This window comes from Glycine soja, chromosome 16, assembly GCF_004193775.1.
Source record: "Glycine soja cultivar W05 chromosome 16, ASM419377v2, whole genome shotgun sequence".
Classification (NCBI taxonomy): domain Eukaryota; kingdom Viridiplantae; phylum Streptophyta; class Magnoliopsida; order Fabales; family Fabaceae; genus Glycine; species Glycine soja.
Window position 1 is genome coordinate 4,947,528 of NC_041017.1, and position 131,314 is coordinate 5,078,841.

The 131,314-nt window shown below is 32.0% G+C and overlaps 9 protein-coding genes, 1 long non-coding RNA gene, 3 other non-coding genes and 1 pseudogene across 16 annotated transcripts; 9 read left to right on the plus strand and 5 right to left on the minus strand.

Annotated features, from left to right (window-relative positions):
- Positions 1–9,491: 9,491 nt before the first annotated feature.
- Positions 9,492–12,147, minus strand: LOC114391245 (glycerophosphodiester phosphodiesterase GDPD1, chloroplastic-like). The gene is made up of 7 exons (XM_028352299.1): positions 11,990–12,147; positions 11,731–11,912; positions 11,306–11,365; positions 10,924–11,202; positions 10,430–10,525; positions 10,114–10,310; positions 9,492–10,026 (listed from the first exon to the last, which is right to left on the minus strand). Exons 1-7 carry the CDS (start codon positions 12,084–12,086, stop codon positions 9,792–9,794), a joined length of 1,146 nt encoding a protein of 381 aa, XP_028208100.1. The 5' UTR covers positions 12,087–12,147; the 3' UTR covers positions 9,492–9,791.
- A 9,311-nt stretch (positions 12,148–21,458) lies between these two features.
- On the minus strand, positions 21,459–21,974 carry LOC114389243. Its single transcript, XR_003661729.1, has 2 exons — positions 21,828–21,974; positions 21,459–21,647 (listed from the first exon to the last, which is right to left on the minus strand). It is a non-coding gene; the product is annotated as an uncharacterized LOC114389243 (long non-coding RNA).
- Positions 21,975–25,748: 3,774 nt separating this feature from the next.
- LOC114389653 (probable serine/threonine-protein kinase PBL7) lies at positions 25,749–32,334 on the plus strand. Of its 2 annotated transcripts, XM_028350378.1 has the most exons (6): positions 25,749–26,495; positions 29,250–29,416; positions 29,523–29,712; positions 30,606–30,994; positions 31,605–31,982; positions 32,067–32,334. In XM_028350378.1, the coding sequence occupies exons 1-5, from the start codon at positions 26,345–26,347 to the stop codon at positions 31,980–31,982; spliced, it is 1,275 nt and encodes a 424-aa protein (XP_028206179.1). In that variant the 5' UTR covers positions 25,749–26,344; the 3' UTR covers positions 32,067–32,334. The 2 variants fall into 2 exon arrangements, with proteins under 2 accessions (XP_028206179.1, XP_028206178.1); XM_028350377.1 differs by having other exon boundaries at positions 25,750–26,495; positions 31,605–32,334.
- Positions 32,335–34,949: 2,615 nt separating this feature from the next.
- Positions 34,950–35,021, minus strand: TRNAM-CAU. Its single transcript has one exon. It is a non-coding gene; the product is annotated as a tRNA-Met (tRNA).
- A 9,158-nt stretch (positions 35,022–44,179) lies between these two features.
- LOC114390417 (probable protein S-acyltransferase 7) lies at positions 44,180–50,144 on the plus strand. The gene is made up of 5 exons (XM_028351157.1): positions 44,180–44,666; positions 46,212–46,394; positions 47,522–47,818; positions 48,777–49,010; positions 49,091–50,144. The coding sequence occupies exons 1-5, from the start codon at positions 44,580–44,582 to the stop codon at positions 49,592–49,594; spliced, it is 1,305 nt and encodes a 434-aa protein (XP_028206958.1). The 5' UTR covers positions 44,180–44,579; the 3' UTR covers positions 49,595–50,144.
- Positions 50,145–52,936: 2,792 nt separating this feature from the next.
- On the plus strand, positions 52,937–57,426 carry LOC114389011 (annotated as a pseudogene). The gene is made up of 2 exons (XR_003661663.1): positions 52,937–54,782; positions 56,890–57,426. The product of XR_003661663.1 is annotated as a pentatricopeptide repeat-containing protein At1g77405-like (transcript).
- LOC114391339 lies at positions 53,063–53,165 on the plus strand. Its single transcript, XR_003662130.1, has one exon. It is a non-coding gene; the product is annotated as a U6 spliceosomal RNA (small nuclear RNA).
- A 1,616-nt stretch (positions 57,427–59,042) lies between the features above and the next one.
- On the plus strand, positions 59,043–59,145 carry LOC114391327. Its single transcript, XR_003662119.1, has one exon. It is a non-coding gene; the product is annotated as a U6 spliceosomal RNA (small nuclear RNA).
- Positions 59,146–61,764: 2,619 nt separating this feature from the next.
- LOC114390942 lies at positions 61,765–67,325 on the minus strand. The gene is made up of 7 exons (XM_028351879.1): positions 66,717–67,325; positions 65,590–65,752; positions 64,907–65,107; positions 64,589–64,834; positions 62,797–62,944; positions 62,370–62,592; positions 61,765–62,279 (listed from the first exon to the last, which is right to left on the minus strand). Exons 1-7 carry the CDS (start codon positions 67,012–67,014, stop codon positions 61,942–61,944), a joined length of 1,617 nt encoding a protein of 538 aa, XP_028207680.1. The 5' UTR covers positions 67,015–67,325; the 3' UTR covers positions 61,765–61,941.
- Positions 67,326–67,490: 165 nt separating this feature from the next.
- LOC114390941 (exocyst complex component EXO70B1-like) lies at positions 67,491–70,058 on the plus strand. The gene has a single exon (XM_028351878.1). The coding sequence runs from the start codon at positions 67,600–67,602 to the stop codon at positions 69,739–69,741; it is 2,142 nt and encodes a 713-aa protein (XP_028207679.1). The 5' UTR covers positions 67,491–67,599; the 3' UTR covers positions 69,742–70,058.
- Positions 70,059–72,530: 2,472 nt separating this feature from the next.
- LOC114390523 (regulation of nuclear pre-mRNA domain-containing protein 1A-like) lies at positions 72,531–87,819 on the plus strand. 2 transcript variants are annotated; one of them, XM_028351271.1, is made up of 8 exons: positions 72,531–72,813; positions 75,149–75,280; positions 75,793–76,040; positions 79,266–79,385; positions 79,479–79,623; positions 81,070–81,209; positions 81,286–81,321; positions 86,494–87,819. In XM_028351271.1, the coding sequence occupies exons 2-8, from the start codon at positions 75,205–75,207 to the stop codon at positions 87,295–87,297; spliced, it is 1,569 nt and encodes a 522-aa protein (XP_028207072.1). In that variant the 5' UTR covers positions 72,531–72,813; positions 75,149–75,204; the 3' UTR covers positions 87,298–87,819. The 2 variants fall into 2 exon arrangements, with proteins under 2 accessions (XP_028207072.1, XP_028207071.1); XM_028351270.1 differs by having other exon boundaries at positions 72,534–72,813; positions 79,470–79,623.
- Positions 87,820–106,187: 18,368 nt separating this feature from the next.
- LOC114390312 (glutaredoxin-C1-like) lies at positions 106,188–106,955 on the plus strand. Its single transcript, XM_028351014.1, has one exon. It carries the CDS (start codon positions 106,284–106,286, stop codon positions 106,686–106,688), a length of 405 nt encoding a protein of 134 aa, XP_028206815.1. The 5' UTR covers positions 106,188–106,283; the 3' UTR covers positions 106,689–106,955.
- Positions 106,956–112,714: 5,759 nt separating this feature from the next.
- LOC114391135 (membrane-anchored ubiquitin-fold protein 3-like) lies at positions 112,715–117,079 on the plus strand. The gene is made up of 3 exons (XM_028352129.1): positions 112,715–113,045; positions 116,319–116,489; positions 116,669–117,079. Exons 1-3 carry the CDS (start codon positions 112,916–112,918, stop codon positions 116,722–116,724), a joined length of 357 nt encoding a protein of 118 aa, XP_028207930.1. The 5' UTR covers positions 112,715–112,915; the 3' UTR covers positions 116,725–117,079.
- A 5,855-nt stretch (positions 117,080–122,934) lies between these two features.
- On the minus strand, positions 122,935–126,440 carry LOC114390270 (DELLA protein RGL1-like). The gene is made up of 2 exons (XM_028350978.1): positions 125,308–126,440; positions 122,935–124,148 (listed from the first exon to the last, which is right to left on the minus strand). The coding sequence occupies exons 1-2, from the start codon at positions 126,256–126,258 to the stop codon at positions 123,036–123,038; spliced, it is 2,064 nt and encodes a 687-aa protein (XP_028206779.1). The 5' UTR covers positions 126,259–126,440; the 3' UTR covers positions 122,935–123,035.
- Positions 126,441–131,314: the final 4,874 nt, after the last annotated feature.

A 131,314-nucleotide genomic window follows, 5' to 3' on the forward strand; every position in this document is an offset into this window, starting at 1 on the left:
AAATATTTCATAATTAAATAATCACCTTAATTACTATTATATATATATATATATATATATATATATATATATATATATTATGAATTAAAAATAAAATAAAATGATTTAGTGACATTTTGGTGAGAAAAAAATGATATGATGTTGTCATGTGACATATGCCTACATTATAAAATCTTATTTTATAATAAGTTATTAGTCCGACTGGTATTGGATAAATTTTCTTAAGCAAGATCTTAGGTTCAAGTTTTGTGAATGAAAAAATATGATTGAGAGTAGAGAATTTCACTCAAGGTGGTAAGTCAGATTTTTCCGATAGAAATTAGTCATCAATAAAATAAAACGAGTGAATGTTCTATACCAATAACATGATAACAAGAAAAAATATTATATTTAAGAAAATTTTAATTTAATTTTAGGTTTCACAAATTATTCCTATGAGTCATGTTAGAAATAAAGACATGGAAGATATTTAATCTCCTAAAAATCTTATAGATTTGATGATAACAAAATATTAAACTTTGATGGATCAATGAAGTTTATGAAGTGTTCCAGGATAGCACGTGTGCAACCATGACATCGGTATTGTATTTCATACCTAAGACGCAAAAAATGCCTTAGTTGAACATGCATCCAATGTGACGAAATTGGACTCAGTCCATTGGTTTTATAAGTTAAATTTAGCATCGAACGTGCTACAAAATAATTGCGTCCAAAGCTTTTTTGAAAATCTAGCATTCAATGTACTGCGTTTTATTTTGTCTAATAGGCTAAGGAAATTTGCTCTCTGATTTATATCTACTCTAAGTTTTCTTTTGTCCAAACATAAAGGTGAACATATGTGTGCTCTGGTCGATGATTTTCTTCTAAAAGTTTCATTTGGCTTTTGTTCTCTCACCTTTTTCAAATTGACTCATTATTTGAATTTCAAGTGTGTATTATAAGACAGGAAAAGTACCATCAGCAAAACAATATTCTTTGTACAACCCGTTATCATACAAGTAGTAGAGAAAAGGTGAATGTTGCTCATAAAAGGACAATACTTTTTATCTTTCTCTCCACCAGAAATTGACATGTATGAAGCAAGCTATGTTGAAAGTAAACAAAAAAATCACGAAGGCTCGCACTCTCACAATGATCACCTGTCAATGAAGCCTATATGTATCTGTGTACAAAAAAAAATAATGAAGCTTTGAAAAAATTAACGAAGTTATCAAGCTCCCAATCGAATAGTAATAAAGCTATCATATTTGGAGGATACACTCTGATACAAAAAGCTATATTCTTTGCTTAGCAATTTAGTTTACTTATGTTGTAATTGCTAATCCTCAATTTGTAAGTTGATTTTGTGTAAATCTTCAAACTTTTGTTGTTTAAGACAGCAAAAAATGGCTTTGTGACTATAAAATACTTGGGTTTTAGCTATCTCATGGTAAGACTGTGTTAGTGCTAGAAGTGATAGAGGAAAGAATATTTATTGTAATCGATTCTGATTAGCAGAATCTTTTTCAGGTTGAACAAAAATTAAATATAACTTAAATTGAATGAATTAGTATAAAAACAAGTGTTATTGTTTTTGTTGTAACACTTTCATCCCTTATCCTCACATTTCCATCTTGGGATGAAATATTTTCAAACTTATTTTCAACTAATATTTGAAAAATTATTTTTGAAATGGCTTTAAGTTTCCACAAACATATTATTAAATTTCCCTTCTAGTGTGTTTCATTTATTTCAAGTAAATCTTGATTGAATTAAGAAGCCTTACCAATGTTCTTAATCAAGGATAAAGATTCTTCCTTTAGGATTTTCTTCACGATAACTTTATACCTCAAAAATTGAAGATCGTTTTCATTATTTTTTTTTTTTGTGTAGAGGTAGTACTTGTTGTTTCCTATTCTAGTTGTCAAAAGGTCTAGCAAGGAGATTTAGGTTTGGGGAGCAAACAATATTTTGGCTTGATTTATGGATGAAATCTTCTTCATTTTAGGACTTTATATTGCATCTATATCTACTTTCATAGGATAAGCGGTCGATGACTACAGATTTAGGGGAATGAAGTAATAATGGCTTGTGTTAAACCTAGAGTGTTGACAAGAAGAATGCGGTTTTTGATTTGTCTATTTTTATGCGAAACAAACTTAACCGTTGTGACATTGTATTGATTGTTGTAGCTTAGACATAAATGTGATTAGATAAATTTTATTCTTTTTTATCATGCTTAAAGTTAACCAAATGAAAAGCAAGTCCCTAAAACTTTATTTTTGGTATATATTTAAGTCAAAGAATTTGGTAATTGATTACACCACGGGTTAATTGATTACTTAAGATATTTGAGAGTCTAAGTAACTTGTTCTTAAAAGAATTTGTTGCTCCCATTTTAGTAGATTACCAAACAGTTTAATCAATTACAAATAAGTTTGGTTTCTTGCAAAAAGAAGGAACACCATAATGCGATAAACGAGGTATTTTTAACTAATTACATTTTTCTTGAGACAAAACCCAAAAATGTGATCAATATTTTAACTAATTACAACATCAGTTTATTCAGCTAAAGTCGTTAAAATTACAAAAGTTTATAAATAGTCACACTTTATTGAGTCTCTAAGTTTCGAAAATCAATTTTAATTCGAAAGACTCATGAAAAAGGAGCTCAGAAAAGGGTTTTGACTTAAGATGATCTTTGTTTACCAATATTCAAATCTTTCTTTAAAAGATCAAAATACTTGGCATCTCACATGGTCAACTTATGTTGCAATGATCTGATTTTCACGAATTAGGTGAATTTGTTCCTTTAATTATTTTGTTGATTCTTAGATTTGTGGATAACTAAAATATAGGTTCTTTCAACTCCTTATAGCAAGGTTCTATACGGGGTTTTAGTCTCCTTTCTTGAGGGGTTTAAGATAGAATAGGTTCTTTGAATTTCTGTGTGTGAATAGTGTTTGTAGTATGAAATTCATAATGCAAAGATTTAACTCAGGTTGTTAGATCAACTGAAAGTAGTTACTAACAGAGTGAACTAGTATAATTTCTCAATCTCATTTATCTTCTTTTCTCTACTCTTAAAGATTTCACATCTAATTCAAGTAATTGAAAGTTTATCTTCAAGTCTTTGCATTCAATACACATCTTGGGATATACTTTGAAGTTTCTTTTTTAATCTTGTATGATATATTTGTTTTGGAAAAGTGATTTTGAAATTAAGGGAGGGTGAAAGCAAGTTTGAAAACACCAAAATTTTAAAAGAGAATTAGAATCTTTTCACCTCCTCTGGATTCTTATCCTATATCCTACATAGAGGTGGTACAAGAATATGTTTATTTTGGAGAAGCACACGCTTTTATAACTACTTAATTTGCTGGGCAGTGTTTTTTTGAACAAAGAGGAGCAAAATCATTGGACCTAAGCGGTGGGTAGCACTTGAGCTTATACAATGATTTTAGCTTATGCCTTTTTATTTAGCTGAGTATTGCCTAATGTAAATTTCCCTCCTCAGAGATGCATGTTTTAAATAAAATTATAGATTTGTCTGATCCCTCTAAAGGTAAGGGCCTTCTCTTGAAAGGTGTTGTTTGATAGTTTGCCAATAAGAGACTTGCTATTTTTTTAGACATGTTATCCTTTAATTGTTTACAATATATCTTATGTGTTCTTTTCAATAGGCATCAAGAGGTCTCTAACTACTTGTTTTTTCTCTTGCCTAGTATTAATCCAGATTTGGTTTTCTTTGTATATGAGCTAGATTTAACGTTGTTTCACTTATCTCGAGTTTAGCTCCTTTTCTGCATCATGGAGGTTTATTTTGCCGTAAAAAGAATAAGGTTTGGTCTCTGTAGTTATTTAGAAGAAATATTTTATTTCATGGACGATCCTTTGATATATTTGTTTCGATGGAAGCTATGAAGGTTTGGTCTTTATCTTGATTCCAAGAAAATGTAAGAATACATTTTATTTATTTCTCAAATTAGTGTGTGAAATAGTTGGGTGGCATGTATATCTTTATATGATTCTATTTAAAGATATTAAAATAGATTGAATATAATAAATTATCTAACGCTTAAAATGGGTTGGATTAGATTATATGAGTGAACCCAACTTGCATAATCCAATCTAATACAACTCATTAATTTAATGAATTAACAAGTTGGATTAGGTTCATCCATCAAGTATATTTATTTGTTATTTTTTTAATTCTAAAATTGAGATATTTAAATGGTTTATTATCCTACGGTAGTTTATTTGTGTTTGTTTTATGATTGATGTACATAATAATAATTTGTGTTTTTATTTCTTATTTATTTATTTATTTGGTGGCTTAACTTGGAGTTATTTCTAACTTATATTTATTATTTTTATTTGGTTAAAATGTAATTTTCGTTTCCTTATTTTTTAATTGAGATGTTTCATTTCCACTTTTAAAAAATTTATGATTTTAATTCCTTATTTTTTAATTGAGATATTTTGTCATCATTTTTAAAAAAATATGTAATTTTAGTTCTTGTGAATAATTTCAAATGTTGATCTATGTACTATGTAAACGTTGGATGACAACTATTTATTTATTATACACATCACAAATATTTTTTTAGAATTATTTAATTGCTAATAAGTTTAATTTATTAAAAAAATAGTTAAAAAAAAGTATACAGTTGACAAGTCTAAAATTGACCAAAGAGACTAAAATGATAGATTTTTTAAAAGTTAAAAAACAATAAAACTAAAACTAAAATTGTAGATTAAAAAAAAAGACAAAAATTACATTTAAATCTTTTTATTTTCTTATAAATTTTGACAGGCTAACCTAACTAATCTCTAACTTATAAGTTATAAGGTTTGGGTTGGGATTTTCACCTCAATGACAAAACGGGTTTCCAATCCAGTCATTTCTTCTACAACTTGAGTAAGGATTAGATTGATGGATGTTGACACCTTAATTTGTTAGACTTTTTTTTTACATGAATTAAAAACTCAATATATTTTTGTTATTTTAATTTCTCCCGCCTTTTAAAAACAAAAGTGTCAATTCTATGTCATCACTAATGCATATATGACAATCATTCAATACATGCATAAACATACAACATCTAAAAATTTGCCAAAAATCGTATGACACTTTTAGAAAGCTACATAATTAAAACATGAAAAAAATATGTTTTTTTGTTTATGACAAATACCTAAATTTTGTTTTTAGTTTCTGTAAAATTTTATATCCATTTAATGTCCTCATAAATTAAAATGTATAATTTTTTGGTTCAGAGTTGAGTTTGGATGAATCAAAACCTATTTGATAACATGAATTTTTTTAATTTAAATTTTAAAATTTAATTTCTAAGTATATAATATATTAAAAAGTTAACTTTTAAATTTAATAGACAAAAAAATGTTCATTTTAAAAATGTGTAATAAATGATAAGATGGTGGAAAGAGATAAACACAAAATGTTATATAAGTTATTGTATGTGTGTTACATTTTTTAAAAAATTATTATTATTTTGATAGCATACCATGTCAATATTACTTGAGCGGGAATTTTCTTCTTCCAAATGTTGATTACATAGCATTCACCGAACAGATTTAACACATATAGGAATTGGGGGAAACTGGAAAACAGACATTGAAGGGACTCTATGCTTTGCTTAGGGATGAAGGAACTCTATATTACATAGCAATTGGTTAAAGGGAAAACGTTGGCATAATCAATTAAATATGCCAGAATATATAGCAAAATAGTAAACAAGTAGGAACCTGATTCTGTTTTATTTTCATAGAAGTAACATCCTTATATTTTTGGCTGTGCCTGAAGTAGATTCTAGTTATACCTTCTAGGAATCTAATACGGATTCTATTTTATCATCACACTTCCTTTCTGTCTGCCATAAGAAGATTCTGAATTTCTGATTATTGCTGCAAATATAACATAGCTGAGGTTACTGGCAACTGAAGGAATTATTTTCTTCAATAGGGCTTTCATACTGAGCCCATTACATTAAGACCCATTTTGGTTTTCTTCATAGTCACTTTTGTTGACTTCACCTTCACCTTGAGGTTTTTTTTTTTTTTTTTTTTCCATGTTACCTTGGGCTATGTGTTAAAAATATAAAGGATTGTACGGAGCAAAAGTGACCATTTCAGTTTTATAAAAGTTTACTTCCTAAAATTATCATTTTTTATCTTTGTCTTTACAAAAAAATTATTATTGTATTTAATAAAAATGATGTAACTTTAGTTTCTTGTGGTGAATTAAAAGAATATATTTTTCTAATTCTTAGGGACTGAAAATTTATAGTGAGCGAGAGCTAAAATATCATATTTGTAGGGTGTAAGTCATTAATTAATGTTTAGTTTTAAGAGGATAAACAATACATAAATACAATTACTGCTTATGCCACCGCTGCGACCAAATTATTATTGTTTTCGTTACAAAAATTATTATTATCATTCACATCAGCATCACTATACAAAGATATTATAAGAAATCTTGTATATTATTTTGTCAAATACTTAGGCGTATAAAGAAACATTGAAGATTGAGGATTATTTTGATCTTAATGAGCTTCAGGGACCCAACACTTCTATTTTTTTTCATAAAGGAAAAAGTTTTTTTTAAAAGATACAAAGGCTCCTGCACAAAATGAAACAAGTTCACCTTTATATTTTATTTTCATAAATTCTCTTTTTTTTCTTTCATGTGTCCTAAATAAACAATATAGTAAACTACAGTTTCTATTTTATTTTGCTTTTTTGCATGAAACTTCTATTTCAAGAAATCTACACTTGAAACTCAACTAAAAGCGCTACACTTTAGTCACTAATATATTTCTTTGTAAAATTGATAAAAGTTGCAAAATTTAACTCACTATGCAAAATTCCTTCAAAAGTTTTTTTAACTCACTATGGTTGGACTAGCATAGAGAGATTTGAATGCATGAAGCCATAGGTTCCAACATCACGACAAGAATTGTATTAAAAAAATAAACTAATAAATTTTCTTGGATTATGTAAAATTACAATATTAATTTATAAAATTATTATTCTCTTTTATTCATTGATTTTTTTTATCATAGTAAAACAATCTAAGACAACAACTATAATAAACAAGAGGGAGTAATAGTAATAGTAATAATTTAAATTTTGAAGTTCATTAATTTATTTGATTTATTCTTAACTATCACTAGAAACCTTTTTATTTTCAAAGGGAGTATAAAAAGTTTTAAATTTTAATTCAATCCTCCTTCTTGTGATATATTTGTCACTTCATGAACATGTCTACTTCTTAATAAGTTTAACATTGAAATACTTGAGAATGTTAATCATCACATAGAGCCTATCATCCTTACAATTTATATTATTAATGGTTTGACACAATTAAAATGAAGGATATGTATTTAATGTATCTCTCATGAGGATATTTGTGGTTTTTATCTAAAATTTAGAATGATAATAATAGATTTATTATTTAATTTAAATCTTTTATAGGATTATCCCATCATGAATAAATGAGAAGTTGATTTTGTCTTCACCACTCCTTTTGACTTATTCATTAATTTAGTTTGAATATTTCCTGCATTATTAATGTTGAAAATTATTGTAATTTATTTCCTTGACTTACTGCATTATGTACTTTATTGTTTTCTATATTTTTTAATATATTTAATTTTTTGGTCAATTAATTATGTAACAATATATTATGACTTGATATATATTTTGACCAATTATTTCACATTTATAATATGTGTATATATTTTATTGTTATAAGAAAACAAGTCAACTAGTATACAACAAACTCTTGGATGAGTTTAATACACAAATTTTTTTTAGAAGTTGAAGCTGGTTTACATGCATTATTTTGTGTCTATAAATTGATGATTATTTTTCTTGAAACATCACAACAAGAATTTATCATTTATACAAATGCATACAGTTCTTTTATAATAAAAAATTGTGAAGTTAAATGTGGTTTCAAATGCATACAGTTCTTTTATAATAAAAAATTGTTTGACAAATGTTGTCTCCCTTGTGTTCAAAAATGTCATCAGATGTCCATTGATATTGTTTATGATTGTATTACTAGTTGTGGCTTAACCAAGTCCATTGATGACAACATTGGTATTTATCCTCTTGCAAAACTTTTTTATGTTTTATTTTATAATTAAGTTAATTATATTTTTACATGTTTTTTTATTATTGACTTTACATGTCAGGTGTTCGTGATCTTACGGCCTATGCAATGGATTCTTGCGTGCAAGAGTGCAAGAACAAGTAAGAGTTTATTGCAAAAATGCTTAGAAAAAATATTGTTTGAAGAAATAATATTTATTCATGCTTGTAATAAATAATGTTTAATGAATATGTAATATCTCATCTTTATTTTCCATAAATTCTTTGTCCAATTATTTTTCTTCATTTGTCTCATGTTCCATTCATATGTGAGCAAATAATTATGCTTCTAAATTAAAATTAATAATGACACTAGTAAGTTATAATATCCAAATGACAAATGTACGCAAAATATTGATGACCAACATATTAAAAGGTTGAGAAATTTTTGTATAAGATTGACGACACACTTCACAAAATAAATCTAACTGTATTTATTTTTATAAAAGAAAACATTCACCTTTGTATTAAATTATGTTTAAATTTATTTTTTTTTGTGAACTAAACAAATTTTCTTACCACCATAGGAGTTTTTTATAAAGTCAAGCTTTCAAAAAGTCAGGACATGCTTAAAACAAAGGCTATTTATCGGGTTATGTGCACTGGAAATGCTATAATGTTACGTATAAAAGAGGGAAAATACTAAACACCCCTCAAAAATCCAAAAGGGAAAATAGTTTGGATAGAAGTGAATTTTGTTCAAGCAACTAATTTTCACGAGTGAAGCTAATTGAGTCGAGTATGATTTGGAGAAGGTAGATGGATTTTTTTTTAATAATAGAATTAATGAAATACAGCCAAAATTGGACTGTCAACTTTGTAATAATAATTTCTTTATCTGTATATTTTTTCTTTAAAAAAATAAAAAATAAAATTATAAATTTTAATTTAATAAATAAGTAATTTTAAAATTAATAAAAAAATTATATAATATAATATTTATATAATATCAGAAATTAAATTATAAAATAATGTAAATTGAAAAAAGTAAAAAAGAGAATATGTATTTACTGGAAAAAATCAAAAAGTTATAACTAAAATGATTTTTAATGAATTTTGAAAAAAAAAAGTAAGAGAATATGTATTTACTAAAAAAAATCAAAAAGTTATAACTAAAATGATTTTTAATGAATTAACTAAACAGTATAAATTTACACTAACAATATCAAACTTTCTTTTTCCATATATATATATATATATATATATATATATATATATATATATATATATATATATATATACTGGAAAAAGAGAATTCAACATAAGAGTATAAAATAAATCATAGCAAAATTCCTTGTTCCAAGCTAGAAGCTAACGGCAAGAACACAAACAGGAAGAGGCCAAGTTTCCGTATTTTCTCATTGCAGTGGTAGACAAATGCCAGTGTAACAATTTTGAAACAATGAAAAGCATTATCTGACAAGTATATTTGGATGGCGACCACCAAACCAGTAAGTTGACACATGAATCATTCTTTCCTTTATATCTACAAAGTGAAAAGAAGAAATATATGTACAAAGGTTAAGCTTTTTATGGACCCCCTCCAAGGGGGTCCACTGATTTTGTGAAGGGCCACACAGTACATATTGTGAAATTAATTAAAAAGCCTCAAGAAATGTCTTCTCTTCTGCTATTCAAATTTGTATCAACTGTGGAATGAGCTTCAAAAGGAAAGACAACTCCTGCTGTGAAAATTGAGGCTTTGAGTTTCCCTGCACCTTCCCACAACCCTCAACCAAACCCTCTCCTTCACCACCCTTTGTTGGCTTTATCATATCCGCAACTGCCTCAGTTATTTCTTGAACCAAATCCACAATTACCCCATCGATTCCCATTAGATGTTGCATGTAAACTGCCTCTGGAACATTGCTGTAATAGTGCCAAAAATAATCATTAGCATGATATTACACTACACAATTTTTCAATGGACTAATAACAAAAGGTACACACACATACTTTAATTTTCCATAAGAAAGTAGAGAAAGCTTGGACTCTTTGATCTTGGTTACTGCACCAGGATTTCTGAATATTCCCTTGATCTCTGAGACAATTCCTTCCAATCCATTCTCCAAACAGAGCTTCATGGCCTCCTCCAATGAGTTCCTCCTCACATCTTCATAGATTTCACATCCACCATTTGTCAAAAAGAACACCTGGTTCCAAACAAAACACCACATTAGATTTTCAATTTAAAGAAATAGAATAATAAACTAAGGAGCAACTTCACCCCTTCCAAATTTCTCACAACTAAAAAAAGGTTCAGAGAACTAACAGGGTAGTTGGTTTGCAATTTCCGAATGAGCATTGCTGCTTCTGGCTGGAATGTTGAGAAGATAATAGGTCTGTCCTTGGCATAATCAAACACAACCTGTTCCGCAATCAAAGTTCATCAAGTTAAGACAAACACTAAGCATCACAATCCCTAATATGCTATATATCAAAAGCAACAAGTGAAAAAAGAAAACAAATTTTAACCTTGAAATCAAAATTAACATTATAATTCAAATTAAGCTAAAATGAATTTTAGTTTATATAGATTATCAAAATAATGATTTTTAAGATACAAGAATTAAAATCAATTTAGACCCTGGCCTATATACTTTATTTCGAGTTGACCAAGTACAAAATACAAGATCAAAATCACTTTTTTAAAGATACAATAATTAATATCAATTTCCCTTAAAAAAGAAGAATTAATATCAATTTAGACCCTTTAGTGACCAAAACTACATTTAGCATTAAAATTAAATAAATCTCTTTGTGTACCTTTAAGATGGTCTGAAGGACATGGACGAGATAATCTTGCTCATAGACAAAGTGGTCATCGAATTTCAACTCAATGTTAAAACCCAAAGTGGGTTCCACCTTGACAAAAGCCTCTTGAAGAGTGCATAGAGGGTCATCTTGTTCAACGTCCCATTGCATTATCTTCCCTTCTTTTTTTCTAAGCAAAACCTTTCCCTCCTTTTCAGCCTCTCTTTGAGGCCCATAGGAAAGAAACTCAGACAGATTCAGCTCCGTTAATCTCTTCCCAAACACAGAACCCTATATCACACACCAATACAAATTAAATTTAAAAAAAAAACACTCGAAACTTACCAATGGTAAAAAATAAAAATAAGAAAAAACAATAACAAAAAGAACTCACATTCTCCTCTGTGAAGATGAAATCGTCGTGGAAAATGACTGGGCAGTCATCTCTCGTCACCTACAAAAAACCACACGTGCATTTTTGCTTTAACTTTTTTTTTTCGGTCTCTTTTTTCTTCAATTTTTTGCACAGAGAAAGAAAAAAGCCACGCACCCAAAAAAAAAAAAAACGAAGCAAGTAGACAATCAGTACCGATTCCAACAGAAGAAAGCACACCCCCAAGAAATGTAACTTATTTACAGAAACGCCACAGGGTCAAAAACGGAAACGACAAAATAAGGCGTGCGTACGAACGCGGCGACACAGAACAAGAACAAGAACAAGCGTCGGCAGATTATTCAAATTTATCTTTTCTTTTCTTTTCTTTCCGACGATGCAATGTTTAACGAAGAAAAAAGAATGGTTTATGGTTGGGTGGTTACCTGAACGTCGAATTCGATGAAATCGAGCGGGAAAGTGGCGGCTTTGTTGAAGGACAAGATGGTATTTTCCTTGATGGCTCTCATTCTTCGATCGGAAGACTGCAGAACGTTCATGCCATTACCTCTGTGTCCGATCACGACGAACTTTGGCATCTTGAAGTCACTCCGACTCATTTCCACCCCTGCAAAAATGTTACAACAACAATCAACAAAAAAACAAAGAAACTAAGGACTAAGATGAATGAAAAAGAAAACATACCGTTGGGGAAGCGGGAGGAGCAGAGGGACAGAGAGGCATTCTCGGTCACCAGGTCCAGGGAAGGGACGTCGGTGACATGGACGGCCTTGAGAGCCATTTCTGTGAGAGATTGAGAGATAGAGAGAAAAAGAGAGAGAGATGGTGGTGAGATTTAAGGGGGGTTACGCTATTTATTGCTTGCACACGAAACAAATCACACAAAGGATCTTCGCACGAATATTCTCGCCCGTGTTGGATATTCCATTTCCTTTTCTCCTTCCTAGCATTTCTATTCATCTGTCTCCCTCCTCGCACCCTTTTTTTCTTCTTTCTTAAAGATGACTTTTTTTATTCAATATTTTAGATTTTTTTTAATTAAATTGTTGGTATTTATTATTCAGAAATTTGATTGATGATTAATCTCAATCCAAAATTTGGCCTGAATCACTGTTAATAAGGTTTTTCTTCTTCTTATATTCACGTTTTTCTATAACTAAAACTCGAGATTTTACTTTAAAAAAAACATTCTAACACCACTCTAACCTGACCAAATGACTTTATTGATAAAGGTTCTATGCTTAAATGCATTTAAATTATTTTTTAATATTTTTATGAAAAAATAATCTAAAACATTCTTATTTATTAAAATATTTTATATAATTCTTTTAACACAATTTATTTTTCTACTCAACTGTCTTCGTATATTTATACATTTTGGCTATATAGGTTATTTTATTTTTTTTTCCAAGTTTATTAATGATTACAAATTAAAGTAATTTATTTTTAAAAAATATATTTATTTTTTACATCATAATTCATTTGTAATCATTAATATTGAAAAATAATTTTTTTAATAATTGTTTTTATTAGTGTAATAAAAACATAAATAACATATTATGAAGAGGAAACATAATTGCCAAGAAGCATTCACTGATGCACTAGGAAGAATCCTAAGCACTTTGAAATATATGTTATCATTTTTGAAAAAAAAATATATATATTTAGTGAATGAATGTAAATCATACCTAAAGAAGTTTTTAATGAATTAAATTTATTATATTTACCTAATGAGACTTATTTATTTTTGAATTAGTTACTTTTTTGGTATAGTCATATTTTTGGGTACAAAAATTAGTTACTTTAATATATATATATATATATATATATATATATATATATATATATATATATATATATAAGTAGTGTTCAATACAAGCTTAATCAGGAAAAATATTATTTTAAAAATATGAAAATATTATATAAAGTAATTATTTTTTAAAATAAATTACTCTGAAAACCTGTACTTTTTGAAAACTTTCAATTGTTATTATCGGATTGGTCAACATTTTTTTAAGTGGTTGAGGTTTTACCTAATCGTATCCCTTTACTACATATATATCCTCTATTTTATTTATTTTTTTGTAATTTGCATTTATTCTTAAAGTGAACAATTCTTGTAATACAACAAGGTTGCAATCACATCCACATACACAAATAAATTAAGAAGTGCAACTAATGCGTAAATATTACAAATCTATATGGTATAAAAATACATAAATAAAGTAAAAAAATAACAGCTGTTTAATTTTTCTTTGGCAGTTGAAAAGAGGAAAATTTAGTCTTTTTTTAGAAAAGAAAAAGGAATATTTAATTTAGGCCACGTTGGTTGTTGCGTATTCGTGGTAAGTGGTAGTGGTTGAATACATGAATTGGCAAAGCGCGCGTAACGCGTAATAATAGATAGATGCTGTGTCATACGTGACAGTGTAGGGGGGCACGTGACAGGGCGGGTGAGAACTCGCTTCGTGACAGCGGGTATTCATAAGTTTTTCGTTTTGGACAACGTCTTTATCCACGAAATCTATCGTGGGATTTTCCGAGCCTCCCGGAGACGGATCCTTTTCTTGCATCATATCTTTGTTTTTAATTATAAGATTTTAAAAAAAATCTATTTGTTTTTTATATAAGATTATTTTTTTTAATTTTTAAATGTATCAATCATTTTTTCTTTATATATTTTTATTTAATTATTCTATCTATCTTCAAATATAAGTAGATAAAAAATGATAATTTTGAGATTATAATATAAATAATTATTAAATTTAATGTAATGATTATTTTTCTTTAAAGATATAAACTAATTAGAAGTTACCAGGACAAAAACATATTTTTTTTATGATATGATTTGAAAATTGAATATTTTAAAATAGATGATGCATCTCATGACTCAGCGACGTGTATGCAGAAACATAATTGATTCCAAATGACGTGGTGACACAACAGCATCATCCAGAGCGGTGGCTGGGAGTGGCACTAATTGGATAAGGCAAAATACACGATTTCAGAATTTTAGTTACACAAAACAAAGAATTGTTCTAACAGAAGAATAGCTGTCTCTAAAACGGATTTTTCTAGATTAAGTGCTTCTTTCCTCGTGGGAAAGGAAGCAGTATCATTCATGAGTAAATTTTTAAGAAATAGTCAGATCGATCCATTGGACTCAGCTGAATGAAGATGAAAGGATACACAATCACTGAAGCTCAAGTAGGGTAATACAAAAAATCTGCAAGTATAAAGTTCATAATTCATTGGACTCAGCCAATTGAACTTTAAATTGGTAGTTGTTGAGAGCCAAGAAACTTTGTTCTCCTTCTCTCCTGCTAATTTTTGTTTTAGTTTCTTTTACTGGATTTTTCTTTTCTTTTGTTTTAGGTTATGCGTAGTCGTTTCGTGTATCATGACAGAAAAATGACTTTTCCATAGTGTTGCAATCAAAGTGGGTACTTTGACAGCAACTCTTTATTTTGTCACAAATTTCGACTTTAGTATTTGATCGAATTCGTAATTGTTTAAATTTTAGTGTGGTGGATGCCAAAACAAAACCCACATCCACGTATAATAATTCAATAATTAATAATAAGTGGTTTGTGAGTCATTATTCTCTATCTATATTTGTATAATGAACATGACATTACACTTCATACTTACTGAAAAAAAAATCGGAAATAAGTCGAGTTAAATTAAATTCAATTTATTTCAGCTTAACTCAATAAATATTAGTTTTGCTTGTAATTCGATTTGAATTTGATGTGTATCTTTGTTTTTTAATTTTAATTCAATTTTATTAAATTTCGTGAATAACTTATTCAGCTTACTAGCTTGATTGATTTAAAATTATAATTATGCAAAAATAAAATTAATATGAAATTATTTAAAAATTAATTATATCAATTTAATAATATAAAATATATTACTTATTATATATGTATTTATGTTTATATATGCGTGTACGTCTGTGTTAAATTTATAATTATTGTATAAGCTTTTATTTAATATTCATTTCAAACAAAAAATAATATTAAATTAATTAAAAATAATTATATGTATTTAATCATATAAATATTTATAGATAGATAAACATAGATATAAATAGAAGATAGACATAGATCAATTTGGTTTATAAATCAATCTAGTCAAATTATATATAATTTAAGTTTAAATTATTTATTTAACAAGTTTAACTTTTAATTCAAATTCAATTTATTTAAATCATCAACTAAGTTCGACAAATTAGTTGTTGAATCGAGTCTTAAACTATATTTAAATTAGTTTAGTTGATTGTGAATCCAATTAGTCCAATTACATACCGATAAAGTTTGTTACATATAGAAAACACATAATTTAAACATGTACGAAAAAAATGATTGAAAAACTTGAAGAACTATTAAGAAGGTATAAGCTGAAAAAATGTTTAAGATTAACAAAAACAAAGAAATATAACAAATATGTATGGGTTATTCAAACAGTAAAAAAATATATGAATTAAGAGTGTGTTTGATTGTAATTGTTTCTCGTGGCAGCTGATGAACAGTCCGGTGAGAGTACAGGAATTTGGTGCGGAAGATCTATGATAAAATTGTAGACTATAAAATGCATCTAATGACTGAAAATATTTGAGGAAGGATTTTTTTTTTTTTTTTTGAAGTGTGAGAAAGCAAATTGCTACCTATGAAAATAGTTTTCTTCTTCTTGATGTGACCTAATAGTTTACGCAAAAATAAATAAATGTCGTGACAATATTTTTATCTATTCATACCTTTCTAGAACTTTTAGGTCAGATCAAGTGTTAACTAAAATGAAATATGAAGTTTGATACTTTGAGCATCATGAATCGTTCTCGTCATATCCTTATTTTAAACTCTCTTTTTTTCTTTTAATAATTATTGGAATTAATTACAAAATCACAATTCACAGTCAATGTATTGAAATTTCATGCGATTTCACTGTTAATCAATTTGACACCTAAAGATATAATTGTGTCATTTGTTCTTCTACTTTACAATGCTCATTACACACATGCATATATATACATATACATATATATATATATATATATATATATATATATATATATATAATGTTATGTTTGATTGTGAGAAGAAAAATATAGTGAATGAAAATTAAAGAGAGATAACTTGAAGAAATAAAAATAAAGCAATAATAAAGTTGGATGTTGAGTTGTTTAATTCAAGAAATATAGGTAAAAAAATATAGTGAAATTATTTGGTTTCATAGAAATGAGATAATAGAATTTAACAAACATTTGAAAATTAGTTTTGCACCCTTACAAGTAAAGCAATGTCAGTCATCGAAATTTAATCTCACAAGGACGTTTCTGTCATTTACGAAAAGAGAGGGGCAGAGAGGAGTGATTCTAATTAAAGAGAGGGAGAGTGTTTGTTGCCTCGGAAGAAGTTTATTGTCCCAGGGGAAGAGATTGTGAGACAGTGTGAGAGAAAAAACAATATTTGAAAAAAGAAGATCATTTAAGTTTTAACTAAATTAAAATAGTGAATGAGAGTGCACTTAAAAAAAAGGGTTGTGGATATAGTATTTGCCTCATTTGAACTACACTGATAGAAAGCCCAAACGAATGATGAACAAAGCCCCACTTGGCTCAGAGACCACACCTAGCCCAAATCATTCTGTACTCAATCAACTGAACACATTATTTTTCGTTTTGTTCACTCTCTAATTTTAATTAATTATCCGCTTACACAGATATTAATTAGGTATATGACAGTTATTCTAACGGCTAGAAAAGTTAATTTGCTCAATTGTTCTTCACCCGGCTAATTAGGCCTCCTATGCTCAAATTAAAATATAATTAGGTAATAAATTTTAACGTATGATTGTAGCTTCTGTTTAAAAATGGTGATAAAAGGTTATTAGCTTTAGAAAGTTCCAAAACTTGCATAATGATATAAAAAGAAACTATTTTCTAAAAAAATTCTGAAAAGAAAAAAGCTCTTTGCAAGCAAGGCCTTTGAGGTGGAACATCAAAACTGAAATCGATCTCCTTTTTTTGTTGCAACAGGATGACAAGCTAGATAAAATAAAAATTGTCGAGAACAAAGAATTAGGAATATTTTCGTCACTAATAATTTTCTCTTCAAATTTACATATATCCCTGAATTCCATTTTCTCAAGTGCATTATCTCTTTCGAATGCAATCTTCTTCTTTCGTTCACATTAATTTTAACCCGATAATTCACTATACACCAATTACCTTTTTTTTTCACTTCCTTGTAGTATTCAAGATATCTCTAATCGAAAATAATAAAAAAAACAGTTTTTTTTTACAGAAAAAACTAATATCTTAAGATATTAAAATTTAACAGTAAAAAAAAAGTAACAAAATTCATTTAAGAGACCACCTCTTCCCAACATGTATTTAAAGATTAAACCTCTAATCACATTACATCACATATTTAATATTATTTATCCACTATACCATGTCAATTATACCATATCAATACAATTACCTATTTTTAAACAACTACTAAAATGTTCCCATTTCATTTTCATTTTATGTTTTTGAAATCAAGATATTTGTCTTGCCATTTCATATATTAGTTATAATATGTGGTTTGACATGAATAAAATTATTTAGAACAAGTTTCACTTTGTCGTCATAAAGGAAAACAAAGAGCTACAACTTTCTCAGAATCATCCGTTCCCTCAACGTGTATCTAGCTAGGATCAGTACAACACATGAATTCAATTGAATCTGTCAAGCCATATCAAAGTGAAATATTGGATAGTTTCCCAAACCAAAAAAATGCATGAAGGATCATTCTAAACCACTTCACAAATACTAGAGCAAAGAAAACAAAAAGCAAGCGACAAGAAATTTGTACTTAATTTTAGAGTATAACCTACTGAAGTCAATGGGGAGTACTCTTAGGAAACTACAATTACTAAGTTCATCACACCAACCTATATGGAAAATGAAGAACATAGGTACACCTACATTCCTACAGTAATGGCTTTGCTTAAAGCATACCCATTACACTAAATACTGAACATATCCATTTAGATAAGAGTTATGACTATTATATATGGAAAATTTAATCTCTCACAGGTCCTTGAAAATATGAGATGATTAGGAGATCAAATCACTTCTATCGTAGAGCATAATGAGCACTTGCTACAGCTATCTAACACTGCATGTTTGTTGTTGTCATTTTAAGTGAGATGCACACTCACTATAATGGTCAACTACACATGGAGCAGGAATGATAAAAAGCTATAAGACTACTACCAAAGCTATAAATAGACTAAGGAAAATAAGATAAAACTAAAGTCATCCAAGCGTCAACATCATATTATTCTAACAGAATTAAAGTCCATTCTGTCAAGGAACTAGCTTTGAATTCAAAATGTCCTATCTTGGGAAATTATTTTGTTAATGCATTTTTAAACATACATGAGAATAAATTAAGTGATGACGTAGTTCTTAAATTCTGTGAAGACCGATCTTCTTTGTTCCTATACTTGTTTTTTGTCCAAAGTTTTGATCCTTCCAATCTAATTTTAATTTTAGATCTACGCATGATTTTAATCTGGGTGTTTTATTTATTATTTATGGATTTTGATATTGGAAGATTATTAAGAGTTTTTTTTTTCCTGCGGAAGCAATTTCTGGTGACTAAAAACAGTCATAAATTATTTAATACCTACTAAACATTTTGTCCAAGCATTTTTTTTATCATTTTTAGTCGCTAGAAAATAAATCATAATAAAATAATAATAAAACAATATTGCATCATCACTTAAATATAAACATAGACAAAAATGACAAAAGCATTAGATGAAACAAAAGTTTAGAAACAAAGACAAATTTTTATAAAATTTAAGGATAAAAATCATAAATGTTAAAAAATTTGAAGACTAAAAGCATAGTTTAACCCAAAAAAATAAAGAAAGACAGAGATGATCATGGTATAGTTGTCTTTTTGGTAGAATCTCTCTGACTCCGTGTGAAACAAGGGTTAATTTTTGAAAGATTTTTTTCTTAAAAAGTGAATAAATATTTTACATTTAAATGAGTTGACAAATGACAACTTTTAAAAGGTTAGGAGGATATTTGGACTTAAAATTTCAGAACAAATAGCATTTCTCATGTTATATAGCCAAGCCCAAGCCATGTGTTCACTCTGACAGAATTGATCATATCCTTTCTAACAATATGACAACTCAGAATCTCACTGTAAGTTCTAAAAGCTATTATTCCTATGTTATCTTGAGGCACATTTCTGTTTAACAATCCTTTTGGGCTTCCTTAATTGTGCTCACATGAAAACAACCTTGTCCTCAAGGTTGTATCAGTAACCATAAAGAGTGTTCAAAGTGGAGTATGCCTGTTGGAGTGTTAGACATTAGTTAGGCCGAAATGCAAGGGATGGTGATCATGAAGGGTCTTTTTCAACTTATAGAAAGAAAATTAAAGGACACAGCAAACAAGGATCTTGGAGAACTTTTGGTCGCAAGAAAAGCAAATAATCTTCTCGAATAAATCAACAATTTTAGCATCTGAGATGTGCTTGATGAAGCGGGTCTTAGAAGGAGGGTTGTGGCAAACGAAGAAGCTTGTGAGGAGGGTAACACCATTGTTATGAACCCTTTTCGAGCAAGGGAAGCTCCCACATAAAAAAAAAAAAAAATCAGAGAAGAGAGATATTAGACTTCATCAAACATCCCTCTTAAAAGGAAAATTACAATGTTATATAACGAAGCCTAGGCCATGTGTTGATTCTATCCTTTCTAACAATATGCCAACTCAGAATCTCACATTAAGTTCTTGAAGCTATTTTATCCTTAGCTCAATTTCTGTTTAGCAATCCTTTTGGGCTTCCTCAATTGTGCTCACATCAAACACCTTTTACATTTGAGAATGAGAACTCTACTTCCTATTGCTTTCTGGTTGATTTGGAAGACACCAAATGACCACGTGTTCCAACAATAACCTAAGTAGTCCCTTTATTTTTATTTATAAGAAATAGTCAATAATTTTTTCCCTTATTATAATATTTTATTTCATTTTTCTTATGCATTAATTGTTTTTTTTTATTAAAATACTCTTATTTATGTTAATCAATAACTAAATGTTACTTTGAATTGTTAGTTTCTCTCTCCTATAAAGATTAGAAAAGATGAATAAGTTCTCATTAATGTTTAAGGAAAATTCAATAAAATTATTACAGACAAGTTCAATGTTAATATATTTTTTTAACTAAAAAAAGTAACTTTATTCTTAAAAAACGTAATTTAGTCAATTACATCTTATAAACGAAATATATAACACCTAATGTGGGACAATTTACTTTGTATGAAATATACCATTGATAATTGGGTACAATAGAGTTTGAGTGCTCTCCTTGGAATACTTAGTTCAGTGATATTACATTATTTTATAAGTTAAGGTTGACTCAATAAGAAGACTACTAAATTCAAGCTTTAGGTTTATCATTAAAAAAATATTTAGTATTAATTTTTTGAAGCAAAAAGATTATACATGTGAATAAAAAAATATGATGAATAAAATATATATAAATATATTAACAACAATACTAAACATAACTTTTTCATTTAAAGTAAAAAAGTTTCTATCAAATTTTACTTTAGGTATGATTTATCTGTTGATCATTTCTAATACAAGTTGATCAATTCTTTGATGTAATTGTCCCTTTAGTCAAGCTTTTTATTGCACAATGGCCAAAAACCTCGATGGTCGATTATTAAATCACTGAACCTTTTGTTTTCTTTTTTTTTTATCTTATTAGTATGAAATATTCATTAATTTAATTAATGACTAATCTTTTTGGAAGAATTGATTAATTATATATCTTGGACTTCTAAATCACATTTTTTCTAATCATAAAACTCGAACTAAGCTTTTACTTAATAGATTTGAGTTAATTTCATTCAAACAAATGTCATTTTGATTGTGGAACCTTTGTTAGATAGATACAAAACAAAATCATGGAAGTAAAAAAATTAAAATTTGAATTAAAAATTAAAAAAAGAAAAGAAAATTAGAATTTTTATTGATAAAAAATTCTCTTTTTAATTCAAAAGCAATTACTTTGTTAATGATCATGTGATGGTTTATAGCACAAACTCCTACAATCTCCAATCATAATAAATATTTAGATCAAACACCCATTTTATTATAATTTTATAAATTTACACTACGTACAAGAACAGCGAGTATATTTCCCATCATTCTTACAGATGCCAGACCCAAACCCTTCTCTCCTACAACATTGCATACAAAAATCATTATGGCCTATTATGCATTTCAGTGGACCACAGTCTTGTGCAACTGTTGCGGGTCCTGCAATGTGAAAAAAGTTTCCTTGCGTCTGTTATTTGAAATTTCAACATAAAATTGATATGAAACTATACACTATTGCTTTTGCCTTCTATTTTTAATGTATAGACCAAAAAATAACACAACAATTTGTTTTCTCATGAGAATTGATTATATTATAAATGAAATATTTCTAGCAATTACCTGAAGTGAGAACAAATGCAACAAATATAATTCCCAAAAGAAGAGCTTGATCGAAACGAGAAGCCATGTAAGAAGGATTTTATTTTCTAATTTTGGTCTTTGTTTCTCGTGAGACGAATTTGTATATCCTACTTGTTATATTTATAGACTATTGTGAATCATTATGTACGTATTACGAAAACTGTTTGTATAGGATTATTATATTATAAAATGATGCGTTTTTACATCATTGGAAACATATTATATTAAAAAAATGGTCAAAATAACGGGCAAGACTATTTTTGTCTAGTCAATGCATTCATGTTAATGAATATTAATGATAGTTATTTAACTAATGGAAAACCGATAATATCAAATTTGAGTTTAAATATGCATTTGCACTAAAATACTCAAAAGAAGAATTTATCACTCATAATAATCCTATAAGACTTGAACAGTACCTCTTCTTTAAAAGATAATTGTGGTTTGTACCAAATTTAGTATAATAATTTTGTAAAAATAGTTTATATTTTATGAAATGTTGTGTTTATACTTTATTTAGAAAAATATTACATTAAAAATGTCAAAATTAATAGTTTGACCAATCAATTCATTTAATAAATATGTATTAATGATAGTTATTTGTTTTTAAGAAAACTCATTAAAGTAAGAAAGAGACTCATTAAAAATGTAGTTTTGGCTTTACGTATATTCAATATACTTAAATATGTGAATCCTATATATATATATAATGAGACTTTAATGATAATTAATGACAGACATTTAATGAGAATTTAAGAAATTAAAGTATGAAAGAGAATCACTAAAAAAATATACATCATATATTTTATATGTTTTTTCTTTTGCTCTCAAATATAAGAAAAAAACATATTTTTTTAATCTTAAATATTAGAAAATATAAACTAATTTTATCTTATTTAATGTTACTATCTTTAAAATATTAATTATTTAATTGAGGTGCTAGATCAATGACTCTTTCTTATCATTGATATAAGTTCATATGAAGGACGAGTTAGGAAACAATATATTTGTAATTAAGATTGATGTAATAAGTTGTGGTTAACTCTTTGTTTTTAGTTAGTGTGTCATATTTTTTTCCGTTATATTTGAGACTAGAGGAAATATATACTAGTTGAAGAATCTATGCGATTAGCAAGTAAAATGTGTAATAAGTAGAATTGTATTTTATTTTAAAAGTTATATATTTATTAAAATAGCTAGTTGAGAAACTATCTAATTGAATCATAAATGTTTGATAAAATTATTTATTGAAATACTTGAAAATTCAAAATTACATAAATAGACATATTATGCAATGTTTTATACAAATTTTAATTTAATTTTCTTGATAAAAATAAATTGTGTAGTATTTATAATTTTTGTATTAAATTTATTTTAAACACTTGTAACTTTTCATTAAAAAAAATAGATAAACTTATTATATATCAGTATCATAAGATAAAAAGGTAAATATGAGAAAACCTATCATATCTAAAAAAAGAATAAAAATAATAAAAATTAACTTTAAATTAAAAATATTAAAAAGAAAGTGTAATAAATGTTCAAGGACAAAAAAAGAATACATACAAAAAAAAACTAAAAACTATAAGTTAAAATTTAAAAAAAAATCAAAAAACATTTCAAATTACTAAAAAACCTCGTTTATGAAAAAGTCAAATAAATCTTTCGGCTAATAAAAAAATTAAAAACTAATCTAAATATTTTGTCAAACACAATCATATAATTAACAAAATCAAACTTAATAAGTCATTCACAAAATTGGATTATGACCAAACCAAAATGTGTATCAATTGTAATTACCGCAATAAAAAAATTATGTATTTTTATCAATGAAAAAATAAAAACTTCTAACAATATTTAATAATTACATCTAAAAGATAAATCATATAAATAATAATTACATATAATTACCTTAATTACACACACATACAACAATCACATTAATTATTTTAGTTGCATCAATAAAATTAAACAAAAATTAATAATTACATTGAGAAATGAATTTTAAAAGTTATATATAATAATTAAATATACGTGGGTTTGATTCTAGTTGACAATGTGAAAACTTTGTTAGTAAGCAATGTGTAAGTGTCTTTATAAATGTTATTTGAGCCTTGAAATCAACTTTGGTATCGGGTGAATTCTCAAAACCCAACTCATCTAAAATTTCTTTCATAAAAAATTATAGGTAATAATGATAGGTAATTGCCTTAATTATATATATATATTATTGAATTGATAATTAATTTAATTGTTATCTTTTTAGAGAAATTTTAATTATACACTTCTTTATTTAAAGTATTTTTACTTGCTTTTATTTAAAAATATAAAAATCATATATGAGTTAGAAATAAACTCTAATTTATATATATATATATATATATATATATATATATTAAAAATTATAAATTATATATAGAGATCATGAATATTAGTATATATTACTCCCACTTGTTTTTTATACGAGAAGCAAATAATTAATTTATCAAAATCAATAAAAATAATTAAGTTAATTAGTTTTAATTAATAATGTAATAAATTTTATTTTTATTTCAAATATACCCCTTAAGTTAATTGGTTTAAGTAGCAATTATATTTAATGAGATACCACTACGAATAAGTGTAGCTTTATTTCCTTTGATCTTAAATATAAGAAGAAAAAGACTAACTCACATTAATTAAAAAAATTATTTAATCACATTCAATTACATTAGTCTCAATTAAAAATTTCTTTCAAAGTTTTTAAATGGAATGATGTTCTCACTTTTCAATGAGATATTAAAACATTTATTCTAATTTTGTTAAGTAATAAATAATATTATCTTAAAAAACTTAATAATACATTTGTTAAAATTAAGAAAGAATATTAGTAAAATTATTTATTTATAAATGTTAATTCTCTTTTACTTTTTTGGTATGTGTGAAAAAATAAATAGGGTCATTAAATACGACAATCACTTAAATAATTTAATTCAATGAATATTTTGAAATAAAATTTACTTCCTCCGACCCCATTTACAAGTCACTGACTTATTAATAATGATTTTTAAATTTTATCCTTTGTATTATTCTCAACATTTCATTATCATTAGGAAAGTTTATTTTTCATGTAAATCCACTCTTCTTACTCAATGTGCAATTAATAAAGCCTATTAGTCCATATCTATTGATGAAGATAGTAAAGTATGAGGTGAATATTAATAATAACGTGGAAGAGAGAGAATGTGAGATGATAATTTAGGTTAAATATTTAACTAGTTATTAGTGAAATTAATTGGATGTATAATCATGTTAGTATATAATTGGAAACTTATTTTATTTCCAGACATATTTAATGATTTATTTTTTTTTATTGATTTTGATAATTCGGTTGAAACTAACCAATCTATAAGATGAGAGTGAATAAATTTATAATATTATTAACTAAATATAAGAAGAAAAAGACTAACTCACATTAATTAAAAAAATTATTTAATCACATTCAATTACATCATGTGAATATTAATCATGGCTAATATTATCTTAACTTAATAATACATTTGTTAAAATCATGTGAATATTAATCATGGCTAATATTATCTTAACTTAATAATACATTTGTTAAAATTAAGAGAGAACATTAGTAAAAGTATTTACTTATAAATGTTAATTCTCTTTTACTTTTTTGGTATGTGTGAAAAAATAAATAGGGTCATTAAATACAACCATCACTTAAATCATTTAATTCAATGAATATTTTGAAATAAAATATAAATTAATAATATTATTCGTTAAAGTTAAGAAATTTAATTATTTCTATGAGATGTAATAAAAGAAGAGAAATTAGGCGTCAGCAATCTGAAATTCAGCTTGAGAGACAACTGTGGCACATAACAAGACAGATTGGGAGAGGAAAAAGTACACGACCCGAGAAAGAAAGAAAGCAAGCAAAAGGGCATGCACGTCATCGTCGAAAGAAAGAAAACTCTTCTCTTTTTCCCAGAGAAAGAAACAAACAAACAAACACATTTTTCCCTTCCAAGGAAAGAAAATGAAACGTAACATCATTGGAATCAAAAAATCAGGGTCCGAGAGAAATTCCCATTTATACATTACCATACAAGACTCACATGCCTGCAAATTCTTTTCCTTTTTCGCCAAGAAACCACAGCAGCAACACAGCATAGCATACATACATGCTTTAATTTTCGCAAGCTGCCATTGAATTGAACCAACGTGTGTGTAATGTGAGAGTGAGCCAGATTCTGTTGAGAATTGAGATCCGTATACGCACGCATTATTCACCGTTATTCTTTTCAAACGACCATATTCTTCTCTTCTGTTCTGGGAATTCAATTTCAAAGAAGGAAAGAAAAAGAAAAACCCTTCATTTGCATTTTTTTTTTGTTTCTTTCTATTCTCTCTCTCTCTGAGGCTACCGTCTCTGGTGGTGGCACTTATAAGAAAGCGAGAAACGGTGGCGTTTTGGTTCGGAATTAGAATTACTGTGATAGGTGATGGGTAGCTGCCCTTGTTTCGGGTTGAGGAGCTGGAAGACCAGAGTGAAGAGCGGCGTCAAGGCTCATCAGGACGAACAGAACAAGAATCGCAAATCTCTGGACAACAACAGCAATAATAATATTAATAATGTCTCTGAAACTTCTTCAGGTTACCTTCTCGCACTTTTTTTTTTTTAGTTTTTCAAAATTCAGTCACTGAAAAATTAAAAATTGCATACCAATTTTTCTTTTTCCCAATGGATTTAGGTTTTATGTCAAGATATGGGACAATTTGGTTTTCAGATGGCCTTTCTATTGATTCTTGTTTATAGTTCTTGCAAGGTGCTTAGCTTAGAGAGAAAGAAAAAGGTTTTGGTTGGTGTTACCTTGGGATTATTTCTTGTTAGAAAATTGAAATTCAGATTAAAAGTACACACCGCACCTACCTCAGTAGCTTACCCCCAAAATCAATTAAAAAAAAAACTAAGGGGACTCTTCAAATTTCATACCCCACTTAAACGACTCCTTTGAGTTAGTGTGATCTTTTTCACTCTAGTCTTACATGTTAAATTTCTGAAAGAAATTTTATGATCTTCACTCCAAACTGATTGTCACTGGCCTGTGAGTCTCTCTGCTTCATATGATATGATATACACTCTTTGGGAAGATGATGAGTCTTGACATACTGATTACTGACTTTTCAACTTGCCCTGCACTCTAATTGGAAAATTATACCCAATACTCATTCTGAGTGGTCCCATTCTTGTGTGGTTAAACCAATAAAGAAGTCATGACTATGCTAAGTTGCTAACTATCCGGTGTTGAAAAAATATCACTCTGGCTTTTGTTGCCTGGAACCTCCTGCACATTTTGAAAGCTTATGCTTCATGTCCTCACCTGAAATCAATAGCCTGTAGGATACGGAATCTGCTAGGATCTCCCTCATTTTTAACGGCAACTTAGAAGATCGATGCATGGTCAAAGGAATGGTCCTCCTTGTGAATTTCATTGACTTTTCAATGACCCTATTGTCATAGGAACTTGTTATGGATGCAGTTTCCGCGGTGATTCTGAGCTCATATTCGTTTCTCCTCATTATCAGAATTTCCATTCTTCTTTTCCAAGAGGGAAGATAGATGTGACTGTATGTATAATATGCTTTTATCGACTCTAGAGGAAAATATTTGTCATCTGTATTGCTTGAAGGTTCCCTGTTTCCCATTGAGCTCACTGGTTTGTTTCAACTCTCAAAGTACTGTATTGATTTTATCATTGCTGTACTCTAATAGTCTAATTGCATTCTTTGAGATGGTCATTTTTCAACGATAATCATATGTGTTGCACTTCTTATAAGCTGAAGGACAGCTCTATTTTGCATAATTTCAACCCGAGACTACATTCTAGATGTTAAATTTTTTTAAAAAGAAATTTCCTATTTAAAGACAAGATTTTACATCTTTTATATGTGTCTTTAGTACTAATTATTTTAGAGTTTTTCACTTTTATAAGATGTTAATAATTTGCTTCCAAAACTCGTCACCTAGATATGTGGACAAATTATATATAACTAGTCCAAATTACATCGAGTAGTATAGGATGCTCGATGGAGTACTTAAAGTGGCATGGTTCTCCTCCCTTGACAACTAAATTTTAAGGGAGGGTTCCCAAAGTGTTTGGGTGCTTATCTATTGGTATTAAAAACTTGTTGCCAATGTCTTGGAAATTATTACCTACTGAGGGGCTAACTAGAAAGACTAGGTGAAGTGTCAGGACTTTTGCTCTCAAGGGCAGTGCTATGAATGAAAGGGACTTGGGGTATATGGATTGTCTAAGTCCTACATTAAGTAGTATGGGATGCTCGATGGAGTACTTAAGAGTTAAGTAGCTTGGTTCTTCCCCCTTGACAACTAGCTTTCAAGGGAGGATTCCCCGAGTGTGCGCTTGGGTGCTTGTCAACATTTTTTCATAGATTTAGAATATGAATCGTCTTCCATCATTTGCCTGTAGTTACCTTTGCAACGAAGTAATACCAAGGACTTTGGTTGCAGCAGTGGTGAAAATTATTTTATGCTCACATCAGTTTGAACATTACCTTTTCCTTTTGGTTGCTTAATTTACCTGTTCATTTAACCAACCACATTTAGTGGGAAAAGGTTTTTGTTGCTGTTATTGTTGATATTGAGATTACCTGCTCATCTTCCACGATCATAATAGACAGAGGTCTTTTCGAAATTGTCATATCTACTTATACTTTAAATCAAATGCTTTGAGTTTCCTATGAGTAAAAATGTTACCCATAGTTTGTCCACTCTTGACAGTTTTAATCCAGTAACAAAATACTAGACAGGATAAATGACTTTAATCAAAGGGATGGAGACCATAATTTAGAATTAATCTTAAGTGAAGCTACACATAATCACCAATCCCTTCTAGCTAAACTTTTGCTTTGGACTGATGAAAGCCATTTATTATGTTAATCTCTTGAATACTAAGAAAAGATGGTTAAACTCTGTAATTCTTAGATACTAGTAAACAGTAAGGTTATATCATCAACTTAGAACGCACAATATAGTATAAATATAGACGTGATTCCCAGACCATATATGCAGAGGGATAGAAAGCTCTATTGAGCTGATGTTTTCTCTAATACTGGATATCTTTTTCTTTTTTTCATTTTTGGCTTGTTTTAGAAGGATTTCTTTCCTAATTTTTGTTCTCCCTTTCTTTTTTATGAATTGTTCTTTTATCTAAAAAATGTTGTTATAATTTTAAAAGTGGAATGTCATTCAATTGTTATTGCTTTTTGCTGAACCTTTTAGAACCAAGTCTTATTATGGCTTGTGTCATGGAGGGGATCACAATTGAAGATCTCCAAACTTTACTTGTATACATCCTCAAGTTATCATGAATTTATTTGATACAGGACTTGGACCAGAAGAAAACCTAACAGAGAGTGGCAGTTCTTATAAGCCTCAGATATTTACCTTCCGGGAGCTTGCAACAGCAACAAAAAATTTTAGGGATGAAACCTTTATTGGGCAAGGTGGATTTGGCATTGTTTATAAAGGCACGATCGGGAAAATAAATCAGGTATAGCTGGATGGATGGATTTTATTGTGTGTGCTGTTTCTTGTTTACAATGCCCATCAGTATGCTACATTGCTTGCAATATAATTCATTTAAGGGACTTTATCAGGTTGTAGCTGTTAAAAGACTTGATACTACTGGTGTCCAAGGGGAGAAAGAATTTCTGGTGGAAGTTCTCATGCTTTCCCTTCTACGCCATTCCAACCTTGTTAATATGATTGGTTACTGTGCTGAAGGGGATCAACGTCTTCTTGTGTATGAGTACATGGCTTTGGGATCTTTAGAATCTCATCTTCATGGTATAATACTATAATGTAACCTTAACTTTCTTCAATGTTAAATTGCAATCAGTTACTTACTAGTTACTCCCCATGAATTGAAGAAATTCTGTAAAAAAGGCTAAGTTTACCACTACCAAATGTCACTTCTACATTAAGATTTAGTTTTTTTTTTTTTTTTGGGGGGGGGGGGGGGGGGGGTGAAAAGGGGTGCTACTAATTAGTTCAATAAAGCCATGTTTAGTATCACATGTTAATGCTTTATAACTTAATGTAACTACTACTGTGACTTCTCTATGCTTGGCGTGCTTCTCTTTATTCACCAAAAGTACATTTAGACCATATCCCTATCATAAGCCAACCTCTTTGGTCCAAAGTAGCTGTGACCTTAGTTGTTAGTTTTGTACAATTTTGAAATTCAAAATGCATGATTCAATATGATTTTTCAATCCAGAAATTTGTATCATGTGATGAATTACAAATGACTTTAAATCATGTGATACATGAATGAATTGGTGCAATTCCTTATCATTGATACACAAATCATATGAATTTAGCATTTCTTTTATTTTATTTTTTTGCTTTTCTTTGATCTATTCTCACCAAACTAAAAAGAAAGCTTAAATTGTTAAATATAAAAGGAACTGGAGTAGCACTTCTGAATGCACCCTATTGATTATTTCACTGTTCTGTGCACTCTATTTGGTTGTTCCTTTGCTCTGCTATTGACCTATCATTATTCTGAAAGCTTCACACACTCAGTTATAGCTTACATTTTTGTTTTGTAACTTACAGTCAAGACTGTCAATTTATAGTTTAAGATTATTATATTAGGCACAATACATCATTTGCATGATATGTTTCAAGAAGTTACGTTCATTGTACCGTTAATATTTGTTTATGATTATTTGCAGATGTTTCACCTGATGAAGAACCACTTGATTGGAATACCAGAATGATGATAGCATGTGGGGCAGCAAAAGGACTAAATTATCTGCACCATGAAGCAAAGCCTTCTGTTATATACAGGGATCTGAAATCATCCAACATACTATTGGATGAAGGTTTCCATCCAAAACTTTCTGATTTTGGGCTTGCAAAATTTGGTCCAACCGGAGAACAATCATATGTTGCCACTAGGGTCATGGGAACACAAGGTTACTGTGCCCCTGAATATGCCACTAGTGGAAAATTAACGATTAGATCTGACATTTACAGTTTTGGGGTTGTGTTATTGGAACTAATTACTGGACGCAGAGCATATGATGATAACAGTGGCCCTGTAAAGCATCTTGTAGAATGGGTAAATTCCTATTAATTATATTTTGTTCCTTTTTATACGCTTATTACTCTTTTTTTCGCTCAGTTGAGTAACATACATATTATCCTAAATATATCAGATTTGCTGCAACTTGTGCATTTCCTCCCCGGTCTAAGTGGAATGCTATGTTTACTCTTCTTGGTTTTTTCTAATTTTCGTTTTATGTACTTGAAAGAAGAGGCTGGATTATCAATTAGTAATTGCTATCTATGAATGTGCTGGCCTGCTAATGTTGAAGAAAGAAATGATAATATCCTTTTAATTAGCGAATTTTTCAATTCCAGTTTGCTACATAGTATCTGGGTTCCGGGGAATATTATTGTATAGCTTTTTCTGTTTGTGTTGTCTAACCCTTGTTTCAGAATATTACATGATCTTTCTACTAAATATCCAATTGGGCTAAATGTTATCCAGTCTTAATTTTGAGAAGACAATCTAAGCCTATCGTTATTCAAAAAATCATAATTTGAGAATCCATAATGGTTTCAGTTGGTTATGCATATTTATAAGTACCTTGTTGCAGCTTGACAAATACAGTCAAGTCAAGGTTGTTTTTCCAGCAATTTTAACTCTGGTTTCCTAATGTCTGTAGGCACGCCCAATGTTTAGAGACAAAAGGAGTTTTCCAAGATTGGTAGATCCACGGCTTAAAGGTAACTACCCAGGATCATATCTATCGAATACCATTGAATTGGCAGCCATGTGTCTTCGTGAAGAGCCACATCAACGGCCTAGTGCAGGTCATATAGTGGAAGCTCTAGAATTCTTGTCATCCAAGCAATATACCCCAAAAGTATCCAACACAGTCAACTCAGCAGGGATGGAGAGTGTAGAATCTCCAAAAGAAACATCTGTGATTTTGCCTCAAGAATCAGAAAGAGAGCGAGCTGTTGCAGAGGCCAAGCTGTGGGGGGAGACATGGAGGCAGAGACGACAAAGTGAGCAAAGTAGTCCTGAAGGAAGCAAATAGGTAGTGAAATTGACTTTCTGTTCGTTCTCTTGTTTACTACATGCATCATGATACCAAAGAAGATTCAACATACTTCAAGTGCAGGGGGAAACAGAAAGAAAACCTTCAAAGCAGATTAGAAGTGGCTAGTATCTAAAAAGGTATAGGGAAAGTTAAAAAAAAAAAAAACTTCAAAAGATAATGTGTTCAAGATTTACATGTAGCTAATAAAATTAGTTGGCCAGATAATTTTAAAAAGTGCTGTTTAGGCACTTGTGAACTTGAGGCTCAACATGACATGCTTTGACATGAGATTTCAGATTTTATGATTGCTCTAGCTTTTCTGCATTGAAAAATATGATACATTACTAGTACTTCTATGTTCTAACATACTACTTAATATTGCTGGAGCTTAGAAGCAAACACAGTTTTTTTAACAGAAAATAAATTGCAAATTGATTGAATTGCTGAATTTTTCTTCGGTCTAAAATGTATGAGACATTTAAGCCGTACTTTCTCCCCAGCAAGGTCTACATATCTGTTCGGGTTTAAATTCCAAGAAGCTGCAGATTCTAGTGGAATATTGGACATGTTTACTGTTCAATTCTAGAGCAGACATCTCAGACACGTACATTACTGCTGTCAACTGTTTGGTAGTCTTTACAAAACCTTTAGATTTATTTAACAGTTGACATTTGAGCATTTTAAACATGGTTACATGGCTCATTCAATCTTATCACATGCAAAGGGTTGAGCATTTATAACAGGTATTACTTAAAATTTTGGTGATCTTTTTCATCCTTACCACTTCTTGACAACTGGATGAAAATTAGCCAATTCGTAGATAAATAAAATGCTATATTTAAATGAGTAAAATTATTAATGGAAGTAATATTATCATCCCATTAACGAGTGTTTAATGACTCTAATTGAACCAACAAAGGTTGATCTAGTTGATAATAAACAAGGATGTGAGTTCGATTGTCAATGTTAATATGAAAACTTTGTTAGTCGATAATATGTAAATACTTTTATAAATATTCATTGAGTCTTGAAGTCTATCCTGATCTTATTGAGTTCTTAGAATCCAATTTATCTAAATTTCTTTTAACAAATTTTTTTTATTCTAGTTGAGATACATTTACTACTTCTCAACAGATATTTTTAATTATTTTAAAATAAGTATAAAATAAAATTTATTTTATAATTTTGTTTTATTATTGGATTTTGTTCTCATTAATGTTTGGGTTGCAGAACGAACTCTACAATACAAGTTAAGATCGGGGCAGGTATACATACCATAAAGCAACGTGTCGGTATATTATGAATGCAATGCTAACTGCTAAGCATACTTATCATAGGTTCCAAATAGTTAAGTATGTGTAGTTTTCTGTAAAAAGAAAGATGTGTAGTTTCAAATGGTAAGTATGTGTTTATTTTGTGTTTCTTACTTTGTAATATACACTGAATGCCAACTTCATTCTCAGTCCCACGGGTCATTAATGTTTAGTGTGACACAACACAATAAGTCAATAACTATTCAAATACCATATAAATATATAATTATTTTAGATGAAAGAGATGTAAAAGTAAATTGAGATAAAATAAAATAAAATAAAATATTTGAATTAAAATAGAATGTAAAATTTAATAATCACATTAATTTTTAAAACTTTTATCTCAAATGCTCTCAAATGTAATTAAACCAAACATTGTCCTAGTAAAAAAAAATCAAACCTTTAGTCATCAATAGTTTTCTAAGGATAAAAAGAGATGTAAAGGTAATTTCACCTTTTTTTCCTCATTTTCTTATCAAATTCCACAACCCGGTAATTAAGATTTCTTTGCCTTCATTTGTCATTTATTGACTCAGACTCGGGTCTGTTCGTTGATTAGCACAAGGTTTGTTATATTTACTGTATTACTGCATTGCTCACTCGTTTTTGTTTTCTTTGTTTCTTCGATTTACTTCAATCTTCATCTGTTACGCATGATTCCATGTTCCTTAGTCCATTGACAGTACGATTAAAAATGGAACAAGTATATAATAGTTAAATAGGTAGGTTGTCCTTAAAATGATTGATTCGGTAATGTTACGCCAAGGTTCTTGAATCAATTCCATTCTGTATTCATTACTAAAGATATTGAAAAATTTAATTGAGTATGTTAGGGGGTGGTCAAATTGCATTCTGATTAGTGTTTCAGAATGTTTAAATGCAAGGCAATAAATCTCTAAAGATAGGCTTTGTTGAAACCCCTTATAAATTAAGCAATACCAGCAGCCATATATTTTAAGTGCAAGGCCTAGATTCACGACCTTAGCTATGAGCTTGCAATTAATGTTATTATTTGCTGTATCCTTGCTACACTCATCCCATTTGTGTCTTCCAAATTGGACCTCCTCACTCTAGCTCAGCTTTTTATTTTTTATTTTATCTCTAAATGTTACTTACTTTGTTTCTTTTATATAAGAACTAATTAATTAATTCATCAAGATTTAAAAAAAATGGTTAATTTAATTGATAGTAATAAATTTGTAACTTTTTAAAAAATTATTCTTGTTATTAATATTTTTTTTCTTTTCTAATAATTTGTCAAAACTATCGAGTTGTTTTTTTTATACAAGAAGTTTATAATTGATTTAAAACCCATGTTACATTTTTTTTTATTAACAGATTATTTTTCATAAAATAACTTCATCCAAGCTGTTGCTTCCTGCACCCAAAAGTTTGCTTCATTTCCCTTTTCGGATTTGTTTTTTTACCTTTTGAATTGGTCAATCTGAAAGGAAAAAAGGGTGCAGAAAGAAATTTTTGGGTATAGGAAGCAGCAACCTTAAACAGAAAATATGGATATGTTTGTCTTGTTTGGGCTGGGCTTGAACTTAACCCATTACGTCAACCAGAGAATGTAGCGTTAAATTAAATTAGGAACAAAAACAAAAATTAAACTGAGAAGCAAAAACTACCATTCGGAAGCAACTCTATGTATCAGAGCCTGGTTTCGATCCAGGGACCTGTGGGTTATGGGCCCACCACGCTTCCGCTGCGCCACTCTGATTTGTTGTTTAATTGATGTATTTCTAATATTATTAAGGAAAGATGATGAAGGCATAACAGAATCATGTCATTCAGTTCAATCTTTGTGCTTTTCAATCCAATTAAGGTATATATTGTTTATCAAATGAAAAAATAATTCAAATTATGCATAGTAGTTCTTCCCTAAATGCTGTATTGGGGGCCTAATACGTTCTCAGTAAGAGTTTAGAAATCAATTATCCTTCAGCTATATATGTTCTATTCTATCACTCTAATATTGGATATTCACCCTATTTGTAAATTCATATTTCAATGAAGTAAAATATTGTGTGTGAGGTGGGAAAAGATAGAAAGATAAACGTATTGCTTCTAAAAGGATGCATATTGTCTGTTCTCTAATATGCTTGTTTTTTGCCAATACAATGCTCCAAGTCTCTAACTGCTCTGCTGTATTGTTGAAATAACTTCTCATATTAATCTTCTAACTAATGCCCTTTCTTTCAGGCGTTTCAATGGTGGAGGGGAAAAGCATACCTATTCAATAATGTGAGCACAATTCAATTTTTATTGGATAATCCATTATCCATCAGTGACTAGGAAAATAAAAATTCATGATAGTGTTGTATCATGTATGATAAGATAAAATGCTGTACCATGTCAGGAGGTTTGTACAGCCAATGAATGCAATGCGCAATATTGTTAGTAGTAACAATTAGAATTGTCTTAAATTCTGTTTCTGAGAAAGTGGAAATTTCCTCCATAATCTACTATGATAATTTTGAAAAATCACTGAATATTTTAACTGGTGGGTCAGTTTAGTTTGTGGAGACAATCCAACTGAATATTTTAACTTGAAAATTTTTCCTCATTATGTAAAAGTACTGCTCCCCCGTTACAAAACATAAGTCGTTTAAGGTTTTGGCACAGATATCAAGAAATATATATATATATATATTTTGTAACTTCCTAATATACCTTTTATCTATCTTATTAATTATTCTCATTTCTGCTCATAACTACTTCCACTAAGTACTCATAATAAATGTTCATGATAATTGCTAGCTTATTAATTATCAGTGTAGTTGCACAGCTAGCAACTATTCCAAATACTCATAATAAACATGATGAGTCCTTTGGACTTCATATACTCATGGTCCTTTGGAGTATAACATTACCATACAAGCACAAGCGTGGGACTGAAAAATTCTCACGTTAACAAATTTATTTATTAATCAACTTTAGTAAAAAATTTGTTTCCCCCCAAAATTTTAAGTTGAAAATTATCTGAAAATAATTCATGCTTTGCCCCCAAATTCTCAATCTGCTTAATGGTTCCTCTCTCTCTCTCTCTCTCTCTCTCTCTCTCTCTCTCTCTCTCTCTCTCTCTCTATATATATATATATATATATATATATATATATATATATATATATATATATATTATATTTTAAACTTAAAAAATCATTTGTTCAGCAACATGGCCTCTAATCAGATAACATCACTATTTGATATAGATTTGAATGTTCAACTCACTCATCCAAAAATTGATAATGAAGATTCTTAACCCAAAAATGTCATAGAATCTCATCCTCTATGGCCAAATTTAAATAGGAATGTGCCATAAAGTTTTGCTATTGATCTTAACACTATTCCAAATACTCCACCTGTAGATCAATTTTCATTTTATTTAAACATTCAACCATATGTTGATTCTGAAATAGAGTTCAATGAAGAAAACACCTTTCCGCATTGGTACGTAATCTTTTATTTTATTTTTATTCTTACTATTATTATTTTGATGGGGGTTTTAACTCATTGCGCTTTGTATATTGGTACTTTTTATTGTTTTATTGGTAGATCAGGAACCATATGAAGAAAATGAAGCAGGGAATAATGTGCATGAACATATCAAATTGGAATTTGGTATCATTTCTTATAACTAAGATATATTTTTTTAAATATTATTTTCAATGATTTATCTATATTATTATTTGATATAATGTTTTTTGTCTTACTTACAAATGGAAATAATATTGATGACATGCCAAATTTGGAACTATTAGAAGTATCAAAGAGAAAGATGAACTTCATTACTGAAAGAAGGACCATATATGAAGCTTTATTACAAAGGATTAACTCCATTATGTGTGCTTTAGAGATCCTTTAAAGAATTTTCAACTATGAAGTCAAATCACATATTTTTAACATTGTAATCTTGTATGATTGAAATTATGAAAGTAAGAGGTTCCAATAACTACAGGATTTCACATTTGAAGAAAGTGATGTTAGAAAGTGAAAATCAATTGCCTACACACTTGAAATGTGATCCTACACTAGTGTAAGATATTTTTTGTTGTTTAGATTAACTTTCATTTTTATCATAGATATTTAATTATATAAATTTAAATTTTTTAGTGTTCAGTCAACTTCATTTCAACCTTGCAATGCTGTGATTTCGTTCCAATGAATATTATAATTATAATTGTGCTGCAATTTCCGTTCCAATGAATATTATAATTAGTATTAAAGCGTATCATGTGGATACTAAATTAGTAAAAAAAAAAAAAAAAACAACACATTTGATTTCACGTATTCCCATTTATCAAGCTACCAAAATCTATTGCGTTAAAAAAAATCACTACAAAGAAATACCAAACAATTAATCATCTAAAAAGAAAAATTCTTACCAAGAGACTCTATACCACAAGCCATTCTTAAGTTATCTTTGCATATTTAATAAAACTTTGGAAGATAAATCTTCATCACAACCCTTACTTCAATTTCGCTTTAAGGCCTTTTTCATGTGAACTTTCATCATCATCATCAGGAAATTTGTTCAAATCAAATCACAGGAAGATTTAAATCTATATCAAGTACTGATTTTTGTTTTAATGTGACATCAACAGAGTCTTCATCTATATTTATTGAGTTTTGAACTACCTCTAAATCCATGGAATTTTGAACTGTCTTTGAAAATATAGAGTTTTCATCATCTTTTGTATCTATAGAATCTTTAACAATTTCAACATTAATGGAGTCTTGAACTATTTTTGAAAATGTAGAGTCTTCGTCATCTTGTATATCATCACCTTGAACTATCTCAAAATCCATGAAGTCTTTTACTATTTCTAAAAATATAGTGTCTTTGACATTTTTCATTGCTTTTTTTTTTTTTTTAAAAAAAAAACTTCTCAACTTTTTATAAAAAATATGTCAATGTTTTGTGAGTAATCCACATTGAGACAAATTCACCTACAACTATTATGTACCCTGTGATAAATATTGGAAATGCTAGTGTTAGTTGGAATCTTATAATTAATATATACTCTAAAACAGTAAATAAACGAAACTCAACAATAGCACTCTTAATAATGGTTAATGATATTTTTAGAAAAATGTATTTAATGCTTCATTAGTTTTCTAAAACAACTTATATTTTGAACTAAATTTTTATCTCTAAAACAACTTATATTTTGAAAGAGAGGAAGTACAACCTACAGGTGGTAACTAGAGGATTTAATTACTTTCTTAATGGTTTGGTAACAAGTTTCTAAATCTACTATTGTTAGATATTTTTTCTTATTCTTAATTAAATGAGCCAGGACATTCTTAAAGAATAAGCCAAAAGACGATATTATTGTTGTACCAAAGGAATGATAAATTTATGCTAAAAAGTCAATTTAATAGTTAATCACATTTACAACTCACATAACCATTAACATTGATTATTTTTTTTAAGCACATTAACATCGAAAAGTTAAAAGTTAAAGATAGGCTAAATAGTAAAAAAATTGGAGGAAAAACGTGAAGTTATCAACTGTTCCCAATGACCCAATTACTTCGTCTTGTGAGCTAAGAAAAGAAATGTATATCAAAAGGAAACACAAGATTCGATTGGAGGTTATGATAACAGCCAATAAAGCAAAGGACCCACGTTCTATTTTTTTATATGTTAAAAAACATGCGTATGTGTATTAGACCTTATTTTTATAGCAAAAAATGAAGGCCATTTTTTGACGTTACAATTCCAATGCAAGAAAACATGTTAATCTGCACAAATTCATCATTGATGACCATGAGTCTATGACAGTGGACGTTAGGGTGTCATCATAGCTGTTTAATCGTTTGCTATGAACAAGGAACTTGAGAATTAAATTGCCTCTTGCCTTTGGTTTGTGTTTCATACAGCTCAGCCAAAGGAGATATAAGGTTGGGAAGAGAAGAAGAAATGGGGTTGCTTGTTTAAATTTCTTTCATTAATATATTTTATAAAACTAACAAAACTAATATGTCAGATAAAAAAAATACGACCAAAAATTTTAATGATCACTTTTGAGCTTTGACTATTTCACTTGGTAGTTTTATATATAATGTGTCATTTTATTTTTAAAAAGGTTTAAATTATAATTTTATGAAATTTTTCTAAAATAATTTTCCTAAAAATTATGTTTTTATGTCCAAAAATTAAGTTAAACCAACTTAACGTTTGAGTGAAAGGATAGAATATTTTTTTAAAAAAGGAAAAAAAATATTAAAAATGTATCTTTTTATTAAATCAAAGAGAAAATAAAGAAAAAAAGGAAAATGAATTTTAAAATTTTATTTTCTTCTGTTTTTAAATGTAAATTTCAGTTTATTTTCTTTCCTCCTATTCTTTCCTATTAAATAAGCAAAAAGTTATGATCTGTTTTAACGATAAAAAAAATTATAATTAGAAGATAAATATTTTTTTTTTGGTTATTAACGTATTAAAATTAAATTCTTAAAAACCATTTCTATTAAAACCAATTTTTTTTTATCTAATTTTAAAATAAAGTGGCCATGCATCTTAAAATCTCTTCTCATGTTAACTACCAAAAAAATCTCTTCTCATACCTATATGCGTTGCCTTGAAGGAACTAATCTTTCAATATTCATTGTCGGCTAAATGCTTAAACAACAGAAACATAAATGAAATTTCATTGTCATTGGCAGAGAAATAGGAATCATTGAGGTAGAAGTTAGCTAAACGATGGTGATCTAACTTAACTAAAAAAGTAGAGGGTTGAGAGAACCATCACTTTGGTCTCCATCTCATAATCTTTCTTAGATACGCATGAGAGAGATAGACACTGAAAGTCCTCATTCACTGCATCACATCCTTCAACTTTATCTTTAGAATTGGATAAAATTTGGTTCTAACTTCTAGCTACCAACTAAGGAGTTCAAGTATTTTTTCTTATTGTATGTAATTTTCTTTGGCCCAATAAAATTTTGTACCCAAATTTAGAAAGAAATCAAACATAATTTCTTTTATTAAATAAATTATTTCTTATACATGAAAACAGTCACATTTTATATCATTGCGTCAATCTTGGATTTGACAAGTTTAAGTATAAAATACATAAACAAAAATATATTTGTTTTTAACATTAAAAAGTTAATTATATAATTTGTGTTTATGTAAATAAAAATAACTAATTCTTTGCTTGTTTAAAGGAGGTTGTTCTTGACCAACAAATTTTGTTTTTCTAAATTAGAAATATGTTGTATGAGAAACAGTTTTATTTGAGTTTGTAACAACCACATATAATATGATAAGACTATTTTTTTTAACTATAACTTTTTTTTATGCATATGATTATCTAAAGCTAGAAGACTAAACATGTACTAATTAAACCAATCACTTGTTGACTATTTATAAATATATTTGTTTTAAAAAACGTATTAAGCTATTCTTAGTTATCACGATTTTAATTGATATAAAAAATATGCTAGGTTAATCGTGAAAAAAAATTATAATTTAATTTCTATTACAAGTTAAGTGAAAAAAATAAATACAAAACATGAGTGTCGTTGATTTAGATGGCAAAGCTCTCTCCCTCTTTCTTTCTTATGTGAGTTTCTCTATCTTCTTTTAAAAATCCCCTCCAACGCAACCCTTTCCTCCACACTCTCCTCCTTTGCATCAACCCATCATCGTGGAAAAAAAGAGAGGAAAAAATTAAGTCTTTTGAATTCATTAATAGCACAATGATCTTTCTCTATTAAACTATTATTAAAATGTTTAGCATATTAAATAATTATAAATAATTTCACCAAAAAAAAATTGTAAATACCATAAAAACTTACAACAGTCTAGTTTTCTTTGTACGCCATACACAAAGACAAAAACTTCTCCACCGAAACCTGCTCCTTCTTTTATTATTAAATCTGACCTAATTGGTTGGGACTAAAACTAATGGGTAGCTCAACTTGGATATCATAATGTTATTTTCGAATTTGATTGTAGGTCAGTTGTTGATAATCACAATAATTTATATCCTAATTGGTCTCTTTAGTTTATATGTCATATTAACTAAATGAAGAACTCTTTCACAATTTTTTATATAGATAAACAACAGCTATGACATTTCATTCAATATTAAAGACCGAATATATACAAGAGGGAATACAGTCAAAGGTATGACTACAGGCATAAAATATAAATATCCTAATTATAACAATATTAGTAACATGATTGACTCTTAGGACGACAATTCTTAATTCTATATCATTTAGTGAGATTTTTTTAACTGTTTGTTTGAGAGGAACAAATAGAATAAGTACATTATTTTATTACTGTTTGTTATGAGGAAAAAGTAGAATAAATACAATGATATTTTTGGGTGTCATGTATAAAATTATCTCTTCCGCAATAAATTAAAATAATTTAGAATTAGTCATTTTTTTAGCTGAATTATTAATCAATTTAAATTTACAAATACCCCTCAAAGCCGGAGCCATATAAAATGAGAGATGGGTCACTATCTTTTTTATTATTTATTATTAGAAAAGTAGGGAGGAGTTCCATGCCACACCACATTCGCCCTATCACATTAACATCCAACGAAAATCAGGCACGTCATTTTCAATGATGTTGTAAAGCAAATGGCATACATGCAATGCATAAAATATTTATATTATTATTAGTTAAAGTTTATTAAGAAAATATTTATCATGAGTAAAAATTTATTAAATAAAAAGCAAACTTTATATAATTTTTTGGTTTGTCATAATTTTTAACTAATAGTAAAATGATCTTGAGAGTATAATTTTTTTTTCATACTCATAATTCCGACCTCAAAAATCATTAATTAAAATTAGAATATTTTGTTATGAATTGATTCACGTATATTTGGTAGAAAGTATGAATTTTTTACTACTTAGCTTTTTAAAATAATAAACACTGAAATTATATTAAAATCAAAAACTATTTTTGACCAGTTTTTCATAAAAATCAGCCGTTTTAATATAACTTTTATAACATTAAATAAACATAAAGGAACTTTTTAATTTTTAATAAACATTTAAATATTATTTATTAGATTATTTTACATAAAAATTAAATATACCTTTTTATCCTTATAATATTATTTTTAAATAGTTCTTGTAAAATTTATCTACTACGTTGTTATTTTATTTTAATCCTTATAATATATCCATATTTTTATTTTAATTCCTATAATATTCTATTTATTTAGTCCATTTAGAGAAAAAAATTGATTTAAGACTAACAAAATATATATATATATATATATATGAGTAGGTGTTTGATAGGAGATAATTTTTTTGTCTAAGAATCATGATTATTGATAATTATAAATCCTAGAAATAATGATTCATGTGAATGAAAAAATATATTTGGTTGACTGTAAATATCTTTTAAAGTATTTTAGGTTTAAATATGTTTTTCATACATTTAATATATATTTTTTAGTTTATTATCTTTTTGTTTACTACTTGACATTTCTAAACTTTTACTTTTGCTAAGTGATTACATGATAAATTAATAGAATATCACATCATCAATTAAATGATGATGTAATAGGTTAAAAAAATATCACATTACTATTTATTGGGCTTAGACTAATGACATGTATCAAAAGTAAAAATTTGAAAATGTTAGGTAATAAAATAAAAAATAAATAGGTAGTAAATTGAAAAAGGAATATGTTACATGTATGAAAAACATATTTAAGTCAAAGAGATACTTATTTTTTTACCGTTTATTTTAATTATTTATCATATTAAATAATTTCATAAGAGTAACATGATAATTTTGTGCTCTAAAAAATATAACTCATAAAAGTAAGATTCTTACATCTCCTATGGAATTTTTTTTTGTGAGAAACCTAGCTAAAATTATTCTCAAGAAACTTTCTTTCTCAAAAAATTTATTTTAAAAAATAGATACTAAACATGAGAAATGAAGATTCTCAATTTATGATTCATGGGAAGCTAAAAAATTCTTCCCTAATAAATGCTCCCTAAGTATTTGGGTGAACCAAGACATATATCCATTGGTCAAAAGTTAAAAATTAATCTCATGAAATACTAAGATTCATTTTACGGATTGACCTCTCCCAACAAAGAATGAGGGATTGAACCCATAATCACATATTTAAGAGATAATATTATTTATCAACTATATCCATTTTGTTGGTAATGCTCCCACGGTCTATTTGCTTTTTGAGCCTCCAATCTTCTTCACATTCATTCTCTCACAAAATAGTGAAGTATGTCGCAACCTCATCACAAGTTTTCTATCCAAACTTATAAATTTTTCCTTCACATAATTTTCTTTCTCACTTAGGACCTCTTCAGGTTGTGTGATTCTTCTGATATAAAAAAGATCTATCTATAAAACTAACATATTAATGTTATAGAAAAAAATAAACCCTTTATTTTGTAAATAGTATATTTAATTCGAAGTAATATGTAAGGATAAAATAATTTATTTTTAAATTTAAACTATCCTAGAAATTTAATAAAAAAATTAAATTATTTCCCAACATTATTTACATGAGAAAAAATGGAAAAATAAATATTATCAAAATAATAAGAACCAAATAAAAAAATAAAACTTTTAAAAAATCATTTAAAAATAATATTATAAAATCAAAATAAAAATGTACTGTATTTACAGTGATGAAGTATATTTAAGACTTTAAAATAATTTTATAAAAGCCGAAACAAAAAGTGGTGTATTATCTGTACAACAAAAGTGGTTTATTAGGGTGATCAAAAGTAAACTATTTAAGTAAACAAAAAAGTATATTTAATAGTAAAAAAATAAAAATCTTTTTAAATAGATATGAATCCTGTCGTATGTATTAACCTTTCTGGTCCTTACATTTACACATACATAAATACAGTGACACAGTAATTGTCCAAAAGGGAAGAAAGAATCCCTTGGTTATTGCTAACCAAAAACCAGCTCACACACACACAACACAACAATCACCAGAGCAGAGAGAGAAAAAGAAGAAAAACAAAACAAAAAAGGAAAACCCTTGCTTGCATTGCATTGCACTGCAGCACCTCCTCCCTACCAACCCCCTCTTGCCTTGTCTCCGACCCGCCCTGACTCGTTGAGCTCGCCGGAAACTTTGGCCAAAAGGGTCTCCGAATTCGCCCATGGCCCTTGATTTCCGACCTTAGAGACCCTTCAAGTTTTCGCCTTTTTCTTATTCGCTTTTCCCCTTTTTTTGGGTCCTCAATTTCTGAAACCTGCAACTGAGAAAAAGATTGCTCTGATAACTCGTGCCTCGACGAAGACATGTACGTGGTGCCTCCACCGCAGCGCTCCGATCCGGGGTCAGGATCCGGTGATTTGCGGGTCTACCAAGCTTGGAAGGGTAGCAATGTGAGTTTAAAGTTCCCACTTTTGTTTTTTGGCTATTTGTTTCTACAGAACTTAGATGTAGTACCTTAAGTACTTTTGGTGCTGTTTTTTAAAAATCAAAATTAGAGTTTCATAATTGATGTTTTTTATAGCTCAATATAGTAGATTAGATTAGGATGGTGAAAACCCTGAATTTTGATTGAACAACAGCTTAAAAAAACACCCTAGTAACTATATCAAGTTTTGTCTGTTTTCACTTTATTTATTTTTCCATTAAAGAAAAGGAAATTGATTGTGGAATTTGTTTATTGGGTGTGTCACAGTTCTGCTGTCAGAAAATTTTCCCTTTTTTTGCAAATTGCAAGTACTATTTATGCGTCTCAATTTTTGGTAGCTTTTCTATTATTGGTGGTTGTTGTAGTCTTTTCTTTGTGTGTTTGTGTTGTGTGGATTTGATTTTTACTAGTATTGGGTTTTTTGTGTTCGGAGTGTTACTATTTGGGAAGGGGTTTTAGGTTATATAGGGTTATGTGCTGACTTTGAGAAAAATTGTTGATAAGAAAATGGATGGATTGTGTGGACGCATTACTGTTAGGTTCTGAAGCAGTTTTAGTGAAATGACCAGTGATGGTAACCCAGAAACCACAACATCAATTGGTCTTCTTCATTTGATTGATGTGCTAGGTTTAAGCTGATTTGTTTTCAGTACTATGTTAGTAGAATTGGGTATTGATTGGACTTTTGTGTTACTTTTTTTTCTGCTTTATTTGCTTTGGACAAAATTGGAAGGGATCAAAGTTTTTTACATTTTTAAAAAACTGTTGAGAATCTTTGCTGTTAATTTTTTTTTACATAAAATATTAAATCAAAACATGGGGTACAGAAAATCCAGGCTACAAGCTGCTAGGTCTTTAACTGCACTATCTGCTGTGCTTTTTGAACTGCAGATGATCCGTATCCAGTACATATATTGATAGAAGGCTAAAATTATGATGGGGAAAATCACAAGCACTGCAATTTTAGGATGTTTTAGGAAAGAACGTTTCTGGGGATGTGTTAAGTTCTCAGATAAAAAATGAATTTAAGTTACTGATTTTGACATGCTATTTTAAGTGTGTGGCATAGTATTTGATGTAATATCTTAATATTGGATGATGTTATTATATACATAAGCAGTAAGCAAAATTAAAATGGACCAAAACATTATACTCTTTGAACTATTGTGCTCTTTCCTCTCTAATCTTAGGCAAGCTTAAAGAATAGGTGTAAGTTCTAAAGAAATTATCCGTGCAGCAATGTTCTTGTGTTATCTCCAAATTGATTGTTACTAGCCTTTTAGCCTCTGGTATTGTATGATGTACCTTCTTTTCTCCCATGCTTCCTTATGACCTGTGAGGTGTTGAGTCTTGATGTACTTACTGTTTAACTTTCATTTTGTAATTTATTTGTTATGCTTTATAAAGAATAGACAAATGTTAATTGCATTGTTATTTGAAATATGTTACAGTTTCTATCCATTTATGACTATGAGGGTGCTTATTCATTGCTTTGATAATTTTCTTGCAGAAATTTTTTCTTCAAGGGAGGTTCATATTTGGACCAGATGTGAGATCACTGGCACTGACAATTATTCTTATCGTTGCTCCTGTCGCAGTTTTCTGTGTCTTTGTTGCCAGAAAACTGATGGATGCATTTTCTGACCACTGGGGGATATCCATAATGGCTGTTGCTGTTGTGTTCACAGTTTATGTGTGTCTTTTTCTCTCAAATATGAGTTTTTTTTTTCTCTGTATGTTCAACTGTGTTGGTAATATTCTATGATTAGAATGATAAGAAGCATTCCTCTATATTCAACCTCACACTTGATTGAAGTGAACTGTTTTGGTTGACTTGTCAATCAAATACAATATGGAATGATGCTCTCTTTAACATCTTCATAGTTCATATCTTCATTGGAACAATTACCCAAACAGAACTAGCCATAGCCATTGCCATTGCAGAACTGATACTTCCTAACTAGTGCAGCTAATACAATCCTGATCCTAATGAGCAAGTTGGGTCCATGGTTAAGCCAAATATCATGGACTGTGGTCCTTCTTTCAGATGAAAGATGATAATTTATTAGGTGAGGGAAGGACATCCTCCCCCTTAAACAATGTAGTGAAAAAGTAATAATAAACTTGTTAAAGATTTCTGAAAAAACAATAAACAATGTTGTGAAAAAGTCCCACATTGACTATAGAGATAATGCCAAAATAGAGTTATATATGTGGGGGGCAATGTTAGGAAATCCAAACCCATATAGCTTTTGAGGTTTAGTTAGGCCCAAACCCATATTTTAAGATGCTATTAGGGCCTATCCTAGATCCATTAATGGGTCACCTACTCTATTATCCATTCACCAGGCCCAGTTGTGTTGGGCATGAGGGGGTGCATTATGAAAGTCTCAAGTCTTGCATCGACAAAAGATAGTGCCAAAATAGCGTGTACAAGTGGGGGACAACCCTCACCCTATGAGATATAATTGCCAAAATAGAAACATATCAAACTCAAATATTCTGGTGGTTATCGAGAAACATAGAATTTGAATGACTAAAAATAGTTTGGAATGTGCTTTTTGTTAGTTGAAAATTGTATTTGTATGGGCAAAGAATTTATTTTGAAAGGTGAGTTTTGATATGCTACCCGGATACTCCCTAGATGTTAGTTCTTTATATTTGTGTTTGGTTATTGGTATACTAGTTGCCAAAATGATATGCTTTGTTTCCTATTGTTTGGTGATTTTGTCATGAGATAGAGGCATATCACCAATTTACCATGCTATGCACCCAAAATATATTCTTTCCAACCCTATGCTGATGCTAAAATCTTTTCAGGTCTTAGTTCTTCTTTTGTTAACGTCTGGCCGAGATCCAGGCATAATTCCACGCAATGCACATCCTCCAGAGCCAGAAGGCTTGGATAGTAATCTAGATGTTGGTGCTGGTCAGACTCCTCAATTGCGGTTGCCTCGCTTTAAGGAGGTTGAGGTGAATGGCATCCCTATTAAGGTCAAGTACTGTGATACTTGCATGCTCTACAGGCCTCCTCGATGCTCGCACTGCTCAATCTGTAATAACTGTGTGGAACGGTTTGACCATCACTGTCCTTGGGTTGGGCAGTGTATTGGGCTGGTATGTTGGATCTTTTGTCTCTTGAGTGTTATTTTATTCTTTTTTTCTTTTTGTGTGAAGAATGTTTTGGGGGAAGAGTAGCTTAACCCCATTGTTAAGTGTGACAGAGATGGTTTTTGAGTCAGCTTTGAACTTGTTGAAAGTAGTTGGTAATGCATAATACAATCTAGCTATAAAGTGTTACCTTAATGGGTCTATATGATAATAGAAACTGGATCAAATTATACATGAAAATGATTGTTCTATTGATAGTAAAAAGTACTACACTCGATGTATTCAAGAGACCTGGTTCTTCCATAGAGTTCCCAAATCCAAAGACAATGCCTCTCATTATCAACCCTTCTTGTTTATAGGCAACTCCTCCCTAACATTTTTTTGGGTGAAAACTCCTCCCTAACTATTACTCTCTCAAACTCCATTCTCCTAACTAATTCTAACTCTCTTACCTATAAACCTATCAATATACTGTCCAGTAAGTTGAATTTATTTAATGTAAGATTTCTCTTCAAATGACATCCTCCTCCATAATTTTGTGCTTCATAAACTGAGAATATGAATGCTGTATAGGGAATTTAGGTTCATTTTCATCTTTGGTTCAGAACCTGTTGGGAATGGTAGCAAGTGATGTGTAATTTATTAATATTAGAATTGGAAAATGCCTACCTCTTTGTGTTGCCTAACATGAACCAAAAAGAATATCCTCTTTGTAACAGAAATCTACTTCTATTAATGGAGAAAAATTCAGATAAGTTTTAAGGGGGGATTTTGTTTCTTTGATTCCTTAATATAGGGGGATTTGGTTTTCTTTCTAGTTTGCAACTTAGATTTGTGCTCATTCTTGATGATTTCTTCATTTTCATTATTTTTTTTGTTCTGTTTACTTTTCAGTTATCATTTGCTATGCATTATTATTGAATATACATTATGTATCCTAATTGCTTGCACGATTTTTATGCAGCGTAATTATCGGTTCTTCTTCATGTTTGTCTTCTCAACTACGCTACTGTGTATATATGTTTTTGCATTTTGCTGGGTCTATATTGTAAGAATTATGGCATCAGAGGAGACAACAATTTGGAAGGCAATGATAAAAACTCCAGCCTCCATAGTGTTGATAATTTACACCTTCATATCAATGTGGTTTGTAGGTGGTCTCACTGCCTTCCATTTGTATTTGATAAGTACCAATCAGGTAAGCCCTGTTCGTTTTAATCCACATGCTCTAGCTTTTCAGATGTATACAGCTTCATATTTGCTCCATTATTCTTGCAGACTACATATGAAAACTTCAGATACCGATATGATCGGCGAGCCAATCCATATAATAAAGGAGTGTTGAATAATTTCAAAGAGATATTCTGCATCAGCATTTCCCCTTCAAAGAACAATTTCAGGGCAATGGTGCCAAGAGAACCAGCATTACCTACTCGATCGGTGGGTGGAGGCTTTATGAACCAAAATATAGGAAAAGCTGGGGAGGACATAGAGATGGGCAGGAAAACAGTGTGGGACATGGGTGCTGGAATGGATGATAACGGAGCTCCAATAAACGATGATCGTGTGACTATAAAGGATGGCGAATTGTCTCCTGAAATTAGGACAACAGTAGATGACTCGGACCGTGCTGGAATGCATCCTAGGCGATCTAGCTGGGGAAGAAAAAGTGGGAGCTGGGAAATGTCCCCTGAAGTTCTGGCTTTGGCGGCCAGGGTGGGGGAACCAAACCGTGTCGGTGGAGGCAGCAGTAGTTTGATGCACGAGAACAGTCATGTGTAAGCCATTATGCTTCAAGTAGTGTGACCAAAGGACTTGAAATTTGATTTCACGGTTATAATGAAAAAAATATATTACACTGTTCATGTGGTGATTCTACAGCAAAATTATGTGCAATATGGGGTTGTAGGCATTTGCAAGGTGTTTGCAAGTGTTTTTTTAGGCATTCTGCTTCTAAGAAGAAATTGTTTGGTGTTCTGAGAGTGAGCTTTGCTTTGCTTTGCTTGATATGTTGTATTATGCAATTAATTAGCCTCTGCACTAGTGGAAGTTGCTGCAGCTTTCTCTGTGGCTGAATGCCAGTGACTTGGAGTATTGGGAATTTGTCCAGGAGGAAATCAATGGTGGATCAAGCTGAATTGTTCTTGCTAACTTACCTCTTATGCTTGAATTAAATGTAGTTGGTGTGTTAGGGTGAGAAACTTGTTGAGATGAATTTGCCATGACAAAATTCTTTACTCTCTATACTACTATAGTGTTTTGTGCATTCTACTTTAAAGTAGGAACATTGTGTATCATGTATAATTCCATAATGTTTGTGTTACTAAAACAACCCACCGCCTTAGACATGACAATAAAACTCGTATATGTGGATACCTGTCCAAATTCGTTTCAATTTTAACGGGTAATACTCGAGTTGATCGGGTATAGATTCGGGTTCGGATTTTCTCCGATAACCAAAAGCGGGGACAGGGACGAGTATGTGATTACTAACATCCGTCCCAATTCCGAACCCGAACCTGTCTCGCCACTTAAAAATAATATAAATAAAAAATCTATATATCCTAAAACCTAAAAGTTGTTTGTTATGCGACGTCGTGTTTCCTCAGTTCCTCACTCGTCTCTCTAACACTCTTACTCAGTCATTGAGACTCTCAATCCTCTTTCCTTTTCTTTTCATTTCTTCCTCCACACAGGTAGAACACAAGCCACCATGACACCAACAAACCATCGCACTACAACCTAATGCGTACCCGTCCTCGCTCAAACCACCGTGCTCAAAATGAAAAGAATCAGCAAAGTCAATTAAGAGATCTAAGAATCCAAGGACCTCAGACCATCACGCTCAAATCACCTCTCAGTCTCATTGTGGGTTAAAGTGGAATTAAGGACCTCAGAACCGAAGCAGAGGGGTTATTGTTGTTGGGGTAATAGGCGAAGTTCATGACCATTACCATAGTGTGCCTGTTTCATTATGAAATTGTCGCATCATTTCTACTTACTCGTAAGTCATTTTGACTGCAGAACCATAGAGGTTTTTTTTCCTCTTTGCGCTTATGGAGTTTTCTTGTTTTAAGCTCTTGAGATCGAGGCCAAGATTGTGTTTTGTGTGTGTTATAGAGCGCATTCGTGATTTATTGATTTGGATTTCAATCTTTCATTGGTAATGCGTTTCTTGCTGTGGAATTCTGGATTGTTATTGATCGATTGGATGCTTTGTATTTTGTGTTTTGGTGCCTATGTTGGTAACATTTGGGAGCATTTTTTTAATGTATTTTTTTTTCCCTTTAATCCTTTTACACTTAAAGTGTGTTGTTTGACGCTTAACTTGCATACTTTCTAGCATTTTCCAGCTTAGGTTTTTACTAAGGTGTGTATAATATGTTACCTCGTGAGTTTAGCTAAATGATAGATTTGGAGTGACTGAAAAAAACAATTTTAGGTGTTGTTTCGGTAACCATTTCAAGTTTGAAGAAATAAACTCAAACAATGTCCTTAAAAGTATTTCTGGGAAAGTTTAATTAAACCTTTTGGAAAAAATGTTAGTTCTGTGAAACACTGGAAATGTTGAAACGGTCATTTTGGATCTTCTTAAAAATAAGAATATAGTTCTCCTTTTGTATTCTCTTCCTCTTATTTTTTCAGAATGAATGCATATGTCAAAAATGTCCAAACTACTCACAAAGTATAAGTTGCAGTTGGAATAGATTCATTCTTTTGAATTGTGGTTAAGTTTTGCAAAACTTTTCCTTGTAAATCATTTGTGCCCCAAATAACCCGCAGAGGCATGGAATGATGGAAGGATTGGCATGTAACATATGGTTTGTTACCTGTGATTATCTTTCTTCCACTAGAAAACCCAGCATACAGGACCTGTCACAATGATGATTTTTGTAATTTCAGATCAGAAGCATTATAAACCTCAGTATCCTTTTGATCTTTTTATCCTTGCTTATTTAAATTTCAAAGGAAATTGTGTAGCCTAGTTTATCATTCATCATTGTATTGATTCCTAGTTTGAGTTGCTAGCATTACTGTAATAAATTTATTGATATATAAGTAGTTAAAAGTAAATATTTAACAATTAATTTATTTTTTCTAAAATCAAATTTTTAATATCTTTTTTACAAAAAAATTATTTTTTTATTTGAATCGGATACCAGACAGGATTGGAGATATCTGATACCCAACGATACAGGGATGAGATAATAAATTTTAACACATTGGACATCAAGAACGAGTATGATGATATGTTGAAGAGTAAGGGTTGGAGAATTGGGATCAAGGATTGAGGAGATAATATCCGTCCTCGTCCAGCCTCATTGCCATATCTACACTGCCTAAAAATAAAATTTTTACTATTCTTTTTAACCAATGATCTATCATAATTAAAGGATGTTTCACCATTAAGTTTAAATTTGAATTAGTTTTTGGAAAGGGATTGTGTAGAATACTGAATACGTAGATTACAGATTTTTCTAAATTGATCATGGTAAAACCATTTTGTGAGGATTAAGTTTGTTTTAGAAACAACTGTTGAACATTTTTAATTTCTCTTGTAGATGGTTGTATCTTAATCAAAATGCTAAATGTATGCAAGTATCAACCATGGCTATGAAAATAGACTTGAAACGATGTGGGAGAAGAATTTGAAGATTATGAAGAAATGTAGATATCATTATAAAACCTATTTTATTATACAAATACACTTGTTTTATCTTTTCTTTTCTACAAAACATTATAAAAAGTAAAATATAACTACTTTGTTTTTTAATAAAAAAAATTCAATGGGAGATACTATGGATTCAATTACCTTACTGATTTTATTTCATATGTGCCAGAAGTATTTCAGTTTATTTTGAAAAATCAGAAAAAAAATGTCTGGAATAAAATATAATAAGCGATACTAATAAATAATTGAACAAGATAAATGGTAAAATGTCAAATCAAAACTAGGCTACAGAGTGCAGAGCAGAGTCATGATGAATGACAGCTAGTTCTACTTACTACACCGATTCTTGTGTACATAAAAATATTTTAAAATAATTGAATCTTTCTTTAGCCAGCTTTGACAACAATGTACACCGTTCGTACTTCTTACTGGTAGGCAATGCTTCTTGTTTGCTTTCGGTGGAAGGTGTATATACTCAACATTACTTCTTTTTCAGCGTGTTTTCTTACGGGAGTCCCACACCGCCCAAAACTAATACAGTATTCTTGTTTATAAAGAAGTGCACCACTTCAATTGTTGTCCCTTCGGGGACATCCGATAAAATTGGAACGATACAGAGAAGATTAGCATGGCCCCTGCGCAAGGATGACACGCACAAATCGAGAAATGGTCCAAATTTTTTTTGAAATTTCTCTGGTTAGGTTTCTTTCCTTCTTAACACTTTGATTTCCCTTCTTCTTCCTATGGTTATGGCCTGTGTTTTAGTTTACATCTTTTGCACGAAGAACCATTCCGCAAATATCAACCCCCACACTCCACCGTGCAAATTCTGAATGATTGCAACAAACTCACTGCGTCATTTCCCCAAACACCTTGCAAACCAAGCCCTGGTGTTGGTAATCAAAGACCTCCCATTCGATGCCCCCCCCCCCCACCGTCACCCCTCCATGGTCAAACGACGCCGTCACAGAGGTTCTCCGTTCCATCTCCCACTACACACTCCAATTCCCTCGCTCCATCGGCCGCCAGCACACCTTCCGCCACCGCACCCCTCTCCGTCAGCGCAACCTCAACCTCGAACACCGCAAGCTCCGCAATAACACCCTCCTCCTGGGCCCCACGGCCCACCTCGACCCCTACAAAGCCCACCACCTGGGCCCACTCAAAGCCCTCGAGTTCTTCCACTGGCTCGAATCCCGCTTCAACTTCCCCCACTCCGAGCCCACGTGCCGCGAACTCGCCTGCCTCCTCGCCCGCGCCACCGCCCTCAAACCCCTCTGGCACTTCCTCAAACACTCCCCTCACGTGACCACCGCCACCGTCACGTGCCTCATCAAACTCCTCAGTGAACAAGGCCTCGCCGACGAAGCACTTCTCACCTTCCACCGAATGAAGCAGTTCCGCTGCAGACCCGACACTCACTCCTACAATACCCTAATCCACGCGCTCTGCCGCGTCGGGAACTTCGCAAAAGCCCGCTCCATTCTCCAGCAGATGGAGCTCCCCGGTTTCCGGTGCCCACCGGATACCTTCACTTACTCCATCCTCATAAGCTCCTACTGCCGGCATGGAATCCTCACTGGCTGCTGGAAGGCCACAAGGAGGCGAATATACGAGGCCGGGCGATTATTCCGGTTGATGCTCTTCAGAAAATTGGTTCCTGATGTCGTCACTTACAATGCCCTAATTGATGGGTGCTGTAAGACTTTGCGCATGGAGAGGGCGCTGGAGCTGTTCGATGACATGAAAAGGAGTGGCGTTGTTCCGAACCGTGTTACTTATGGGTGCTTTGTTAGTTACTATTGTGCTGTGAATGAGATTGATAAGGGTGTTGAGATGCTGAGGGAGATGCAGAGGCTGGGGGACGGGGTTGCTAGTTCAAGTCTGTATACACCCATCATTCATGCGCTTTGCGAAGCTGGGAGGGTCGTTGAGGCTTGTGGGTTTCTTGTTGAGTTGGTTGAGGGAGGGTCCATGCCGAGAGAGTACACTTATGGGTTGGTTTGTGATGCGCGGCCGGGGAGGGTGGTTTGTTCGAGGATGGTGATGGTTATGGTGATGGGATGCACAAGAGAATTAAGGATGGGATATGGAATAGGTATAGGCAAATAATGAAGGTGAAACCCGTTATGCGTCGCAAGGGCTATCCCGAAATGGAGGAACCAGTTTGAGTTTGAATGCTTGAATCTAGTGTTGAGTTGGATTTGAATTTCTGCTAGTGAAGTCAATCAAGAGTGTGGTTTTCTTCAAATGATTATTATTGAGCTAGTGGGGGGATCTTTGATTCTTCAGATGCAGGTATTCCACATTACATGGTACTGCTGTTTTGCTTCCAAACAAACTTGTTGCCTAGATACGTGGACTGGCTTTGTTTTTGATTTTGTAGTTACTCCAAGGAACTAACATGCTAATGATTTCAACATCTTACATAGAATTAGAATACTAATCATCTTTCCTTCGCATAATACCATGTTTAAGACTGTTAAGACATTGGTTGCAGTAGTATAGCTGTGTAAATCATTTTTATGCTTGCAGCAGTTTCAGCACTACCTTTTTTCAGTTGCTGAATTTATTATTTACCTGATGTTTTAACTGACTGCTCCTAATGGGAAGGGAAAAGGGGTTTGTTTGTTGTTAATGTTGAATATTGAGTTTACTTGCTCATCTTCCACTATTACTAGTGGATAGGGTCTTTAAAAATTGTCCTATTTTTGTATAACACAACTTGTTCACGCCTTACAGTTTTCAACATTATCTCATCTAGTAGTTATACATATGGTACAGACAGAGTAAAAATGACAATGTAATAAAAGGGATGGGAACCATAACTGAGAATTAATCTTAAGCAAAGCAAAGCACACACATAATGGAACTATGGAAGCTATATATTAAGTTGATCTCTTGGCTACTCAGAAAAGATTGTTGACTCCAGAATGCCTGGGATAATAGGAAACAGAAGGTTGTATCATCAAAGTAGATTCTTAGATCCTATGTAGAGGGATAGGAAACTGTTTTTTTTGCTAATGCTGAATATCTTTCTACATTTTTGGCATGTTTTAGAAGGATGTTTCCTCTTCTTTGCTCTCTCATTTTTCTTTCATCTAAAAAAAATGAGTTTTCAAAGTGAAATGTCATTCAATTGTTATTGCTTTCTTTTATTATGGTCCATTCCCTTAGATTTTGTTAGAAGACCTTGAACAGCAAAGTTTGGCTGAAGAACACCAGATTTCTGACTTCTTCATGCGTCCTGTGTCCTATAACCTATTTTGCTTAGCAAAGTTTGGGCATGTTAGAGAGAAACCAACAATATCCATGTGTAAAGTACTCAACCTTCTGAAAATTCCTGCATAATAATTCTATTTTTAGCAAACTAGTTAATTTGTTCACAGGAATAACTGCTCTCCATCCTAATAGAAATAACTGCCCTAGACTGCCAGAAGTAGTAGTGACAGAAACTTGTCTTACCCATCCTAAGAAATATAAATTTCAGAATCACAGGATTATTCGAACATAAGAAACCATCATGCTAGCAGGTGGTAGTAACTTGCAAACACTACTTTTTTTTTGTAAGCATAATAGTTGTACTGATGGTATAAACTCGGTTGTTCCCTTTCCTTTGCTGATAAACCTAGTCAAATGGCACTACTCTAGAAGCCAAATATGGTTGATCTGAAACCATAACAATTTTGCCGAACCTTTTAGAACCATGACTTATCGAATATGTTATGGAGATGATCACAAATTTGAAGTGCTGTAAACTTATGTGCTCAATGACATGACATGGTTTGATAAACCTAGTCAAATGGCACTACACCCTTAATATACCACTCTTGGAAAATCAATGATGAGATCTGACATTTACGTTTTTGGCGTAGTGTTATTGGAGCTAATTACTTACTGGACGTAGAGCATGTGATGATACCCATGGCCCTGAAAAGCATCTTGATGAGTTAGTAATTATTCATAGTTAATGAGTGAGTCTTTTCTTTTTTTTGGTTCAGCCCAGGATTAATAAATCATTTTTTTCTCAATTGAATAATATACATATTCTGAACATACCAGATCACATTTGTTTCAACTCGTGCATTTTCTCACCAGTCTTCCAATGAAATGTATGTTTACTCTTGTATTTTGCATTTCTAATTTATCTTATTCACTTGAAAGAGGATGAAGCTGGATTAAGAATAATTTTCTTATTTGATTAGCTGAATCTATGAATATGCAGGCGTGTTAGTATTGTAGAAAGGAATGATAATAGACTTATAAATTATAATATCCAGGGAATATTATTGCATTGTTTGTTCTGTATGTTCTAGCCCTACATAAGTAGTTGCAGTTTGATAAGTATGGTCAAGATTGTTTTTTCAGTTGCAAGGTTAACAGCTTGGTTTCCTAATGTCTGTAGGCAAGTCCAATGTTCAGACAAGGAATTTTCGTAATTGGCAGATCCACAGTTGCAAGGTCACTGCCCAGGATCTGGTCTAACGATGGCCATTGAATTTGCATCCATGTATTTCGAGAAAAGCCACGTCACCAGCCTGATGTTAACACATTAGCTCTAGATTACTTGTCATCTGAGCAGCATGCCCCCAAAGTATCCATGAGGAACCAAATAGGTTGAGAAATTGAACTTTTAATTCTCCTGTAACTACATGCCCCAGAGTATCAAAGATAATGTGTTGTAATCACATCCTTCAAGAATACAAGGGAGAAAGGATATCCCTTAAAGCTGATGAGAAGTGGCTGGTATCGAAAAGGTATAGGAACAGTGAGGACACTTCAGAAGATAATGTGTTAAAGATTTAAATGTACTAAATAGAATTGGGTTGGCCAGCTTTTTCTAAAGTACAGTTTAAGCACTTATAACTAAACCAATGGGGGTAGGATCAGCCCAAGGATAAACAAGAGCTAAAGCAAATTTCAAAAGAATTCTTTCTCTGAATGTGTTGAACTTTTTTACTTTACTAACTTATGTAGTATTTTTATCAATATAAGGGACCTTTCCTACTTTATAAATACTAATAGTTTATAAATACTAATAGTAAATATTTACAAAGACAAAAAAAATGAAGTCAATGTCAATAAATACATGAGAGAATACTAATTTTACAAGATCATTAATACTTTCTTCTAAAATGACTATCGTGAGGTTATTTCATGCAGATCAAGAAAAAATAAGAAATAAATGAAAAAGAATAATAATTTTATAAGATTAATCTTATATTATCATTAATTAATTTTTAGATTTTGTAGTTTATCATTAATATATAAGGGATATAAGTGGAAAGAGTGATTAATGTTACATTAAAAAGTTGAAATGATAATTTTTTAAATTATTTTTTTACATGACAATTATAATAGGTTGGAGGGAGTAATTTATTTTTAGTTTTTTTTATCTATCATTAATATTATAAGATATGATTAAAAAAGTAAATAGTGTTACATTCAAAATCTAAAATGATAATTTTATTTTGAGACTTATTTTTTTACACGATGATTATTTTGATACTTTATTTAATTTCATTTGGATCAATGACATGTTGGTAAGATTTTAGTATTTTAAAAAAATTATCTTTATCAAAATAATTAAATATAAGAGAAAAAGTGCACTAACAATATAAAAGTATTTTATGTTGTCTTTTACTTATAAATTACCATTTATGATAAATTAGTTGATTTTTACAAAATTGTCCTAAAAGTCATACAAACGATAATTTGTGATTGAATGACAATTTTACATTGACTGGACATCACTATTAAACTCTAAATTTAAAATGTTTTTAAACTCAAAGATATATATAAGTATACACTACATAATAATGGAGGTGTAAGATTAACTTGTGATATAAAGAAAAAGAAAGAAGAAAAAAATCATAAATTTAATTCTTTCTGCCAATAAAAAAATTAATAATTAATGTTTGCCCATAAAAGAAACTATACAGTACTATTAGAGTGTTTGTAAAATAACATGAAATAGAAGTAAATAAAAATAAAAATTATGAATTAAAATAAGATGTAAAAATATGAATTTTATCTCATTTTATTGTTTATTTCATTTCTTTTTAACTCACCTTTGGTGCAAATACAACAGTTTGAAAATAAACTGCTAAGTTGTGAATCTCACCACTAAAATCTATTAAAATATAATTTTAAAAGATAAATTTGTTATTCAATAATAGGCTTTTAAATATAGGAAAATGCATAATTTAACTAATTAAAGAAAATAAAAATGCAAGTGCGGTGACAAGACAAGCTAGAATAAAGTTGCAAAGAAATGACAGGGCTACAAAAGGCTCACCTACTTCTGGATTTACCAAACTTCTGTTTGTCCCCATACTCCAAAAACAAAACCATTTTTTTTTATCTTCGTTTTTGTTTGCTTTGACTGTGAGTTGAGGCCCAACTTTCTGCTTCTGTCCGACTCTATTTGATGAATTTTGTTTGCCTCCTGTGATGTGAAGGATGTATCATTGAAAGGGAACGTGTCTCAATGATCCCACATCGGCCAAATATGCTCATTACATTGCGTTTATATAGTCCCAGGAAAACATATGGATTGTCCCTTCGGGGACATCTGATAAAATTGGAACGATACAGAGAAGATTAGCATGGCCCCTGCGCAAGGATGACACGCACAAATCGAGAAATGGTCCAAATTTTTTTGGATTTCGCTTTTTCGCTCTTTAACTTAAGGTGTCTTCCCTTTTCCAAATTTGGCATGTAGGGTTTAAGGAGGTTGAGGTTAGTTTCTACTAATTATGAAAGATATGAGATGACATGGTTTCAGCTGAGAAAACTACCTTTTTGATATATTTATCAAATTCAATATAGCCTTTTATGGTTTGAACTTTGAAGTGTATTTTACCTTCAAGTTTATTGTAGTTTGTAATGCATAATAATCAGAGGTTCTAGCACAATCTAGCTTTAGAGTGTTAGCTTAATGGGCGTATACTATCTCATAGTAAATTATGTCATGAATTTGTTATGGTTTCAATTTTGTTATTAATTATTAGTAGCATTGTTTGGTAGCAATATTTGCTGGTGTAGCCTACCAAGTGGTGAAGTTTTGACTTGATGCACAGCTTTTAGGTTTTTGATATTATATGAGTAGATTTTTGTTCCATTGCATTGATTTGTTGGCATCCTATGCCAAACCTGTGCAATAATGTTATAATAAACAATCAGAAGTTTGTGATAGCTTAATATATTAAGAAATCTTTGGTCATGTGTTTTTTCCTAAATTGTCTGGGATCTTGCATTGGTGCCAAAACTAAAATTTATCTTCATATATATATATATATATATATATATATATATATATATTAGTAGTGTGCTGTTGGGGATCATCAGGCAAGTGAATTTTCCCTCAATCCCATTTTTCTATCTCCATGTTGTGTTTGTTGGATTTTTGATGATGAATAGAGTTTTTTCTTGCTTATATGCCCCCCATACTTTTTTTATCTCTTGTTTGATGGGGGACGATGTTATTCACAATTAGAGTTATTCTGAAAGTGTCCTCTAATGTTTACAGTTCATTTCTCCCTTTATCTCTGCTATTGTTGCCTCTGAAATTTACACTTTGGATACACATTTCCAACTCAAGTCTCAGTGTCTCACTACTCTTTTCATGTCAGATTTGAAAAAAACACAGAACCTACTCCTTGTAGCTTCTGCTTAACGAATATCCATTATTGAAAAACACGTTTCCAAATTCACACTTAATTGATGGAAATGATACTTTAGTTAATATACTTATTAATTTTAGATGATATGTGGTTTATGACACTTTTTGAGGGTGAAAGATTATTAAGTAGAGGCGTGTGGTTTATCTGTCAACTAAATTTATAAAAATGTTGCAGAGTATTTTAATAAAATAAAACTATTATTGAGGTGGCAAGCTAGTAAAGTGATACAAGGCTACACAGGGGTACCTAATTCTATTTACATTACAGTTCACAGATTAATTTGTCTGTAAGATAAAACAAAAATTTCATCATCTTTGTTTTTGGTATACTTTGACTGTTAGAGACAATTTTGTCTTCTCTCCGAAGGACCAATGAATCTTGTTTGCCTCCAGTGAAGGCTGAATTGTATTATGCTTTGGTTGTTTAACTGTCACTACAGTACCGCATCGACTGCATCTGTAAAACTTCCATGGTTTATCTACAACCAGACAGGCAACCACATCAATTGTCCCATTGGAGACATCTAAGACAGTTGGAACTATATAGAGAAGATTAACAAATTGAGAAATGATCCAAATTTTTACTTCATTCCTCTCACCTACCTTGCAATGTTGCAAAGATGATAAGTCATAAATCTGCATCATTGAAATGTCGTAGCATTTATATTTGTATAAAGCTTTTAATCCTACACAAGTCAGTGTAGTGTAATGAAATATTGTCACCTTGATAGTCAATTTGTAGAAAAGGATGCTACATTTGTCTTTTAACTACCAACAACGGTTGGATTATCCGACTGACTGATTGATGGTCTTGTCTGTTTGAGGTTCAGTGCTTATGCATGTAAGGATTCATTAACAACTCTATCCTATTAGTATACTATCAATGTTTTGTATTTCCCAGGTCATCTCCATATTGATTTGTTTATGAAGTTTTGTAATTGTCTGCTATGTTAACTGCAGTGGTGGTTATAATTTTCCAATGTTGTGGCCTTCATCACCACCCGTGAATTTTATTTCTTTCAAGCATCTTAATCAGCAAAGTTTGCTGTTTTGGTCAATCATGTTTGATTTTTTTTTTTATTATCGACAAGTGTTAATTATTTGTTTGTTAGGTTTTTATCAGCTGGAGGGATCGAATCCCTGACATTTTCCTCCTTTCCTTCCTTCTTAACCACCCAATCATGTTTAATAGATAGCTCAAAAGCTGGCTTCATTCATTTTGCTATTAATCAAGATGTGGAGACTATTTTCATTCTGTTGTTGATTCATTGGACCCGGTACTGTACTACCCTGCAAAATGCTAGAACAATCTGAATTTTGGGAAAGCACAAATGATTAAGGAATCCATGCGCATGGCTAGGGTTTTGTCGTAAAACCAGAGGGTCTTGTAGTATTGTCATCTGATCTTGCTATCTTCTAAACATCATAACAACATTTGTGAATTTCATCTGCAATTCTCGACATCCAACAGGTTCAGCAGTGTCAACCAACTTGACGGAATGTGAAAAGATTTGTACTAAGCTGATAACCATACACTACCACTGAGCCTAATTGAGAGTTTCATTTCTTTCTTCATTTTATATCTTAAACCATATATAACTTCAACACTCAAAATTTCATTTTTAAAGCTATATATAACTTGTTTGGTTACATTTAAATTGACAGATGTACTAAAAAGAAAACTCAAATAGTGAAAAGAATGACTTAACAAATTCTATACTAATAAATTATGTTTATACCATAAAGAATACAATGAAATGTGTCTTCCAAACGCTACAAATTGAATGTGACGGTTCTCTCAACATTTTTCCTTGTACTACAGTAATTTTGAAGGGAATCATAATCAACTGTGCCAAGACCAGACAGTTTGATGCCATAGGCAGCAAGACGGCTGATATCCTTTGGAATAGGTGACTGCCATAAGCCATCCCACCAGCCAGGAGGGAGAAGTGGTGTGAAAGCGCATTGGTTGGTCTGGTTATGACAACTCAATGGTCCGGCATATCTGTTCCACACATGGCCCCAACCAACTTGATTCTTTAAACCTTCAGTCAACATAGTACTCTGGAAACTGCTCAAAAATGAAAAACTTGAACTAGACGAGTTGTCTCCTGAAGAAAATAGTTTTTGGATGCTTCAGTGGTATGTTTGAAGAAACAAGTAACAACAAATAATACAAGGGGTGGGGGAAATGCATGTACCCAGATTGCGTGTTGCAGCCAGTGCAGCGATTAGTTGAGCATAGGTAGTTCCAACGCGCCGATGAGCTCCAGAGACAACAGCATATTTAGCTCGAGATGCAAGAAAAAAATCCACAAAAGCAACCCATCTGGGTGCTGGACCCCAATCCTTCACTCTAAAATCTAACTTGGGCAAACCTTCAAAGATATTTCCTTTGAACTTTTCATAATCAAAATAAAGAACCTGGTCAAAAAGGCACCCAAATATCATGTTCAGACAGTAAGCAATAAAAAAACTAGATAATGAAGAAAACAAGTATTTACTACAGCAGATAGCCTGTTCTAATTTCAGTGCAGTAATTTCCATTGTTACTAATAAAAACAATTTTTAGCATTAAGAGTGGCATATTGTTGTACTCAAGATTCAAACCGTGAACTGAAAACTTACCTGTGCAAATTCGCTTATGTTGGGCATGATACTTTTAACAAGAGAAGGTGTATCTGACACCACAACCACCTTTGGTCTAGAAGTTAGGTGCTGACTCTCTATGACTTTTTTGATGCAATGCAATGCAGCCTGTACAGCTCTTATGGACCTTGAAATGACAGAAATAGCATCAATCAGTTAAAGACACCCTGCGAGAAGGTTGAACCACATGCAATTCCAAAAAATAAATAAAAAAACAGAAAAAGTTGGGATGTCAAATACGCATGATACAATATGTGCTTTTCTGAAGGGTGAAAGATACCTAATGCCATTTTATTATAAGGCTAAGTTTTTTTTTGTTTTATGCTTTTTAGTTTATATATTATTTGCATATGTACATACTGTTATGCCATTCAAGAGGCTAAATTATTTGGCATCTTCAAACAGAAATATCATGTTAGATAAATGTTTAAAGGCCCTAACACCCAAAGCCTATGCTTCAACAGTGAACAAAATGATTAAGTTAATAGTGGATGTTCTTTCATCAGACTTTTTCTTCTTATTTATCTGGTAGCTGAATTGGTACACAGAACTCCATGGAGTCAGAGATAAAGATATTAGCAAAAAGTAATAGAAACCCAGATTGCATAAAGTATGCTATCTGACTTGGCAATATTTTGTTTGGCTTGTTGGATGAGTTCTGTCCGGGATAAGTGGACTTGTTTGAACAGTAATTTTAAAACTACTTTAAGATTTGCATGGTGCCAATGATTTGGGGACAGGAGGAGAGGAGTCGAAGGCAATTATATCTCATATCTAATGCATATTTAAAATTTAGATATTTTTTCTCGTGTTGTGGTTGAAAGATACCAGGGCCCAAATGAGCACATCAACTAAATATATCAAGTGTGTGCTGTATCACACATTAAGAGTTTTGTAAGAGGAAACCTATCATCACGTTGAAAAGAGGTCCATACATGTGTGTATGAGAAGTTGACAAAAATGTGTCAAACAAATGGTTAGGGGTCCATCTATGTAAGCATCTGTGAAGGCTGGAGATGTTTCAATAGGGACAAGGAGTTCCTCTTTCATCAATATAGGGCATGTGTTTAGAACAATTCCAAAGAAAGACAAAACAGAGATTGCCTTGATGTAGAAATTTAATTGTCTATCGTATACACACATGTAATATAACTATATATAAGTCCCAGAGTGAGGGCCATAAACAAAATATAAATGAGTTTGATGTAAGAAAGGGGAAAAAAGAAAGAAAAAGAGGTTGAGCATTATGTATACATATATAGAGGAATTAGATGAAATTACTGATGGAAAAACCCACTCTATTAAATAGAAGACAAGAGTATATTAATCAGCAAGTAAAAATGAAATAAAATAGAAGACAACTGAACAGAATCAAAATACGGTCACTATTCTCATGTAGATATATGGGGAAGAAACAGAAATTGATGATACCAACCCCAAACCACAAGCTTGTTGCTATTCCTAATTATAATTTGTTTCATGTCGGAATAGATAAAGCCGAGAAGGAATATCAAATGCTAGCTAGCTTAGCTTCTAATATACTTATCATTGTGTTTATGCTGTTTTTTTTTTTTTTTATCATTGTCCAATGCAAATATCAGATTTCAATTCTCATTATTAAAGCTACCACCTAGTTCACTTGATATTTATTGAAAAGGTAAATAACTTAATAAGAAACATTGACCATATAACAGTAGGCTTCACCAGCCTCATTCCTCAATCAAGCATGATAGTTCCCATTCAATGATATTAGAGTGTAATTATATATTACCTATTCATAAGCATCCGCATATGCAATGAGATGTCAGGATTCTCCTCACCACCAATAACCCAATTGACAGCTGCTTCAACATCTTTTGAAGGAGATATGAGAACTCTCAAGAGCTCTCCAAATACATTCGGCTGAGATCCCAGAACTTGTGGATCACCAAATAAATCAAAAGCAGCAATCCTCATCTGAGAGTGTATATTTTTCAAGAAAAATTGAGCTGCCACAGCATCTGTAGTTCCTTGAAACCTAAAATATAAGGTTCATAGTCATTATATGATACTTGAAAGACTGATAAGTAGAAAAACCATGTGACTTTACCATATGATAGGTTGCTTCCATTCCTTCCAATTGCTACAGAGGACATTTGTTTGAGCAGGCTTTTCAAAATCATCAGTCCTCATAACCAGTTGCCTCCCATATTTGCTTTCACAAAGATTTTGTCTCCACAGATGTTTTATTTCATTCATGGTAAAGGTAAAGTTGGAATAAGAAATGTAATCCCCAAAAGGATATTTGCCTCTGAAATATATAACCAAGGTGATAATCAGATATTGGAAAGATAAATATAGACGCTAAATTGCAAGATCAAAGCAGTTCCACAGATCCATCAATGGCAGACTGCTAGGTTTTCAGTTTTCACATCTCAGTGGCTGTAAACATATGTAATGTGTCAAACGTAGATGAATATAAGTTGCCATTCAAATATTGCAAAAATGTTTCTGGAACAATATGTCAAGGTATGCTTAAAAATTAACACAGTTATTAAGACCCATAGGAAGTAGATGTTCTAAAGGTAGCTAAGGTATCTCCTTAAGATTAAGGGTGAATGATTCAGATATTAGTTTTCTATAGAATTTATCATGCAGAACTAATCCCTGAATTTGAGCCACCATTTTTAAAGAGATACCGCCAAACTAACCCTAAAAGAAATTTCAGGCATCAATTAAAAAAGGTTAGCTCTTAAAAATGAAAAAGAAAGGCTTGGGAAAGAACCAATATGCCTGGTTTGGCCAATGATCAAGGACCGGTTTAGCATTATACTCAGTGCTGCAGCAGTTAAGACCTTGTACATTTCATTCCCAAAACCAGCCTCAGCAGTCTTTCCAAGAACAAATCCATGACTACAGAACTGCTCTGGGGGCAAATCCCTGATTCTTGAAGCACCTGTTACAAAAAATTTCAATGTATTCTGATTCAAGAACTGTTTTTGCAGAAGCACATGGTTCCTATTTATTCACACATTTATGTCATAAATCTAACAGAGAGGTGCAGAACTCTGGCTTTAGATTATTTTCAGAAAAACAAAAAGTAAACTAGAATAATGAAAAAATAGCCTAGATCATTACCAGCCATGATCCATAAACTAGCAGGTGCATCCTTTTAGAACAGAGCAATTGTCTTTAGCGTGAACTAGATATGTAATGATTGAAAGGCAGTAATATGAGCCCTAAACGCTAAGCATCTAAAAAAGATAGTTTTTTTGTTGAAAAAGAAAGTATATATTACACAAAATTTAGCATCTATTAGATACTTAGATAATTTAAGCAATTAAAATCAGTCCTTAAAAAACCCGACAATAATGGCTTATAAGAAAAGCTGATAGCAATTATCCAAACCGAAGTGACATACTACAGTAATCAAAAACACAAAAACTACTCACTATCAAAACTCTGTAATTTGTCGTCAAAAAACAAGAGACTATCTCTTAAACATGTTAAAAGCATTCTTTTGGTTTATAAATTTGGCATCTTTAATCAAAAACAACAAAACAACAAACAACAGAAATATGGACACAACACTACCAAGTAGTACCAACAAGCTCGCATGATATTTATTCATTTAAAATAATTCATGCCTTAAAAAAGAAACTTAAAAAACAATAGCTATTCCTTAAAACGGAGAAACTCAAAAACAGTCCCTGTAAGATTCTCATGCTATTAAAGAACATAATTAATAGAAATGGTAAATTAAACTCAGAACAAGTATCAGGAGTTATAAGGTTCGATTGGGGGAAAAAGGAAAAGGGAGGGAGGAAAATGGAGCGGGTTGGATTTCTCCGCTAACAAAAAAATTAACAATTAACAATTAATATTTGCTAATAAAAAAAAAACTCAGAACAAGTAACTACCGTTCAGATCGAAGTGGTCCTCGATAATTCTCCTCACTCTCAGCGTCTCCTTCCCGACAACACCAGCTTCGAAATCCTTCCCCATCTCCTCCACCGCCGCGCACGGCTTCTCTCCGCCGCCGTTCAAACTCGAGCTGTTCGAATCTCCGAGCTCGATTTTTTTCGGAAAATCAACCGTGATCGGAGGATCCAACGGCCTCAGCGCCAACATAAACAATCCCAAACCTGTCACCGTCGCACACAAAACCAAAAACGGTTGCAACAGCATTCGCCTCTTTCTACCTCCGCCATATCTCATTCTCTTTAACTTTATCTCTATCTCTCTCTCACTTCAATTTCTGTTTTTATTTTTATTTTTTTGAAGTTATCAACTTCAATTATTGAGCTAAGCTAAGCTTCCTGTTATGCCGGATCTGAAGAGTTATGTCTCAAATCTGAATCGCTCTTTGTTTAGCATCACGCGTAGCACCGAGATTTCCCGGGTTTGAATCCGACCCGAAAGCTTGTCATATTGTTACGACCCGAACCCGTTCGTTCGTGTGCGTGGCGCGCATTACGCACCGCCTCCGACAAACATGGCAATAATAAAAAGCGCAAAGGTTCTCTCTCTCTCTCTCTCTCGCTTTCAATGAACCGTAGTTAGTGATACGCACAATCGAGAAAAGAATAAGAAACGTCAACGGTCAACCACTCAACCCTCACAATAAAAGGACAGAAAAAAATTAGTTAATTAATATTTATTTTATTCAAAGAGAAAATCAAACGGATGATTCTCCTCAGCGTGCGTATTTGTCATTTGTAAACGCCTTTATTTTTTCTTTCTTTCGCCGAGGAGGGAAACATAACCGTCAACGTAACTTCTTCTCCTTCTTCTTCCATCATCATGGAGAATCATGATAACCTTGCAGAGAAAGAGAATTCGGCTACTAACATAACCGAAGAGACGCTACCTTCTTCTCCTTCGATCACCGATCATGAAGAAGCTGATCCCAAACCTGATGATGATCATGGTGCTGAAGCCACCGCCCAAGCTGAACCATCGTCTCCAAAGAAAGATGAGGAGGAGGCAGAGGCAGAGAAGAAAGAAGAAACCGCGTCTCCTCCGCCAAGCCTTGAGAAAGTTTCAGAAGAGATTGACCTGTTTCTCGTGACTCTGCCGAAGAAAAACGACGATGAAAATGCTGCGGAGAAGAATTTTGAGATTCCTGGCTTTTTTGAGAGATACACGGATCTGGTGGAGAAGAAGATAGCCAAATATGATGCGGAAGGGAAGGCGAAATGGGGAGAGGTGGCGGAGGAAGATTCGTGGTTGCTTGAAACCGCGAATCGGGTTTCGAAGCTGATGATGTTGCTGAATCATCATCATCATCATCTTGTTGAACCGGAGGAGGAGGAGAAAGAGAACGACGGTGGAAATGGAAAAGGAAAAGGAAAAGACTCGCTGGTGAATCGCGTTGCATCGATTCACCAGCGTGTGATGTCGTATTTGGAGGAGGACTTCAGATTTCTGATGGAAGAATGTAGAATCCCAATCGAATTAGATCCAGGAGGCAATAATAATAACAATGACACCAAAGGGAAACAACAACAACAACAACAGGTTTCATCATCGGAACAAGAAGAGGTGAAGAAAGACCAAGAAGGCGAAATCGACGAAAGTTTCCCGGGTTACTCTGAGGAGACAATTGCCAGCTTGAGCAAGATCGCCGGCGAGATGTTACCCGGCGGCTACGAATCGGAGTGCTGCCAGGTGTACATCATCTCGCGGAGGAACGCGTTCGAGGAGGTTCGCAAGAAGCTAGGGCTGGAGAGGATCAGCATCGACGACATGGTTCTGAAGGTGCAGTGGGAAACTCTCGCCGCGAACATGATCCCTGCCTGGATCAACACTCTCAAGCAGTGCGCGGCGGTGTACTTCCCCGGCGAGCGAAGGCTCGCCGAGGCCGTGTTTGCCAGCAGCCCCTCCGTCTCGGCGGGGCTCTTCGGTAGCCTCTCCCGCGGAGTTGTGATCCAGCTCCTCAACTTTGCGGAGGGCGCCGCCATGACCAAGCGCGCCGCCGAGAAGCTCTTCAAGCTCCTCGACATGTACGAGAGCCTCCGGGAGGTCATCCCAAAAGTCAACGGACTATTCCCGGATGAGTCCGTGGAGGAACTGAAGACGGAGATGAATGTCGCCAAGTCGCGACTAGGCGAGGCCGCCATCTTCATCTTCAGTGACCTAGAAAACCAGATCAAACTGGAGACCGCGAAAAGCGCGGTCCCCGGCGGAGCAGTGCACCCCCTCACACGCTACATAATGAACTACCTGAGCGTAGCGGGAGACTACAAAGAAACCCTAGAACAAGTCTTCAAAGACCATTCCAAGATCGAACGTGCAGACTCCACCAGCAGGCCGCACAGCGAAAACGACGGCGTTCCGGAGAAGCAAGCATCGTCACCGTTCGCAGGGCAGGTTCTCCGAGTCATGGACTTGCTAGACTCAAGCCTAGAAGGTAAAGGGCGTTTATACAAAGACGTTGCACTGAGCAATTTCTTCATGATGAACAACGGAAGGTACATTCTGCAGAAGATAAAAGGATCAAGCGAGATGAGCCAGGTGATGGGTGACACGTGGATAAGGAAGAAATCTTCTGAACTTAGAACATACCACAAGAACTACCAGAGAGAAACGTGGAACAGGGTGCTACAGTTTCTGAACCCGGAAGGGTTGAACGTGAACGGGAAGGTGCACAAGCCGGTGCTGAAGGAGAGGTTCAAGAGCTTCAATGCGTTGTTCGATGAGATTCACAGGACGCAGAGCTCGTGGGTGGTGAAGGACGAGCAACTTCAGTCGGAGCTTAGGGTTTCGATCTCGGGAGTGGTGGTTCCGGCCTACAGGGCCTTCATTGGGAGGTTTGCGCAGATCTTTGACCCAGGAAGACAGACTGAGAAGTACATAAAGTACCAACCTGAAGATATTGAGACCTACATTGATGAGTTGTTTGAAGGGAAACCTCACCAGTCCATTGCTAGAAGGAGAACATAATTAACCTTCAATCAATGATCAATCAACTCAATCCCCCATGCATCACCACCCAGTACATATCGTTTTTACCTTCTTCTTTTTTATATTACTTATATTTTTTCTACTTTGAAGCAAAAATAAAATTCGAAAACAGCTGCAAAAAAGAAGAAAGAGGCATTGTGCAATGTAATGCACGTAGGCCTGCATAATGAATTGCATTGCTTTCGTACGTGATCGTGTGTTGTTATCTTATTAGAAGATGAGTGGAGGTTGATCTTGTGAATTTGTTTTTGCTTTTGTTTGTATGGAGGAGATATTAAATCAAGTTATTTGTTCAATTGAGAATGGACATCATTCGTTATTTTCTGTTGCATCGATTTCTATATATGCTTTATTTTTATTATTCTCTTTAGAGTTTATCTGATACTCCAAAAAATGTTGGAAGTTTTGATACAGTTGATTTTTTTAATCAATAAAATGACATGTCGTCTATCATCTCGTTAATTAAAAGAACTTTTGTTTTTTTTTTTCAAATTAGTCAATGATTAATTAAAATATTTTAAAAAATAAAATTGTAACTATTTTAAATTAAAAATAGGTTTGAAAGTCTAAACCCTAGAAAATAATATCTTTTACGCGTTCTTTCCAAAGACAAGAAACGTTTAACACAGCCACTCGCAAGCAATTTTAATTTTTTTGGAGATTTATTGTAATGCTATATCTAATTTGTTATGATCTATAAATGCAAAACTCTAATATGCATGTTTGTTGTTTGCCCTGTATTTTTTTCATTTAAACAAGAATTTAATCTCAATATATTAATTTTTTACTGTTATCTAATCATATATTTGAATTATTTTAAAAAATAAATAAATTTATCATATATGATACATAAATTATAACTGGATTACGGTGTAAAAAAATTTATATTATCTGTGTATGATATTTTTCTCTTTAAACAATGGGATTTACCTATTTGAACAAAAAAATGACAAGGATAAAACAAATAGGCACACGGCACACATAAATGCTTTTATGTGGGAGGTATAGCACTATATTTCATTGCATACATATGTAGGAGGTATAACACTATATTTGGTAACGTGGGACAACTAGAGTTGTTCATGTGTTTTAAGTATCCAACTCAACTAAAGTTCGGTAAAATTGATATTTGTTGAATTCTTTTCGGGCTTTTATTCAATTATGAGAGACTATAAAATATTTATTTTTATATACTCAAAATTTTTAATTGTGTTGGTGAGTTATCAGTGATTGCTAATTAGTCATTTACTAATCTTTAACCCTTATTTTTTATGGTGTTTATTAAGAACAATTTCTCTCAAATCACTCAAGCCCTAAATCCCCAATTCTCTAATATGTCATTGCCTTTTTCTCTTTCCCTTTCAGATCACCTTCGTTTACACTTCCAACTATGGAAGCAGTGTTCGAGTGTTGTGCTCTGATCTTGTCCATTTGTGAGATAGTTCTAGAATCTCAATCCCAATTGTTGTTACCCTTTCTTCCCCCGTTTACTTGGACTAGATATCATATTTGGAAGCATTGTTTTCTCATGTTAAAGATACAACATTCATAATATCCTTTTGAATATTAGGCCACTAGTTTGAGATTTTCACGAGTCTTTTTTATAACCTTATTAATCTCTTCATTATGATTAACAAGAAAATTATCTTGATTTTGTGAATAAAATGATTCATCATGACCACAAAATGTCAACCATTGTCTCAATAAAAATTAAATACAATCAATTAGTGTTGTCAAATAAATCTTATATTCTCTTTTCATTAGTGTGATGGAGAAAGAGAGAGAGAGGATGTGTGGGAGAGATGAGATAGAGTGAGCAAGAGATAAAACAAGTGGAAGAGAGATAAGCAAGACAAAGATGAGATGGGACGCGGTCATCGTAGTAGTGGCTGTTGCAATGGCCTCCTAGGGCACAAGGTGAGAACTAAGAAGGGAAGAGTGAGAAGTAGTAGGAGGAGGAAAAAGAATGCAATAAAAGGCCGGTGTGAATTTGGAGGAGATCGAAGTGGAAGAGACAAACAAAGAAGTTGATGGAGGTTATTGAGGTAGGAAAGACAGTTTTTTTTTTTTTTATTTGTGGGAATTAAAGACAATATTAGAAGATTTAAAATAAATTATGCATGTTGTTCAATAAATTAAGCTAAATTCCTTCAAGGGAAAGACAAAGAGGTTGAAAGAAAAAGATAAAAAGAGTTTGAAGATTAAGAAATCAACTTTGGACAATGGAAGAGAGAATGAGTTATTTTTTTAGTGAATTTTGGGAGTTTAAAACCTTTGTAAAATATGTTTTAAAATATTGTTCATTAATATAAATTTTAGGAGTTTAATGTTGTCATATATCTTATTTCTAAAGAAGATACATTTGGTAGGCACGTAAATTTTTTTTTTTTACAACGCTGATTTTAAGGATCAAAATGAATATTTTCAAGTTAGATGACTAAAAAATGTCACTTTTTATATTTGACAACTAAAAAATATTTTTAAATTTTGAGACTGAAAAAATTATTTTAAAATTTGAGAAATTAAAAATATGACTTATTTTGAAAGAGAAAAATCACTATATAAGTTCAGGGTGGGTCCAATCTGATCGGACAAGTCAATGGAAGTGTTAACACACTGACTTAAAAAGTAAAGACACACTTGTTTTGAAAAAAAAAAAAAAAAAGTAAACACGCACATACACGAATACACGAGGTGTTAATAAAAACGATGCCGTTGGAGGCCTTAATTTCCAAGGCAGGAGGGTATCTGGTAAAGGGTTAATTCGGGGAATACAAAAAATACCCTTCCCCAAATGAACCCACACACGGAGCTTGTTGCTTTGTTTCCTTTCATTGTGTTTGTGTCTCCTCTCTTGTTGCCGTATAAAAGACTCGCCCTCTGCACAATCCCAAACCCGAAGCCGAACTAAAACCTCACTGCAACTCAAAACAGGAACCAACAGTTTCCTTTGCAATATTTTCTTCTTTCTCTCACCGCCGCGCGAATCCTCCTTCTTCGTTGCTTCATTCTCTGCTTCTCTTCACTCGCATTCTTCCTTCCTACCGCTATGTATGTGCCGCTTCTTGGAATCTCAATTCATTTTTCAGTTTCAGTTATTGTTTTTATTTTTATTTTTTGTTTTAAATGTTTGCACTTTTTTTTTACGTGGTTTCCTTTGTTCTCTTTGTCTTTTCTGATATGCGGCAATTGATCGGGGTTTCTGTCTGTTAGGATTATTATGTGGTATTTACATACAGATATGTGTAAATTTTGTGTCTTTTTTAATTAATCATTGGACAGAGGAGGACCGCTTTGCGTTTGTGAACATTTTTTTTCGGGAGATAATTGCTGAGGAATTCTTGGATAATGGAAGCGTGAATGGTTTGGTTGGAATTTGGAATGTAGAAACCCGTGGAGCTTACGAAAATCCTCAAGAAAACTGTTTTTTTTTTTTTTTCTTCATATTCCTGTGGGATTTTGGATATTGTTTGTTTCATATTCAATTTGAGTCCTTGCCTTGTGGCCTTAACAATAACACTCCTACTTGTGTGTGTGGACCTAAACCCTAAACACTCTCAGGTGTGTGTTGATGCGGGCCATATTCATGTTGTGTGTGTGGCCGTGAACCCTAAACACTCTTGTATCTCTCTCTGTTCGCTCTCTCTCTCTCTATATATATGTGTATATGTATGTATTGATGTCGCCATGTTCATTTGAGCGTGTGTTTTGATGTGGCCATAGCATTGACAACACTTGCATATGTGTATTTTTTTTTTTACATAATTGTTATCATGAGTGAACTTTCAGCAGCTTGTCGTGAAACTAAATGGTTTAAAGTGGAAGATTATCATGCACTAAAGTGGAAAATTAGGGTTACATGTGGAGCTGGTCAATCTTATGCATCTCAGTACTGGATGCGCTTACTTGCATTTCTTTAACTTGTATGCTTTACATCTACTTTTTCCTTTATGTGCTCTGATGTCATTGATATTGCCTAGTGTATGCATGTCTTCTATGTGTGCATTCAGGCTTGCGATTTGATCTCATTAAGATTGGCAAGCATTTCTGTGTCTGCCACGTTTGTGTTTGTGTTTGCTGGCGTTCTATCCTCTGTTTGCATGTCTTCCATGTGTGCATCCATGTGTCATTAAGATTGGCAAGCATGTGTGGGTCTGTAGCATTCATGTCCACGTATGCTGTTTTCATGCTCTGGTCATAGCATTGGTTACCTAGATTTTTCATTTGTTTGTGTGGTCTTGTAGCTTTGGTTACCAAGACTTTTCTCTTATATTTCTTTATAGGCTTATTTGGTTAGACTTCTATGTTAATTTTACTTTGATAGCCAACTGTTTCTTTTGATTTTTGTGGTTCATTGCAAACCAAAAAATTTCCTAATTTCCATTCAGTTTTGACAAGGTTTTAAATTGCAGTCTGCTAATGCAGTTAATGGTTTTGGGGATCTCTGCTACTGCATCACAACTGCAATTGTGGCTGCACCAATCACAATTTAGGCAATTGAAATGCAACCACAACTGTGATGACAGCTACAATTTAAAACCTTGAGTTCTATACTTGCAATATTAATTTATTAATGCCCTAAGTTTTTATGCCTATCCATCTTTTAAAACATTACATCGATTGGCCAAATCTATCAGTTTATTTATTTGCAATTTTGCATAATCCTAAAATTCAGTTTGGTTTGCCTAAGCCCATATCACTTCTCGTTTGTGTTCTTGGAGACAGTGCATTTGTCTATGAAGTGAGGGGCCACATAAATAAATTAATTACTATTGCAAGTACTTAACTACTTTTAAGTAATAATTGCCTAATCTGTACGTACCCTTTTATCGGCATATGTTCAAACAGGGATATGCAAATTTAAAAAATGGCACATGTTGGTCTGTTCTGCTTTGATGTATCAGATAACTAGAGTGTGATACTGGTTCAACCATGAAAAGATTTTCCCATATTTTATTTTATCCTATATAAAATTATCTAAATCGAAGGTCCAACTCAGAACAAGTATTTGGGATGCTTGGCTCTGGATGTGTGTAGACTCTATACATATTGCTTGTAGAGTCCATACCACAATTACCCATTTGTTTGACTCCATAAACGATAGGCATTTGATGTGTATGAATATGGTTATCATTTTGCAAACGATACATTTGTTAGGATTAGGAGTTGGATCTATTTCAAGTACATTTAGCTGGGATACTTTGTTTTGAAGGATTACTTCATCTAATTTGCTTAATATATGTATTGTATGTATTTTTTGAATAGCTGATGCATTTTACTTGTTTATCAATTAATGAATCTGTATCATTATGTATTGTATGTTAATTTTTTTGCTGGGGTTGATTCTATCCTAATTTTGGTGTTGCCTTTGTTTTCTTATTTGAAGGTTTCTATCAAAGTTGGAATTCTAGTTGATTAGTTTTCCTGACTCTAGTTGGAAAGATGGGAAGCACATTTAATCCACAGATTTTGGTGGAAAAACTAGCCAAGCTGAATGTTTCACAAACGAGCATAGAGAGTATCCTTATCATTTTTTGGGCAATAATGTATGTTCAATATTATATTAAGCAGTTGTTTTATCTGTTTCCACTTTATTGAGTTCGTTCAGCCATGGATTTAGTGTTTATCATCACCTATTGCTCAAATTTGTGTTATACTTTATTTGGAAGTTGGAACATTATCCCTGAAATGTTGGCAGGGGTGTAATACTCCTTCAACTGGTTTCTACGCATCCTCCTTTCTTCTTGGTTTATTGCAATGATAAGCCCCTCCCTTCCAATTCCAAATGTGGAACTGTTAATGGAATTCTATATTCACCAGTAAACAATGCAATATAACTGTTATTTCCTTTTTTATCATATGATGGCTGATGATAATCTTGTACAAAATTCATCAGCACATGTGGCTGGACTCTTTTTGTCTCTCACACAACACTCGCACACAAGTTCATGTGATTTCTTTGCGTTCTTTTTGAATTTTTTGCATTCAAGTATTTGCTGCTGCTCAGATATCATCCTTAACGTGGTTAAGCCCTGTCACATTGGTGCATTTTTCATATGAACAAAGCCAAACAAGTTGTTGAAACATGGGATAGACAATTTCACAGTTCTTCACGTGAGAAGAGATTGGCATTTCTGTATCTTGCAAATGATATTTTACAGAACAGCAGGCGAAAGGGTTCTGAATTTGTAGGTGAATTCTGGAAGGTTCTTCCAGATGCTCTTCGAGATGTGATTCAAAATGGAGATGATTTTGCAAGGAATGCAGCACTTCGGCTGGTACTTTAGTAATTCATTCTTCTTAGTTAGAAATTGTGATACATGCTAGTTCTGTTCTCATGCATTTTACCTTATAACAAGGCATGCAAATTGATTCCAAGCTCTTAAGGCAATATAGCTTTTGACGAACCACCAACTCAGATACTGAGCTGTAAATTTTGTTATTTAAACTTTAAAGGCTTGGTTAAATGGTAGTAGGTCCAGACAATAAAGAAAAGTGCAAATTTTTTTGGCAGTATTTTCTAAATTTATTACAAATTGATTTGTCAAGTTAGCTTTACATAGAATAGCAAGGTGGTTAGATGGACCTAAATTACTATTATAATGTTCCAAAGCTCACACATCAAATTGAGAAGGACTTCACAGTCCACTATAATCAGTGGTCAAGTAATATTAGACAAGGCTTTTTGTTTTTGTAGAGGGAGTGCACATAGTTCAGCAATACTTGTACACTACACAAGTAGATCTATTAGACTACTTATGTACTACATATAATAGTCCATACCTTTGTAATTAGTACCTCTGGTACTTTATTTCAATATAATATATTTATCTTTGCTGATAAAAAAAAAAAAAACTTTTTGAACAAACGTACAATATGGTTTTCCTTAGTTAGCTCAGTTGATCCATTTATGACATATCTCCATATATTTAGTTAAAAATGTTTGCAGCTTATGACATTTATTTTTGAACAAATGTACAATATGGTTTTCCTTAGTTAACAGTGAAAAATTTAATGTTGTTGAACTGAGGCAATACCTGATTCAATTGTAGTTGAATTCTGAATTCAAATCTTAAATAGTTTTGTCGGATATATTCTTTTTGGAGTTCTCTAGATCTTGCTTTTGATAGATATGCCTCTGTTAATAAGATTTTTAAAATAGTATAACTGAAGAGTCTCTCCCTTTTTACTTCAATGGCAAGTTGTCAAATGAAGGATTGGCCTTTTGTTTACTTGGGTGCATAGTAGTTGGAATAGCTGTGCCACCCGACACAAGAGAAAGGCACCCAATGTCTGACATGCGGAGAGGGAAAAATGACGTCTGACATGGAGGTCTTCAACACATAAAGAGAGGAGTTGCCGCCTTCATTAGGGCAAGGTTTACATTTTGGGAAGTAAGCTAAAACTCTCGTGGTCTTCATGGGAATGTATTGTGCCTCTATCCTCAAGCTTGAACAGTAGTCAATAGTGTGTAACGGCGCAGAGTGGCTGCCACCAAAAATGGAATAAAGGATAGTGGGATGATTGCTATAGATACAAATTTTGTTTGTGGTTACTATAAGTGCTGTCTATCTTGCACTCTCTGATTTCTTAATCTCTCAAGTCTCGATCCTCTGTCTGCTGTGATTGGGGGTGCTCTGTCTTGCCCTTTGCATCACTCTCGTTTTTGGTGGCATGGTGGTGTTGTCTTTTTTTAAGAGCTAAAAGCAGCATTTGCTGATGCTGTGCTAGGGGATAATAGGGCAGGGACTGGTGGTAGTGGAGCAGGGGCTAGTGTTTCAAGTGGAGGTACCCATCCAAGTGTTGAGTAGTAGAAGAGAGAAAAATAGACCAAAAAATTCTGCTAGATAGAGGCTGGATGTTGGATGGCTTCATGGTGGCAACTCAATTCTCTTTTTCCGAAGTTACAAACAATTATTTATTGCAAAAAATAAAGTTCTTATTAAGTAAACTTTGATAAACACTCAATACCTGGGTGGGCTTTTAAAATTGATAATGCGTTCTGGGTGATCTCAAACTTTGCAATTGTTATTCTGTCCAAAAAAATCTTGAAACTTTTTACGTACAAAGAATCTACTTGTTACTAATATAATCCAACCCACATTCTTCTTTAGATAAGAAAAATTAAGTGCAAGTATTATGAACGTGTTTATCCTAGAGGTGTTTATCGATTCATTCACCATCCAAGAGGGACTAAGAAAGATATTTAAGAGTGCTAAACTATCCCGAATGAAGTTAGGAAGCAAATGTGGGACATTGTTTATGATTTGCAATAGACAACTTCAAGAGATGAAGAACAAGGTAGCTTTGGTGATTTTTTTGATGGGGATGAAAAAATGAAAAGGATAGAAGTTGAGAGTCCTGCTAGTATCTTCAAGAAGACAGGAATGAGCTTTCTAACAACTCAACAATATTTTTAGGTAGAATTTGAAGGAGGAAGCAGACCTATGAATTGCAACTTTTTTTTTTATCAATAGTATCCCTTTTCACGTGGCAAAGGATGAAGACTTTCAAAAAATGTGAGAATTGATTAACTGCTAATGGAAAATATTTTATGTACCTTTTTCTTACACAGTTAAAGGCTTCTTTTATCTTCTCTTTAGCTAGATCTGTTTCTTCTTAGATGTATCCCATGATTGACTTTTCTTCAGAATCCATCAAAGTAAGGGAAAAACGCTTAAACAATTTAAAGTTGCAGATGTCCTTATCAAATGTTAAATTTTCAACAATTTTGCCTTCTTTTGTCTTTGAAAATGGACTATCCTCCTATCCCATGGATGTGAAAATCCTAACCAATGCCCCCTTATTTTCATTCAAGCATCTCAAACACAATATGTGGCAAGTCGTGTAATGGCAGGTCTAATCAAATCAAATCATTTGGTAAAGTGATGCAACAACGAAGCAGGACTAGTCCTAGAATAAATATGAACTGTGATACTTTTACCCATTGGAATGGTCTTTTGATGGAGTAGTATCTTCTCAAAATCCTCCAACATTAGGTTGATGCAATGAGCTGCGCAACATTCCTCACGAACTTGTTCAACAACCTCGTCTATCAACTTAAAATTTTTATGAGCTGTCTTGGTTATGTGAGAAGCATCAACTAACCTCCGAAAGAAAGTTCCCTTAGGACCGTTTACCAAAAATAATTCTGCCTGAAATGTTTATTCTGTCCTGTGACATTTATAGAATATTTTCTAATATTTGCAAAATGGAAACAATATTTGATTCTTCTAAATTCATGGTGGTTAAATTACTTAATTGTGATAATGTGCTCTTTGATTCAACTTGCCATGCCGTTATTGGCTGGTTCTGAGGTTCAGTGTTACTTTTACGATGAAATGCCATTGATTGAGGAATGCTAGAATTATGATGTTCTCCTCATCTCCTATAACTCATCAATAAGAAAATATGTAACTTGTTTTCTTGTAGTTTAAATGCTCATGATAAAATAAATTATGTGAAATTTCTTTCCATGTATCATGACTTTCTCCTTTATGCAGATTGGTATATGGGAAGAGAGGAAAGTTTTTGGTTCTCGTGGTCAAATTCTTAAGGAAGAATTTGTTGGGAGTCATGTGGAAAATAATAGCCGAGATGTGAAACCTACAAACATGAAACTGGTAATAGTTTCTGTCATGATTTAGATGATTTGGTGCACCTACTTGCTTTGCATGCTGATTATGTTTCTTATGCTTTGTTCTCAGCTATCGCAGAGGCCATCTGTGGGGAATGCATTGGAGAAAATAGCTTCAGGTTTTCATGTGGTTTATGGAGGGCAAACAGATGAAGATGCCGTATTGAGCAAATGCAGGAATGCCATTAACTGTCTTGATAAAGCAGAAAAGGAAATAGTTTCAGGTATGTCAAATTACCAGTTGCTTATAATTGTTAGCATATTTAGTTTTATTGTTAATTTGTGATTGATGTGTGAGTGGCCTCTCTTTGTTAGTGTATGTGTATTGTATCTGTCCAGTATCAGCTGTAGTACAGCTGTGCTACTCAGTGTAACAGTTGTTAGGAAGATTTACTCAGTTACAGCTGTAAGTGAATACAGCTATTACACACACACACACACACACACACTACAAATAGATCGTAACTATCTCAGATCAATAGACTAACACTCAGATTCTCTCGGATTCAATTTCTCTCTTTCCTGAACTCTGGGGGTCTTGAGCTTGAGCATGAATAACTCATTGCTGATTTTTTTGTTAAACTCTTTTTTAACTACTATTGTATCTATATTATCTGAATGTCAAAGGGTAATTGCTGTTTTTGCTTCGACTTAATTAGTCAACTCAGCTTAGGTGCCAAATTCTAATCAGTGTTAATTCATAACATAATGAAGAAAAAACTTTGGAACAAAAGGTTTTCTAAAGCCTAATTAGTTTAGGTAGCTGTCATGACTTGTATCATCTCTTAAAGTGACACTACTCAGGATTTTTCATGAATATAAATAATAAGAAGCTTCCCAAGGGTGCATTTGGATAAATTTTGAAAAAAGTGCTTTTATGATATAGTTTTTCTCGAGTTGTAGAAGTTCCCCTTTCTAGTTTACGAGAGAATAATGAAATTACTTTTTTTGGCAGGAGGGGTTTATTTTTAATTTTTTGAAAAACTTATCCAGTGATCTTAACAACTTTAGGTATATTTTGTTATTTTCAAAATTTAAAAACAATTTTCTACAAAAAGCACAACCAAATGGACACTAAAATATTTTAGAATTCTTGGTTTTGAAATGTAGAATGAAAGCCCTATTATAAAATCTGTAGCACTCAGTAGTTAATAGATGCTGGGAGAGAAAAGTTGGGCAAGACATAGCAAAAGATAGCTATTACATTGCAATATTATCTTATGGAATATTTCTTATCCATGTCATGTCAATTGAAGTCTAATTATTTGTCTTAATTAACTTAAATTACCTTAAATAACTAAATAAGGTATACAAATAATTTCCTACAGAAGTTAGTCAAGTTACAATAATATAAGAAGCAAGCCTTATCCTACTAAGTACCCAGCTACATTAATCAATTTGACACCATTGGGTTCTATCAAAAACCATACGTTACTTGGACAAGCCTTTGTCCTTGATCATTTTGTTGTTGGTGATTGATTGCATTAGCTCAAAGCAATATGTTTTTAACTTGCTTTTAAATCATCAATTCATTTCATGCACTTTGTGTATATGTTGTCATGTTAAGGAAAAAAATATAGTATTTTCTTGTTAATGTGTTTAATTAACCTGAAATGCTTGTTGGTTGCATCTTCTTGTATATCCTTTGCAATTCAATCATCAATGCGTAGGGCAATTCAGTGGATCTGCACTAGTGGATGAGCTCCAGGGGCATAATGCTGTACTGAAGGACTGCATTGAGCAATTAACTGCCATAGAGTCATCAAGAACTAGTCTTGTGTCTCTCTTGAGAGAAGCTCTTGAGGATCAGGTTCTTTTTTGAGACGTAATCTTTACCAAATTGATGAAGCCTGGAGTATATACTTCTGACATTCTTTTGTTCCCAGGAATTCAAGCTGGGTCAAGTCCGTAGCCAGATTCAGGTTTGGAACTTATCCAAATTCAATTAGTTATAGTTTCTGTCTTTCTTTATATATGAATATATAAGTTGGCAAAGACTTGCCAATCACGTGCTAAATTGCACTATCATCTATCTGAAAGACTGGTTATGGGTAACTTCCCTATGAGTACTGTGTCCTTGCTTTTTGTTACTTTTTTTATCTTTTAAAAGATTCCTTTTTTCGAATTTAATTTTTTTTATCTACCCTTCTATTTTATTAAACTATTGGAAAATGGCTCTCAACCACCAATGGGTGATTTAAAACTACTGTAATGCATTTAAAGTCAATATTATTATATAAAATTTTGTATATTATGTTGCATTGAAAACTTTTTACATAATTATGGATTGAAACATTTGTAATGATTTCAAATCACTTTATAGCTAACAGATAAGTAGAAGACAGTATAAACTATAAAATGTTTTCTTTTTTATAGAGAGAGGGGTGTGATGTGGAGAAGGTTGTCTTGTAAGTTGCAATTGAGAGTATCTAGAACTATTCTTCCATTCTATGATTTCTTTTTACCATTAAAAGCATTTTTTTTAATTGACTCGGTGTTTTAAATCTGTTATTTTGGTCTTCTAATAATCTCGTGAATTAACTGTAATAAAAGCTCTTATTGTTAGATGAAGTCAAGTTTTTGTCACATTTCCTGTGCTGCCTTGGCTTGTCCCTTTGTAGAATCCCCATGACATCAAGCCCAAACAATATAGGATGAGGATCCCCTCTCATTTGGTGCGAAAATTTCATCACCAAATGTTTGATCACATATGCCTTCTTAGGCACCTCTTCAATCACCCCATACGAGTGGTTAAAATTATTTGACTTTGTCAATCCTAGGGTCGCTTTGATTGCTTTGGATTGGACAATGGAAATTCAGCATTTGACATTCCCTTGAATTTGAAGTCAATGGTAGAAGTTTGATTACTGGCTGTGTGCTTTCATATGACAATATATACTCCGCTATTTTGGTCAATTTTAGAACCTTAGAGATTTGCTTCACCTTTTGGAGCGATCCTAACAACTTATGTGGTAATGGTATTAAATGCTTATATAACTCCGCCTGGATGCTGGTGTCCTTTAGACAATTAGATCATGACATAAATGATTCAGTTGCTTAGGGGGGATGCAGTAAAGGAGTTGAAAATGTTTTTGCAAGCTGATCATAACGGCTTGTTAAACAACCTTGAGAACTTGTGTGCGGTAGTATTTTTTCGTGCTATACATTCTAACCTTAAGTACATCTTGGACCCAATTTTGACTAGTTAAGAGGTTCTGCCTATGGAAAATCTCATTCCTTGTATTCTGAGGGTTCCACCACCAAATGCTCTAGATTCCTGCTCCTACATGATTGACACATCAGCTAAGTGATTGCCTCAAGATATTGTGCTATTTGAAAGTGAAGGAAGCTGAGGAGGTTGGGGGCTCTGTGGATAGTTCTCTCCAATGCACTTATTGTAACAATCAAGCCACACTTAGAAACTTGTTGTTTCCTTAATGGGTTCCATGAGAAACCTAGCAATTTTACATGCTAATTCTAGTCAAGAAGAGGAGATTTGAAATTTTGTATCCTAACTCTTTAGAAGAGAAATGATACCCTTAATGGATTTCTTAATAAACCTATGTGTTTCCAATTAAAGGCAGCCAAACAAATTTTGTTCTCCACTACCACTATTGCTTGTACAGGTAAGTTACAATTTGTATCCTTCATACTGGGGATAGTCCATTGTCTTTGATTCCTTATTCAGGTATCTTTGACCGTGTAGTTTTTATGGAAAGAAATATCCAAATAGAAGCCATCTTAGCTACTAGAGGAAATGTATCACTATAATCAAGTGTAGAAGTGTGAGAGAAAAGGAGAATTCGTAGAACAGAAAAGTTTATTGAGTCACAAGATACTATTACAGCGTATACTCTAACATTCCTCCTTCAAACACGGGTGGTTGAAAGGTACTAATCACTCTGAGTTTGTCTCTTACAGTAGAGAATCTGAGTTGAGACAAAGGCTTTGTAAGAATATCAGCAGTCTGATCAAGTGCTGGTACATGCGTGACAGTTAGTGAGTTATCAAGGACCTTTTCTCTAGCAATATCCAACTCCATATGTTTGATTCGAGAGGGCAGGATGGGATTATGACTAAAGAGCAACTGTGCTTTGATTGTTGCCGTAGATGCCAGGGGCAGAGCAAGGAACATGAAGTTCGCTAAGCAAGGAACATGAATTTCAGAGGCAGCAGCTAGAAGACTCCTGTATTCTGCTTCAGCACTGGATTTAACTACTAATGTATGTTTCTTGGACCACCAAGAATTCAGGTTAGGGTCAAGGTAAAATGCATGCACCAGAGGTTGAGTGTCTGTCATCGATATGTGATGCCCAGTCAGCATCACAATACACATATATTGCATATAGTGTCTGGGTAACATGGCTGCAGCAGAGAAGCCCATAGTGGTTCCTGTAGGTACCTGAAAATTCTCTCGGCTGCCTTCCAGTGAGTTTCCAGGGGTTGTCAGACTTCATTGACACTGACTGATCTCAGGTCATTTCACTGTGATGTATTGAAGAGCCCCAACAATAGATTGATAATGTGGGGCTGATCCATATAATTAGACCCATGTCAAGACAATTTGAGACCTGAAGTCATAGGGGTAGGAATGCCCTTTGTTGGTTCTTATAATCAGACCCATGTCGAGACTACTTGAGACCAGAAGTCATATTGGAAAAAACCCAAGTCACACATCGGCTAGAGATAAGGTCAAGATAGAATATATTAGGAATGCCCTTTGCATCAGTCATACCAACTTTCTGTAGGTCTCTGATTTACTTGCCTTGCAACAGCAAAAGAGACCCATCTCGAAGATGCTTCACCTCAATTCCTAAGTAGTCCACACTCCGAAGATGTTTAAGAGCAAAAATTAAGTTCAGCTTTGAAATGAGGGACTGCACAGGGGTGAGAGAAGTCCCTAATAGAATTCAGAGAAAGATGAAGGAGAGATGAACTAAATCTGTCAAACTATCATTAAAGAAACAGAACAGAGGGTGAAGTCTTATATAACTAAGTTATATGTCTCACTGTTGAGTCAACAACTAACAGACTAACTGTCAATTGATAATCTAACTAACTCTGTAACGGAAGAAATGTAAGTAAAATTACAGTAAAAACATAAATGCACATAAAGTATAAAGTGAGTGTCTCTAATATTCCCCCCTAAAACCAGGGTGGTTGAGGAATTGAGAACATATCAAAGACCCTAAGTTTATAACACAGATTTTTTTAGGTCTTTCTCCCTGAGAAAATATCAAGTGCCATGTGTTTAGATTTTGCATGGAGAACAGGATTGTGGGACAATGAAACAGTGCTTAGGTTATCACATAGGAAAATTGGTCTTGAAAAAGGCACTTGTAATTCAGTAAGGAAAGACTGAATTCAAAGAACTTAAGCAACTTTGTTAGCTGAAGTCCTGTATTCAGCTTGTGTTGGATCTTGCAACAAGTGTTTGCTTCTTGGATCACCAAGAAATTAGATTTGAACCAAGGTAAATACATGAGGCAGAGGTAGATTTTCTGGGTCTGAACCCCAATCAGCATCTGAGGAAGCTGTGAGAAAAGGGTCTTGAGACCGAGGTAGGGCTTAGAAGAAGACCATGATGAAGGGAAATATTTTGGTACCTTGGATTCTCTCTAATTTCTCTGGGATTGAACTTGTATTGATCACCCTTGGGTTGCACTCGCATTGACAACAGAGCTAAGGTTTTGTTTATCATTCAATAAAAGATTCCCACCTTCTCTTATTATTTCATATACCAATGTAATAGGCTGGCTCGTCTATTGGTAGCCAGTCTACCCCAGGAATCTGATTCTTTGTTGGTAATCTTGGAAATTTAAAAAGCAAAATTTGGTTGCTCAGTCCTCTGGAGAGGCTAACTGTCGAGCTATGACAATGGTCACTTGCAAACTTAGATGAAATAATTACTCCGTGATTTAAAGTATGTGAATGTTGATCAAGTGGAGCTATATTGTGATAATCAAGCAGCTTTACACATACATCAAATCCAATATTTTATGCAAGGACAGAGCATATATAAACTGATTGTCATTTAATAGTATAAGACAATGTTTACTGTATTGTAGTGCATCTTAGATGACCACATGACATCTTTATTTATAATGGAGAAATCAGAATCAATATTGATTACATATCAATCAATTACCGATTATTAGGCAATTACATATCAATTGGAATCATAAGTTTCTATGTAATAATAAATACAAGATAATGTAAAGATAAATGTAATCTAACAAATAGTGAGAAATTTATCCCCAAGCCCAAGGAAATCGCCATTTTGTTAACTCTAGCAATCAATTTGCATATATCCTTGTGGTCTATTTGGGCTCCTCTAAGCCAGTTCGTGTGTAACAAACTTGGTACATATTAGATTGAGAGACGGGGGGCAGGTTTAATTATATATCTCCTATCTATGGGCTATGTATATATTCCTAATAGAATTAAAAAATATATTCCATGTATAATTAGTTCTCGTTGGTTCCTTACGTTAGTAATTTCCCAATATATAAACCTTGTATATATATTGAATCAGGCAGAGAGGATTTTAAGCTATTCAGAAATCTTTTTGCCCATCTATTCACTTGTTTATGACTCTACCTTTTGCTGAAACTCACATTTTCATTAGAAAGAGGTGTAGGGTGGCGGCAAGTATCAAGTTGTTTATTACTTGGTTGAATAGACTTATTTTGATACCATGTTATCGCTATGTACTAACTATCCCAAATACTATGTTATCGTTATGTACTAACTATCCCAAAAGCCTAAATTGATAGGTGAAGAATCATGGATAATTCTATTGACTAATATATAATTTTGACGTTATTAAAAAATAATGTTGCAATTGGATTTTTATTTAGGAAGGATACCCACACTGTTTTTAAAATAGTATGGCTTTTGTTATATTTTTTATTTGTAGTGTTAAACTGTTAATTCTAACAGATGGGTGGGGTGTATATTTTCTTTCACCATTGTCAACTGGGGACGGGGGAAGTAAATTACTTTCTTTTTTTCCGTGTATTTTTATTGGCATTGTTACTTTGATGTAAGCATGGTTTCTCTTATATTTGATGCTTATGTTCTTAACAATTCAGGCTGCACATGTTCAGTCAGAACGGGCAACTAACACCTGCCAACAGTTATTGAATGGCAACAACATTCAGTCATTAGCTGAGCAGAGCTCAAAGGAAATTCAAACCTCCATGACTCCCGCAAGTTTAAGTATTTCTAGTGAAAGGGAGCAATCAGCTCCATTAATGTACACACCACAAGTGTCATTTTCTCAAAAAACTGGACACATTGAGGAAGATCCACGCAAGTCTGCAGCTGCTGCAGTGGCAGCAAAACTGACTGCTTCAACATCCTCCGCGCAGATGCTATCTTTTGTGCTGTCCTCTCTAGCATCCGAAGGTGTGATAGGCAATCCAATGAAAGAATCTTCTGCAGATTATCACTCTGAGAAGAGGACCAAGCTCGAGAATGACCAGCAGCCATCTTTTATACCATCTCAGAATCCTCAGCAACCACTTCCTCCCTTTCCACTTTCTGAGTCTATTCAACACAATGCACCCACAACCAACCAGCAATCTACTCCCAGCGAACCACCACCTCCACCCTCTTCATCACCTCCCCCTTTGCCGCCACCACCACCACCAATGTCACAGTACCCTGTGCCGCAGTTCATGCAGACTGCCGGATCCATTAGTAGTATGGCATATGGCTATGGTGTGGCACAACAGCCATCAATGGCAGCCTATCCGGGTGTTGGGCCTTCCCTGAATGGTGTTTCTTCTTTTACCCCTCCTCCAATGGGTACATATCAGGGTTTTCAGGGCACAGATGGAAATTACTATAATCAGCCCTCATCAATGCCTATGGCCCCAATATCTCGACAATAAAATCCCCGTCCTAGATCTTCTTGGCCTAAGGTTGCTTAGAAAAAGCCTTCATACCTCCACCCATAACCTTGCTATGGTAATCTGATTCTTCTACAGTCAGGTGTGCACAGTAAGTGCTTTGTAACTTTAGTTGTTGGCTGGTAGTAATTTCCTGGAGTTAGAATAATTTCGTTGTGTTGCACCGAGGATAACGGGTTTGTACTATTGTTGAGTAGGTTTTTTTTTTAATCTTACAGTAAAACTTAGCATTTTATGATTGCCTTGTGGCTTATTAGATGTTGTGTGGTTTTAGAGGGTTGTAGGCATGACGTTAGTAATTCGACATCAGTCAAAGCCAGCTTGCACACCTAAAAATCTGCATCTTCTCTGATGATGTGTTATATGTACAGACCATATGGTTGTATTTTATGGATTTAGATGTTGTGCTGGAGCCAAAACTATGCATTGAGGGTCCGGTTAGTTCTGAACATTGTTTTTATTTATGATATACATGACAAGATTTGTTATATTTAAGTTTAGAAATTTCCGTGTAAATTATGTTGGGAATTGATATTGACCATAACCTTATTGCTATTGTCCTCTAAAATAAGGAGAAAAAAGAATTTCTTACCCTTCCCTCTTCCCTTCACCTTCTCTCCCAACCCATCACCCCCACATGCAGCCATCATCACCGCGACCACCTCCTTGTTGTGTACCACCACCACTCACCAAATGCCAAAAGCACTGCACACCCCCCCACACCGACCAGATCTGCGCACAACCTCCTCACTGCACATATCCCACTCTGGCCAAATCTGAACTCAATGTTGCTCCTGACTCCAGCCTCGTGGCCACTGCAAAACCACCCCTGCACCACTGGGTCCAAAAACCACCCTGCTTCTCCTTCTCGATGAGTTTGATGCGGTGACATTCACGATGCTACTTTTTGACGATGGTGAAAGGTTGTGGATACTGGAGCATCCCCAACCTGCAGTGGCATGGTGGTGCAGGTGGAGGCACGCCAACGACTCTGAGTGAAGGTGCTGTTTGGGTTGAGGTGTGCAAAGGTACTCAATGATTATATGATTCCGTTTTAATAATTAATATAACGAAACTATGTTTGTGTCCTTGTGTCATTGTGGGGATGTAAAATAAATTACACAATAGAAGTATGATTTCACGGTACAATGTGGGGAAAGATAGTTTTGGAAATTAAAAAATGTGGGTGGGACTAATAGCAATGCTGTTGGGGCCAACAGCAACCCCCCATTATGTTTATGATGATATGAACTTTAGATTAATCTGAGGTCCCGAGGACATAGATGGATTTCGGCTATGATGGTAAAGGAACGGAATTCGTAAAGCAACCCCTTGCAATTTGCAATTGAGTTTACGTGCTTAGATTAGTTTATTTTTGAGTTAATAACTTTAATTAAGAGCTATAAAAAACTTTAATTAAAGTTTCTTTTTACATCTCCATTGGTGTTCATATAAGCAATTCAACTTATGTCATCTCAATCTTAAACAACTCAATTAATTTTCTCTTCCGTGGGTATTTTGATTAACAAGTTGTTTAAGTCACAAATGTTTTATTTCTTTTTCCTATATTTAATATAAAGTTAAGCAATCCATGAACAATAATTATTTATATAAGTAACTCAAATTTTAAGCAACTTAAAATCACATGTGACATACCAAGATAATATATTTTTATTAAGCAACAATTTTTATTGTAGATGCTCTCACACAAAGAGATTGTTTCTTTAAATAAGTTTTCAATCATATTATGAGGTTTTTTTTTTTTTGAATGGAAGGGGCCGTGCGCCCCTAGAACGATAAATTAAAACCCACGTGGGAAACAAATAGAGTTTACATCGGCCGAATGACAACATGAATTGAAGGAATTACATGATCATAAACTATCAAATTCTCAACTAGAGGCATTCCATTGTTGACCAACTTGTCCATCACTTGGGTTCGCTTAACTCAAGGCATGATGAGACTATTCCAGATTGCCACCAGCAACATTAATGGAATCTGGCTTTGAACAAGGCTAAAGCAGTTATGTGACGAATGACAACCATTCTCTATGCCACCTGCGAATCAGATGCAACCAAAAAATTTCGGGGTGTAATTAGGTGCACCCAACACTTACGATGAAATGAGGAAAATAACTTTGATCTATAAACCTTTTACAGATCAAGTTAATTCGTAAGGCTTCTACGGATCAAGTTGATCCATGTTGTTCCATAAAAGGCTTATGAATCAAGTTGATCCGTAAGCCTTTTACGAATTAACTTGATCCATAAAAGGCTTACGGATCAAGTTGGTATATGCTTAATATCAACATACGGATCAACTTGATCCTTACGATTTATGAACCATCCTCACGCACACCCATCACAAATGCGAAAAAAAATACGGACAATTTTGGTATTTTAAAAATGCTGGGTGCACCTAGCAACACCCAAAATTTCATTAGCCTTGATTCCCGGCAATACCAATACCAATATAAATGGCCCAGAAGTTAAAAAAGTTTGAGTTACAAATTAGTTATAAAAAAAACTTAAAGATTATTTTAGTCTCTATAATTTAATTTTTTTGTTTTAATCTTGATTTGATATTTCAATTATTTTATGCATATTTTAGTTCTTGTAATTTTTATTCAAATGGACAAACGATCTTATAGTTTAACTTATTAATGGTCTTTGGAAAAAAAATCAAAATCTTAATAGCATAAACTCGTACGGATGAAAATTTAAATCTTAAAAGGCATTTCAAAGATGAGGAGATATAAGATGAGTTGGATGATTAAAGGAGAAAAGAAGGGAAAAATATTGCATTCAATTCCCTCTACTAACAAAATTATCATTCCAACAATTAATATTTTCCGATAACAAAACTTTCGAATATGAGAAATTAGAAAATATTTATGGGTCCTACGTTTTGAGTGTTGTTTTGTGACAAAACAGTGTTATGAAGTTCAGAACTTAAAATGGATTATTGGTGATATGCTGCAGTGTGTCATCTTAGGAAGAAAAAACGGTTATTGTTACTTGACGAGTTAAAGAATGTAAGAACTTATATGGGCATATTATTATTCTCACCCGATTTTTTTCTAATATCACCAATATTTTAAACTCTTCTTGGTACTTCTCTGTGCGTGTTTGGGTTTTCATTTGTGATCCATGTTTGAACCATTTTCTATGTTAAAACGCACCAAGAGCAACTATTTGCATGCTATGGTGATGCACATCTAGAGTCAAGGGACGGAAATTAGGAAGCTACTATTGGCACTACCAGAAGTGTTATTTAAACTATCATGTGGGTAGATTCTCATGTTATTCCAAAATTACTATTCTCACGAAAACACAATTTTGTTGTAAATTTGTAACAAATTATGTTTTCATTGCACAAATTGAGGACGAAAATTAAATAGTATAACAAATACAATTCTGTTGTAAAATTATACAACAAAATTGTATTTTTATTGTATTTTTTTTATCCTTATATTAAAAATATTGGTTTGGCTAGAAGAAGTTTGAGCATATTTTAGAGACACTTATAGGTAGGTAAAAAAAATCTTTTAATTTGCATACCAAATGAATACAGGTATTCATCGTCCAAAAAAAAAAGGTTACACCATGTCAAAGGTTATAAAGATATATTTGATTTCAAAAATCATTTTTATTTTATTCATAATTATAAGCATATCACTTTATTTTATATATTTTAAAAACTTTATATAAATTCAAATTATAAAAATAATCTTTTATTATTTATAATATTTATATCGCAATTTTTAAAAATATAAAATAAGATGAAAGTAATATAACATTTTTTAATCATGAATAAAATTTAAAATAAAAATATTATCTTAAACTAAGTATAATGTTAGTATTTAATTGATTTATACTAAAATGTCAGTAGACACGCATATGCTGATAAAAAAAAAACTAGAGACGCATACGACATATATGGGTTAAGTCTGTACTACTTAGATTCATCACAAGGGTTTGGATCCTCTTTGTTTTTTTTTTTTTCTCTTCATTTTTTCATCATTATTAAGCTTTCGCGAAAATACATAAAGTGTGCATCATCTCTATTTGATTTATTCTTAAAAAAACTTATAAAAATGGAAGAAATGGAGAGGATCTATTTCTGATTCACAAATGTCTATCTCTTTTACTATATATATATATATATATATATATATATATATATATATATATATATTAAAAGGATTTTGTGGTTTCATTATCATGAAACAAACAAGCATTACTTGATTGATGCAAATATAAACCTTACTATATATACGAAGGATGCATGGTGATGAAACCATCACGTGTCAATGACGTGAGAATGGCAATGTGTATTATTATTCCCATACATGTCACACTTAGTTTGAACACTTTGAACAGTGAAGAAAGTAAAAGCCTAAAAGCAAGGTGAAGTAGAAGAGTTAGTGGATATGGCAGAAGGCATGCAGGGACTAGAGAGAGCATTGTCCACTCCACACTCTCTGATCATAACATAACATGGACAGCATAAAGAAACATCATAGTCCTTTAAGTCTTAATTTGACCGTCATCAAGGTTATCTATCTACACCCTTTTTTCTTTAGTCAAACAAGGGTCAAATGTGAGAGTTCCCATGAGTTTGGGGATTATAACTTGCTTTCAAGGGTTACTAATATCTAGGACCAAACCCATATGAGAAAAAAAAAAAAAAAAGCTGTTGAAAAATGTAACAAAAGTTTGTTGGGGATATACAAAATAAGAGAGTGACCAATACCTTTTTCTCTCAAGTCAAGTCCCACCCTAAAGATGTGTATATGTAATGTATCTATCTATATATAGTGATCCCTATATCCTAGCCCTCCCTTTTCTCTCTCCCTTACTTTCTTCAACTGGTCAAGTAGAATCCTTTACCTGACAAAAAAAGTCCCTTTTGGTTTCCATTGGTTTACAAATAAATAAAACTCAAAAGAATTAATATATATGTAGTTATTTATATATGTACCTTGCTCCTTTAAATTTGTGTGCATGTGTGCTATATATATATATATATATATATATATATATATATATATATATATATATATATAAATTCATGTATTTGAGCATAGCATGTGCCATGCATGCATGCGTCCCTGCTGCAGGCTTGAACTAAATATACTATAAGACATATATAAGACATGGTGTTCAAAATGGATGGTAATGTTTTTGAAGTTCTAAAACGACGAAAGAGAAAGTTTATTAATTGTCTGAGAAAATGAGCACCATTTTGTTTCAGTGAAAGGGAAGTGCACCAATCCGGAATGAGGAGGATATGATAATTTGGGTTCCCAAACAGCACATGATGGGACAGACAGACATACCCTGAAACAGTGAAACTGAGTGACAGTGTGGAAACACAAGGTGAGACAAAAGCACCGCCAGATCCCAACACCGATACATTACATTACATTACACACACACACACAACATGACTTAAATTGCTTTATACTATGTTATGGTGCAATAAAATTAAGTCATTAAGAAAAGAGATGTGGAAAAGACACACATCGTTTATTTAATTCTGAAAAAGTGGATATTAGGTTCCTAAAAATAAGAGGGGCATGGACATGGCATTGGGTGTTGAAGCCCCCTCTCTCACTCTCTCAGGATTATTATAGGAATGGAACTTGTTCTTCTCTGCTCAGTTTCTTGGGTGCTGGTGTTGCATGCTGTTGTTGCTGTTCAAAGTGAAAACGACAAACACAAAGTGCAAAGAGCCATGTAATAATATAGGATAAATATCTTCTTTTCTTCACACTCTCAATGCTATATTCACTTTGAACAAATAATAAATATGAAAAATGATAATTGAAAAATGTGACTATAAATAATTGTAGTACTATACTATTATGAGTTTTTTTAAAATTATTTTGCCACAATATTAATTATCCTTTTAATTGTTGTGAATTATTAGTTTAATTTTTTTGTTTTCATATATATAGTATATATCCTTTTTCAAAGACTATTTGAGATACTATCAAATATTCAATGTTGATATTATTTTGAGTGAAGATTTAAATCTTGATTTTTAAGCATAAGAAAATATAAAAGAAGATAAATGTATAATATGATATATTAATTAGGATTTAAAAACAATGCTACAATTCTACTATACTATAGTATGTGTTTTTGGAAGAAGTGAATAAATAAATAAAAAAACAAATGGGGTATGAGAAAAAGCAGTCAACGTTGGGCTAACGTCAGCTGGTAAGGAAAGTTGAGGAACAAAAGCTGAGAAAAGCCGTCATGTCTCTTGCTTTAATGGCTCAACCAGAGGAGAGTGTTTGAATTGCAAACGAACTAGGGTTTGATTTGGTCCTACTTTTTCCCTAGTCTTCAAAACAAAGGTTGGGTTTGCGTCAGACTTTGCTTCTCACAAATCATCGCCATGACGACACCATTATTTTTCTACGTATGGGCGTGTCTTTTTCTTTGGGTTTCTGTCTCTTTCATTGTTTATGTACGTGTGTGAGAGAGAGAATAATGTAACATAGCAAGCAAATGTTTTAATTAACTTGAGGGCGTGCTGTGATTGTGTCAAGTGTGCAAAACCCTGTCTGCTGGGTATATATATATCACAAATCCAAATGAATTTAAAAAATATAAAAATTGAATGATCAAATCAAAGTGGCTAAGGAGACATATAGACAGTGCAAGGCAACATCCTAATTAGCCTACGGCTAGGAACATTGTGATGTTGCTCTCTTTCTTCTTCTTCTTCTTAAATGGTGGGTCCTTATTGCCTCAGTCAGCATCAACTATTTCCATGGATAACCTACGAGTTGGATTATCTTCATTACCAATCACTTAGCTCCACTCACTATGTTATACTTATATCCATACACAAAGTATAATACTCCCTTATTGTGTCTTAACTATTCACTTTTTTAAAAGAAAATTTTATTTTTATTCAACTGTTTAATTAGAAGTTTAAAATAATATTAATTGATTAGATCGATATCATGCGGTGAATCGTGTAAGTGTGTCATGTGACACTGATGTTATATTCCATTTGACACAACACATAATTGATTCAATTTAACATCGGGTATAGGAAAATACTAACGAAAACATAACGAGGAATCAAAACCGGTCGAATTTGAAATAATGGAGGGACAAAAATTATTTAACCCAGATAATATTTTTTTCTTTTATATCACTTTCACACCTATTTTTCCTTTTATCCCTCACTCTCCTTGCCCTACACTTACCACACTATTTATCATTTTTCTTTATTATCTTCTATTCTCTCTCTGGATTTTATCTACACAGTTCAAAAATGTGATGTATATCTAATAATGATTTAAGTATATTTTTAATTTTTACAAAATGAGTGTATTTTAATTTTGATCTCTATAAGTTTTTTCTTATTTTTTCATCCCTCCAAAATTTATAATTATTGTTTTTAATATCCTATAAAATTAAATGAGCAAATTTTGTTATAGTCCCTATAAAAAAAATTTCTTCGATTTTCATTCCTCCAAAATCTAAAATTATTATGTGGTCCCTAAGGTACCTCTAATTAAAAAATATATATATATTACTACCTCATGTTTTTATTTATAAGACCAAATTTTTTAAACTTGTTTGTTCTTTTATATAAGACTCAATCTATATTAGCTCATGCATTTATTATTTTTAGATTAAAGTACCTCTAATTAAAAGAAGAAAGATATTGTATTGATAAATGCATACTCCTTTTGATCTCAATTATAAGCAAGAAAATACATATTTCACACTTATTAAAAAAAATTAATTAGCTTTATTAAATTATGTTATTTTCAATTAAAAATGAGAAAATGTTAACTAATACCCTTAGGGCATTGGTTAAGAAAATAAAACGAGAAAAAATTATTGGGATGCGCAAAATTCATTGCCCATGAAATTTTTTTATATTTTCTTATGATCTCCACAATAAATATTTTCTTGTTTTAATTTTTTTATTAATGTCTTAAGGACACTCGTTAACAAGACTCTTAAAAATATACATTTTCTCAAACTATTATTTAATGAAACTTGATATCAAGAATAAATAATGTATTTGACCTTAATAAATGAATATTATTTTAGAGATAGTCTCATTAAATAAAACATAGGTAATTGCGATTTATTTATATTTGAGACAAAAAAATGAACTTTTGTTGCTTAGTAGAATACTCCATTTGTTCATATATATATAAGACTCAATTACTTAATTCATAAATATTAAGAAAAGTGGTTAATTTAGTAGATAACAATAAATTTGTCTTAAATTTATAATTTTTTTTCTAAAACTATCCTTGTCATTAATATTTCTGTCTCTTCTAATGATTTTTCAATACATTCTCTTTATTCTTTTAATGGAGGGTATTCTCTAGTCCAAAAATAATTAATGCAAAAAATATTATAAATTGAGTCTTATAAAAACGAGCAAACATTATTTTAAATTTGGGATAGAGTATTCAATATTGGAGGGAGTAGAAGAGAGAAAAGAACATTAATTGCAATGATAGTTTTGAAAAAATGTATAAATTCAAGCTATTTATTATTATAAACTACTATCTCTGGTCTCAAATATAAGAAAAAAATACATGTATGAAAATTTCAACTAATTTTACCTTATTTAGTGTTATTATCTTTAAAATATCCTTCATTCAGTTGAGGTGTTAGTTTTATTAATTTTTTTTTATCCTTAGTACCAAGTTTCAATGAGAGATAAGTTGAAAAAAATATTTTTAATTGAAATTAATGTAATTAAATATGGTTAACTAACTTTTTAAATTAGTATGTCATATTTTTGCAGGGTGGAGAGTCAGACGATTTTCCCATCACAATTGGTTTGCATCAAGGGTCAACCCTTAGCCCCTACCTTTTTACCTTAATTCTGGATGTCCTCACGGAACAAATCCAAGAGATAGCGCCGAGATGCATGCTTTTTGCAGATGACATAGTCCTCCTTGGAGAGTCGAGGGAGGAGTTGAATGAGAGGTTGGAAACTTGGAGACGAGCTCTAGAAACACATGGTTTTCGCCTAAACAGAAGCAAATCGGAGTATATGGAATGTAAGTTCAACAAAAGAAGGAGGGTTTCTAACTCAGAGGTGAAAATAGGAGACCATATTATCCCTCAAGTCACACGGTTTAAATATCTTGGGTCTGTAATACAGGATGATGGAGAAATTGAAGGGGATGTGAATCATCGCATTCAAGCAGGATGGATGAAATGGAGAAAAGCATCGGGGGTGTTATGTGATGCAAAGGTACCGATCAAGCTAAAGGGAAAGTTTTATCGGACTGCGGTAAGACCGGCGATTTTGTACGGAACAGAATGTTGGGCGATCAAGAGCCTACATGAGAATAAAGTAGGTGTAGCGGAGATGAGGATGTTGCGGTGGATGTGTGGTAAGACTCGACAGGATAAAATTAGAAACGAAGCTATTAGAGAGAGGGTTGGAGTAGCGCCTATTGTAGAGAAGATGGTGGAAAATAGACTTAGGTGGTTTGGGCATGTAGAGAGAAGACCGGTAGACTTTGTAGTGAGGAGAGTAGACCAGATGGAGAGAAGGCAAACAATTCGAGGCAGAGGAAGACCCAAAAAGACTATAAGAGAGGTTATCAAAAAGGATCTCGAACTTAATAATTTGGATAGAAGTATGGTACTTGATAGAACATTATGACGGAAGTTGATCCATGTAGCCGACCCCACCTAGTGGGATAAGGCGTTGTTGTTGTTGTTGTTTTATGTCATATTTTCTTCTTCTTATATTTGAGACCAAGGAAAGTACATTAACTACTTATCTTAGGCTATGTTTGAAAAAAATATTTTAGCTAACTTTTAACTTTTTTTACTAGCCAAAAAACTTGTTTGATTGTTTCGTAAATAAATTTTTTGAGTTGCTTCTTAGTAGTTTCTAGTATTTTTGTAATGTTACTTGAAGTTGTATTTTTTAAAACATTAACTTCTAACTTTTTATATTTTCTTCTTTCTTTATCCTTAATAAATTTATCAATTTTTTTTATTTTTTAAATATAAATCATGATTTTATTACTTTATGACTTTTCAATTATTTTAACAATTGATTTTACTTAATATTTACAACTTAATAAATTAATTTTTCAACTTCTAATTTTCAATTACCAATTAATTTTTTAATTAATTTTACTAAATATAACCCTAATCCTTTAATTAATTAGATCTTATTCATAGATAATACTATTTTTTTTCGGAGTATAATTATCAGCAAAATCAATATATATTTTACATATCTTGTTACATAATAAAACAAAAACACCAAAATGTAGGAAAACGAGTTAAGATTATTTGTTAATGTTAATAATAATATATTCAATCATTCGTGGGAAGTGAAGTGGTGTGTGTCCTTACACTGAGTCTCAAGTCACTTCAAGTAAAGCCTCAAATCAGAAGTGCATCCATTCTTCTGTTTGTGCGCCGCGCGACTCTGTACTTTCCACTCTCACTCCCACGCTTATCTGGAATTCCAACCATGCTTGTCTCCCAATTCACACTCTACCACTTCTTTGGATTTGCAAAATAAATAAATTAAAAAACCACTTACACTTTTATTTATTTTGTATTTAATATAAATACTTTCTTGTTTTATTTTTAAAAAATAAAATAGTATCTTTATAATTATTAATATATTAAAGTGTTCAATAAAATTTTCTTATAGACCAATGTAAAAAAAAGTACTAACCAGAAAAACTAAATCTAAATATAAAATAAACCAAACACTGTCTTACTTGAGTCCCTATCTTTCATTGAGTTTTTGTTTCAACTCGTCGTTAGTTTGTGTCAGTATGCATGCATATAATTTCAATTAGTAGTATTATTATCAAATAATTTTAGTATTTAACATTTTAATTATAAATGTGTAAGAAGTTACAGTACTAGTACTTAATAGTTCATCATCAATATCAATATATACAGAGACATTAAAATTTTAAATAATAATTGATAGTGTGCATCTAAATTAATGTTTATCAATTCAATTGTACTTGTAGATTATTTGTTTTATTAACCAAGATAACTAACAACATCTAAGACGCATAGTTATTTAGTTAAATTGTTTACCTTAATTTTGTAAGTATTATGATTGTACATAACCTTAAATATTTTACATAAAAATTCACTTCAATATTAATTAAAGTTGTTAAAGTGGTGACTTATAAATTAATTTTACAAATCTTACCATACTTAAAAAAACGTGTTAAGGAACTATTATAAGTAATAATGCTTATTCAAGCAACTTTATGTCATTTCCTTCTGGTGAATTTTAATATGTGAATTTTTTCTTCCGTTAAATTTTTTTTTTAAAGTTTTTGGCTTGCAAACAAGCAGACTTTTGTCGTGTGCATGCGAGTCAAAGTTTTATAAGTATTTACAGACTTCGGCATATTCACCTATGCTTTGTTATTCTTAAAATTAAAGTAAGTATTTTCTATTATATTTTTTAAGAAAATAAACCTAACTTTAATATTCTCAAATTTTATATTACTTTTAAATTTCCTTTCTTACATTAAAATCACCAAACTCTAATTATTTTTACACTCGTTAATTTAAAAAAATCACAATTTTAATTAAAACACGCCTACTTATTATTTGCTTAAACGAGATGGATAGTGAAATTCGTGACAGGTATGATAAGATTATACAAGTATTTTATTTTTAAATAAAGAGATAAAAGAGAATTGACTATTATATCGATCATGATAATCACAACAAAAACATTTTCATAATAAAAGAACATATACAATATATTCCCCCGCCTACAATGCTCACAGTCTTTACAGAATAAATTGAATTGGAAGGAACAAAGCAAGAATATTTGGGCCTCTTTTATTACCTTTTTAAATTTTGGTCTTTTAAAACTGTTTTTTTCTTAAATAATTTTATGCTATTCAACAATTATTTTTCATCCTTTTTTAGTGCAATCATTTTTCATCTAAAATCTATTAAATACTATTTTTTTTAAAACAAGTATTAACAAAAGTAGTTGAGCGATACTTTTTTCCACCTTTTTTTTCCTACTTTGTGGTCCTAATTAAAAGACGCAGTCATATGAAACGGTGTTGCATGTAAAGAGACACGCCAGTGGTATGAGTATATTTGTTTTTTTTTTCAAAACTAAAAACAATTTTTAAAAATAGAAATTAATTTTGTATATATATTATAATTTAATTATAATTCTTTTTTATTAGGACAATTTGAACATGAGACCTATTCCTCCCTTTGTCCCTTTATTCTTAAAAATGATCTTTTGAAGCATCAGATGAATTTTATATCTTCTCATTTAACTACTTTTGTGAAATGTGATTCTATCTAAATCAAATATGCCTTACATCTCCCTAAAAGTATCTATGATTAAGCCTATTGAAGACTTTGTTAATATTCACTAGTCATACTAAGGATTGAATGATAAGCTATTAAAAGTTAAAACTAGGAACATATTCAGCAACTGATGGCTGATGCTACATATGCTATCACGAGGAATAGGATCACCATAATTAGCCGAACGCGGATGCTAATCTTCATATCAATAGCCGCTACAATCTTCATTTATTTATTTTATTGTTGTGGTTAGGCAATTGAGAAAGAAACAACAGAAATGAGTTTTAGGAAGAAATGGCCGACACGCAATTGGGTTGTCGTGAGCAGACCAGAACAGTAACTCCGGATTTCTGCGGCCACATGTTCCTGTGTGCCATTACCTTCCCCAACAACCATTATCATTCACATTAATTCCTTCTTCTTCATCCCATAACTAAACCTTCCATTTCCCAACATGTCTAAAAACCTCTTTTTTTCTTCTTCACTTCATCACATGTTTTTCAACACTTTTTTCAGGAGTTTAAAAAATATCAAGAATATTTACACTATTATGTTAGAAATGACTAGCATTTCTTAATATGATGAAACTTGGCTCCAATTTTTTAACCAAATTTTTTAATTTGAGTCTTATAAATAAAAAAGATTAATTCTATTAAAAATAATCATTCAGGTCTTCCAATAAAATTTGTAATTGACAAAACTTACAAATATATATTTTACACAAATAACATAATAATCCAAAAAGAAATGAGTTTTATGTTATTTGTCCTAAAAAATGACTTTTATGCTAATTGGTGGAGTGGTTCCAACTTAACTAAGGATCACAAAGTTAAGTTCCAGGTAAGTAACTGAATTAAATACTCAGAAGAAAATTTGCTTCTAATGGAGGATATTTGTAGTCTATTTAAAAAATATTCTACTTTCTCATTTTTTTAACCCTATATTTCTACTCACAATTCATGATCTTAGCACTAAGTCGCGGTCACAGCTGGTATTTTATACCAAGATGAGGCATATATTTCTTATTAAATGTATTTTGTATCCTGTAATTATTTTTTTGGGTGTCATTTTGTATCCTTTAATTGTATAAGTGTAAAGACTAGCACATATGAATTAGTCGTACGTGATTATGATTAAAGCATTTGAAGTGAATTTAACGCAAAGATACGAAACCTAGACTGAATAATTTCCAGTATTTATATTTGTATGATGTCATATCACCGTAAGAGAAGTTTTCATTATTTGTTAAGCCAATGATGGACCTAAAGTTTTGAAATGCTGTAGCATGGATTGCAACTCATTCTTTTCTATTTGTTTTAACCTTTTTATGGTCATAAAAGAACAAAAGACCTGCGTCTTGGTGCAAAGAAGAAAGGAAGGAATACATAGAGAGAAAGAGAAATATAAAAATAATTGGCCCTATTCTGTTTTCATGTTGATGAGACGGTTCGTGTAAAGTTTTCCAGCTTATGCACTCCTTACCTTCAAGGTTTTTTTTCTCACTCTTTTACTTTGTTTCACCTGAAATGGTAAAATCTTGAGAATAAAAGTAAGACACTATTATATTGAACCCTGCTTTTCATCCACTTTCTCTCTGGGTAAAAAAATCCCAAGAATCAACTCTCCCAAGTACTTAAACCACACTTCCCCATTCGAGTATGGGTCATATCAACTTTTAATGAATCCTTAGGCCCTTGATTAATTATTTCTTTTAAAACCGCTAATTTACTTTTGACCTCAATTCTATTAAGTATTATCAAGCTTTGCCAATAACTTTGGGCTAAAGAAACAAACAAAAGGTAAATAAAATATATAGTCCTATATTAATGTTATAACCTATATAGAAGAAGTATATGTATGTGGTGGCATTTCAATCCTTTCAAACTTTTCAGACACTGGAAAGGAGAGACTTATACTGGCCATATCCTCTCTATTTTTTTTCAGACACCAGGCTTTGTTGAGCATGACCACTCTACAACCTACACTCCCCCTTGTTTAAAGGCTGACCCAAATGAAAGATTCATTGAAATTCATATCAATCTACTTTCACCTTTGCATATACAAGTACACACGTCACGCACTCATAATACTACTAATCTATGTGGAGAAAAGAAAAAATAGCCGACAACAACAATCGAATAATATCATTATCTTTTTCTTCACCCATAAATCTCTCTCACTCACTCACTCACCCTCATCCTTTTCATAATCCCCTCTCAATCTCACCCCAAAAAACATGCCCATTTGTGTCTTTGTTCCTCCTCTCCCCTTCCCATATGCATAAAAGGCTATTGGAATTGGAAGACCCTAAATTAATACTAAAAAGAACAACATTCTCTTTTCAGTGAAAGGGAACATCATGTAACATCCCCTTCTTGCATGCTGCAGGACTAGTTACATTAATGTTTGTAATTAATTAACAACTACTTTGTAGTTTGTAATATTTTTTTTTCCATTTTTTTTAAAAAGTGGAAAGACAATAAAGTAAAGAGAAACTTGCATCCTTGTTGGAAAATTTTAAACTATGCGTTCATTGAGGGTGTTGAACCAAATTGATGAAAAGGGCACTGTCTTAAATTGGACCCTGCTGTGTACATTTCTGGGCACATGTGATGCATGCATGATGTAAGCCAAAGGAACAAACAAAGCATGTGCCCCATTTAGTTAAATACTTTTCCCTGGTGCTAAGAAATTACAACGAATTAGCTAGATCGAACACTGTAATACTGTATGATTATAAATAATAATTTTTGTAATCTTAGTGTTTCTTTACTTAAAAAAAAAAAACAAAAAACAAATAGATGATACTGAATTCATCATCTGTGAGGCTGAACTGAAATTATCATTCTTAACTCATGCTCTTTTATCTTTCTTTCCGTTTTCTAAATTCAAATTAAGTGGCAGGAGTAGTAGGGCCTCAACCAGAAAGAAAGAGGCAATTATTTTTGTACAAAAAGCAGAGACAATCTTAACTATAGATTAATTTTTAAACAAAACTTGATTGATTTGGAAAAAGAAAATCTTGCCTTACTAGTCCACGCAGAATATAATAGGGCATATAAATTTTCCTCTTCTGCATTTTAAAAATGAAACCAAATATTCTCATGAAACTCACCTAACACAATCCAATCAAATAAATCCCATGTGGTTTATAAATATTTTACTTTGGATCATCGTACTATTACTGTTTCCTAAGAATAAGAGAATGACACTTATTCCGCACGTCCACTGATCCTCATGTCAAGTGAAAACCAGAATAAAACCCACTGAAAAAGAGTATAAAGATATTAAGGGGGCATAATATAAAATAGGGTTGGACTAACCGATGTTTTTAAAATATTGGTTAAAAAATTGAAAAAATATATTTATTATGAAAATTATAAAAGAGTGTAATTTCTTTAAAAAAATTCAATTAATACTCTAAAGATATTAGTCAACATTTGCTTATAAAATATATTTATATATGAAAAAAAGTGACTGGCCTTGGGAATGGACATATATAAGCTTACAAATTTAGCTATATGTATGTGTTTTGTGTCTGTGATACTAAGTAAGATTGTGATCGATCAAAGAATATCTAAAGTTGACAAAAGTTCATTTATGTCATGAGTTATTCTCAGCTAAAGTTGATTGAATTTAACGCAGAAGCCGCCCAAATAAATTAAAAATACAGATTATCTAGGTATATATAATTGTAATAGTAAAATTTTAACAAACACTGGAATTTTAGGATCCTGGTTGATATGACACTTAGATTAGGCAGCATGTAATAAGTGGGACCCTCTCTTCCATTGCATCTGATCTTCTTCTCAACTTTTGGGTTATCCATTTGTCAAAACATTAATTATATCGTAATTATGAAATCAAATTAAAGTAGATTGTGCCGATAAGAAATTCAGAAGACTTTTTCAGAGAAAACGCATATAATGAATTTAAAAGATTGACAAAAATCATTAAATGCGTTGATAAATTTCTTTAATGCATTTTGGCCTTTTTTAAAAAATAAATATCAGCATTGTAGCTTGATTTACGTAATATTTTTTTTTTTTGTAGTGATTTACATAATATATTGAACAAATATAAGATTTGATACTACTGTATTAAAATAATTTGGATATCGGATTGGGAGTTGGAATAGTGTATATAAGATCACATATTCAAACTTCGGTTTGATTATCATATATAAAAAATAAATAACTTCAATATCAATAGTATATTAAAAATTAAAGTCATATAATAAATTTATGCATTTTGATCAATTCTTACATTACTTTAACTTCCCTTCATCCATATAACTATAGGAAATTAAAAAAACATTATGTTATCAGGAAAGTATATAATATTATGATGTTTAAAAATCGAGATAAATTTATACGTTATCCTTTAAAATACACCATGCTACTCTAACTTAATTATGTTAGATCATGCGAAAAGTAATTTATATTACTCGCACGTATTAATTATTATCATTATTTTTTTTCTTTTTTAAAATGTTTCTTACGCTTTTATAAAAAAAAACCACATTACGTAGTACTCAGAAAAACGCAATGGAATCAAAATATAACTATATTTAAATAAAATAAAACAAATTGTAATTATATAACAGAATTACAGTTAAATAACAAGCAGTGTATATATATAAAGATATGCATAGATATATTTTCAATTACTGTCTATAATTCAATATAAAGAAGGAAAAGACGTATTTAGCATGTGGATGCATTTTTGTTAAATTTAAGGTCTTAATAGGGCGTGCTAATATTAGGCTTCGTACAATTACGTACTATATAAAGTTTATGGATAATTTGAAAATTGCAAAGCTAATAATCACGATTTGTCTAGTAGGAAATGAAGGGAATGGAAGTGAGGAAAAGCAGATGCAAGAGGGAAGGAAGGTGTGAATAGGAAGAAACAGAAATACAGAGCCTGTTCACCCCCCTTTTCCTTTTCCTTTCTTTCTTCTTCCATCCTTATAATACCACCAAATAAATAAATAATCTTATATTTTTTTTAAAAAATTATAAAATATATCATCAAATCCCCTGCATCAATCAATGTAAGATTGTTTCGGTTAAATAATCTCGAGTTTAAATATTAAATATATAATTATGTTAAATATAAAGAGAATTTTATTTGTCATGCTAATGATATCTGATTAGCAAAAGTTATCACTAATGAAAGATATTTTTTAGATAAAAAAATATTAATAAAAGAAGTCTCTCTAATATTATTAGACAATGGCACGTTATTGTTTTTAAAACTACAAAATTAAATCACGAAAAACTTGAAAAAAGAGTTGTATACCAAATAGGATTTGAATGTTACTTGAAAAAAATTGAAGTTGCATCCAATAAATTTTAATTTCAATTTATAAAAATGAGATGATATTAATTTACATATTTTATCCTTATACTCCTTTCTTACTTTTATTTTGTCCTTAGCCTTAATACATATGTAGGCTAGCTAAGAAAAGAATTGATATTGTCTCCCAAGCTAAGTCTCACGCAAACAGCATTATTGATAAATCCCTTTTCCCCTAACATAATCATGGCCACAGGAAGAACTGCCCGTCTCAACCTCAAGCAAATAAACCTCATTATTGATTATGACACTCTAAAGACGAAAAATGGAAATTTCCATTCATCAGAAGTAGTTACTTATAATCACACCCTGTCTCTCTCTTATATCGCATAAGGTGACGAGTAGTGATGAGAGAGTAAGACCAACTTTTCCATATTATTATATTCCGGTAAAAAAGCACAAGCTACCACACTCCCATTATTATTTTAAAAGTGGAGTGATATATGAACATATTTTAATTTTAAACATTTTATCAATATTTTTTTATTTGTTTTCTACCAACATGTTTTCTTTATCTTTTTTTTAACACATAAAAAATTTATAATATTTATTCCTTTCATTCTTATATATAAAATTTAATTACCTAATTTATCAAGATTAAGAAAAGTGATTAATTTAATTGATAACAATAAATTTATAATTTTTTTAAAACGATTCTTGTTGTTAATACCTTCTCTTTCTTTTTATAACGAGAGATATTTTAAGTCTAAAAATAATTCATGCTAAAAATATTATAGATTGGATCTTATAAAAAAAACAAACATTATTAAGAAAGTATATTTTTTAGCAAATGTTAATTAGTATCGTTAGAATATTGGTTAAGGGCTAAAGGAAAAAATATTTTTATTAAAATATGCAAAATTATATTATCTCAAAACTTTTTTTACACTCTTGTATAATCTCCACAATAAATACTTATTTCTTTTTCACTACTTAACCAATTTACTAAAGATAATTATTAGTAATACCCATTTTTTTTCTTAATTTTATCTCTTCACCAGTGTCTAAATAGTATTTAGGGTGTTCTTTTATTTTTCTTTCCTTTTAAAAAAATCCTAATACAACAACATCAACATGATCCACTAAAGCAGTGTATGTTGAGTGTTTTGTTCAGTTATTTACCTCTATAAATATCACCCCTCCACTCACTCATTCCCCACACAAACAAACACAAACCAAACCAAACCCCATTTTATTCATTCTCAAAACTTCTCTCTAGCTAGCTAGCACCGTTCATCACTCACATTATTCTTTCTGAGAATGCATTATCAAGCAGCAGCGGCGTCGTGGGGGAGCTACGTGGCGGGGGCCCCACGGAACAGCGCGGCGGCGGCGGTGGTGGTGGGGGACCCACTGGAGCGGATAGAGAGGCTGGCGTCGGAGAGCGCGGTGGTGATATTCAGCGTGAGCACGTGCTGCATGTGCCACGCCATCAAGAGGCTCTTCTGCGGCATGGGCGTGAACCCGACCGTGCACGAGCTGGACGAGGATCCAAGAGGCAAGGACCTCGAACGCGCCCTCATGCGGCTCCTCGGAACCCCCTCGGTTGTCCCTGTCGTCTTCATCGGTGGCAAGCTTGTCGGAACCATGGACCGAGTCATGGCTTGCCACATTAACGGCACCCTCGTTCCTCTCCTCAAAGAAGCTGGTGCTCTCTGGCTTTGAAAATGCACCCACCACCAATTAACGCTATCTAAGTATAAATAAACAAAAAAATATGAGAGAGGGTAAAAAAAAAAGAAGAGGTTTTATTAAACAGTGTTTATTGTTATTATTATTATCAATCAGAGGAAGGGGATGAATGAAGTGGTCTTTTGTGAGTCTCTTCTTCTTCCATTCTTCCATTTTGGATACACTACTACTACTACTTGCAGCAGCAGCAGCTGCTTCTAACTGACTTGTTAATCAATCTTTTCTTTCTTTCTTACTTTTCAGTTTCATGCTCTTTTTTATTTTTATTTTTGGTTTTGTTGGGTGATGTTTATTTGGGTTTGTTATGGTTTGCTTGTTTTGTAAAGATAGAAGGCGAAATGCAAAAAAAAAAAAAAAGAGAGTTAATTTTATTCTACTGTTTTCTTTTTATTTGTATGTTATTTTGGAATGTTTGGTTTTGGAGAAAATGGCACAAAGGTTTGCTTTTTTTTTACTGTGTTGATGGATATGGGGGCATGAAAAGGGAAATCAATCTCTTTTTGTTGAGGAGAAAACAGTGGACGGTGAGAAAAGGCGTCGTGTCTGGACGAAGTTGTTGTCGCTTTCTTTCGTTGTCTTTGTTTTAATTTGTTGTGTTTCATTTTCTTTGGGCTTGTGTTGGAGTGAAGTGTGATGTCAATGCAGCTTTCGTTTTGACCGTTTTCTATGGAGAATTAGAAGCAAGAACGGTCGTTAAAAATATTTTGGGAAGATGTTTGTTTTTTTTTTTCCTTATTAAAATTAAAATATTGGCATTTAATTTATTTTTTAAAAAAAATTGAAAAAGGAAATGAAGATAAGAATAATAACTTGCCAAGCAGCAAAAGTACAGTGAAATTTTATCGTTATGGTGACGTGCCCGAAAACTTGTATTTTTTAAGGAGGGGTAATGATAAGTGACATGATTACAATCGTTTTTGTTGAAACGACTTGTCGTCCAGCAACCGGAAAAACGGATTGTGTTTTTCATCATTAAAATTTGAACTAGTTGTGTCTGGTGTGTGTGTGTGCTGCGATTTCTTTGACCTCGTGCAGCCAAAAGCCAGTGAGCCCACTTAGGCTAGCTCCTCAACACTGGCTCATTTATTTATTTAATTTTGCAAATTTTCCTATCTGAATTTTCTTTTATCAAGTTAGAAGACATTAATTTCCTATAACTTAGTGAATCAATTTGAATTTTTACTAAAAGACATATTCATATTTAGTATATGTTGGGTTACAAGTGTGAGGTGAAGTCCCACATCGGGTAGAAGTGGAAAGGTTGAGCACCATATAAGTGAGGAGAAGACCCATAAACCTGAGCCTTAAGGTTTTGGGTTAGAGTGTGGTATCAAGCTTCCTTATGTGGTGGCTCCTAGTCCACAGGTGTACCCCTCGAATCTCCCCAACAATTGATATCAATTCAAGGTGACATGACTAGGGTTGGATCCTTTCATGTGACAATTTTATCATGTGAAATCTTAGTCTTTAATTGAAATTAAGAGAGAAAATTTAAATAATAAAAATGGAAGACATGAAGTTTTGATGGTAGAGATTTTCACATAAGAGAATTTAAGTGAAAATCTCACATGAAAAAAAATCTATTTTTGACACGATCATGGACAAACATAAAAACCATTAGAGGTGCAATTCTTTCATGAATGTGTTAAAAAAAAGGTTGTATAATTTGCCCAACTATGCCTAATCTTGAGTATCACCCCACTATTCCAAAATGAATCCTTTATTGCAATTTGCTTGGGATTTTACTTATTTTTATAACAAGTTAATTTCAAATGAAACCACTTAGTAATTCAATTACTCAATTACTCAGAGTTAGTTTTTGTGTGTGAATATTAGTCAAGGTTAGTTATTGAAATTATAAGATTGGTTGAATGATAAAAGAAAAGGAGAGAGAGAAAAAGGTCAAATTTGATCCTTCCTCCTTGCTAACAAAAAAAACTAATAATTACCAACATTTAGTAATAAAAAAAAGTCAGGATTAGTTATTATGTTGCCAATGCTCTCCATGGCAATTACCTTCATGTATATAAACGTCCGTTATGCTTACATTTTTTTTTATCGAAAAAATATTAGTAGTTAATGTTATTAGTTTTTTGTTATCCTAACATTGTAACATGTTTCTTTTCGGCTATCAAGTTACATCACTCTCAATACTTGTCTTTGTAACAACCAAACAAATTATTTCTCCTTTTCTATTTTGAGAACAATGTTTCTATTGATCATTTAGAGTTTTAAGAGATTATATTAGAAAAATAAGGAACTGAAAACTTTGCTATAGCAAAATTTAGAATATTTTGCAATTGTAAAAATTGAGTAATTTAATTTATTAACATGGAAACATGAAATTGTATTGCTAGAAGTAAAAAAAAATTAATCTCGAAGAAAACTAGATTTTAGATATTGCAAGAAAAAATTGAACTGTAGAAAATTATTTTTTTGTAACAAATCAAGCATCTAAATTAGTCATATTTTTAAAGCCTCGTACACATTGCTCAGTTGGTTGAGCCAAAACAATTTATAATACTTAATTTGTAGTATCTTAAACCTATTTTCACGTTAAGATTTAGAAGAACCCATAACTACAGCCCATTAAATTGGATACCCCAAAAGCCTACTTGGACCAAGTATCGAAGGCTTGTAACATGTCAGTAGTCGATGGGCCTGGTCTACATGGTCTAAAAGCTTGGTTGAAAGTGTGGGTTATGTGCTCATACGACTTAGAAACCGACTATTTGATCCCTATAAAATTGTTTTTTTCCTCTATCAATCAAGAGCAAATATCAAAATATTCTTGGAGCATTTTAACCTCACCTTTCCCATCCCACCACTCTTTCCTCCTTTCTTCCTTCATTTATTTTCTCTTTCCCTCTCAATCTTCACTATCTGCACTCACATTATTGAAGGGTTTTTTTCCCTCAAGGAATCATGATTCCATTTTTTCCCGTGTTTTTGACAATACAACAAAATCAAGATTTTGTTATACTGCAACTTCGCCCATTATGTAACACAACAAAATTATGATTCTATAATATAGCAAGTTTTGTAAACCAATAAAAATGAACAATAAAAGTATGATTTTGTTTTACACTATGCAATAGAATCATACTTTTGTTGCACATGTTGAATTTAGTCCCTCCTCTTCTATAACAGAATCGTGTTTCTATTATGCACTTTCCCCAGACCTTAATGTACAATGGAATCACAATTCCGCTACACTAGTGAGGGTGTGAAAAAAAAAATACAGCAAATGTGCATTGCACAATGAAATTGGGATTCTGTTGTCCAACATTTTTCACACCCCCTCTAGTGTAACAAAATCATGATTTCAATGTGCATATTGGGAAATGATAAATTTGAAATTTTTGAACAATGGTAGAGGCTGATAGCAAAAGGGTTGGGACCAATAGCAACTCTCTACGAGTTAGTATTGCACTTTTGCAAAAATTGGGGAGGTAACAATGTTTCTTTTGGGCTTATGTGGTTACTAATGAACTAAAAATGGACAATTACTTAACCACCTCATTTTTTGTTTAGTGCACCACAAAAATTTGTAAAGTCCCATTTTCATCTCAGTCACTCTCTTCTTCTCTCCATCTTCCTCTTTACTCCATGTGGCGCTTGTGAGTATCCTCTCAACTAGGATGATGGTGGTGCTAGTCAAGTCACGATCCAAGAGTGATGGCGTTGTTGAAGCACAGAAATGCATTACGGATTAAGTAATATAAAAAAATATATTATCAATGATTTTTTTGCATTATGTATTGCTCAATCAGTAATACAAAAAAAATGTATTACGGATTGATCAATCCATAACACAAATGCATTACAAATTGAGAAATCCGTAATACATTGTGTTATGGATTTTGAGAAATCGTAACTATATCACGAAGGTGATGGGGTATATTCTTTGGTGTGCGGCGATATTATGGAGTCGTGGTTGAGTGGCGCAATGTAGTGATGATGTTGTCGATGGTTCATGATGATGATGTTGAAGGTGAAGAAAACATGATATGGAAGCACATGAAGTCGTCTTCACTTGCGTGGGTAACACACTCGTGTGAATATGGGATGCGATTTGGAAGGCAAAATGAAAGTGCATGTGTCAAATGCACTTCCATGTTGCTTGGCCTCACTCTTGGACACCGTGGTGGTGCATCTTGACTCGTAGGCAAAGACAACGACTTTTGTTTGTGGCAGCAATCGTGCACAGATTTGGAAAAGGAGGTGGCAGCGCAATGGTGGCTGGGTACTAGGGTGATGGTGGCTCGGTGAAGGTTCATAGAGGAGGTAAGAGAGAGGAAGAAGGGTAAGAATGAGATATTAGAAAAATTGAAGGTGCACCGAGAAAAAAATGAGATGGGCTAAATAATTGTCGTAAAAATATTGTGAATAAAGTTTGAGATCCACCGTTTAAAAATCAGCGCATACATGATGCTAAAAGTCATTTTATTTTGAGCTCTCGGTTCATGCAGCTTTGTTTGAACTTATTTGAAACTTCCCAAAATGAATTTGATGGTGGAAATGAGTGGATTAGGTGTTGGCATGTTGTTGGTTGAAGAGTGAACCAATATATGTTCTTTATGTGATGTTTTTTCTTCTTCTTTTCTATCACATTTTCCTTGGACGCTTAATCTCGGTGCTTCATCTTACATATATCAGTTTTGTATAAAGTATTTAAATTTTACATAGACAAATATATATTATGGTATTTTCTATCGTGACTTATTAGTAGTGAAGTTCTAATGCATACAAACAAGCAAATAATTTAGAGTTAGAAGTATACAGATTGACTAACATTACGAAAATGAAAAAACAAAAGGAGGCCAATATCTAACTTCAGATAATTGCAATATGTGTGAATTAGTTAAAGTTCAACAACTCACTTTGAAAAGTCAATCAAATGAAGCAAGATATTTATATCAATTAATATGGATTGATTATGATTCGACTTCATACTTTTAGTCAAATTGATCAAATCATATCTAATAAATAAGGATGCCACTCCTTTATTATCCTAAGTTGACACTTATTTTAGAGTTGAGTTGAAGTATCTTGATCAATTAGTTTTAGGATCCTTGGGACCCAACATGAACAGTAAAAAACATAACACAGTCCATATGGTTTAAAAGATGCAGTCAATATATTGAGCATGAATTAGTCTTTATTTTACTCCATTTCATCAATCACTTCAAATTCATTTAAACTATGTAGCTGTACCAAATAAATACTCACTGATTGATGTTCAATCTTATGTTATAAATGTGAGTCCTTATTCTTAGTCATTTAAACATTTCTTTATTCATAATTTTATTCCTTAGAAGCAGCTTTTCTTAAATTTAATTTTAGTTTTAATTCGATTTAAATTTTAAATCTTGATTGACTGTATCATTTTTATTTTTATTTTTGTTCAGCAAGATTCACTGTAAATTTTGAAATAATATATCAATTAATAACGATCATATGATTTAATTGATATTTACGATTAAAAAAATGTAAAAAACAAGATTATAATTTTAGCTGTAGAAACTTCTCCAATTGTTGAGGTCAAATTCAACCATGAACCATCCATTCAATTCAATCATGCTTAATGAATAAAACGGATGATGACTAGTGATAACATTTAGGTCTGAAAGATAGAAATCAAAAAATATAAAAAGAATAATATTTTTAAAGTTTTTTTATATGATAATATTAAATATATTTATTTTTAGCTAGTAATCAAATAATTACTTATTAAATAATCAAATAAATTTTTCAATATTAAAAAATATTTAAAATATCTTATTAAATATGGTTTAAATGAGTTTGTATGTTTTTTTTTTCTTTTGAAAAAAGGAAAATCTTGTACTAAGAGATGGATTCGAATCCAAATGAGCACTTACATGAATTTAACGTAAGATTAGTCTGGTTATTTGTCAAGTGGGTCCATTTCATAGGAGAGAGAGAAAAAGAAAAGGAAAAAGATAAAATATATTAATTAATAATAGAGTAATAGACGCGAGAAGAAAAAGAGCGTGAAGGTCGGGGGATAGATAGGGTTTGCCTTTACCCTGCTTTGCTCTCGGTGGTGTCACTGATTGGCGTTGCCAAATTTCCTTTGGCTTCTTCTTCTCCGAATCTTTCAGAATCTCTCTCTCATTTATTTTTGAATTGAAGTTTCTTTCTCATTATCTAAAATATCCTCGCGCGTGTTATTAGCGATGCCGGAGGAAGAAGTAGTGGAGCTCAAGTTCCGTCTCTACGATGGATCCGACATCGGTCCCTTCCGTTACTCCCCTGCCTCCACCATCGCCATGCTCAAGGACCGCATTTTTGCAGACTGGCCCAAAGGTTTTTTTTTTTTAAATTATTTTATTAACCCCCTTTTTTTCATTTTTTATTTTTTCAACTTCCCACCCCAGTCGAAATTCTTCATTTTGTGTTTGTTTAATTCTGATGATGGTGTGGGCTTTAACCTACTAATAGGGCTTCGGCTCCGACATCTTGAGCTTCCCTTAAATTCTTTACTGTCAGCTTCCCTTAACTTCTTTGTTGTTGTGCAAACAAACACGGCCTTGACGACCGTTTTTTTTGGAAAATAAAAAGTATAAAACCGTGTTTTGTGAAGTTGTTGGGACTTGGAAGTGTATTTGTGTTGCTTGATTCTAGTTTTGAGAGTTCTTTGTTCCTGAGCGAGGTGGCAAGTGGTGGATAGGTTTGTTAATTTCGCAGTTCTCTACGCGTGCCGCGTTAGAAGTTGGGTGAATTTGCTTTGAACGGGGAAGATTTATGTGACGGGTATAGATTCTTTGTTCTTTTTGCTGGTTTTCAAATTCAGGGAATTTTTTTTATCGGCAAATTAGTTGTTAGGAGGATTTGAACCCACGACTACCAAGTCAACCTTATATCTCCTGAAATTTAGGGAATGTGATATTGTCATGTCTGAATTGTGTTGTTGTTTTGTGACGAAAATATAATCTCTGACCTTATGGGAAATTGCAGATAAATGCACCCCCCCTAGAGAACCCAAAATCCCATAATGTTGCTGCTGAAATTGAGGTTGTAGACGGTTTTTTAAAACCTTGGGACCCCATCTAGGCTGGAAACAACTTGATAGGTTTTTTTTTTCTTTCTAGAAATGTCACAACTGTTAAGTTTTTGCAACCCTTGTGTGTAAGCATGTATGTGCCTTTGAATTGTGGGAATTGGATATGCAGACCATAAACAAAAGAAATTTATGGTCACATGTTTGTTTGTACTTATTATCATAAACCTCTACCACAAATTGAGATGCTAAAATATTGTCTGGAATTCTGTTAGTTTGTTAATACAGGGAAAACACAGGTCTTGACTAGATTTTCCCGTAGTCAAGTGGTTGGATTAGGTTAGGTTGGTTAATGGGTATAGTGATCACTGGCCACTTAGACTTTTTTTAAAACTTCTTGCTTTCTCTTGGTTGTGATTCTATTGGTGGTTATCAGTGCCTATTAATTGTTTTTATCTTAACATTAATTACAAGTCGTATCAAAACCGGAGTTGTTAATAGCAGCTGATAGGGGAGGAGTCTGGTCTGTATCCCCTGTTGGCACATATCTCTTTTTTACCCATTTTTCCTGCCAAATCTTTGGCAGTGCATGCATTTTCCAGCCAACCCATATTCTCAATGCATTTATGTCCTGTCACTTTTCTCTATAGGTTCTACTCTATCCCTTTGATACACATGTTCCTAATCTTATCCCTCCTTGTATGTCCACTTATACACCTTAACATTCTCATCTCCACTACACTTGTTTTCTTGTTTGCACTTGAAGGCACTCCCAAAGTGCATGGCTGATGGCTGTTTGCGGAAAGTTTCCTGAGTTTGATATGCTCTTCGCAATCACATCTTATGCTTGGAAATGTTCCATTCATTTAGCTTGAATTCTATGTGTGATATCCCAATCAATCTCTCCATCGATTTGTTTGATTGATCTTGGATACCTAAAATACATGACTTGTGGCATAGCATGATCCTCAATTAGTCAATTTACCTCCAAGACATAGCTAATTCCCGTCTTATTAAGCTTGCATTCCACATAATCCTTCTTGCACAGTTACACTTAGTTGAAAAACCTTTGATTCTATGCAGCTTTTGTTGTAATTTACACCCATCTTTTGCCATTGATTCTATGAATTGAAGGATTAGCTCATGGATGTACCTAATAAGCACGGCTTATGTTAATCTAAATAGAATGGACACAAAAGTTTACTCCTGGTGCAAACAGCAAACCTATCCCTATAAGAAAATCTTCTGTTACACCTTCATGAGCTTGCTGACTAATTGCTGACTCATCATTCATATCCTTTATTATTTGGATACATGATACAGTCATATTTTTTCTCTAGAGCCTTCCCTAACAATCCCTCAGGCACCTATTGGATTTATGTAGATAATTATAAATACTTTTGTAATCACACGTGATGCATATTTACATCAACTAGAGCAGGACAGAGCACAGAGAAGAACACCAGAAGCAGTAGATAAACCAAAAACAATGCAAACAAATAAAAAAAGTAAAACAATGAATGGCTGGAAAAAATTACATAACTAGTTGACATGTGTCCAAACCTGGACAGATTTATTATATTATAGATAAGGTATACAGAGCAATGTTAGGGTAGGAGAGAAGGGAGATAAAAGGGTAAAAAATAGGAAAAAAAGACTTAACTATAGTGAAAATATTGTTTGTTAGATTTGATTTATTTTTGAAGCATACTGAAGACTTTATGAGATTATCCCCATTTCCTCTTTTTCTCACTTCCCATAGCATACAGGAGACATTGGTATAAGATAGCAATAAGGTATAGGTTTTGATATCATACATTTTGTTGAACGGTGCTAAATTGGTTTGGGTATGGTGTGAGACCTCATATTTTGTTGAACAGTGCTAAATTGGTAGGAGTGGTTTGAGCTAATTGATGTTCTATGGATAGGCCATGACTTCAGTGATGCAGATGTGTTCTAATGTCACATTTTTTATCCATATGGTTGTTTAGTTGCCAGTATATTCTTAGCTGCATGTTGGTATAAACTTTCTCTTTACTGACTGGCAACTTTATGCCCATATATGTATGTTGTCACCTAAGCAGGTTTTCTGGTTGCGTGGGTGTGTGAAAGTCGATGGAGCTTGGATGGGATCCTAAAACCAGATGACTCATAGCTTAACTTTTGTTTGGATGTCTTAAACATTTAGTTTTTGGTTGTTTTCTTCCCCTGTTAACCGTGTTTTATAATCAGGACATGCGTGTCATGATATTCCGGTTCTGGTATTAAATATTAGTTGGACAGCCATTTTAGTTAAGTTCTCATTTATTGTCATATATGCACAAGACATATATGAAGTAATAATTTTTATCTTTTACTATATGGTTTTTACCCCTTTAGCAACCGGTTAATACTGTCTGAGTGTTGTTATTTGCTAGGTTATATGACTTATGTTGCACTTGTCTTATTTGGGACATGTTATTTTTCATTTTTTTCTTGAGTTCCTGTTGTTTTGGTTTATATTCTTCTCCCTTATTTAGTTTTTTGTTGTTTTTCTAACTATTTATGAAATTTGTATTGGTTGTTCTGGTTGACCATAGACAAGAAGATTATACCAAAAGCAGCAAATGATATAAAACTGATAAGTGCTGGCAAAATTTTGGAGAACCACAAGACAGTTGGCCAGTGTAGAGTACCTTTTGGCGAGCTTCCCAAAGGGGTTATAACCATGCATGTTGTGGTCCAGCCATCTTTGCTCAAAGCAAAAACAGGTAGATTTCATTCTAGAACATACCGTGTAATTATTTTCTGTCATCTTATTTATGCCTCAAAGGGCAGCTCCATGTAGGTGTTAGGTACCAGGTAATGATAGAAAGCTAACTAACTAGGATCAAGGATCAAGTATTGTGTGACTGAATGCTAAATTTTTTCTTTTGCTGAGTCTAAACAGAGAAAAAAGTTGATGAGGTGCCCAGAAAACATATATGTGCATGTTCGATATTGTGAGAATCCGTCGTCGTCATCATCATCATGAAGAGTTAAGCTGCTGATCTCGCCTTAGTTGTATGCTGGGATATCCGAAGGTCATGGATATGCGTAGCTGGGAAGACAATAATTTGTAAAAAAGTCCCAATCCCCATCATAGTTGAGTGTTGTTGGAGGGCATTCCTGTGTAGCAATGCTTGCCAGTGATGATTTTCTCATGTCCTATAAAATGGTTGGATGTTTGATGTATCAAGGTAGGTGCAGTCTATATCATAATATCAAATATAATATTATAGAAAAAAAAGTTCGATCACTATTTTCTAAGGATATTCAACAGTATTCACTACCGGAATGATCATACCCGTTTCTTGTGGCATTCTTGTCTTGCATTTGTATCATCATGGATCTCTACAATCGGAAGAGGTATTTTAAAGTTAAGAGGAAATTAATTTTACAAGAATTAATTTTAAGTTGTTAAACGTAATTAAAACTTGTTTAAATTTATCTGTATAGGATATGATATGATGCATTGAAATGTATTATATTATGGCAGACAGAATTAGTGTTTTTTAGACAGACACGTAGAGACATTTTGTTAAATTGGCGGCTTTTACCTTGACCCGGAAATTTACACAGATTCTATTATTTGTCGAAATAAGTGATCCAAGATAATTTTAGAGTGATTAAGGTGTTCCACTGTTCCTTATTGTTATTAATTATGAGCTTGCTTGTTTCAATTTTTTTGCGAAGATTTCTTTTTATAAAAGATACTTTTAAAGTTTTTTTTAATGTTAGTTTAAGTTTGTAAAATAAAAGTCAATTTAGAAAAGATCAATTTTGGCTAATTATTTTGAAAGCTTGTATTAAGTAACATAGTAAAATGTATTTTTTATAACCGTAATTGAATATAAATGTTTTTTCATAAAATATTTAAAATATTTTTTTTGAACGATAATATTGAATTTTATTAAAAAAAAGTATTGGAGGGAGTATAAAGTGTACCACTTCACACAAATACAAAGGGAACATAAAATTGGATATGGCAATAAATTCATATTCGTGGGTATCGTTTCGTTTCCAAGTTTGATAGGAAATTATTACTTTGACCGGAAATGAGTATGATAAGGGTAATAGCTGATTCTTAGTAACGGGTACAGGGATAGGAATGGGTATGTGCATACTCCTTTCATCCTCATTCCCATATCCTATATTCCTATATGTGTAATGATTAGATTATTTATATTTTGTGTAACATATAATACTTTAATATTTTGTTATTATTTGTCTTCGTAACCAAGCACATACTCATGTCACTCTGAAATTTTTATTACAACAATTACCATGCCATGATTGATTCTTACCTTCATTTGGTGATAGGATTAGAAATTTGGAACCAAATATATATATATGATGGAGTGATAAAGTCTTTTTTCTTGAATATATATGATGTCACTATTTTATAGAAAAATAAATATTTTTTTCTTTTATCTTTTTACTTTATTTTTTAAAATTATTGGGTGGATATAGGTAGGAGACAGATATATCCAATACCATAGGATATGAAGATGAGGAACCAAAAATCATACTCGTCAAAGGATGAGAATGGGTTTTTATTTTTGGAGGCTTTCAATTTTTTATGAAGAATTATTTTTTTAATTTTTTTTAATGTTTGTTTAGGCTTTTTAAAAAAGTGAGAATTTAGAATGGATCAATTTTTTAAAAGTTATTTTAAAAGCTTTTATTAAGTAACTTTTTAATGAAATGTATTTTTTATGATCATAATTAAATATAAATTTTTTCCATAAAATATTTTAAAAAATAAATACCTTGAGAAATTAATTTAAATACCCTAATAATATAAATACTTACCAACATTGTGTGATATGCATAGATAATTTTGTTCTTAGTGAGTATGGAAAAAGGAATACCTTTATTCACACAAAATAATATAAATACTTTGTGGGGACCTCCCTCGGTGTGCATGAATTGAAGTTATAACTACCTAGCAAGGATTAGATTTTATATTTCTGTTATTATCTTGTGCAGAGCAGATTCTGTTTGTTTTTTATCTTTAAATTCAAATCTCATAATCTCTAGCTTTAAGTTGTTGATCTCTTTTATCTATTTATATTCCTATGTAACTCTCAAATAATCAATGAAAAGATCCTTCAGTTGCCTTCTCTACATGAACAATTATGGAATTTGGTAGCTTCAACGACAATTCAGAACTCAGAACAGATAATGTGTTGGTATAGTGAAGTACCATTCTGGCTTGAATTAATGATTCTTTACTGTTCCAACACCTTATGCCTTCTGGTTTCTGCTTCTGCTCCATGTTTTCTTGGTTCGGTAAAAGATGGAAAACAAGAATGCTTGGCTTCCAAGAATGCTCAAGATCAAGACCCACACTTAGAGAGAATTTCTCATTTTTCTTTTTCTATTATCAATTCATTGGATTTCCAGTACCATTATTTCAGAGTTACAAAAACAGAAGATCCCCTTTATACAATACCTCAACTCTGGGATTGCAAGAAAACTGGTCAGTTCATGTTTTCTTCATTTTATTCCTCTGTGTCCTTCCTCTTATCAATCTCCTATTTAATTTCTCTGATTTTGTTCTTGGTTAATTTATATAATCAAATCTTTGTTATACATGGTTGATTATGAATAGTTAACGTCTTTGTGCATGCCTTTTGTTGGTGTTGGGTCAAATAAAACGTGGGACATTAGGTCACCACTACAATGATCAGGCCATAAAGGGAACAAAATGTCAGTATAAGAAAGTCGATGGAACTTGGATAGCTAAACTTTTGTTTGGATGCCTTAAACGTGCATTTATTTTTTGGTTGTTTTCTTCCCCTGTTAATTAACCTTCTCTTATAATCAGGACTTGCGAGTCATGCATGATATTCTGGATCTGATATTAAGTATTAATTGAACAGTCATTTTAGTTTGTCATATATGCACAATAATACATGTATGAAGCTATAAATAGACTTTTTTTTTTCTTTCTAAAATGGATTAAAAATGAAAAATATTTATCATAATAGATTGGTCAAAAAAGTATTTAATAAAATGAGTGACTTTTGTCACCTAAGAAGTTGGAAGTCTCATCTTGAGTCTTGAGTGACATCTTATTTTTTATTTGTCTTGAACCATCTCCATTCTAGTTATATCTATGCAATGATTATTTACATTTTTACTCAATTTAGAGTCAGTCAAGTCGACATAAGATATCTATAAAATTAAACTCTTTACTTTAAAGTAATTTCTTTTCAGCTCAACTAATTATGTTTGTGTTATACTGATTAAGCTACTTAGAATAAGTATAAATGTATGATTATTTATATTATATTTATACTATAATATAGGAGATTCATTCCGTCATAATATTGTTTTACCTAAAATACCATTATTATTGTTTTTTATTTGTAGGATTTAAATCAGGATATTCATAGCAACTCATATTTTAGTCAACCAATTAAGTTAGACTCTTGTGATAAAATACATTTTACTCAACCAATCAAAATAGTTTTTACATCGTTGTTGAATCATAAATCATCGTTTGAATTATCTTAAGATAAATTATTTTAAAGGTTAATAAACTTATCACATCTATTAGTTTTTGACATAATGGACTGTGATTGTAAGATATTTTACGATGTTAGCTCATAACATTTTTTTCTCTTGTTGTATTAAGTAGATATATTTTAAAATAAAGAAAAATTAAAATTACAGTTGTATAGTTATAATATAAAGAAAGTGTTGTTTAACCTTTTATGATATAATTGTATTTCATTATAAATTTTGTAATTGTAATATATTCTTCATTTTTTATTTATATTTTATAATCTTAAAAAAAATAAAGATTAACAAAATACATAGGAATGAAAACAAAATATGAATGAATTTATTTAAACTTCTTTTTTATAAAAAGTATTTTTTAATAAACTAAGCAGTTTTTTGTTTGAAAATGTTAAATGGATACCTTGCGTCGGCTCTAAACACCTATTACATGCAAAATAAAAACACAAGATGCCACCAGGGTGGTGCCTCTTACTTCTTAGTGACAAAATCACACATTTTAGTAAATATTTTCTTAACCCCATTATGACAGTTAATTTTCATCTTTAATCCATTTTTTTTATATAAAAAAACCTACTAACTTTGTATCTTTTACTATATGATTTACCCTTTGGCAACTGGTTAAAATTGTCTGGTCAGTGTTGTTATTGGCTAGGTTATATGACTTATGTTTAGGATGATTTATGCTGCACTTGTCTTACTCAGGGCATTCGTGTGTAGCAATGCATGTCAGTGACGAAATTTGCTCATGTTCTATAAAATGGATGTTTGATGTATCAAACTAGGTGCAGTCTATATCATAATATCAAATATATATTATAGAAAAAATATGAGCTTGTCAGTGATTAAGGTGTTTCACTGTTCCGTATTGTTATTAATTACGAACTTGCTCGTTTAATTTTTTTTATGAAGATTTGTTTTAAAAAAAAGATACTTATAAAGGTTTTTAATGTTTGTTTCAGTTTGTTAAATAAAAGTCAGAATATAGAAAAGAACAATTTTTTTTAACTATTTTAAAAGCTTGTATGAAATAACTTCTCAATAAAATGCAGGCTTAAATATTTTCAAGATCCCTAAAATATATATGAATATCGCAATTTATCTTTGAAATTTTTTTTTTCTTGTTAGGTTCCTGAAACTTTAAAAGTTTTGTGTGACATTTCTATCATTAGTTTCCATGGAAAACATGATGGCGTGTCCATCTAAATGCGTACTATTTAAAAAAAAAAATTGTAAACAATGTCATTTTGTGTCATTTTGGATTATTTGATTTTTGTAGGGTTGTTGATTTGAGAGGAGGATAAGAAGAATAGTTGTTGTATGGTCTTAAATTGCTTTTGGTTGTGATTGTAGAAAGTTAAGAGTCATAGATTTTGGGTTTGGGAGGATGATTTGAGAAAATCATTGAACCAAAGCTTTGAAGTAATGTGGAGAATGTGGATGTCTTTGTTAATTTATATAATCAAATGAAAAAATGAAGGAAAAAAAAATTGCAAAGCAACATACTAAGATTAACACTCAATGAAAGATGATCAAGGTATTAGGATGCATTGTTCTATTCCTTTGTGATGGAAGAAGAATTATGTGAATCATGTGTGTTAGTCCATTTGGTCCTATATAATATGATGTTTCTATTTTAAATCCTTATGGAATTCAAACCTCTTTTTGTTTTCAGGTCCCTGGGAAATTTATAATTTTGCTCTAATTCAAACCTTTTTGTTTTCAGGTCCCTAGGATATTGATAATTTTGCTCTAGGTCCCTATATAATAGTTGTTCATTATATGATCATTGACTTGGACTAAATATAGTGTCTCAAAAAAACAATGTCTAGCATATATACATAATACATAAATGTGGGATTAAATACTCAGGTTAACAAACTAAATCTCGAGGAAAAAAATTATTTTAATTGATTTTTATACCCGCCACAATTCATATTTAGTTTTATATAAAATGACGAATTTATAATTTTTCTTGTTTGAAAACACTTGAGCACAATTAATCCGGTCCGATTTGTTTAACAACGGTCAAAAATCAACTTTAAGTACATTCAAACGAAATAAACTACTCAGATAAACAAGTGCTGATCTTAATCCCTTATCTCAACATTATTCAAGATCCTCCCATTTATAATATACATAACAAACTAATAAAACTAAAACAACTTCAATTATACAATTGTTTTACAATCTTTTGAAGTGTATACTACACAAACCACCTCGGTTAAGCCCAATTGCATCGAAAAGTCAATAGCGATAAATAAATTAGCAATAATCGTATTCCCTAATAACATTTTCCCTTACACTTCAAAATACAAAACATTTCCTTATTTGATCAATTTTCCTTTCATCTACACATGCTCCCCTTTAACTTCAATGTTCTACAAGAACATTATTGTAGCAACACACTTCTTAATATATATTTTTAACACATTTAATTTTTTTTTATTAGTTGAAATTTATGTGAATCTCACCCAATTGAAAAAAAAATCTATTTAGTAGAAAATGAGACTCACATTATTAATAAGATTCACTTAAATTTCACCCAATAAAAAGTGTTAAAAAGTATATCACTAATATTTCTTTTTTTTTTTTCTTTATAATTTCTTCTCCCTAACATATCATATAAACTAACACGTACCAAAGTAAAGAAGTATAACAACTAATTAGCAACATAATAATAATAATCAAAACAAAGAGGACATTAATTAACTCATTGCAAGAGTATGCAGTAGCATTAATTAGCATCAACAGCGCCATGCAGACGCAGCAACGATGGCCCTATCCTGCCACCCAAGCAACAAGCAACCCTTATCCTCCGTCAACCTATACCCCTCACATGAATACAACCCCAACAATATCTTCGACTGAGTCACCGCGTTCGGACTCAGCACCACTCCCTTGAACCCCTTCCCCTCCATCATCTTCCGCCACTTCTCTAACCTCTCGTGCCTCTCGAACCTCTCCGGCCCCTCGCACGCCACGATGTTTCGTATCTCCGGCGCGAATATGTACTGCTCCACCTTCGCCCGCTGCGCCGACTCCGCCGGAAAAGTGGCGTCCAACGAGTCGAAAATGGCGGAGTAGTAATGCAATGCCTCAAGAAAACGCCCTAGAAAGTAAGGTCCGTTATGGCTCGCTTCTTGCTCCACCAGAGTTACTATGCTAGGTGCCTGGTCACGTAGCATGGTCAGCAAATTGCCCAAGTGGTTGCCGGGGACGCGGTGGAGGCGGTTAACCGCATTAACCGCCAGCGCCTCCCCAACACGGCGGTTTAACATGTGTGGCTTGAGATCCTCAAGTTGTTCCCCGACCGCGTGGAACTCGAAGGGGATCCGTAGGGAGTGGGCCAGCTCGGTAAGACACCGTCCGGTTTCTCGTACAGCGTCTATCGAGGGGCCCACTCCCGTGATCCTTAAAAAAGGTGCGCCTGCTGGGCGGGCTGCCAGGGCCTGCATGAAGGCAGGCCACTGGTAGCCCTGGAGGATGTCGAGATCGATGACGTGGACGCGTTCTTCGGTCTCGAAAGCCTCGAAGATGGCCTGGTTGGCGGTGAAGTGGGCGAACTTGACGTAGGGACAGGCCTGGTAGACGATCTGGTAGATCTTGAGGACCTCGAGGGAGTTTGAAGGGGTTAAGGGTTTGGAAGGTGTTGTAGGTTTGGGAGTGAGGGTGGAGTTGAGCCTGACGCTTAGGGAGTCGGTGAAGCAGGCGGCGACGCGCTGCATGGAGTCGCCTAAGGGGGTGACGACGCGGTTGAGGTGGTGGAGGTACCTTCTTGCCAGCATGTATTCTTCTTTGGCTACTGCCTCCGCGCATGCCAGGAGCAGGTGCACCAGTTGAAGCCCGCTGTCTTGCTCCTATATATATATTAGGTGATAATTGAGTTTAGAAAGAGTTTCATAATCTACTTTCATACAAGAAATAATTCACTCTCTAATTGGTTCAAGTTTATTAAAAACAACAACATATTATAAATTTTACGTTATATTTTAATAGTTCTCTTATAATTTTAAGATTTTCAATAAGGGATTAAAGAATGTTTAAAGACATGTGTTTGGGACTCTGTTCCTAGCATCCCTCCTCTTATAAATTAAAAGTTTTTCTAAATTGGTTAAATTTCATTTAGAACTTAAAATAGGAAAATTAGTAAATAAGATGTGATATCTACAGTTTTGAAAGTTAATTATGATGAATTTCAATTCCTAGCACTTTTTATTAGGTTTTCTTTGACCATCATGATCTTTATTAACACATAATTGAGTATTATTAATCTTTTCTCATAAATTTAAAAACTTGAGTATGTGTCATAAATATTGATTGGAATCATAAAAAGATAGTGGTTCTAAATTACGTAATTATTTCTCAATCAAAATAATGTATTGTTAACTTTTTTTCAAATTCAAATAACTTATTTCAAGGACTTTTAGATACTCTAAATTGTTTTTATACTCTAATTAATCAAGTTTTATCTTCACAACTTATGTTGACTTTTGTGTAAACCTTTATGAGACACACTAACATGATAAAACTCAGTGAAAAATAAAATAATAGTCGACATCTTTTTATTTTTTTTATATATTTTTTCCTATCATATTATAAACTCTAAGATAGGTGTTTAATAACATTTGTTGGATAACATTTGGAGTATTTATCAAACATTTTCCTGGAAAATAACAGCAAAAGTATATTTAAGGAACTTGTAGATATTTTTGTCCAAATTCATGAAAATTTGAATAAGTTAAGCACAAAACTTGTATAGTCGTTGTATATAGTTTTTTGTCCTTAGTGTTATTCTACTACTAGAATTGGAGTTTGATTTTAGTAACCTATGTTGACTTTAATACAAATCTTTATTTTGTTAATTATCGAGATGAAACTACAAGTTTGATCCAGGAATAGCGCGAAAGCAGTTAAGGAAATGGTCCTTTTTCATGGCATGCCGAAATTATTAAATAGTTGAATAAAAGTTTGAAGAAGCTTTATGGTGAAGTAGGATTGATGGAAAGATTTTGTTACCTGCTCGACTCCTATTGGAATAGGCACCATCAGATTCTCTTGCTGGTGCTGCTGCTGCTGTTGTTGTTGTTGTTGCAGTTGTTGTGCTTGCTGCTTCTCTTGGTAGTGTTCTTGTTGTAGAGCCTGTGAAAGAGAAGCACTAGCCATGGACCCCATCTGGTGATAGATGTCACTCTCTTCTGATAGCTGAGAAAAGCCACCAGCACCACCACCGTGCACCGACGATTCTTCGTCGACGACAACCGATCCACGATGGTACCTCGAGGAGGAATTGTGCAGTGCCAAGCCATCCAACATGGACGAAGGGATTTGATGAGACATTGACAAGTCAAAGCACTCAGATGAACTTGCAATGTTGTTGTGATCAGAGCAACACATCTTGTTGGTTGTTGATGAAGAGTACCCTAATTGGTAGTCCTCCAAGAACTCTATTGCTGGCAGTGAGAGGTTCTCAACATGCTGCATGTATTGATTGTTGGGTGAGTTGAAAACCCTGTGGAGGGGGCTAAGTCCTTTGCCTTTGTTGCTGTTGAAGGCTCCAATTTGTGATGATGAGAAACGAGGTGGGGAACACCCTGAAAGACTCTGGCCTTGCATTCCCTGAGCATAGTTGTAGTTGCAATTGTAGGAAGAGGCTTGTGGGGTCCTCACTGGGGAAGAGATCATGAAATCACCATCTAAATTGTGGTCAGCAAAAAAAGATTCCCACATTGAACTATCTGGTGACTGAACTTCCACATCTCCATCAAGGTCAAATTTGAGTGATGGAAGGTTTAAGCTTGGTGGGGTTAGGCTGGTTTGGTCTAGATCACCAGAGGATTGAGTGGCATTGTTTTTCTTGGATTGCATAACTGAGTCATTTGAAGGAGTGGTGGGTTGTTGGACTTTGGTTCTAGAGTTGTTGTTCTCACTCTTGAGGGACACTGAGCTTCCACACAATGAATTCATCATTTTTTTTTTGTTTCTTCTTCCTTCCTTTTTTGGTTAACTTAATTTCCCCCCCTCCCTCTCAATTAATTCTCAATACCTCACAAGCAAAGGCAAAGGTGTTAATATTTGAAACTGTTTATAATTATGCTTTTTTCTGTGTCTCAAATTTGCTCTCATTTAGCCTTAGTAGTGTGTAGATTGGTTGGTTTATGGAAAGAGCAAAGTCTCTAATTTCACCCTTCTTATTGAGGGAGGCAGGGGGCACAAAAGACAACACCTAATTCCAATATTTTGTGATTGGAGGTTTGTCTTTGGTAATCTCCATTCATATGTAATGTCAAGAGTGTTTGCTGGATTTTCAGAGGCCTAATTTTTGTCATTTTTGCCTACCTGTTTTAACCGTTTACCACAAGGCTTTGGAATACTTGTGATTGCAATAAAAGACAAAATGGCTGGGAGGGCCCCACTTTCTTTGGGCCGGCCCATCTGCTTACAAGGTTCTTCTTTTTATACTCACTTGAGGAATCATTGGCATGAAATGAAAGCATCGTTTGATATATTTTTTTCTCCAGAAAAACAGAAAAGGGAAAGAATGAGCTATCACAGACAACTAGATTACTTAGACCTAAAAAATTACAATTAAATAACAGTACAGTAGTAATATTTTTCCACCTTACATTACTTTATTCAAATAATTAGAAAAATGATTTTATATTTTAAATATTGTAAACGTATTTGTTTTTCATAGTAACTCTATTATCTACACTATATATAAAACATTCTAAAAGTTTTCTCTGTGTCAATTGCTTAAGATGTGTTTATTTCATGGAATGATCTTATATTTTCAAAAATCACATCCCCATAAATATTATGATCAGGAATGTTATTCCTTAGAGCATTTTAAAATGCGTTTAGTTAGATTTTAAAATTTCCAAGAATATTTTTAGAATAATTGAAATAAAAAAAGAGTGGAATGAAAGTTATAGTTGAGTTAGGACACAACTTTCCACATTTTCATTGAAATATATATAAATTTTTTACCCCTCATAGAAAAGAAATGACTTAAACCGTGATATAACTACTTTCCTAAGGATAAACATTACCCAAAATAATTTTTCAAAACTCATAAAATATATGGGAATACTACATTCTGAAGTTTACATTTATGAGAAGAAGCTTTTGATCTCTAAAACAAACATACTATAATCCTGGCTCTATTATTGTAAATTGTTATATAAATTATGAGTAGAAAATATTTTATCTTTGAGTATTCAAATGCCTAATATTCAAACTCAATATCATTGATTAAATTAAAACAATCTCCATGATTTAATGCAGGTGCTTTCTTTCCTATATATGATCGTAATTTTGTTTACTATATAACAAATTCATCAAGTCATCAATTTTACTAATAAGATAATTTCTCTAAGTAAAATTCATTTCTCACATGACAATACATAGAAATGACAAATTTTTTTTACATAAAAATGACAATTCGACATAAAGCTAACGAGTACTTATTTCTCACACTCTTTATGAGTTTCTTAAATTTATTAAAAAGAACATCATTTTTGGTAAGATATTACTTTTCATTGAGTGTCTCTCCAAATTTAAAATAAAACTCACTAATTGATTATTTTTAATAAATTTTAACACATCATAAAGAAAGTTCCATAGAAAAGAAATTATTAAATAATCTAAATCAACCACATTATTTATGATCATGAACAATAATTATGTAACATGTAAATAATAAAAATATATAATTATTAAATAAAAGATATATTTACTAGTTACTAACAAACATGATGATGCTAAACTACCTAATTAGTTCTTGTTAGAGAGAGTGTAATTAATATTCCTCTTATAAAATAATACTTAGGATGAAAATTGGTCCAGATCTAAATATGAGTAATTATCTTTAAAAAAATTTTGGTAATACATAGAAATAGAATGAGTATGTTATCATCTATCGTGTATCTTTAAAAAAATTTTGGTAATACATAGAAATAGAATTTTGGTAATACACAGAATTGTCACACTTTAAGAAATCAATGTCATAAAGAGAAAAGTAGCTACTGAAATTAAATTTTACTATTATAATGTAAACAAATGATTTCAATCAAATTTAAAAGATAAAAAAACCAATGAGCATCTCATATAATTAATATTGTTACTATTATGCATTTGTGCTAAATATTTGGAAGAAAAAAAACTTTGCTGCTCATAATAATTTTATTCGATTTACACAATATTGCTTCCCATAGAAAATATATGTAATTTCATTATAAAAAATGGAGAAATAAGTAAGAAAGAAAATGATCTAGAATAACATCAAGTTGTGAATTTTTTTTTGTGTGTGTGTACTAAGATTGATAATAAGGATAAAACTAAACTAAGTCCTCATGCATTTATTTCAACCCAACCATTAGACCGACTCTAGTAGGTCTTAGGAATCCAATTAGAATGTATTATAAAAAAAAATATTTATACTGAATTGTAAAAAAAAAATGCATTAGTTGTCTTCCATTATTGAATTATCATTTATAGTAAGTTATTTTTTTTATTGATTTACTTTGAAAGTTATATTTAATTAGAACGACTTTAATTAATTGCTAGTGTAAAAATGCTTATATTCAGAATGTAATAAAATTTAATCTTAATTATTTAGAAATAATTTGAAAAAAAAAATATACATAAACTAACAATATAAATCTAATAACAACTTGTCATATATGAGAAACTTGCTAGACTTTTATGAATTACTTTAAAATTATGCCAATCATAATTTTTTATTAATTATCAACAATATAAATTTTTTTACATGGACAACAAATAGAAATTAAGCCCTTTTGACATAAGACAAATTAAATAGCTATAATTTTGACTTGTAGTATTTTTTTCTATGCACGCAACGAAAGAACTGCCACCACCATGTAGTAAGTTATTGTTATGGTGTTGACATTTTCTCGAATCAATCAAGGGAGTGGTGAAAATGAAAGGAGGACGTCATGCATGAAATGAGAAGCAAATTAATTAAAAATTAAAAAGGACAAGAAAAGAGACATAGGCAACGTCGTCGCTGTGGGCCGCCCTACTCCTTTGGATTTGCCAAAGGAATGAAGTGCTTGTTTGTCTCCAACCCATTTTCTTAATTTCTTCGGCGGCATCTCTTTAATTATCTTATTAATGTGTACAGAATTTTGAGCCATCAATTATTAATCTTTAATTTCCACTTCAATTATTTTAACCATTCTGCTAATCTTGCTTCACTATAAGCAGCACATCTGATTGATTTTGTTTATGAAAAAAAAATGCTTTTCCATCATTGCACTTTTCTTTGCTATTGTCTCGTTTACCGTGAGTCTAATCTAATACATTCACTGGAAATAGTTTATGCATAATGCTAAAGCAAGGTGTACAAACTACAAAGTGGTTAAAAAACAATATATATTGATCATATACATCTTACCATATTTGATAACATGAAATATTTGTATACCGTACATGCTGTATATGATTAAACTTAGATTTTTCGTTCATTAAAAACGTGTTAGTACGTGCTTAAGGTTTTAAATGGTTAACTATTTTTTAGCATTAATATTATTTTATATAGAAGTTGTTACAAATAATTAGTACTTACTAATCATAGCGTATTAGGCTAAAACACACGAGGGTCAAGTCATCTCTTGGTGCCATTAATTTGTTGGGTTTATGGATGTTGCGTTCAACAATGACTTGATTGAGTATATAACTCAATCCGTTAAGATGATTTATTTTTTTACACTTATATTCTCACATGTGTTGTTCTACTTACATAGACAAAGTGTTAGAAAGATCGAAAAAAAAATATATGGAAAAGTGAGGATGAAAATGTATGTATCTTAGAATTAGAATGATGTGAATTTGATCTAATTTAATCCACACAATCAACTTGTAAAATGAGAATTTTCTCTCACTTAAATATTTTTCCAAGTTTTATTTCTAATCAATATATGATTTAATTTTTTTATAATATACTTCTTCACACCCAAGACACCTAGCACTTTTTAGGCTTATTAGTACCTGAATAATATGGTCATAACAAATCTAAAATAAATCTTGATACTATTTTAATTAGAATGTAACTTCGAACTTATTCAATTCTACAAAATCTACATAATAGTAACTTATCAAAAAGAAATGTACAAAAAGACGATTTCGTAAACTGAAAGTAGATTGCACAAGGAATATCATGGAATTAATGGATATTTAGTAAGCAAGGGTTTTCTTAGTAAACGATGAAATAAGCAATGATGTCACGAAAAACTAAGATCTTCATAGTAGACTGCTAGTTCTTAACCATTACTGCCTATTGGCATATAGGTTGATAGTTAACTCTTCCTCTATTTATTTTTTGTTTCTACTTTTTTTCCTATTTAAGCTTTAATCATATAAATGAAAAAAAAAACCTTGAGTATCTTTTATTTTATAAGCAAAATTAATTAAAATTTGAGTACAAGAGGTACCCAATAATATGTATCAAATGGGTGCAGCGCTCAAAACAGCATTGGAACTTGCAAGTATATATACTTTCATCGGTGTCAAGTTTAGATTTATCCTAACACTGTACGTATCCTTAAGTCGAATAACTTTTAATCATAAATGAAAACAAATTCAATGTCTCTTGAACTTGTTTTAGTGCATGAAACTTTCCAGCCAAGAAATTATACAAACAAACTTACAAACTTAGTTTCATCTAGAAACTACCTCTCTAACTCAGGTTATGATTTACTAGAATTAATGTATCAAAATTCTACAAAATGAATTTACGAATTTTGTTAATTTGTTGAAAAGTATATTAATTTATCATAAGTAATAAAGTTAAAACAAAAATTTAAGTGTTCGAATTCATTAGAACTTTGTTTGTACTTGAGTCGATGAATACCCAATTTATAAGCAAGAGGTAAAGAATTGCAATAGAGAGAAGAAAGAAATAATTTGAAATTAAAAGGCAAGAACAATAATATAAACAAGATTAAATGTAAATGATAACTTCATAATTTAAATATGTTGGGGCCTAGCATGCCTAACTATC

Bases quoted from the DNA above. Each gene is read 5' to 3' on its own strand.
- LOC114389653 (XM_028350378.1), top strand. From the start codon at position 26,345: ATGGGTAGCTGCCCTTGTTTCGGGTTGAGGAGCTGGAAGACCAGAGTG. The intron at 29,417-29,522 runs GTATAGCTGGAT...GGACTTTATCAG, and splicing joins CGATCGGGAAAATAAATCAG to GTTGTAGCTGTTAAAAGACT. The intron at 30,995-31,604 runs GTAAATTCCTAT...TAATGTCTGTAG, and splicing joins TAAAGCATCTTGTAGAATGG to GCACGCCCAATGTTTAGAGA.
- LOC114390312 (XM_028351014.1), top strand. From the start codon at position 106,284: ATGCATTATCAAGCAGCAGCGGCGTCGTGGGGGAGCTACGTGGCGGGG.
- LOC114391135 (XM_028352129.1), top strand. From the start codon at position 112,916: ATGCCGGAGGAAGAAGTAGTGGAGCTCAAGTTCCGTCTCTACGATGGA. The intron at 113,046-116,318 runs GTTTTTTTTTTT...GGTTGACCATAG, and splicing joins TTTTGCAGACTGGCCCAAAG to ACAAGAAGATTATACCAAAA. The intron at 116,490-116,668 runs GTAGATTTCATT...GAGTCTAAACAG, and splicing joins TTTGCTCAAAGCAAAAACAG to AGAAAAAAGTTGATGAGGTG.
- LOC114390270 (XM_028350978.1), bottom strand. From the start codon at position 126,258: ATGATGAATTCATTGTGTGGAAGCTCAGTGTCCCTCAAGAGTGAGAAC. The intron at 124,149-125,307 runs GTAACAAAATCT...ATATATATATAG, and splicing joins TTCCAATAGGAGTCGAGCAG to GAGCAAGACAGCGGGCTTCA.
- LOC114390523 (XM_028351270.1), top strand. From the start codon at position 75,205: ATGGGAAGCACATTTAATCCACAGATTTTGGTGGAAAAACTAGCCAAG. The intron at 76,041-79,265 runs GTACTTTAGTAA...TCCTTTATGCAG, and splicing joins GGAATGCAGCACTTCGGCTG to ATTGGTATATGGGAAGAGAG. The intron at 79,624-81,069 runs GTATGTCAAATT...ATCAATGCGTAG, and splicing joins AGAAAAGGAAATAGTTTCAG to GGCAATTCAGTGGATCTGCA.
- LOC114390417 (XM_028351157.1), top strand. From the start codon at position 44,580: ATGTACGTGGTGCCTCCACCGCAGCGCTCCGATCCGGGGTCAGGATCC. The intron at 47,819-48,776 runs GTATGTTGGATC...ATTTTTATGCAG, and splicing joins TTGGGCAGTGTATTGGGCTG to CGTAATTATCGGTTCTTCTT. The intron at 49,011-49,090 runs GTAAGCCCTGTT...TTATTCTTGCAG, and splicing joins ATTTGATAAGTACCAATCAG to ACTACATATGAAAACTTCAG.
- LOC114391245 (XM_028352299.1), bottom strand. From the start codon at position 12,086: ATGGCTCTCAAGGCCGTCCATGTCACCGACGTCCCTTCCCTGGACCTG. The intron at 11,366-11,730 runs GTAACCACCCAA...GGTTTTTTGTAG, and splicing joins TCATCGAATTCGACGTTCAG to GTGACGAGAGATGACTGCCC. The intron at 10,311-10,429 runs GTTAGTTCTCTG...GTTTGGAACCAG, and splicing joins AATTGCAAACCAACTACCCT to GTGTTCTTTTTGACAAATGG.
- LOC114390942 (XM_028351879.1), bottom strand. From the start codon at position 67,014: ATGAGATATGGCGGAGGTAGAAAGAGGCGAATGCTGTTGCAACCGTTT. The intron at 65,108-65,589 runs GCATATTGGTTC...TATATATTTCAG, and splicing joins TTGATCATTGGCCAAACCAG to AGGCAAATATCCTTTTGGGG. The intron at 62,945-64,588 runs GTAATATATAAT...TGTCATTTCAAG, and splicing joins ATGCGGATGCTTATGAATAG to GTCCATAAGAGCTGTACAGG.
- LOC114390941 (XM_028351878.1), top strand. From the start codon at position 67,600: ATGGAGAATCATGATAACCTTGCAGAGAAAGAGAATTCGGCTACTAAC.